This window comes from Chionomys nivalis, chromosome 6 (genome assembly GCF_950005125.1).
Source record: "Chionomys nivalis chromosome 6, mChiNiv1.1, whole genome shotgun sequence".
NCBI classification, from domain to species: domain Eukaryota; kingdom Metazoa; phylum Chordata; class Mammalia; order Rodentia; family Cricetidae; genus Chionomys; species Chionomys nivalis.
Genome location: NC_080091.1, coordinates 82,458,741 through 82,602,919, shown reverse-complemented (window position 1 = coordinate 82,602,919; position 144,179 = coordinate 82,458,741). Strand labels below are relative to the sequence as shown.

The 144,179-nt window shown below is 34.2% G+C and overlaps 1 protein-coding gene across 1 annotated transcript; it reads left to right on the top strand.

Annotated features, from left to right (window-relative positions):
* The first annotated feature begins 66,259 nt into the window (after positions 1 to 66,259).
* Positions 66,260 to 129,649, top strand: Tecrl (trans-2,3-enoyl-CoA reductase like). The gene is made up of 12 exons (XM_057772757.1): positions 66,260 to 66,487; positions 79,175 to 79,226; positions 95,143 to 95,187; positions 97,063 to 97,166; positions 104,543 to 104,658; positions 110,047 to 110,152; positions 112,853 to 112,925; positions 116,368 to 116,411; positions 123,919 to 123,976; positions 128,201 to 128,286; positions 128,702 to 128,747; positions 129,522 to 129,649. The coding sequence occupies exons 1-12, from the start codon at positions 66,260 to 66,262 to the stop codon at positions 129,647 to 129,649; spliced, it is 1,086 nt and encodes a 361-aa protein (XP_057628740.1).
* Positions 129,650 to 144,179: the final 14,530 nt, after the last annotated feature.

Here is a 144,179-nt window from a genome sequence, read left to right as displayed (position 1 = left end):
GGGCTGACAAGGGAGGGGGACTTGATTGGGGGAGGAAAATGGGAGGTGGTGGTGGGTAGGAGGCAGAAATCTTTAATAAATAAATAAAAAAAAAAGAAAATAGGCTAACAAAATGAGGCCCTCACTTTCTATGGTTATAGAAACTAGAACGGTATTAGTTTAAGTATTAACTGAGACATGTAAAAAACTACAATGTTTAAGGAGTGTGCCTTATGGGTAGAGAGGTTTTCCAGCACATGGTTTGCTTCTTTGGCCCTGGAACTTGAACTAAGTGGTGATAATAATTGTTCTGATTCTTTACAATCATATTTCCATGAATTACAGGTTGTGAATAATGCCAATGAAAGATGAGAATTAAGCTAGCAGACATTCAAAATGTGCTACTGTGTTTATGAATACATCTGGCACTCATAGTAATGTATGTAATATATAACTGTGTAATCTATACCATGATAATTCTGCAATATATATATTATATGTATGTAACATAATATAATAAATATATGGACACACATATATTATGTGTGTATAAAAGACACATAATAAAAAAAGCCCATGAATTTAAAAAGAGCAAGGTGGTGAATATATGGGAGGTTTGGAAGAAGGAAAAGGAAGGGCAAAGGAAGTAATTATAGTATAATCTCAAAGTAAAGGTAAATATATTTAAATAGTTTAATTCTTGACTCAGTAGTGATGCTTTGCAACTTGAAAGAAATCATAAATAAAATGATAAGTTTTTCTTTTCCTTATTTTATGCTCTGCCTATTTGTTTCAGTGTCCTTTATGATTTTATGATAAAACATTCTGATCAAAAGCAGATGCAGGTAGGAAATAATATATTTCATATTCCAATTCTAGCTCCCAGTCTAGCATTTGGAGAATTCAGGACAGGATTTCAAAGCAGAAATCTAAAGGTGTGACCTGCTTGATATTCTATTCAATATAACTCCAACTAGGCAATTCAATGACAAGGACATATACAGAAATCATAAAGAATGCATCCCACTCACCGGTTTGTCCACAGCTTATTCATTTTTTTCTACCATTCAGGACCATGTGCATAAGAAAGGCACAACCAACAGTGATTTACATTTTCTCATGCCAAATAATGAGACATGACTCCTGGTCAAAGGGTTACAATTTGATGATTTGATTCTCCTCCTCCTCCTCCTCCTCCTCCTCCTCCTCCTCCTCCTCCTCCTCCTCCTCCTCCTCCTCCCTGTTAATTTTAGCACATATAACTATATAATTGCTGCTTGAAAGAGCACCTAAAATTAAGTAGACTTCACTTTATGTCTTAGTAGGGCTTATGTTTCCTGGGTAGGGAAATAACTACCTTTCTATGGTGATTCTACACTTAAAATTTGTTATTTGATTGCACTTCTCAGACATTTCATAATTTTTTCAAGAACAGGAAGTTTGTCACTTTGTTACAGTATATTCCCTGTTGTTAGAAGAATTGCTGGCATATGGTAGGTTTTATATGAATATTTCATGAATGAAACATTAGCAATACTTGATAATAGTCAATTCTGTTTTAATCCAATCTTTCAACTAACTAGTAAGCCTTAATTTACATGAATCTTGTATTAACTAAAGGAAAACATCCACTTCTTTAGGTGTTTTATTACGTGAATTTATTTGCCATGCACATTATAATGTGATTTAGTCCCTGCATTATTTCAATGTCCTAAGCATTTAGTTTTATTAAACAAAATATAGGATTTCCTTCAAATAATTCATTGGCAGTCTGTCAGAAGCAGTATTAGATCTAACCCAGTTCTGAGCTTTTTATCAAATAATGCATCATGGCATATTGCTAAAATATTATAAAATGCTATTTTCTAGCACTTTCACTTTGAGATGACAGTAAGAGGCTTTCCTAAATTCATAACTGTTTATGTCTTAGGAACCCTTGCTTTGGGGCAAAATTCCTTAAGGGAATTGCTGATATTCACTGCTTCAAATTGATTTTCTCTCATCCTGTTAACCTTTTGCCTTTGGCTTTTGGTCAGCACCATACTATAAAGAAGCTCTGTCATAATCATTGGTAACTTATATTTATTAAGTCTGATAGTCATTCGGCAAATTCACACCTCTGCCTGTCACATCTCCAAAAACATTGTCGATTTACGGCACTCTTCCTTTTTTCCCTAAGACATATAGCAAAAGACCTTTTTGAACTTCATTTCTGATTTATCTTTAAAACAGTGTTATAATTTGTGTGATCTTTGTGTGTATATGAGGGTAGGCAGGTGGAACAAGAGTTCTATGACATTACATGGACAAAATGATGGTGAATCTGAAAATTTTCCCAAGTTGAACCCTTCTGAACAGCGGATGATTGTTCTAACATCAACATCAAGCCAGGTCCTGCTATAAGTGACACCATAGTGTACAGACTACTAGCTTACAAACTGTGTCTTACCTTTCTTCCTATAAGGCACACATTTATTCCCTTTTTAATGCAGATGCTGAGGTAGGATGACTTCATACGTTAATTTTGAAAGTAAACAATTACAATCTTTCTGACACAAACCATGGTGTGCCAACTGATATATAGTATGTATGTAAAATAGTCTTATCTGGAAACTCCTCAGATTAAAAGAGGAATGCACAGACACAGCACAGGTCTTAACATTCACAAGAGGGAAGACAGACATGAGATTTTCAAATAAACCAGACCCATGAAAGTTGTAAACTTCTTTCTTGAAAGATATGAAGGGAGTACCCAACAACGGTGATGGAGGCATGGTGGCATTTTCAGCATAAGAATGTTATTAGGTCAAACAGTGCTTGCATCACATAACTGAGAGTTATCCCAACTCTCCTGCTTTATCGGTTCTTCCAGAGAAACCACTTGTGAAGACATAGTATATGAGGAATCAGTGTTTCACCTTGAATCTGCTGTGTGACTTGAATAGAAGATAAATGTGCTTTTATCTAATCCCTTATAGTACTCTCTTGACATTGTGTTAGTCCTCTTCATTTTTTCTTCTGTAAAGTCTCTAGGACCCATGTACCAACTGTCACCTATTCATAGCCACATTATGATCTATCTATTATGGTTGGATGCATAATGTGAGCCTTGAGAATTAATCCCAATGATTAAGATTAGAAAAAAAAAAGAAATTCTGTTGTCAAAAGCCATGAGTCTCAGACAAAATTAAGAATTCGTGGTGAATTTGTTAGCATATGCCCAAATGACTCAACATCCTTCTCCACAGATACTTGGTTAGCCATGCTCACTGCTACTTATTTATAACAGCTGGGAAATGGAAAAATTTGAAATGCCCTTCACCTGACTAATGGATAATGAAAAGGGAGCACATATTTAGTATAGATTACTATTCAGCTGTAAGGTAATTGAAATCATGAACTTAATGTAAGTAAATGGGAGGAAATAGAGAAGACGATATTGAGTGAGGTAATCCAGACACGGAAAGATAAAAAAACACATGTTCGCTATCATTAGAGGTTTCTAGTTTCAAATCTTCAAATGTGATAGTACCTATCCTGGAGTAATTGCAGAAATTAGTAAATAATAAGGGTCTATTGACAGACTAGAGAAGTGGGACTAATAGAGGAGATAATAGGAGGACATATGTTATCTGACAGGGGAAATGGGATAAGGGATTTATAATTAAGAAGAGGAGAAAGAGATAAATGCATAACAAAGATGGAGAAGAATTAATAACAGAAAGGATGTCTAAAAAGTCACAAGGAATTATACTGTTAGCTACCTTCCTAAAATCAACTGTATTATGTTATTACATAAGAATCATGGATAATCATAAATCTGTATGTAAATATGCATATTTATTTGTACTCCCCAAGAGTCAAAGACTATCTAACAAAAACTCTAAGTATGAAAAACCTTTTTTGAACTGTTAGTCAGGTTGTTCAAGGGACTCCCAAAACATTACAGGCTATTTCTATTGTCTTTGGCTATGAATTGGGAGATAAGTTCTAATTTAAAAGAATTATCATGAATCTCAGACACCAAATCCAACTGGCACTGACAAGAATGTATTTCTACCTGAGGATAAACTCCCATGGTAACAGAAGCTGCCATGCAAGTTTCTAAAGGAGGGAAGCATCCTATAGTCCTGCTAAGGTACTATATCAATGAACCCCAACAAAGACTAGCTTGTCATGATAATATCAAGTTTGTGGTAATATAACTTGGTGGTACACATGCCTTGGTGGTAACCAAGGACTCTGTAATTGGACTTAAGACCCATTCAACAAGAGATAAATCACACCTATTACTGGAAAACCTACCCAGAGATGATTAAGTCAATAATTCTGCAAGAGTACCCACAACCATTTTTACTAAACCATCATCTACCTACACTCCAGATGTTTGTTCTTATACAGACAGATAATTTTGGTTCTCATCACTCTTCAAGAAGACATCCCTTTACAACAGATAGAGACCATTTCAGAAAAAAAAACACTATCAATAAAAAGGCAGAGTTATAAACCCTACTCCCACTGGATAAATCTATAGAACAATTTTCACGTCTAAGACGCAGGGAAACTTGGGGAAGAAAGGAAAGAAAGATTTTAAAAACCACAGAATCTGGGAATTTGCTCTCAGACTGATTCCCCTAGTAATCTTAGAACTATGCACATAAAACCTCACTGCTATGACTGCTTAAGCATTAGCTGAACAAAGACAACAGACATGACAAACTGGATGCGGAAAAGCTTAGGAAGCCTCAGCCATATCCAAAGAATCAGAGGCAATAAAGGAATAATGATTATTGGAGTAAATGTCTCCCAAGGGATGAGCTCAATGGTTATCCAATACAAATGGCCAGCCCTAAAACCATACATATAGGCAGCATTAGTCATACTGAGCAGGTTGTATTTATGAATATATATGCACATATGCTTATAACAACAGTTAATAAAAATGGGCTATAAATTACAAAAGGAGCAAGTAAAGGTATATGGAAATGTTTGGAGGGAGGAGATGGAAGGGGAAAAATCATACAATTATGCTGTACTCCTAAAAATAAAAGTTAAAAGATGGTTGGTGTTTTATAATCAATGAAACAGACGGAACTCAATTTATCATCGCTCAATAAACTCTGACCTTTTAAAAGGAACCATATGTGCACATCTATGTTTATGACAGTTCACTTATAATAAAGTGTTATAAATATCTCAAATCAAACTTATCTAAAATTAATCTGAACCTATCTACCACCTCAGCTCTTCCCTGCCCTTAGTATTGCTCAGGTCAATTATGGAAACTTCATCCTCAGCTAAAAATCTTATTGAACCAACCCATCTCTTTCTCATTTCACAGTGTCAGCAATCGTAGTAGTAAGGCACTGAACACGTATTCCATCTCTGAGCCCCTCTCATTCCTCAAACTGCTATCATGTTGAATCAAGTCAGTACTTTCCATAGCCTAGATTATTCTAAGAGCCCAATAATTTCCCTGCTCCTATCAGTTCTTTCTTTCAATGTAAAAGTAATGTAAATGTAAATGCAAAAGTCTAGCTAATGTTAAAAAAAAGTCATGTCAGTTCTCTGCTCTGACCTCCTCCATGGCTCCTCATTTCAAATGGAATAAAAGAGGGATAAGTGGCAAGTCCCATCTAAGAAATAACAGCTGTGAATATCTGAGACCAGAAGAAGGCTCTGTGGAACATTTTGCTGCAGGGAAAAGGGAAAGCGGGGGGGGGGGGAGGGGGGACAAAAGGACTAGGACTCTTAAAATGTTTCTCTGTTTATAGTAGGAAAGGGGCACAATTCTAAAGGCACCGGACCGCTTGCTAGTATTCTCTCATCGAAGATACAGTGGCTCTTTTGTGAATTTGTATCTAATAGAAGAGGCTCCTGTGAGTTGCCCTCATTGCCTAGTTTTATCCTTGAGGAAACATGTGAAGGAAGATATGTTTTAAAACATTAACCTGGTAGATTTTCGAAATATGACCTGATGATTCTCTGGATTTCCTCCATGTCTGTTGTTATGTCCCACTTTTCATTTCTAATTTTGTTAATTTGTATATTCTCTCTCTGCCTTTTGGTTAGTTTGGATAAAGCTTTGTCTATTTTGTTGATTTCAGCTCTCAATTAGATTATTTCCTGCCTTCTGGTTCTCTTGGGTGAGTTTGCTTCTTTTTGTTCTAAAGTTTTTAAATGTTCTGTTAATTCATAGGTGTGGAATTTTTCTATCTTCTTTATGTAGGCATTTAGTGCTAGGACCTTTCCTCTTAACACTGCTTTCATTGTTTCCCATAAATTTGAGTATGTTGTGTGATCACATTCATTGAATTTTATGAAGTCTTTAATTTCTCCCATTATTTCTTCCTTGACCCACTGATGATTCAGGTGGGCACTTTTTAATTTCCATGTGTTTGTGGGCTTTCTAGAATTAGTGTTGCTATTGAATTCTAGTTTTAAAACCATGGTGATCCGATAAGATACATGGTGCTATTCCATTTTTTTTTATCGTTGAGGTTTGTTTTGTTACTGAGTACGTGATCAATTTTTGAGAAGGTTCCATGAGGTGCTGAGAAAAAGGTATATTCTTTTATCTTTGGATGGAATATTCTGTAGATGTCTGTTAAGTCCATTTGAGTCATAACATCTGTTAGGATGCTCAATCGTACCACAAGTGCATGTGGTAAACTATGTTCATAGCAGCATTGTTTGTCTTAGCCAGAACCTGGAAACAACCAAAATGCCCCGGGAACAAAGATTTGATGAGAAAAATGTGGTACATTTACATAATGGAGTATCACACAGCAGAGAAAAATAATAACATCTTGAAATTTGCAGGCAAATGGATAGAGCTAGAAAATATCACACTGAGTAAGGTAACCAAGACCCAGAAAGACAACTATCATATGTACACACTCATAAGTGGTTTTTTAAACATAGGGCAAAGAAAACCAGCCTACAAATCACAATCGTGACAACAATGACAACCTTAGAAGAGACATACATGGATCTAATCTACATGGGAAATAGTAAAAGACAATATCTCCTGAGTAAATTGGGAGCCTGGGGACCTTGGGAGAGGGTTGAAGATGAGGAGAGAGGTGGGAGGGAGGGAGCAGAGAAAAATGTATAGCTCAATAAAATCAATAAAAAAACATTAGGATGTTTTTACTGTTCCAACATTCTGGTAAAAAAATAAAGTGTATGTGTTTCCTTGATTTTCCTTCTTCAAGAATGAGATTTCAACGCCCATTTCTGTGAATCTGTGTTTTTAATCAAAGTGGTGGAGCTATGCCAGGGACAGTAACCTATAATTTTAATTCTAGTACTTAACGATTGTAAATTTGGGCCAACCATAACAGAAAATGACTATGAAGTTACTTTGAACTACACACAGAGAGATCCTGTCTCACAAGCAAATAATTAAAGAGAGAAGGAAAATAACAATTTTAATCTGAAAATATTTACTCTTATTTATTGAAATTGCTTTATTGTAGATTAAGATGGTGATTTTAATAAAAATGCCCTACACAGGATCCTATATCGGATTGCCTGGTCCGCAGTTAGTGAAACTAGTTTAGAAGGATTAGGAAGTGTGATTTTGCTGGGGGAGGTGTGGCCTCATTGGCAAAACTGTGTCACTGAGTGTGAGCTTTGCGGTTTCAAAACCACAGGCCAGACTAAGTCTGTGCTTCCTGTATGCAGCGGTCTGCAGGACACAAGCTTTTAGCTACTGTCCCAGCACCGTGGTCTTTCCAATTAATGTTTTCTTATATAAGTTGCTTTTGTCATGGCAGCGATAGAATAGTAACTGAGACCATTATGTAATGTATATTTTATGTACAAAAAATGCATAATATATTAAGTCATTTGTTGAGAAAGGATTGTATGTATTTGCTGAGAATGAAAGAATTCTATTTTGTAGTAGGAACTAAAACTTAATTCGATTAATGTCCACTACATGGATTAATATTGCACAGATATTTCTCTTACTCATTTTATAATAATCTATAAAGCCTATTGCATTTTATATTTAAACAACAACCCAGAGCAGATCTTGCTTTCAATCGCCTACCAGCTGTGAGATTTAATCATAGTAAAGCTCATTCAACACGTTTTTATTAACATTAAACAAAAATTATTTCTCATATTAAATCCATTTGAATTTTATTCTAAGTCTTTATACTTTCATATGTAATTGCTGCAATTGCATAGAGTCAACACGATTAATATCTGAAGTTCCATTGAATATTATGATGAACAAATCATTATGTACTTTTCCCTGAAGATAAATTATATGGTTTCAGAGCAACTAGCATACAATAATGGAATGGTTGACTATATTTCTCTAGTTTTGAAATATAGGAGTAACTGTTAAAAAATCAATCCTGTTTCAAGTCTGTCGTATGTTTCATATGCATGTTGTTGGTTTCTTGAGAGTTTCCAGTTCAATATCTCATCTTCTACCTCCTCCTAACAAATCAAGCAGGTCTGTAGAGAACTTAAAATTGTATCACTGGCAAATAAATTTATAAAATTTGTTTAATCTTAGTATGATTTAAGAGTCATGTATTATGGCTTCCCGAAATTTCCCTTTTAAAACTATTTTGTTTAGCTGTTTTAATGCTGTTTTATATAATTTTCTTTCTTTCCAAACTGTTCTTCTTAGAAGTTCTATGTCATTGTTGAAATCAGTTTCAAGACATTCCCACATTTCCAAATACAATTTAGCTTTCTTTTAGTTGCTATACTTTCTTTGACAGGCATAGCCTTACACCAAGTGTAACTCAGAAATTTCTTATGTTTGATTCAAATTTTTCTGAAACTTCTGGAATATAAGTTTTTAAAAAGCAAATTAAGCAGGCAGTTGGTGTCGTGTCCGATCTGATTCCAAGTAATTAAATTCCAAGAAATGGAGGGCGTGCATCACTGACTTTCAAGTGAAGGAATGCCAGTTATATGGACAGCTAAGGAAGCAGGCAGAACGACCATCCTCACTATCAAAAGCTGCTCTTCACATGACTGGATGTATATATACATATATGTTTTTTTTTCCACAAAAGCATTTAAGCTTTCAGCTTCTGAACTATCCAGGTGTAAAAAGAAATACAGCTATCTTATACCTTCCAAACCCGCTGTGAGAGAGCCTAGTCAATTAATATTTTCAAACAGATTTAGGAACTTTGAATTAAATGTAGGAATGAGTATTTCCTTGACTTTTATATCATTTAAACAAATGATGCCTAGAGAAGTCTCTCAAACATAAGAGGAACAATTATTTTTCTAAGTAAGTAATTCTACTTCATATTTTAAGATACCGATACAGTCCTGTCAATATTTACTATATCATAACATAAATATAGCTAATAATTTTGAGGATTAGTTCTGATTAGGGTGATAATGTATTCTATTTTCTTGTCTGCCCCTTAGCCTCACAACCTTCTGGCTCATAGATATTTACCCAGTTTTCCAAAACAACTTAACATTCATTGATTTCCCAATGCATCTTCACTTAGAGTGAACAGTCTTTTGTGCACTGGCTATTTTTTATTTTAATGGACAACAATGTTTCTAGACACAGAACAATGGTCTCTCTGGCATCTAACCTTTCTGCACAAGTTCCTTTATTTTCTCTTTATCACTTTTTACATGAAATGGGTACAATATTTTACATGATGTTCTGTAAATTTTTAAAAGTGGCAAATTTCTTCTTTGGATGTCCAAGTTAAGCTAAGACCAACTTATCTCGTTTTATCAGGTTTATTCTATCAAAAATCACATGGTATGCAAACTAAACTTCTATGTCATTATTTTGAGGGGTGTGCAGGAGAAATAACCCTTTCAGTTTTAGGAATTTGGCTATTGGACTATAATTGTTAAGGTTCTATAGCCATATGCTCTGTCTCGGCATCATTACACACTTAACTGCATACTTTCCTTGTCAATGTTAATAAGCTAGAGTGGAATAAATCTACTCAATGTTCATGAAGAACTAGGAATGTGATGATAGCTGAGCTCCATGTTAATTGATGTAGAGGGGCATTGTAGTTCACATACTGTTTGCTCATCTGATGAACTTGCAAGAACCTTAAGAATAGTTCAGCAGTGTACTAAAGACCTGATACTGGTCCAAGACAGTCAATTCTGGCAGCCAAGGTGGCCACCACAGCTTCTGGTGTATCTGTGACACACACACAAAGACATGCCACTACTGGGGTTTGGTGGTCAGGTAATGAGTCTGAGAATGCAAAGAACAGCATCACTGACCAGTAGCCTCAGTGAGCCTTTTCATGGGAAGGGCATACAACTTGTCCTTGCCTTTCTGAAATGTAATGATTTGGGGAGTGTTATCAGTGTTGTATTAAGCTCTGTGATGGTTCTATGAGTTAGCACAGTAGTACAGACTTGCAAATCTATCAAAAGGTTAAAATGGAGCCATGGAAGTTAGCTCTTATGACCAATTTACTTTACTATAAAACTGTGAGTTGAAGGTGAATGTATAAATGTTAAAACCAGATGGTAAATATCTCCTTTTGAGTACTCCGTTTCTCTGAGATGAACATGAAAGTGGTTATTCAGACTAGAGAGAAATTCAGTGAAGTGTCTCAGGAATTTGTGGTTAAGCAAATGCGTGGCCTCTTTAAATGAAGTGTGTTATATTTCTATATGAGTTAATTAGAAAAAAGGGATTTCTTCCAAACAATAAAATTGAGAAAACAATATAATTTTAATGGCATTTGAGTCTCTGAACTAAGAAGCACTGCTTTTGAATCTAATATAATGAGTCCTCAACATTACAATCAGCAAATAATTTGGTGTAGGTTTCTGCTGCTTAAGATCAAAAGTATTATTAACAAAGATATTCTGCTTCTAAGACAAATCTATAAATCAGATAGTACATAAAACTATTTATCTGGTGAATAAAAAGGAATTTTCCTAGTTTCCAGTTCTTTTATTTTGCCATTTTTGAAATTATACATGAAGATTGGATACAGTATTTTATCAGCTCAACAAGTAACCCAGATGCATCCTGGTGTGTCTATTGTATTAAAAACAAGTTTTTGTATCTGAGGAAAGAATTAAAAATCTACTATGGAAGCCATTAGCATTAGTGTGATTGTATTTTGTGTAAATCCACTTACATAATCAAGACAATAAAAGTGCGACACAGAATCTTCATAAATGTTCTTCCTCTATCGCTCTGAAGTTTTTTAACTTAGTTTTGACCAAGCTAGTTCACGTTCGTTTCCACAGTTCAATGCTGTGAGTGTACCCATTTATAGATTGTATATAAATAAGCCTTCCCATGGATTTTATAGAAAGCAAAGTGAATTCATTTGAGGAAACTTATTTTAATAAATGACTAATTGCTGCAAATATATTTTCTACAAACCAGCAAGTGCAAACTCAGCTCTGTATATTTAGGTAACTCTCACTTTGAAAAACCTTTCTTTTTTTATTTCATCAAATGGTGTTTTAAGCATTTATAAGCAGAAATATGCCAAAAATTAAAAAAAAATACAAGCAAAGAATTCAGTTGCCATTCTTAATGTATGTTAAACAAAGCTTGAGAAATCGGGTCTCAAGTTCTTCCAAGATCCTTTATTGAGTATTTGTTCACTTAAACACGCAAGAAATTTATCCTCTAGTCAACAGGAAAGATGAGTAAAATGGAGAAGTGGTAAATGCAGTAAATAAGAAAGTCAGATATTCTCTGACATATCTGTAAAAATTTAAACTTGATTGAGGTATTTTAATGTAATATATATATATAGCATATAATCAATAAAGAAAAATTATGTTAAGTTTTATATAATGTTAGATATAGAGTGAACCCTGGAGCATGCCATCTCAGAACTTTGGAACATACTGAAGAGAAATAACAGTATATGTTTGCACAAATCTTCTCTATGAGCATCCACAGCAGCATCGTTAATTACAAGCAAAATCAAAACAAAATAATTAATAATAAAATGTCTAATGGGATAAAAAAGTATCATTACTTAATAAAAAGAAGTGAGTATGACAACAAAAGGTGGGTTGATGTTTGCTCAGTTTCGTGAAAGGGATAGATTGATAGTGTCTACTAGAAGGCATGATTTTTCTTTTGTTTGTTTTTTTAATTTAATAAGTTCTACTTTTTGAGACTATTTTATAAGTACTGTATTCACATAACTTCTCCTTCTCACTCTCAGCCGTTCAGTTCTTACTGTGCCCTCCCATTAGCTTCCACATATGTGGTGTCTTCATTCTGTCCATCACAGACACACTTTAGTATCTCCTTCATTTGCTTGCTTAGGATGAAAGAGCAAGAGAAAAGAATCCACCAAGCAAGTCGACGTCTAAAAGATTGTGAGTTCTACTAACGCTGAATACTTACATTGGTGAGTCTTTGTTTACCTTGATTGAACTGTGATTGTGCCCTAAATCTTCCTTCTTCAAGTAAGAAATATTTAGGCTTTACTTATTTATTTACTTATTTTTGCTTCCTTGTTCTTTTTTTGTTTTGAGAGAATATGGATATTTTAGAGACATATTGAAGAGAATAGATATTATGGATTTTGAAAGAGAGTTGAGATTTTAAATGGTATGAAGTTTAAATTTGAGTATTTAGATTTTCAGACATTGGAATTTTAAAGTATTTTGTGTTTTGTATTATTATATTAACTATAAGATGCTGGAGAGAAACAAAAACGGGAAAATTTAGATTTGATATTAAAGTACCAGTGTGTGAAATTCACAAAGTGATTTTCTTGGCATTCATTCATTCATTCATTCATTTATTTACCTGTTTTTCTACTTGTCACAGCGAGAGTCATTTGAGAAGAGAGAACTTCAGTGAGAAAATGCTTTCAACAAATTGACAAATAGCATTTCTTGTTGGTGATTGATTTGGGTGGGCCAAGTTCACCATGGGTTTTTCTACCTCCAGATAAGTGCATATAGATACAAGACAAACTAAACCTTTTCCTACACGGTGTTTAGAACAGCATGATATTTCCTGATAGTCAGATATGAAGCTCAGGGCAGTAAAACACTTAACTAAAGTAGTGATCTGTTTAGGTTTTCGCAACTAATCTTCAAGCTACTATAAACATCCATCATTTGTTTTAATAGACTTGACTTTTCATTTCCTTTTGGTAATTGTCAAGGACCTCTTTTCATTGACCTTGTGCTGAGAATAAATTTAGTTTGAGATTTTCTTTTATATCATTTAGAAGCTTTACAATTTTATTATTTACTTTTAAATCTATTATACATTGTGAATTGACTATAAAAGAAATTGAGTAGCCTGCCTCTGACTGGCTCTGAATCCATTAGTTGTCATGAGAGTATCTGGTCATTACAGAAGCATTTACTGAAAATGAAAACACTGGCAATCTTCACATGCATACAGCCACACAGACACACACACACACACACACATCTATTTCTCTATTAAGTTCTTTTCACAGGAATTTCTTTACAACACTACAAACACACACATATTTCCTGCTGTGTTTAGAATGTTTTGTTTCTTATGTGTCCTCCATCCCTTCTGTCTCTTACACTTTTTCTGCCTCCTCTTCTTCAGGGTTTCCTGAGCACTGGAGAGAGAGATTTTATGGTAACATTCCTTTAAGGGATGAGAATTCTAAGATCTATCAATAAGTAATCTGGAAATAAATCTACTTCAAGATCCAACATTATTACTTGAGCATATACCATCAGAACAGTTTACCCTGCTACAGAGACACTTCCATAACCATATTGGTTCTGCTCTATATTTAGCTACATAGTAGCCAAAAACTGGAAACATTCTAGATGTCTTTATACAGATGAATGGCTAAAGAAAATGTGGTATGTTTACGGTATGGAGTACTACTCAACTGTTAAAATCTGAAATCATGAAATTCACAGGTAAGTAGACCTAGAAAAAAAACTCATCCAGAGTGATGGTATGTATTCACCTAAAAGTAGATATTAGTTGTTAAATCTTAGATCAGCCAACTACAATCTGTATAACCACAGATGTTAGGCAGAGACAAAGGGTTTAGGGACGGATCTCCCTAGGAAGGAGAAAAAGAAGTAGAAAAGTATTAGTGCCCTTTGCTTATGCCCCTTTAGGTTGATATCCCTTGGAGACCTGCTCTTTACTGAAGAGAAATGAAGGAGTGGAAATAGATAGGAAGTTCAGGGTAGCAACTGGGAGGATTGGAAGGAAAACCTATGAGAAAAGAACTAAAAATTGATTGCTAGACTAGTGTATGACTCAAGGACAAGAGGATCAGATGCAGAGGGAGAGGGAGAAGGGGCTCAAAGGAGGGAATATATGTAGGTCCCCAAAGCTCTGGCTTTACCTTTTGTTCTTATTTTGATTTTGTGTACTTACGTTGCTTGCTTCTGTCATTTATCCATCTTGGCATTTTTTTCCTCCTATTTCTGGATCTGTGCTAAAAATTCTACATTGCTTTTGGAGGAAATATCAATTTGTTTCAAATATTTGTAACTTCCTTTTTGATGCATCCATGATGCACACATAGCATCTTTTACAGCTACTTTTTGGATATCCTGCTCTCCTTAATTGAAATACCTGTTTTGGTTTTGACAGTTGTTATAAACACTTGCGCGGTGGAGTAATATTTTGTACACTGTAAATATGTATTAATCTCGTTAGTTAATAAAGATCTGACATGGTCAATAGCTAGGCAGAAAATGGTACTTTCACACAAAAAGAGAGTATGAGGTAAAACGGGATGGAGTTGCCAGGAGTCTTGGAGAGGACCAAGATGAATAGATTGTGCTTTAAAAAAGGTACCACCACATATAGAGTATAAATAAGAAATATGGCTTAATTTGAGTTGTAACAGCTAGTTAGTAATAAGCCGTAGATATTGACGAGGCATTTATAATTAATATTAAGTCTATATGGTTATTTGGGAAGCTGACTAAAGGGACAGTTCTGACTAAGAGGACAGAAAACCTTCATCTACATCCTTTTAAGATCAAATTCACTTGTCCCATCTGTGAACAACCTTCCGTGTCCTTTATTTTCTCAATCATTACTGCTTTTTTGCTTTGCATTTTTACTCCCCATTAATGTTGCCATATGTTTCTTTTTATAGCCATCTTTATTTTTTAGAATTCTTAGCATGTTAAATACAGTTGATTTTAGCTCTCTGTTAATTTCAGTATCTCTGCCATCTCTCATACTGACTGATGTTTGCTCTGTCTCTCACATGTTTATTTAGGGCATCCTGATATTTCTTGATAGCCAGACATTAAGCACTAAGTAGATGGGCCTTTGGTGCTGTAATGCTGAAAGTGGAGGGGAAGCACTTTCAAGTTCCGAGATTTTTCTTCAGGTTTTAATGAGCAATGATCTTAACTCTCTTCCCGGTGCTGGCCATTCAGCTTTGGAGCCTCGATGGAGTAAGATGTGCCTCCTTCTTTCATCTGTCCACCTCACTAATCACAATGCATGTCTTCATCCCCACTCTCTTCTTCTGTGAAAGAGCCAAGAGAAACTGGTTATATTTAAATTAATTTGGCTTAGTTTTTTAATAGAGTGACAGTCTGTTTCCATGAGGATAATTATTAAGAACAACTTGGTTTGACATAGTAATTAATGCACAAAGATAGTCATATAAGATCATTTAATGAGTAAAATGGTTGGTAAAGATCTCAAATCTTTACATTAAACATGCTATATAAACAACTTAGAAATATTAAACGAATTTTATGGAGTCAGTGTTTGTTGACATGTTAGGTACATGTCAATACGGTCTTATTTTCTTTGTGAAAAAAATCATACCACAGTTTAATATAGACACATATTCAATGCATTTTACTTTCCTAAAGGCCTGATGTCATAGCATATGTTTATTTTAAGTATTCACTTGCCAATAATAAATAAGCATATTTTGAGTAAACAATAATATATAAATTAACTTTTTCTTTATACTTCTGTAAAGAAACTTTAGATATTTTGGAACATATTTTTCTATGTTAAATCCATTCTTGATTATGCAAACAAAGAACCAAAATGCAGTGAGAAAGACCTTGTCTTGGTGCCAGTGTAGGACAGAGCATTCTTTAATTTAATAAAAAAGTGTCTTGCACTTTTTTACTCTGATAAGTGTTAGAGTTTCAGTGACATTCCTATTATAGAAACCAAAAAGAAAACTGTCAGATTAAGAGTTTATCTTATGTCTGATAAATTACAGAAAGTGCTTGGTTATCTTTTAGAAAGTATAAATCACTTGGGTTGCCTTTAACCTCACTAAATATTCAATGCTCATTAGCAAAGGTAATATATAAGACATTAAACTTAAAAACAAATCCTCATTTGAATAGACTGACAATATCCTCTACATTTTTCATCAAATGTCTTTAGAACTTTTGTATACTTTCTGAAAAAAAAATAACAAAGCAGATTCTTTATGATGTGGGATGCCCCTCTGTATGCTGTGAATATCACTGGTTAATAAAGGGCTGTTTTAGGCCTGCATGGGACAGAATACATGTAGGCGGGGAAAAACTAAGCTGAATGATAGGTGAAAGTAAGACAGAGTCAGAGAGAAGCCATGTAGCTCCAACAAAGCCAGGTAGAACTTTACCCAGTAAGGCACAGCCACGTAACAATACACAGATTACTAGAAATGGGTTAAATTAATGTGTAAGAGTTAGCCAATAAGAAGCTAGAACTAATGGGTCAAGCAATGATTTAAATAATATAATTTCTGTGTGATTATTTCAGTTCTGGGTGGCCAGGACGAACAAGTGGCCCTCCTCCAACATCTTTATTAACCAATGGTATTCACAGCATACAGAGGGGAATCCCACATCAACAATGTTTGCCTAATTGTTTTTTTTTTTTGTTTTTTTTGTTTTGTTTTGTTTTGTTTTTTTGGTTTTTCGAGACAGGGTTTCTCTGTGGTTTTGGAGCCTGTCCTGGAACTAGCTCTTGTAGACCAGGCTGGTCTCAAACTCACAGAGATCCACCTGCCTCCCAAGTGCTGGGATTAAAGGTGTGTGCCACCACCGCCCGGCTGCCTAATTGTTGTACAACTTAATAGCCCACCTTCTATATTCTTTGGCTAACATAAATTGCCATTGCCCTGTTTCAGGCATTTCATTATTTTAACTTATGGTTTCGCTAGATCAATATTTTTAGTTTTAATTTTTAGTGTAGAATAATCTAAACAAGTATGACAGCAAAACTGAAAGCAAAATATTAACCAGTATTGGAGCAGGGCTGCTTGTTCGTTTACCTGCTGCTCGGCCCTGAAGTAATAACACAGAAACTGTATTATTTAAATCACTGCTTGGCCCATTAGCTCTAACTTCTTATTGGCTAATTCTTACATCTTAATTTAACCCATTTCAAGTAATCTGTATATCACCACAAGGTCATGGACGACCAGCGAAGTTTCAGCACGTCTATGTTGGGCAGCTCCACAGCTTCTCTCCCATACTCCACCTTCTTCCTCCCAGTATCCCATTTAGTTTTCCCTGCCTACATGAGCTCTGCCCTATCAACAGTCTCAAAGCAGTTTCTTTATTCATTAACAGCAATTACAGCACACAGAAGGAAATCACACAACAAACCAGGGTACTAGTGATCTGATCAAGGGAATGGAAAAATGATAGGGCTCTTAAGAGAAGGAGAGATACTAAAGGAAATATATAACCAAATAACACTACTAATGTCTACAAATTCATAAAGAAACATAATAATAGCTAAAAGAAAAATATTTATTACATTTGAGTCTATGTATAAATATACATTTATATTAGTTTAAATAAAATGCTCTCATGTAGTTTACAATGTACCAATTGCTACATTTACAATAAATAGATTCTTAAAGCATATATTCCTTAATTCGTCTGGTAAACTGATTTATATTTGTTCATTAAAAATAGAGGATAACCCCAACTTTTAGACTACTAGCAATATTGGCAAGGATGTGTCAACTGGCCATCTACTGTAATCAGATTAGTTACTACCATAATTGTCATCAGAGAGTTTTTATCCAGTAACTGATGAAAGCAGATGCAGAGATCCATAGCCAAACACTGAGCTGAGCTCCTGGAGTCCACTTAAGGAAAGAGAGGAGGGATTATTTGAGGCAGGTGTGTCAAAGTCATGATGGAGGAACCCACTGGAACAGTTGACCTGAGCTTGTGAGAATGCATTGACTCTGAAACAGTAGTTAGGGAGGCTGCATAGGACCAAACTAAGACCTCTGCAGGTGTGACAGTTGTGTGGTTTGGTCTATTCATAGAGCTCCTAGCAGTGAGAGTTCAGGACCTGTTGCTGATGCTTAGCTGGTTGGCTTTTGGGCACCTGCTGTATTACCTTGCCTAGCCTTTATACAAGGGAAAGAGCTTGGTCCTACCTCAACTTGATGTGCCTTGCTTTGTTCAGTCTCTTGGGAAGACTGTCCCTTTATGAATGGAGGAGTGTGTTGGCACGGGGAGTAGATGAGAGTCAGGGTGGTAGAGGAGGGAACAGGAGGAGAGAAGGGATGTGAAATTTTGGTCAGTATTTAAAGTAAATTTTTAAAGTTAATTTAAAAAAAGTCAAAACTATACTTATCTGAGGGGGAAAATAAAGAAACAAATAGGTCTTCTGATGGTAACTTTCTCTTTTACTTCAACTTAAAAAATGCTCTCTGAGAATCTGTCTGCACACGGCCACAGCTACATGTCTCATTAACACAGCTCTCACAGACAGTACGTTACACAGTTCCTTCTTACTCTCTCGCACAGGTGTGTAGACAGCTTCCTCCCCAACTCTTGAGAAGTCCCAGCAGCTCTTTCACACCACTGTCTCTCTGTCACACACATGCATACATACTGCTTTATCATTCCCTCATTCATTCACTCCCTCTTTCACACTTCTCTCATGCTTCCTCTCCATCCCTCACAATTCTGCCCATACAACATTTTTCACTCAGCATGCATGCACATTAACACATGCGCGCTCAGACACACACACACACACACGCACGCACACACACACACACAAACACTCTGTACAGCTCTTACATAGCTCCACACAGTCGCCTTTTTATGCCGCAGCTCCTCCCTTGCTTCTCACAGTTTAACCCCGGACAATTATATGTTAGATTTTCAGGGCCCACCCCATTCTCATAACACAAGATAAGTCACATAGTTTCTTTTAGGCTAGGGAGGTCACATTGACTGGCCAGTGAGTAACACTTGATCATGAGTGTAGCCTAAATGGTGAGGGTTCTCAGACAGAAAGTAAACAGTTGGCTGAACTTTGAGCCTGTAACATAAACTGAGACTGCGAATTGTGTGCAAAATCTCAATTGCTGAGAAAGTTATGTCTACTGAAGTTGCTTCTAGCCTGACCTTGAATCAGAAATAAAGAACACTCAGGAAAATGAAAAAAATCGCGATAAATCAATACAGTAAAAATAGTCATTTTTTTTTAACTTCATGGGTTCAACTAAACAATGTAGTCTTCTTGTTTTTTGCTTTATGGAGACTTTCATGTGAACAGTTTCCTCAATGGTATGGTAAAAGACATTCTGGTCACACATGACACCTAGATGGTTCTCCATGATCTTTCATTTATTTATGCTTTGTTTCAAACACACACAAAAAACGAGGGCTTTATTTTAAAAATTGAATACTGTGTTACCTGAACCCCACGTTAACTGCTTTACGAAGAATGTCAGGGTGATGTGAGGAGATTCTGACGTCCACTTGGACATTGCAGTTAGTGAGCAATAAAGTTCATTAAATTTAGAAATTAAGAAATGTGGGAGTATTTTTTTATTGTAACGTAAGTTACACATTGTAAGACTGTTATCAGGAAAAGGTGATATTAAGTTCAAGAGCAAAGATAAAGAGCTATATTTTATAGTGAAATGGAAGTTGTCTAGGGAACAATATCACAAAAGCTTGAAACATTGTGATTCATGTTACATGGTGGTAAACATTTATTATAACTGTCACCTACAATGTTGGAAAAGACAGAAAAGTGAACTTGCCATCCAGCGAACTTTAGAGATCAGTTAGAAAATAAATTTTCAACAGTATGTGCTAGCTATTAATAGTTGGTTGGGCAAAATATTTTAAAACTTATGGATGAACATGAATAAAATGTTAAGAAACAATTTAGAAATTTCATACTTTGTAGGCCTAGGGAACTATGCAATCCTTATGTAAGAAAAAATAATTATGTACCATTTCTACTATTGCATAGGGTCTTAGTTGGGGTCATCCTTGTGGATTCCGGGGAATTTACCTAGTGCCAGGTTTCTTGATTGGCTCATAATGATTCCCTCAATCAAGATATCTCTTTCCTTTCTCTCCCTTTCTGTCCTTCCTCAATCTCAACCATCCTATTCCTTCATGTTCTCCTCCCCATTCTCTCATTTTCTCCTCTCCCCTCCCTATCTCCACTCCACCAGCCAGCACACTCTCAATTTTCTCAGGAGAGTTGTTCTATTTCCCCTTCTCAGGGGATCCATGTATATCTTTCTAAGGGTTGTCCTTGTTACCTAGATTTTGGGGATCATAGACTATCGACTGGCCTTCCTCTATAATTAGGTTGATGACTACCTTAATTGTCATCATAGAACCTTCATTTAGCAACTGATGGAAGCAGATGCAGAGAGCCACAGCTAAGTACTGGGCCGAGCTCCCAGAGTTCGGCTGATGATAGGGAGGAGTGATAATGGTGGAGATACCCACAGAAACAGCTGACCTGAACTAGTGGGTATTCACTGACTCTGGACTGACAGCAGGGGAACCTGCATGAGACCAAACTACACCCTCAGAATGTGGGTTAGAGTGGACCATTGGTTGTGGCACCAGGATTTATCCCTAGTGTTTAAACTGGCTTTTGGGGGCCCATTGTCTTAGGAGGGATACCTTGCTCAGACAGACATAGAAGGGAGGGCCTTGGTCCTGCCTCAAAGTGATATGCAAGACTTTGTTGACTCCCCATGGGAAAACTTACCCTGTCTGAGAAGAGTGAATAGGGGTAAGGTTGAAGAAGGAGGAGGGTATAGGAAGAGAGAGGAAGTGGGAACTGGGATTGGTATGTAAAATGGAAAAGATAGATTGTTTTAAAAATAAATAAGTAAAACAAAAAAAAGCAAACAAAAAACAAGAGCAAAACAAAACAACAACAACAGAAAATTAAAAAATAATTTAAAAAAATCTTGGGTAGCAAGAACCCAATGAGTTAGTTAGGAGTTGAATAAAGAAGTTGAAATTAAATTTGAATTTAGACTCACTTCCTATTCAAACACTATGAAACATTTGCATTTTTGAAATCTCTTTGAACTTATGTTTTTATGAATGTGCTACTGTAAGTTATTTTACCTGTAGTGAATTTACTCCAATTTTCAAACAAAAACTTGTCATCTTTCATGAATAAATATAGTTTTAATTTCAAAGTAATGAAATTATTCAGAAAATAATCATTATAGAAGTCTGTAGAAGTATGTATGGAGAGAGCCATTGTCTTTATTGTAGCCTGGCAGTGAAGAAAGTGAAGGAAGCAGAAACTGCCAAGGTCATGCACCTGTCATTCAAGTCCTCAATCTAATCATCATATCTCCAAGTTTCTACCAAAATGTGCCATCAGGTGAGTATCATATATTTAATACATGGTTCTGTATGGGAAAATTTATCTTAAAAATGAAGATTGTGTAAGGGTGGGATCTTAGTTGCAGAGTGCATGCCTACTTTCATTGCAATTGAGTTGAATATGTATTGCTTTTCATACAGAGTTAATTTACATAGTAATTGTCCTAACGATCCATGAACATAATTTTTCTCTCTTCCCTAATAGAAATAGAAGTTTAAAGATATTATTGTAAAAGTCCTTCATATCCTTGGCTAGGCTGATTTAATGTGATGTTTGTTTGTTTGACTGTTATGAATAAGTTTGGTTCCCTGACTTCTCAGTATTTCTTGTTATTGATATGTTAAAAGATAACTTACTTAACATTAATTTTTAGCCTGTCACTTTACCAAAAGTATTGAACTATACCAGAAGTTTTCTGATAGAATATATAGGTTCTCTTATGTGTAGTATTATATCATCTGTATATAGAGATAATATGACCTTTTTGGGGGTTTCATTTGTTTTTGTTATTTGTTATTTTTGGAGTCAAATTCTTCGGAGTTTAAATTTGAAATGTGAGTGCCAGAAATCTAATCCAGCTCTTCCTAGTAAAGCTATAATCATTCTAAACTACTGGATCATTACCTGATGTGTATCTAAAGACACAATTCTTGACGGCCCTTGGATATTTTATTGCAAAGAAAAGTATTTAGTTTCCTTGTAATAGTAGCAACCTCTCTAAACATTAGCCATTCCTTCTTAATAATATTAAGGGATTTATTTTGGTCAATACAAACTGCTCTGCTCTTTGCTCAAAATTCTACCTACATAGCTGCAGGGATGACTCAATGTTTAAGAACATCGAGTACACTTCGAGAATATGCAAGTTCCATTGTCAGCACTCTTGTAAGGTGGCTTACAACTGCTTGTAACTCCAGCTCCAGGGTATCATATGCTTTCTCCTGACTTCTACAGATACTTGTATTCATGTTTACAACCACTTCTTCTACACATAATTAAGAGCAAAAATAATATTTTTTTAAAAATATATCCTAGTTAAATGTATCTAGACTTCGCCCCATCATGGCACAAACTCAATAGGTTAATAACATTCAATATTTGTCAAATTAGTTAGAATCTCATTTTTAAAAAGTAATGTAGTGGGCCTACAGAACAATGGGTTTTACCATGAATTTTTATCAATATTTTATTCTTCATCCCTTTCAGCTTCTTATACTATGTCATCACTTTTCATGTACCTGTTTCTCTGGCTCCTTCTCTGTGCTTTCATTTCATATATAAACTATTATCAACTCTATCCTCCTTACTTTCATCCCTTTCAGTCTTTTTTTTTTGTTGTTGTTCTTTTGTGACTTACACACACACACATTGAAATTAGATCACAAACACTGGTCTTATTTTGCTGGTTAATGGTTTCAGTCAGTTTTTACAAATGTCATTATTTGACTTTTTATGGTTGTACATCATATTATAGTTTAGGTATGACAAGTTTTGCATCACTTTTGGTGGTGGACAATGAGCTTACACATTTTTATCTATAATGAACAATGCAGAAATAAATATGGATATCTCATCATATCCAGTAGTAACATATTTTAACAGACCCAATAAAAAATCTCAAGAAACGGGCAATATGGGATATATAATTTCTAGGGTTCTAGTCTAACAAGGGTTAAACCTCATTGAAAAATTTGGGGAGACAGTCTTTTCTCTCTACATTCCTATATACATTCTGACTTTCTGAACACTTACTAGAATCCACTATGTTCCTCACACTTGATCTGAAACTTCTTCTAAACTACTTCTACAATCTCCGGAAAACTTGTTCTAAATACCATTTCTAAAGGCTTAATTATCCTGTGGTTTCATGTCATCATAACTAAATCCAGTATTCTTTTTGAGAACAATTTTTTGTACTTGTAGCTATTCTCAACACTATGAAAGTCTATTAGAAAAATGTGCAGAGTAATTAAATAATCTCTATCATTATTTAACAGGATCCATCCACTGTTACTTGAATTGCATTTAGCCAGAACATTGTGATGGTAGAAGCATTTGTGGAGGACAATATTTAATTTGTGATGACTAGAAATGAAAGAAAGGAGGAGGGAATAAGGACCACAGTAGCCTCCACAGACATGCTTACAGAGCTATACTATTGAATATACCTTGTTTCTGCAAGTGTCTACAACTTCCAAAAATAGCATCACAAGCTAGGAGCCTCAAGAAGATATATTGTAATAAAACTGTGGCAATCGATAATCAAAAACAAAGAATGACTTGGTGGTATATAGCTACATAGTAAAGGAGACAGGAAAGTGTGAAACGCAACTATAACATGCGAGTTTGATTTATTTCTTTGACCAGAATCTTGAAAGAAAGCTTTGGTAAAAATTGCTGGAGTTTGGTTAAAATTATAGGTTACAACATAGTGCCACATTTAATCCAACATTTTAAATTTAATGTATGTATTAAGTGAATAGCTTTTTATGCGGAGAAATATATATTTATGCATTTGATAATATTGTTTCATAATTTTTAAGTTTTACTCAATTGGATGCCAGTGTTAATTATATACATGTATGCATTTGTGTTACTGTGTGTGTATAGGTGTCGGAGTATTTGGTGTTTAATATACATATATCTTTCACATATCTGTGAAAGAATGATGGACAAAATGTTGTAACCTATTAGAAATAGGAAAATACCAATGACTAAAATGTATAAGATGTGCTTTGTATATTTCTTGTAGCTTTAATCCATGTAAAAGTTTTTAGACTCCAAATGCATATTTCTTGTAGCTTTAATCCATGTAAAAGTTTTTAGATTCCAAATGGCATGACTTTAAATCAGTTAAGGATGATTAACTATGACAATACAGCATGCAATATATGACTTCTACACCAATAATCCCATTATCAAAGCTATTATACATGGGTAAAACTCAGAGCAAACAATAAATTGTATGATTGGATACAAATATTCTCATTTTTTAGTTACATTATTTATTTTGGGTTGTCTAAAGACTCTCTATGATAGTGAAGGGGGCATGAAAAATAAATAGTATGATTCTTGAAATATTAGTGATGGAATTCAGTGATTTAGACAGATGTCTCAAAGGACTTTGAATCTTCTTTCCAATATGAAGCTTGCCTGGAGGAAATCACATCACAGAGAAAACTGCCCAAATGTTGTTAATGAAGACTGTGCACACTTCAGGTCAAATTAACATTGACATTTATTCTAAACACTCCAACACTGATTCCCTAGCAGTGTCATCTTTGGGAAAGATTGTTTCCATTTGCTTGTAAATGACACAAACTAATTACAAATTCTAAAATTATAGAGGAAGGAAAAGACCATAAAACCTGTTGTAAGAATTCCAGAGGATTCTTGATTCTTATTAAAAAAGTAGTCAGTTTTTTGACAATCTCATAGTATACTTCAGAATATTCACATTTTTAGTGTTCACTAGTGCTTGGTAGGAATGAGAAATTATGCCATCACTTCCTTAAGGATTCAGCTGTGTACCATCATATATACATGCATATATGTTTAGAGCTATAAAACACTTTTGCATGATATAAATGTGTTGATTTCAAGAACTTATATTAATACCTAATACAGAGAATTAACATTACTATACAGAGAATTATTATGGAAATCAAATTTGCAATATGTTTTTTCTATTTTATTTTTATTAATTCTTTGAAAATGTCATGCGTACATACACTATATATTGACTACGTTCAACCCCAGCTCTGTCCTCAACTCCTTCCAGGTGCGCCTCCTCTTCATGCACCCTCCCAACCCCATGTCCTCTTTGTCTTCTGTATAATTAACCAAATTTAGTTTGAGATGCCCATAGAAGGATTCGATTATTATTCAATGACAAATTGTTTTATATTCATTTATTTTTACATATAATTAAAATTATTTCTATATACCTGGCACTAAAAGAAATTCTATTTGCCATAGCTTTGAAAATTTATGAAAATGTGTGACAGCTTATTTATTTAATTATGCATATGTAAACTGTAATTAAAATAAATTCATTATTTTCCCTGTCTTTGCCTAAAAAATTAAGATAATCACAAAATAAATTAAATTATATTAAATCATCGTTATTCCTTTAAGTTACTTTGTTTGTATTCATATATATGAATATATTTGTACAAACATAAAAGCATCAATCTTTATTTTAAAAGGCACAAAACTATCAAATATCACATACATTGCTTTTACTTAAAATATTCCCTCCTTTTCTCCTTGTTTTAGAATGAAATAATTAAAAAGTAAGTCAACAAAAGTAATTGTCTGAAGCCATCTTTTTAGGGTGACTTTTGCTGTGGTCCTAGCCATGGTGGTGGGGGTTGTATGTTCCAGGGTAGGGGTGTAAGGATTAGAAAAGCTAGGAAGGAAGAAAAAAGATAAGAATCACAGAGATACAGAAGAGTACCAGGAGGACAATTCAGCTGATACTAAATGCTGAATTCTTAGTTCTGACTTTTGAGTTTGCCTGTGTTTAATTTTCCATACATTTTTATACCTCAATACAAACAGGAGAAAAAGTCAAAAGTTGCTTTAACATGATACAAAAGACAACTTGAACAGTTACTTGCTTCAATACTTTGAAACATCAAGCCATTAATTCATAAGAAAGGTATTCTGTTGTTTAGGCAGTGAGCCCACCCGAGACCAAATATCCTGAAGGCAGCCATCCCCTAGGTCAAACCTCCTATTTCAAAAGGAAGAACAGAAGTATGCTTGAATTCTCTGATCATTGTTCAGGGTAGAGTGGATCTGCCTCTATGGGCCATCTTATTGTTCAAACCACCAACTAACCCCACCCTAGGTCAGAGTGTGTAGCCACAGTTGTCCAGAACTTTAAATAAACTTAAACTCTCTTACCTTCAGACAGGTGGACAGGCTTACATTTTTTGTGCCTCCACAAGTAATTAACCGAAACTCTCATAAAAATGTGTTAAATAAAATGACTATATATTTTTAAATTAAAAATATATCATTTTCCCTTGCCTTTACTTCCTCCATTCACCCTATTTAGGTTCCTTGCTCTCTCTAAAATTATATTTTAGTAACTAAAATGTATTTCATGGCAGCCTGTCTCTTGCTTTCTTTTAATATAAGGACAACATTTTTATGATTCAGATATTGTACTCCCAGAGTTATAATTTCATACAGATATACACTGTGTTGGGAAGTTGACAGTCATCATGCTAATTAAATCAATTAAATTTGATACCTCAATATTCTCCACTCATTCATATTAAACATTATCTAAATTATTCACCTCTTTGTCAGGACTTGCCAAACTGCTTAGCGAAACTTAGCTCTGTAAACCTACCCTGAAAAATCCCTTGTGGGACGTGGACACATACTGTTTTGCTCCATGAGAACAGTCTGTTTGAGTTTCTCATATAATGTGAGATATTGGATCTGATCAGCGCTCACTCGAGCACTTCAAAGAGGAGCTCACGGTGGTTTTCTGGCATGTGAGTGATGGGCAATGCCTAACACCAGCTGTCTTTTCCGCTGTGCCCTGACATCTAGCCTGTCAAATGGCTCAATCAGAGGAATCAGTGTGATATGCTGTTCCCTTCTGAGAGAGAATGACTCAAGTCACAGATCCTTGCAAACTCCTCGGTGGCTTATAAAACTAAAACTAAAAACAAGACCAAATACCATGTTTCCTATTGTATTTCCCTTTCACCATAACAGATTTAAATATAGCTTCTGTATACTAACACTAGACTTCTTTCATATTTTCCTTTCCTTTTTTTTTTTTTTTTATTTTTTTTTTTGTTTATTTTGGTTTTTCAAGACATGGTTTCTCTGTAGCTTTGGAGCCTATTCTGGAACTAGCTCTTGTAGACCAGCCTGGTCCCAAACTCTTAGAGATCTGCCTGCCTCTGCGTCCCTAGTGCTGAGATTAAAGGTGTGCATCACCACTGTCTGGCCACCTTTCCTTTTTTTAAGACTAGTATTTATTTCATTCTATATTATTTTATAAAGCGTTAAGTTATCAAATTGAATTATTTAAAATTAACCTATTTTTTAGAATATTCATTTAGTCTTTATATCTAATATATACATTTTAAAAGGTCTATTCAGTAGATTATATAAAAGTATTTGTATTTTGATATTCCTAGTTATAAATCATTTGTAAATGAAAATTTAAAAGTATAAAAAGTAGTGATTGATGACTTTAGCTTGACTTGGTAAATAGTTTGTTTAAAAAAAAGTACAGCATATACCAAACACACTGTTTTAGTAACTTTTTTGTCCTTTTTTCTCAGTTAATTTTTATTAAATTTATTCTTTTTATATTCGAACTCAGTTTTCACTTACTCCTCTCCTCCAGCTCCCCTCCGCACACATCCCCTCTGTCCCCCATTTCTAATCCACTTCATCATTTCTGTTCAGAAAAGGACAGGCTTTTCAAGTATATCAACAAAACATGCCATATCAAGTGTCGGTAAGACTAAGTACCTCCCTTATATTTAGATTGAGCAAGTCAACCCATCGTGAGGACTAGCTTCCCCAAAGCCATTCAGCTTTAGAGACAGCCCCTGCTTCTACTCTTAGGAGTCCCTCAAGAAGACCAAGCTACGATCTACATATATATGTGTGTGTGTGTGTGTGTGTGTGTGTGTGTGTGTATGTATATATGTATATATGTATGTATGTGTGTATGTGTGTGTACATGTATATGGCCTAGCTTAGTCCCATCAGAAGCCATGACTGTGCATTCAGAATCTGTGAACTCCTGTAAGCCCAGGTTAGTTGATTCTGTCTATTTTTTCATTGTTCTTGACCTCTCTGGTGACTACTTTTCTTCGTTCCTCTTTTCCACAGGATATCCCATGCTTGGTCTTATGTTTGACTGTGGATCTGCATCTGTTTCTACCAGTTGCAGAATGAAATCTCTCGGGTGATTATTGGGGTAGGCACAATTTATGAGTAAAGCAGAATATCATTAGGCGTCATGACATGGACTTTTTTTCCCCTTCAGTCGTGTTCAGTTCTATCCTAGGTCTCTGGGTCATCCGGCCTTTATGTCTTGGCACTCAAGGCGGCGTAAGGGGTGGGCTTAACCTCCTGGCGTGGTTGTCAGTCTGGAGCAATCATTGGTTGGCCACTACCACAATCTCTGCGCCACCCTTACCATAGGCAGGAAGGTCTCTGGGTCGAAGGTGGCGATGCTAGGTTGGTGTTCCAGTTTCTCTGCTGAAAGTCTTGCCTGGTCATAAGAGAGAGCCAGTTCAGGCTGTATACCTGTGATTCTTAGGAGTGCTAGCTGGGGTTATCCTTGTAGTTTACAGAAGTTTACTTTTCATTGGGTTTCTATCTGACAACGGAATGCACCTCCCTTTTATATTTTGTTTTGTTGTCTTTTGCTTTTTGAGACCAGGGTTCTCTGTGTAACCGCCCTAGCTGTCCTTGGACTATCTGTAGAACTAGGTTGGCCTCAAGCTCACAGACATCTACCTTCATCTGTCTCCTTTTTACTGGGATTAAAGTGTATGCCACCATGCCCAGGTAGACACATCTTAAAAAGGAATATATTTCTATATTTTTTCTCTTCATATTTTTAGCCAACCCATTAGCATAGCCAGATTCTAATGACTGGCATGTGTTATTACAAGCATTTTCAATGAGAAAAGTGAAAATATTTAACTTTTATAGTACTTATTTTTAAATGAGAAGGCCATTACAGCCTCACGACAGTGAAATACTCTTGAATTTCTTGAATTAAATGGTATTTTTCAAAGTATGATAATCAAGTCAAAATGTTCTACCACTTTCATAGAAGTCGGTAAGAACCCGTGCTGTTAGGTCTCCTTCTTTTGTGTGATATTGATTTAATAATTACTTCGAGTAGGGAGCAAGGTTAACTTTCAAGTGGGGAGGGAGCTTAACTTCCTTACTGAGATATTTGGTTTCTGTGCTCTATGTATTTTGTTCAACAGTGATTCTGTTTCCTCTATCTCAAGTATATGGGCATTCAAATTATCCAAGTGTCTTCAATATTTCTAGCACAACATGTACCTCACTACAGCTGGAAAATATTCATAAGGATTTATTGTTATTTCTATGAAAAAATGAAAGTGTGAAAGAGAATATATGTATATATTAATACACATACATGTATTGTAAAAACACATATATACATATATATGTATGCATACATACAAACATATATATGTATACACACACACGCACACACACACACACACACACACACACATATATATATATATATATAGAGAGAGAGAGAGAGAGAGAGAGAGAGAGAGAAAACCTCTCTTTTGAACACGTTTGAATAGGTGTTCAAGACTGTGTATCTTACTTTTCATGGTTTATTAAGACAGATTAACTTAAGGTTGAATGAATTTCAATATATAAGGAATTTTTGAATGAATTTCAATATATAAGGAATTTTGCTTACATTGCACTTTGAACTCTTGATTTGCTGTTTTGTAGCTCCTCGTAAAAATCGCTAGAGACAATGGTGTCACTGGTGGACATGATCTCCCTGCTAGACCATCTGGTCTGCTGATTTTTATCATTTCATCATACTAAATCAATGTAAAAGTATGCACTACAACCATATAATATAGTAACCAATATTAAGGATTTAGCTAAATAGCCATTCTATAATATTACTTAAGTAAAGGAACTAAGATGATTATTGAAAAACTACAACACATTATAATTTATAACCATCATTTAAGTCATGAATTAGCATGACTAAACTTTCTCACTTTTTTCCCCCGAGTATCTTTCCATCTAGCGCATGGATATAAGTAGTTTCATTTAATCTTTTAATCCCTCTTAAGAATTTCATGAATAATAACTGTCTGAGCTCCTTGAGATAGTGCCCTGAATTCAGCTTGGTACTACACTGAAGCCTCATTCTAATCTCCAGGATCTTGAACTTCATAACAAAGAAAGTTCAACTTTATTTTTTCCTAAGTATGGTAAGGAAACTCATCTGTTCAAAAATATTTTCTGATCTTCTTCAAATATTAGGATACCGTGCTAAAAAGAAAGACAAAAATACAGAAAAAAATAAGACAGGTAAAACAAAAACAAAACAAAACCCCTTTTCTCGTGGACGAAAGAGACACGTATACAAATACAGACATTATAGGTAAGCGTGATATATTGCAAAAGATTGGTGAATGAGAAAAGATAAATTCTGTGAGAATGAGAGAGAGCATAGAAAATGTGGTAAGTTTCATGTTACTATCCAGGAATCATTTTATTTGTGAAAGGGCCTCACAGTTGGGACAGAACACACTCATACTGCATTCCCAGACAAAGAGAGCTTATTTCCTAGGGAGGGAAGAGGATGTGGGGATCTGCCTCCTCTGGATCAGGCAAAGGCAACAGCAGTAGGTGTTTCTGCAGGAGTGATTTAAAGGGGAAGTCAGTGCTGAGTTGGAAAATACCGATGGTATATGATAGTGTAGCCAAATAATGAGTTATGATTGCTGAACCTTGGCGTTTTATCTCAGGAATGAGTTAGGCATAAGGAAAGGGCCAAATAAGGGACTAGACCTTAGCGACTAACTTTAGGAATGTAATCTAATGGTTTAGCAAGAGAGAGCAAAGGGGAAAGGTCAAGACCTGCCACAGTCAAGCTTATCATGCTCAGGCCTAAAGGGGGCCTCAAATTAAATAATGGCTAGTGAGATGACCCTGCAAGGAGAGACACTTGCCTCCAGAATAGATGAGCTTAGTTTACTCCCCCGGACCACAATCCAACTCCCTCAGATTCTCCACTCTTGCTGTCAGACTGCACTCTCTGGCAGGTAGTTTGAATAAATGTAATAATATTTGATCATGGGATTGAAAAAAAATGACAGTCAAAGTACTGTGGAAATTACTGTGAGTGGTAGTCATTTGAAAATTATGGTTTAAAGAGTGACATGATTATGTAAAACAGAATCATAAAATTTCTTATAACATAGGACCAATCTTTTAGTGAAGGATTTTTGTTGGTTTGTGTGTTTGCTTTGTGGTTTTGATATGCTCTGCTTTCCCCATAGCTTACTACCCCAAGGCCTATGCATCTCTACTCCTGCTCCATGAAACCCCTTACTATTGTTAGTAGTTATTTCCCACTAACACAGCAAGAGATAGAATTCCGAGCAGAACAGTATTTTATTTCAAAATTAGTTCTTGGTTATTACAGAGCCTTTCACCTGCTTTCCAAGCTTTCAATCACTCCACTTTCTTTTTCCAGAGAAAATTGTTAAACTATCTTAAACTTAAGTTTTCATTTAGAGAGCAGAGGATTGTATGGTGTTTCAGAGTCAGTGTATTTGATCTTTTCTTTGTTTATCTATTAATACCTCATTCATTTTCCAAAGAAATGTTCCTCTACTTTCTCATGGTTTAGTATTCTATTAGGCTTATGTTTCCTTTTTCTTAGTCTTTCTCGTACATCAAAGGAGTAAATGAACTAAAATGATTACTGAAAAACTGCAACACTTTGCTCAAAACTTTCATTTGGAGACTGTCAAAAATATTAATGATAAAAGTTTTAATTAAGCTTTATTGATTCCATTGATCACAATCTGCACTCTACACAGAGAAAATTGACTAGGGAATACATCCTACCACATCTATGCCTTCTTTACTCGGCCTAAATTACAGAGTAGAAGTGGTTGAATGATTTTTTTTTCTGTTTATCTTCCAAAATATCATCACCTGTCAAAATATTTATTCAATAATAAAATGCTAAAATAACATTCCCTGAAATTGTGAGAGACAGGGTTTCATGAATAAATAGCAGCTGGCATATTTACCTTGTCTAGAAGAGATGTAACAGAAGCTCTTTGTGTCAATCAATATGAAAATGTAATTTAATCCAATGAGACGAAAATCAATTTTCTCTTTTTGAAGTTTCAAAGTAGTTAAATATCACCTATTCTCCTTAATTAGTTTTTGATATTTGTATAAACTCACCTTTAAACTTCATAACAATACAGCCTTTTGTTTGAGCTTCACAGTCCCATTCTCTGTTCTAATTGAATTCTGCTCTGTTAGAAAGAGGAAGGTGAAATCTTTTTATAAGAGAAAAGCCATGTTGTTTTAATGATGGAGAATCAGACAGACAGGCTCCCATGGTCAGAACAACCTTCTATTATACTCAATTGCTGAGGTCAGATGGGGAGCTCTGTCCATACTAATTACTGCAAAACCAATGTTGTATTTTCTGGAACTTTAAAGGCAAAGTGGATCAGTTTTTGATACGGATGTTTGTAAAAGCAAGTAGGAAAGAGAACAATTTTGCAGCTGACAGTTTTACTTAATATAAACGTTAAAATATTTTGAAAAGGCCACATATAATACATATATTCAATTTCTATATACTTTAGCCATATATATGCATATATGTATGTATATTAGAGCTATTATTAATCAGGAAAGCATAAGGAGATAAATTAAAAATATATGTTAATGCATACAGTATAATATATAAATATACCTGTAATCCAGTACATTATAAAATAGTACATATATTATAATATTTTACAGTTTATTATTCACATTATATGGTCTGATGACTCTGGTACAAAATCTTGTCTGGTTTAGAAAAACTGAAAGTATAGCTGATAATTGTACTAAAGTAAGTTTGTATTTTCATCTGTGATCTGCGAGCTGGAATAACCTGCAACTTAGAATTTACTGACCTAGCTGCTATACTGATTTCTGATGACAAACGTTGGTTTGTTCAAAGTTATGTCCCTATTGAATACGTTTAGTGATGACTAACGGAGACTGGCAAAATGATAAGTGTGGAAGGTAGACCAACTAGTAATTCCTGAATATTTACGAACTATTATCATACTTCTCAGACATGCATAAGGCTATTTTTCTAACATTTTAAACACCCTTACATCATTATATACAAATGCCTTTAAATGGTTTTACCAAATAAATATCATGATAGTACACATGATTCAGAATTGATACCCCTATGGTGTTGCTTTTATTGGTTAATGAAAAAAGAACTGGCTTGGCCTATAGTATGAATGGAGGAAAGCAGAGTTAGAGAGATGCCATGGAACTGCTGCCAGAAACAGGTGCTGGGAATTTTAGCTGGTAAGCCACAGTCACATGATGATATACAGTGTAATGGAGACAGGTTAATTAAGATGTAGGAGTTAGTCAATAAGAAGCTAGAGCTAATGGGCCAAGCAGTGTTTTAAATAATACAGTTTCTGTGTGATTATTTCTGACCTGAGCAGCCAGAAACAAAACAAGTGGCCTCCTTACAACACCCTTTGAATCTATTCTTTGGCAAGTGTCAGGCCACCAGGAATCAATGGTTCTTGAGGGCATTCATACTGCCTTTAAGATGAAGATTTGTTACCAAGGCAATAAAACTTAGCTGTCCTGAAGATAAAATGCTGGATATATTCTTGTACTTCTTAATTGCAAATGCTTTCCAATTTGTAAATGATATAAACTATTACAGAGCTGTGGTTAAGTTTCATCATTTATCAAATCAGTTTGGGGTATTAGTAGAGAAAATAAAGCATAGCTATTATGAAAATGAGGTTTTATATAAATTTGATTTTGTGCAAGAAATAGTTTTATCTTTTGATAATGAGTCCTTGATAAGTTGTTAATATGCATATACTCTTGGATAAACTAGTAATAAAAGGAAATGAGAAAAATGTCTACTCCATACAGGGTTATTAACTATATATAAAGTTTATTATCTCTTATATGACTCCTGCAATATCCCCTGCCCATACTTTACATACTATACCTATAATTTTTCATAAAAGGAGGTATCCTGAAATGAAAATCCTATTAGTTCATCCCATTTTGTTACACAAAGGAGTTTAATCATTTAGAACATATGTATCTGCACAATTATAAGATAATAAATATTCGTTCTGTTTGAAGACATATAGATAAAGAAAATTTACATCTTATACCTGAGCACAAAAAAACTGCAAGTTAGAATTTTAAAGGTGCTTTAAAATGACTGAAATGTGTGTGTGTCTGTGTGTTTATATGTCGTATAGGTAATTTACTTAATGCTCACTTATGTGACTATTTTTAAATAGTCATCAATGGAATGATCTGAATTTAAATAAAACCATAGATTTTCTATGGCTTGGGAAAGGTTTCATGTATTTGTGGAGAATTCATGATCTGGAAGCTGTGTTTCCACAGTACTAGTATTGCAAAGTGCTGGGATATTGAAAAGGGGTTGCCCTTTAAACAAGAGGGCTAAATCCTCTGAAGGGAATGTAGGTCAATAATCTCTGGTTACTTGTTTCAATGAGTGATCTTCTCCTAACAAGCATGTTCTAACTTTTGATGTAGGATTCTCCTCTGCATATTGTGTATGTGTTTTATTACCATAGGTTAATAAAAAAATTTTGGACTTTTGACTATGGCAGGGCAGAATTCAGCTAGGCAGGAAATCCAAGGAGATATAAAGGTGGAAAGTAGGTAGAGTTAGATAGGAACCATGTAGCTGCCAAAGGAGAAAGATGCAGGCACTGGTAAGCCACAGCCAAGTGGTAATATATTGATTAATGGATATGTGCTAGCTTAAGATATAAGAGCTAGATAGGAATATGCCTGAGCTATCGGGAAAACGGTGTTGTTATTAATATAGTTTCTGTGTGCTTATTCGGGTCTGGGTAGCTGCAAAGCGAAAACACAGTCTCCATTTACAACCCTTGGTGATATTTACTATGTTCTCCTGTGACTCCACCAGAGGTGTTACTGTGCTCTTTGAACTGCCAGCCTCTAAAACTGTTGGGTATATAAGCCTCTTCATTGTGCAAAATTGGCTTGCCTGGGGTATGTCTACCCTGTAATGAAAACCAATCCAATGAAAGCAGAAATTGACAAAAGTGTCCTACTGATTAATCACAGTAAGAGTTTATGGCTTAAAATTTTTGGGAAACAGTAGGTTACTGAATGCTGGTGAAGTTTCTATTAACAGACACTATGCAGTTTAGTGGAACATAGTGCTCTACTCTTTTCTATCTCCTAACTTTTGGTTTTACAGCACTTTTCTTCACAGTCTAGCTAATACATTATTTCCTCTTCTGTAAGGTTTGATGAGGCTTGGAGTGAGGGAGACTGATATAGGTGAACTATTTACTCTATGGTTGAATACTCAGTCATTTTGGCCAATGCTGATAATTCTCTTCATTATCCATTGCCTTTTTTTCCTTTTTTAAATTGATTTTTATTGAGCTCTACATTTTTCTCTGCTCCCCTCCCTGCCTCTCCTCTCCCCTTCAACTACTTCCCATCTAGATTAGATCCATGTATTTCTCCCTTAGAGTCTTCATTGTTGTCTAGGTTCTCTACAATCATGATTTGTAAGCTGGGTTTCTTTGCTTTATAAGTGGTTTTAAAAACCATTTATGAGTGAGTACATAAGATAATTGTCTTTCTGGGTCTGGGTTACCTCTCTCAAAATGATATTTTCTAGCTCCATGCTTTTACAAAAAGAAATTTCTCTAGTCAGCGTTGAGAGCAGCTGTAGTCTATGACGATAGACCTAATAATTTGGCATTTAGCTGGACAGTGTGACCATGTAATGAAGTAACACTATATATACTCTATCCAGGACTTTATCTTCATTCACATTTATAAAGATATATTTTAAGAGGTCATTATTAATTTTTAATCACAGATTAGGTTTCCTTAAAGGATAAGTTGTCTTAATTTTCCAAAATTGTGATATAATGCAAATGAACCTTAATCTCTGTGTGACACCAACCATTGAGTCCCCTATGCCACCAATGGAGGGGGTCAAGGAATCATAATACCTTTTACTTTGAATACCAAAATGAAAAGGTTTTTTTTTTTTTTAACTTTGCTTTAGGAAGAAGTTGAAACCATAAATTTGGACATCATTGCTATACCCGTGATTTGGAAGACTTCAGAATGAATCAGTTTTGTTCAAACTTAACTCCTGAAGTTTTATTTAATATATGGAAATAAATAAATGTAAGACATTGACAGATTATTGAAGCTATAACGAGCTTTGAAATGAGAAAAATGTTACCCTGGTCATAAATCAAATTGCCAAGACATTTGAGTGTCCTAATGCTAGGTGGTCAATTTGATAAGGTACATTGAAATGTCTAGCTAGGTCTATATCCATAGACTACAACTGCTCTCAACATTGATCAGATAAACTTCCTTTTGTAGTAGGCTGTGGTTAATGTGGAGAATTTTCAGCACAAGGGCAAAGTGACTCAGTAGTCAACCGTAGAGTAGTTGGGGCATCTATGCCAACTCTCCTCAGCCAAAAGTCAGCAAGTATCATAGAAGAGAAAATAGAAGCTAGACTATAAAGAAATTCCTAAAAACTCTGTCTCCTCTCTATGATGTCATTGTTACACACATGAACTTATAGAAGTTGTGATTACCTGTATACAACCTAAGGAAGAACAAGCAACTTAAAGGTCCATCATGGATTGATATCTTAATACTTTCATATTTTTGTGACTTTTTTCAAGTCATAAATCATGATGAAAACAAAGGAAAAAATTAGCTACCAACTGATTAGCAATTTAAACACACAATCCCTATATTCTCCTTAAATGTCGGAAAATGCTCAATATATAATACATTATATGGAGCAGCTTTGGTCTTTTTCATATAGAAATTACTTAATTTAAAATAATAAAAATTTAAATATATTTTACTTAACTGATTAACATATTGACATGTGAAAATATCAATCTTAAAATTAGTCTTAAAGTGACACTAAATGAATAAATTTACATCATTTTTATTTTCTGTTACATTATTCAGTAATAATCCAGTTACACAGAAATTTGAGAATTTTCAGCATACAAAAAGTACAAAATGTAAAATATCAGAAAGACATTGAATATTCTTCATTTATGAAATATTATTTTGTATGTAAATATTGACATTATCTTGGAATACTCTAGCTATATCTGTATTTGCATATGTAAGTATTTCTATATATCTGTTCAAATAGAGGCTGGTGGAAAGTACACAAAGATATACAGAGTTTATATATATATATAAAACATATATATTTATATCAATATATAATATATTTAAATATGTGTGATTCATGTGTAATTAATGTAATGAATTTAATTTAGCAATAATTATATTTTTATATATACTTATGGAATGTGTTTTATAAGTCAACCTGCTAGATTACTCTATTTCAATGCTAGTCAAACTACTCTGAATGCTTCTGTGAAGGCATTTTTTAGACAAAATAAACATTTAAATAATGACTTTCAGCAAAGCAGATTGCCTTCCATATTGTGCACTTGTTTTATCTAATCCACTGGAGACTGAATAGGGAAAGAATAGAGGGCCCACAAAAGCAAGCAGAAGGAGGAGATTCCTGTTGCTGATTCCTTTTCCACTGAGATGGCACCATTTAGTATTCACATGGTCTTCAGCCTGTGGGTCTTCCCTGTGAGATGTCAATGACATCCGAAAATCATGCAAGTCAATTCCTTTGCATCTTCCTACAAATTTTTTTTCTTTTCTTTTCTTTTTATTTCTTTTTGATTTTTCAAGACAGCGTTTCTCTGTAGCTTTGAAGTTTGTCTTAGAACTAGCTCTGGTAGACCAGGCTGGCCACATAGAAATTACCCTGCTTCTGTTTTCTGAGTGGTGGGATTAAAAGCCTACAAGTTATTTTTTTTTTAAATTCCCATCAATCGGCCATTCCATATCTCTGATTTATTTTATTTTATTTGTTTGTTTATTTACTTACTTATTTTGCTTTTTTGTGACAGGGTTTCTCTGTGTTATAGCCCTAGTTGTCCTGGAACTCACTCTTTACCAGGCTAGCCTCAAACTCACAGAGATTTGCCTGCCTCTGTTTCCTGAGTGCCGGAATTAAAGACATGTATTACCACTGTTGAGCTGATTTTTTTAAAAACTATTTCATTTTTTTTTCTGAAAAATCTTTTGAAATAAAGAAATATATGTGTGTTTATAGCTATATAAACAAGCTTATAAATGTTTCACTTTATGCTAAGTTCTGAGTCTATCAGTTTATCATGAACTCAACCTGCATTATACTTACTTTTTCATTTTTAGCAGTCGTAATTTCTTTTTTTTTTTTTTTTGGTTTTTCAAGACAGCGTAATTTCTTATTATTTTCAAAAATGTCTTATCCCACATACATGATATGAACCTCAAACAAAAAGGTTTTAGCTCATCTGAAGGCAGATTTTGCTCTCTGGAGAACAGTGATGCCAGATCCTCTAGAAGACTGCATGCTTTCGATGAATGTTACACTATGGAAAGCGTGGTGGGTATCATTTAGTTTTGTTCTAGTTCTTATTGTAAACAGCCTTGTGGGAAACTCCTCTTGAGAATTTTCTACTATTTTTGAAGCTGAACCTGCGAAAAATTCACTTTTAGTAATAGCTAGGGTTTCTCTGTGTAGTCCTGGCTGTGCTGGAACTTACTTTGTAGGCCAGGCTGGCCTCAAACTCATAGAAATCTGCCTGCCTTTGACTCTTAAGTGCTGGGATTAAAGGCATGTGCTACTACACCTGGCTCCTGGGTACTTCTTTACCATCTTTAATACTTTGTAGAGATTCTTTCCTTAGAATGAGACCAGTACCGCCAAGATCTGGACCCCTTCAGTATTCAAAGTGTTTTTGGGTTGCTTAAAGACTACTGAGAAATTAATTATGTAGTGAGCCAAAAAATTTATGCTCTTCTAATATTCCATGTTACTAAACAACACATTTTTAATCATTTGAATATGTGAATTTTAGTGTAATTAATAGAGCAATTGATACAGAAGTTGTATCCACAAAACATTTTGCTTTATTAGTTAGAATCCCATGGACTTCTTATATTTTGAAAACAGCTTGTTAGCTTATAAAAATGACTTAACCCTGTCAACATCTCAGTTTTCTTCCCTAAAAAACAAGAATATGATGATAGGTGTATATAATTTAGAACAGTTTGAAACACATTGACTTCACTATATGTGTATTATTTGCAAGCTTGGTATGGTGGCACATGCTTTCTATCCCAGCATTTAGGAGGCAGAGGCCAGCAGGTCTCTGTCAGTTTGAGTCCAGCCTGCTCCTACAAAATGAGTTCCAGTATAGTCAGAACTGTTACACAGAGAAAACCTGTCTCAAAAGAAAAAAACAAAAAAAAGTGTTGTTATTTTATTACAGTATTGTTAGTGCACTTTATTTTTTACGTAATGGCAGATTATTGTTCATTTTAAAAAACCAACCTATTGCCGGGCGGTGGTGGCCCACGCCTTTAATCCCAGCACTTGGGAGGCAGAGGCAGGCGGATCTCTGTGAGTTCGAGACCAGCATGGTCTACAAGAGCTAGTTCCAGGACAGGCTCCAAAACCACAGAGAAACCCTGTCTCAAAAAAACCAAAAAAAAAAAAAAAAACCAACCTATTCATAATAAGACTTCAAAATAGTATATAATTTATATAAATTTTCAAATAAATTATGCATATAAAACCATTGTTCATATAAATTTTATAAGTCTATTATTTTCTATAATAAATATGTATCCTGACTAAATTAGGAGTGTGACAGGACAATGGAGGGTGGAAGGAAGTGGGAGGAGAGAAGAGGCAGGAGAACATGAGGGCCCAGCTCCTGAGTACAGTCCCAGAGAAGGAGGAGCGATAATATGAGCAAAGCGGTGAAGTCCATGATGGGGTAACTCACAGAAACAACGGACCTAAGCAAGTGGGACCTCACTGACTCCTTACTGACATCTGGGGAACCTGCATATGACCAAACTAGGTCCAGTGATTGTGGGTGATAGTTGTGAGGCTTAGGCAGTTTGTGGGGTAACTAACTCTGGAACCAGTATTTATCCCTAGGGCATGAACTGGCTTTTTAGAAATCTGTTCCCTATGGAGGGATACCTTGCTCAGTCTAGATACAGAGGGAAGGGTCTTGGTCCTGCCTCAAGTGATGCGATAGACTTTCTTGACTGCCCATGGGAGGCCTCTCACTCTGTCTGAGGAGTGGATGGGGGTGGGGTGGGGGAAATGTGTGGCAAGTAGGAGAGGTGAGGGAGAGGGAACTGGGACTGGTATATAGAATTAGATTGTTTTAAAACTAAAAAAGAAATATGTGTCCAATAAATGGAAATATGTACCTAAATTTTAAAATAATATAAAATTACTTTTTTGAAGTCTGAAAACATATGCTTTTAAATCTGATGGATACAATTTCAAATTCCAACTTGTTAATAAACTGTTGAAGCCATGTACATAGGTCATTGACATTTAAATTCAGGATTTAATAATACCATCTTTTAAACTTATCAAAATCTAGGATGCGATTTCTACATTCTATTTGCCCAATCTCTGAGTCCCTTGCATAGCATGAATTCCTGAAATGTGTCATAGGAATTACTGGAACTGATTCAAATGGGTTTCCTGGCTTTATTGGTACTTGTAATTTAGCATCAAACGGGGAAATGTGTTTTTTGGGAGGTCAGCAGAGGATATCTTTACCTTGATGGATCCAGAGCTCTGAGCAATGAGTTGAGGGTTAGTGATGACAGCAAAGTCGGTTCTGCATAGGCCAGGGAAGAGGTAAACTGGCAAAAATAGAATCAGCTGAGGCCAGTAAGTAACCAACAGGAGCCAAAAGTATTTCTGAGCTCATATTGCACTCTCTTTGAGAACTCTTTTGGTTATGCATTGGAGCCTTATCCATGGTAATCAACCATGGAGCTCTCTACTGCTGTGCTTAAGGTCGGATGCCACTATTCTTAGAGTTATCCATGTAATGGAAAGGACTTCAGACCTTTTCAATAATAATTGATTAAGCACGCATTATTCTAATCCAGTCACTCCAAAAAATCAGAATGTAGTTTCATTTAGTATATTTACAGAAAACTAAACAGAAAGGGTGGAGAGAAAGAACATAGGAAACTGCACATAACAGGCTTGATACCCATATTTTATGAGGAAAGTTCAGACAAAAGTGGACCCCCAAGAATTTCTATTTCCTTAGTGTCTTTCTAAGTTATCAGGTACTTTACACACAATGAATCCAAAGTTAATAATAAATATTCCCTTCATAACAGTTTTAAGCAATCAAAATGAAAAAAGACAATGAATAATACTATAAATGTTATGTTTTATTTTGAAAAAATGTCAGGTGATTAGTTTTAGAACTTATGAGTGAGAGCATTATGATTATAAGGTGCAACACCATTTAGAGTTTATTTTACAGACCATTTAATGTATGAATAATAAAGCTTCTTCTTCATTATGTCTAGCTTCTTGGATGCTGTTATTAAAATTTATTACTTGTACTAGAAAGAGGTATTTTTCTTCTTCCTCCTTGTGTTCAATGATAGCCATAATTACTTTACATGCTTATCCAAACATTTCTTAGTTACTTTTTATCAAATAAATATTAGGGTAGTTATATTTAACAGAATATCATTTTTAAGTAACATGTACACGAAATGTAGAATAACTAAATTTTTTTTTTTTTTTTTGGTTTTTCGAGACAGGGTTTCTCTGTGGTTTTGGAGCCTGTCCTGGAACTAGCTCTTGTAGACCAGGCTGGTTTCGAACTCACAGAGATCCGCCTGCCTCTGCCTCCCAAGTGCTGGGATTAAAGGCGTGCGCCACCACCGCCCGGCTAGAATAACTAAATTAAAATACATTCCCATGTTAATATAGTATTTAAAACAAACTTGAAGTGTTTGAAATTAAACAGATAACTTAAGGTTTAGACTAATGAATTTAAATGTAGTCACTGGGTCTTGTGGGATACTTGTTAATGCAAACTTGCAGTGGTGATTTGTTTCCCAGATTTCTTATTTCTTGATGATTCCATTGGAGTAGGCTGGATCAAAGGGGCTTCTTGGTGATTTGAAGGACTGGAATGAAACAGTATATGTTCAGAAGTTTACCCTTGTTATTTTTCTATGGTTCACTCTGTTTGCGTGATAGCTGTTATGCCTACAAATTCTCATCCTACTCAAGATCCTTAGATTTTTGAAAGTCTGAGCCAGGCATGTAGTGCAATAAAGTACAATGTTCACCTCAAAGAAAGTCCTACCATAACATCAGCAGTCCAGAAATGGAAATGGATCAGTGTGCACCTAACAGTTCCTGCTTCTCTCTGATTTCCATATCAATTGCATTCTTCCTTCAACATTATCATCAACACAGGATAAGAGTTCCAGTCTCAGATAATGACAGAACAACCTGTCAGTATATGTTTTACCTTTTCCCACAATTGTATAACTTATCTTTATGACAAACATATTATAACCAGATAAACCTTGCAAGATTTTGCCTCTCTGGATTGAATCTTGGTGAATTAGAATGTAATATGAATTTCAAAAAATATTTACATGTGTTAAAAATTCAGTGATTGCATATTTATTTTCTGTGAATAATTTAAAATTCAATTATTTAATTCATTTATTCCAAGTAAACATATTGGAATATATTTACCTGGTAATACATAGAAATTGAAATATGAATTAATGATACATAGCACTGTAGTCAAATGTGGCATGAAAAACTGTATGAAAATTATTTTTTTTCTCTGGTTACCTTGCTTCCAGGACTATTTCCAGCATGTTCACATAAAAATTTCAACTTAGTATTAAATGTCTGGCTGGAAGATGGCTCAGTGGTTAATGGCACTGCCTACTATTCCAAAGGTCCTGAGTTCAATTCCCAGCAACCGCATGGTAGCTCACAATCATCTATAATGAGATCTGGTACTTTCTTGAGTCATTCTCCACAACTTAGAACATGAAACCCAAAATGAACAAATTCAACAGAACCACCATATATGGGCTGCCCATGCAGGCTTTAGCATTGCCAGGGCATCAATTTCCTTCATTTCATTATATGTGTAAATTCCTTTGATTTATATTAAGATATGTTTTAAAATTGTTTACCTGAGAAATAACGTCTTTCCGACACAACAGGATTGATTCAGATGGACTAATGAACTCATAAATACTGTGGAAACACACAAGACTGCACAAGTTAAAACTTTATGTAATCCCAGGACTGAGAAGGGGAGGTGGGCACCTAGTCTCTTTCCTAACCAAGAAGCTATTTGCAAATTATACGTGCTTCAAAAGATAAAATCAGCTTATCTGCAGGAGTGTGTCATTTGGTATATTAACCACCTCTAAAATAGGTCCCATAGCCAACTGAAAACTGACCTTATGATTTTTATGGGCTTTTTATTTCATATGTTTTTATCAGATTGTTTTGTTGTTCACTTGTTTGTTATAATTTTTGATTTTTCATCTTTTATCTGATAGTAAGAACATAAAGTTCAATGGGTAAGGATATGAGGCGAGTCTAGGGAAGGGAACAAAAAAAAAGAGAGAACAAATCGCTTTTTTGATTTTGTAAGTCTTAGTGACATTAATAACTCAAATAACAAACACCTTTTCATGTTTGTTTGCTTTCTTTGAGCATGTGTGTTAGTGATAAGGAAAAGGTCAAAATTGACCATGTTTGAAAAGAAGTTGCATTAAGTAAATCTGATCAAAAGACAGAAATACATCAGTAATTTAATAAAATTATACTTTCATCTCACCATCAAACATTAAATCTCCAATAATTTAGGTTATTCTTGAAGAGATATATGCAAAGCTGAAATAATTAGTTATCTTTATTTTACCATGTTAAAGAATATTATAATCTGGATATTTGAAGAAATAAACCAAATTACTAGAAAAACACGGAGAAGTCCGTAGTTATAGAAACAAGTTTCAAAATCTAAAAATAACCATTTATCATTTCACTCTAAGTGAAAACTTTATTCCTTAAATGATAATTAGAGTATGTGGGAGGAAAACGTTCCTGCTAGGTTGTGATAATGGCAATTTTTAAGAGAAGCAAAATAATTTGCATTTATTCAAGGTTTGCATGAAAATCATAAACTAGTGATATAATGATGCTGCCAAATTAAGAAAGAAATAGGGACAGAGTTCAGTAGCACTCAACGGAACACAAAGCACAAAGAAGTCTCATTCTTCAGTCTTTCTTTGTCCATGGGGAAGGCAAGAATCCCATTTCCTTCAGTGTTGTTGTCTTCCAATTTTACTTCAACTCTCCCTCATATTCCTTTTTTTAAAAATCCAGATTTCCTGTACAGAAATGTAAAGAATTCTCAGTCATCCCCATCCCTCTACGGTACCAGTGTTCACATTTCCCTCGGAAGTACTAATTATGAAAATAAAGAGATTTCCTTGTTCTATGGCCTCCAGAAAGACACAAAAGTCACCATTTGGGGGAATTAAATCTTGTCCTCACATATAGATGAGTAGACAGTGTCTTATCTTGTCAAAGGATTCTTGGACACTAAATTTGTCTGCTAAGGGCAGTGGACCATTGCCATGACAATTAGCAATTTCACAACGTGTTGGATTTCTCTACTTGGACGGGGATATTTGGTTGGCAAGAGAAAAGACCATAAATGCTGGTCTCCAGAAGCTTTGCATCTCTATCATGTTTGGCAAACAGCAACAAGTGGCATCCACTGGTGTCATGTTGTTCAGACCTAAGTGTTAGCAGTCTAAGTATTAACTAGTGTTACAGTCCTCACACAGGCCTCCCATAGCCTGACACTTAGCAACATCCTGTTTACCTTCAGCCCTGAAGACCCGACTACTCTCCTAAACACATCTGGTGGCAAGGAATTGTATGTTCCTTTCCCTATGTCTCATCATTTTCACGGTTCTCATTAACTTACTGTTTGCTTCTTTTCCCTTTCCTTCTGTATTTGGCTGCTATCAATCTGTTCATCTGTTTGTACAACTGTTAGACACCACACATAACTTGTCTTCAGGGACTGCTGTTTCCCTCTCTCAGGGCCAGTGAGGTCATCTAGAAGTGTATAATTTCAGGAACCAATGATAGATGTGACCCCAACCATGACTGCTGGCACGTTCACTTAGTCACAGTACTTTTACCAGAACTACTACCAGGATTCCTACCGCATTCCCTGACAGGCCTGCTGTTTCTGACCCACGTTAGCTTCCTAGCTGCTTCTGTAGTTTTTCTCATTGTCTTAGGGTTTGTTTCTATTGCTGTGAAGAGACACCATGACCATAGCAACTCCTATTAAGAAAAACATTTAGTTTCCTTAAAGTTCAGAGGTTCAGTCCATTATCGGCGTGGCAGGACATGACTGTGCAGTCAGACATGGTGCTGGAGAGGTAACTGAGAGTCTGTGTCTTGCTCAGGGAACAGGAAGTGATCTAAGACCACTGGGTGTGGCTTGAGCATAGATGAGATCTTAAAGTCTATCTCCACAGTGACACACTCCAACAATTTCAAACTTATTCCAACAAAGTCATACCTCCAAATAGTGCCACACCCTTTGGGGGGACATTTTCTTTTAAACCACAACATTCATTAGCTACTCAGTTGTCAGCTGTTGCTTCTCTCTGTGGTCTCTGCTGCTTTTCTGTTTCTGTTTGGTCTTTTATATTCTAAACTGACCCATGACCTCTTCAGCAAAGCCTTCTATTGAGCTTGTTGTCCAACTCCAGAGGAGGTAGCACAGGAGGTGCAAAGCAACTGACTTACTCCTCCTTTCATTAAGGCTTGGCATCTCATCACATCACAAGACTTACCTTTTTTAGTTGGGGCCTGGAGGGATGGCTTCAAGGTTAAGAGCACTTGCTGTTTTTGCAGAGGCCTCTTGTTTGTTTCCCAGTATCCATATGGTAACTCATCATCTTTTGTGCCTCCAGTTTTAGGGAATCTGATGTCCTTTTTTGCCCTCTGGGGGTACCAGATATGCAGGTGATACTCAAATATACATGCATACAATGTACTCATACACACACTAAAATAAGAACATATCTAAAAAGAAAAGATAAAATAAACTTTTATTTTATTTCTTAGGAGTGAGATTGCATGGGACCAGAATATGGAGGTTAGAATACCAGACAACTTTTCAACGCCAATTCTCCTCTTCCACCAGTGTTTCCAGGGGCCAAACACAAGTCCTCCCCAAATTGCTCTATAGCTACTTTTATTTCTATCTGTGCTCTCTCATGACCACACTTCTTTGCTTTTTAGCACAGGTCAGCAGCAGACCCCCCCCCCCAACTCTACCATCAAAAGAAATGCTACTCTCTGGCCACATCAGAATGATTGCAGGGCTAAGATTTAGCAGGCAAAGATCAGCAGCAAACTGGTTGAGACTCTGTCTTTAGGAGCCAGAACAATCAGCTGAAATCTTTGTGCTGTGGTCTCCAAGTATTCAGCATGTTCAAAATGGCAGTGATGGTGTATGTGTCATCCTCCTCATCCTAAGATATTGTACTTCTGCCCAGGGCAGCAAGGGAAAGTAAACTACTAATTAGGAAGTCAGATTGCCAATCTGCAACACCTGCTTATTTATAGGAAAAGGAACTTCACAGTGAAAGGTTCCAAAATAATCCTAAAGATATTAACATTAACACCAAAATTAATTATAGCAGTTCTTTAGCACTGCGGAGCAGCCCCCTGCCTCAAGAGGGGGCGTCCCTTCACTTGTCTCATGAACTCGAAGTCAAGACCAAGACCACTTGCTAAATTAGTGGCCAGAATATCAGGGAAAGTTTTTTTTTAATTAAAGTAAATAAAAAGCAATGTAATTTTTAGAAAAAAAAGAATATTTCACAGAATGTATGCAGTTTGCACCATGATAATCAATGAAAGATCCTATGCAGTGTTTCAGTTTCAAACCAAACAATACACTGAAAGTTAAACGCAGGCCATTTAGGTTAGTTTACTTCTCTCTGCCTAAACATGACAGGGAATCCTAATATCATGCTATTGTCTTCATTGGCATCAAAATCTTTATATATAGAATTACTTTCATCAATTTATGACAATTTTCTCACAGTAGATAATGTCAAAATATCCCCATCTGGAACTCAAGAGTTGAACCTTGCTATTCAGGCTTAACATTTTTCCTTATGTTTCTTCAGTAGTTTTTTAGTTCTGGAGTACAATTTATTTCTGTGTCACACTGAGTGTGATCAGCAACAACATCACTCTGAATCAACACACACAATTTCAAGGATTGCTAAAGTATAGTGTGAAATATTTCTGGCCAAACAAGTGAATGTCAGTAGCATGTAAGGTGAGTGAAGAGATTTAGCTGATTTGTTTTCAAAGCGATATGCAGCGGGTGAGATCTGTATTTCAATATAGGTGTTCATCCGTTTCAGTGAATCCCAACAATCTTGTCTTAGGTCCTGTAAATTGATATAGGTTAGGCATAACAAATATTCCGAACCCCTAGAAAGACCTTACCTGCAAATTAATATGAAACCAAGTCCACATTATGGTGAATGCAATTTATTTTCTCAGTTTCTATGTATTTCTTAAGCTCATTAGAGAAAACAGATTTCACCTTCAGGTGAAATTCATTTCTGTCTTAAGAGACAGCACATAATTGTCTTTTACTTTCCCTTCGATTGCCTCTTATTTTAGCATTTAATCCTTCACCCATTAAAATAACTACTTGGAGATGGCATTTCTTTGGGGGAAAGTTATAGATATGCTAAGTGGGGTGTGACAAATGAATTCTATAATTTGAAAACCTAGTAGCTATCAGGTGGTGAGCGATGGCTCCTGCCAGGTTTATTGACTATTAAAGGGACATTTTCCAGCACACGCTACATCAGGTATTTATTCTCAAGTTAAGCCTGATGTGCTCAGCTCCACAGTGGAGCTGCTGGGATCACCAAACTATAACTATGTCTTATATATGTTATATAACCCACTGGAATTGTTGCCTAATTATTCAAAAATAAATATCAGATTTGGGCACTTATGAGATGTCAGTTTTACTAGATTATTATTTATTAATTCTGAAGAAAAATTAAAACTGAGTTAAAAACTGTGCATGTAATAGTAACTTTTAATCATTATTTATTGTCCAAGAAATTTTGTATTTTAAATCCAGCTTCTAGATCCCTACAGATTCATTTATAACTTGAGATTTGTCTCCTTTCCCAGCTAATTCTGCCACAAACTCTGTAGTTCAGGTTGGCTTTGAACTCATTGTCCTGCTGTCTTCCCCTACCACGTACTAGAATATCAGTCATGTGGCAATAAGGCAAAGTTTCATTAATTACTCTTAAAAAATGTCTTGTTATTATCAAGGAGTAAAAGCATAAACTTCACATGTCTAGGAAACACTACCCAAAAACTTTGAAGTGACAAATACATGTTTTTAGAGAACATTGTGTAGTAAATCCTTTCTATTGTGAAATACAAATGTAGGTTTGTGTATTTGTATATTCATACCATATAAAAATGGACATTAAATATAATATATGTTTGTTTAAGATTTATATAGGTTATTTTCATTGTTAAACTTTTGATTTTTGAATCTTCATATTAAACAATGAATATTGAGTCACATAATAAATGGATAAACATATTAATAAAACATCCTACCACCAACTTACACTCCAACATTATCTTATAATAAAATTAAACTAGATTCATTGTATTTATGATTAAATCTATTACTTGAGGATTGATCTATGCCCTATCTAAAAAGTTATGTATTTCATGCTCCAGGAAACAGCAACCTTCAATATTAGAACATATATGTTAGAAGCTCCTTATAATAGAATTTATGTATGTGCGTGTACTTATGTATATTCACATGCATATACACACATATACATAAAATATATATAAATTTTATGGACTTTCTTCTATGGCCTTGTATTACACTATGGATTATCCTATATTAACTTTATTTTCTGTAAGTTGTAAAACTTTCACTGTTTGTCATATCCTCCAGAAAGTTGCCAACTACATTTTGCTTTTGAAATAAAATCTGTTGACAGCATTAGTAAGGCTGTTTTCATTTGCATGGTAATTGAAAAGAAAATAGGGGAAAAATGTTAACATATGATAAAAGAATCCTATTTGTCCTACCTAAACTTAGGTGTCATGTATTCATTCCTACAAGATAGGAAAATAACAAGACTATCAAATTAATTATCCACATAGATTGCAATTCTGCAGCATTCTTCTGGACAAAAGAAAATGGGAAATCTATTAACTGATGAAAATGAAATGAATCGTAACACTTCTGAGTCCTGTACACAATTTTAATTTTTGGCAGATAAAGGTTGGGATTTTTGTATTGATTTGGAGATGACGAAGTTTATTTGGTTGGCCAGATAGTCCCTAAATTTCCCTAGCTAATACTGATTTTTTTAAGATAACAACTGTGAATAAAATCTTGTTCAATTTTCAAGGTGATAAGGTTATTATCCTTGAAGAATAACTAATATGATGAAATGTGTTATTAATAGATTATAACATCTTTATTTTTGTATAATTGACAAAGTCTTATGAATAAAGGCGAGGGAGCATGATTACCTCACAATAAAAACAGCTTAAAATAACATGAAAATGCCTAGCTATGTTTGTATATCTAATAAAGAAATTTATATGAGGTTACATTCATAATGTTTTTTTTTAGGTAAAACTATTTTCATTTTTTTGAGAAATATGTTTAACACAAATTGCTTGGCAACAGTGTTCTGATTTTCTGCATGCTCTTTTCTGCATTTTTATTTAACTTGATTAGATACATTGAATTAGAATTAGATGGGTATTTTATGCCTTATTCCACACAGGATCTTATAGATTTAATATACACACACAACCACACACATACAAGTTTTATTCAATTTCTAACTACACAGGAAGCTTGCTATTCACATTGTGGTTAGATTGTAAAATAGCAGATATGTTATACATAACTTTACTATGCAGGTTAAGACCAATTTAGTGCTCAGTTTATATCCTTTTAATTCCTGAATCACCAGGTATGCCATTTTGTATAATTCTACAATGTCTATGATTCTAGTAATGCGGAACATAAGCTCATTAATTTTACTTTCCCACTGTTGCTCTTTCTTTACATCTTTCTATATTCACCTGTTTTTAGGTTCTGACCCCCCCACCCCAAAATAATTTTCTCTTGTCTCAGTGAAACACAGGTGACTTCAACTCAACCACGTGGAACTCTTAACAGCTCCTTATGGTCCCAGGGAAGCACAAATGATCCTAATCATTTAATTCATAGTCAATATTTTACAGGATTTCAAGACTCCCTAGTGATGCTTAAGATTATTCTCTTTCCTATAAAAAAAATATTTTTGCTAAACTGTATAGATTATTGCTGTAACCTTTGATTAACTCTGAAAATTGAAAAAAAAAAAGACTTTATGGATAAGGTCTCAGTGCACATTGGACATAGGATGTGGAGCTGGGCATAACCTGAAAGCCTTCTCTCTGACCCTAATATTCATAGTAACCAAAGGTGATACGCATGCAACTAATTGAATAGAGAAATCTATAGTCATTCCCAACTGTGATGTCTCTGAACAACATCAATGGCCAAATTTATCTAAAGATAAATAGTGGTATTTAAACCTTGGTGGTAAATAACAGCTTTTTCAGTGGACTCTAACCCTACTTGACAGGAAGGAATTCAAGCCTGGAACTGAAAACCTAGCCAAACATACACCCTACTAATGTCATGGATCTTAGAGGAGACTCCTGCACCTAAGGTCTAGAAAATGCTGAAAATAAGGAGAGGAATGATTCTAAGAGCCAGAGATCAAAATGTCTACAGAGAGATAGTGTATTCTATGAAGGGAAAGTTGCATCTATGGAATCAAGGCAGGAGGGAGAGACTTGGTCCTGCCTCAAGTGCTGTGACAGACTTTGTTGACTCCCCATGGGAGGCCTAACCCTCTCTGAACAGTGGATGGTAGGTGCTGTGGAAAGGTGGAGGGGATGGTGGGAGGACTGGAGGGAGAGGGAACTGGGATTGGTATGTAAAATAAGATTGTTTTAAAAATTAAAATAAATAAATACAAGACAAAATTGTTAAGATAAAATATCTTTATAATTCACTGTCATATTAAAGAGTCTTTTAAGTACTAGGAATGCTCAAGGGATTTGATTCATCAACAGGGAGGAGCTAGGGAATCTGGTCAATTTCCTTGAATATTTTGAATTGTTTACCTTTCTGATTAAGGCGCCTCCTTGCTGTTTGGAACATTTCAATCTCAAAGGAAATTATTGCAACAATGACAAGTCTGCAAAAAAAAAATATGGATTGTATTGATTGGTTTTAACTTGACAGAACCAAGATCACATGGAAAGAGAATTCCCTTGAATTGTCTTGATCAAACCAACTTGTTGGTATTTCTGTAGCAATTTTCATGTTTCACAGAAAGAGTCACCTTGAATGTGGGCAGCACCATTTATTGGAATGGACTTTAAATTATATAAGAGCCAGCTACCTGACTTTCTTCACTCTTATATAATTATTTAAAATTATTATTTTATTTAATAATATTTATTAATATTTATATAATTATTTAAATTTATTTAAAAGTAACAAGGATGCATTTATTCTATCTGCTTTGGTCCATAGACATTAAGTTACCAGCTGATTGAATTCCTGCCTTGACTTCCCCAAAATGATGGAGAGGAACTTCAAACTGTAATCTCTTTCTTCCCTGACTCTTCTTGATTGCGGAGTCTGATGATATGAACAGGATTGAGGCAAGAACATGTGATTATCTTTTTTGAGTTTATTTGTTTTGCTTTTTATGGAATTGTTAAATAATGAAGCTTTTTTTTCTTTTGATGCTTTCATTTTCTTCTGTGTCTCAGAATTGTAAAGTTATAGCACAATTGACTTTATCTTTCAAGTTTCTGATTCTACTAGACATTGGAAAGTATTGCTATGATTCTTTGTAGTTTGGAACATTATTTTTATTTTAAGTATGCTCTTTTATACTTTAGTGTTGTTCACTATTAATCTAAAGCCTTTAATTAGAAACTTCCTCTCATCCTCAGAGAAAATTTCAGATAGACGTTAAAAAAATATCTTCACATAACTAATTTAAGGATGCCGGTAGTGTATATTGATTTCCTCTTGTATCACCTCATACTAATGGCATTGCGGGTCACTCAAGTTCATATAATTAAGCAGAGATTGAAATGTGAGAAAATTCACACAGATATTTGTAAGTGGTAATCAAACACACAGAATGAGTTTCCATTAAAACATGCAACAGGATTTCCTTCTCTGAGGGAATAAATGTTTCCCCTATTCTGATTCTTATGTAAAAAGAGTAGTGACTTTGTTAAAAGAAATGTATAATTATCTATTTTCATTGAATTATGCTTTTTTGTTTTCTTATTTGATTTATACCAGGACAGATGTATGATTACTTATTATAAACTTACTGATACATATAATACATATATAGGTAGTGTTTTACATATGATTAATTCCTTTCCCAGATATAATGCACTTCCCTCAATATACTTTGCATGTTGAAGAATATAGGGAAGATAAAGAATTGAAGTTTATTAGTTCAATCATGATATTTATATGAAAAAGGCACATAAATAATAGCATATTAGATTAAAATTTAAAGAAAGATTGTTTTATAAATAAAGTTTTAATATAATGTCTATTTACTTTTGATGTATTTGAAGTTTCATTGTTATGGTACAGAATTATTAAGAAAATAAGGTCTTAGTGTCATAAATAGGAGTTCAAAACAAGAATTCTGTACATTATATATTAAAATTTGAAAAACATTTTGGCAGTTGAATGTTTATGCCAAGATTATTTATTTAAGGTATCTTAGAGCACACATTATATATTTATAGAAAACACTCTGTATGTAAGTTATATCTAATGCTAAACACATATATACGTCATAAATGCATAAGAAACATGCAAATATTATTAAATCACTGAAAGTATAAGTTAATTTAATTTGAGGCAATATATTAACTGAGCATAGCTTGTTTTTTGTTTATTTGGCTGATTATATATTTTGGACCTAGTGACATATGCATCTTCTAGCACTGAGCAACAACCTGAACCTTAACAATTAATTTTTAATTACCTTAAAATGTATTTTTTCTGTATATTTCCTCTGATGCCATCATTTATTTAGGTACACATCTCAATGATCTGTTTCTGACCCAGCATGTTTCCTAGGCACATTTTCCTTAATGGAATGATGAATACTTATTACAGGTTTGAAGATGCCATGAGTATAAATTCTATTTTAGGAGTTGAATTAAAGAAAAGTTAAACTTTGTGTGAGATAAAATTTTCTGATGGTGCCCAAGCAGACACATAAACAGCTGGGCCTGAATAAACTCTAACCTCTTGAAATTCAGTAAAATTAAAATCATATCATGCATAGATGGTTGCATTTTAGTGAAACTAATTATTTTCTATATTATAAAATTTAATAGAAAAATTTACCCATGATGGATTCATATTATTATTAAACATTTTAAAATGGACTGACTTAAAAATAGTCAGCATATTATAAAGTTTTACTTGTGACTAATGCCTTAGAGATAATGCTTGAGATATACTGCAAATGCAATTCTTATGGTATTAGAGACAGTGTAAATTATTAAGGATAGCACTATAGTGATAATTATTTTTTGATAGTTTAAAATTTAAAAGTGTACTTTATAGGAATTTGACACTTTCATAAGTCACCATATTAAGTTCATAAGAAGTTCTGTTTTGAAATGCATGTGCTGTTAAATACTGTATGCTAAACATCTGTGGTAGTAAGGGTATTCCCCATCAGATATTCATGTGAATTCCATATACAAGAACATGGGATTCAATAGCCTATGAGCAAGAAATGGCAAATAGGCATACAATAATTTATTACACAAATAAAAAGCAAGAATGAGTTATAATAAAGAACAGTCAGAAGTCAAATTGTGTGATATTTTGCCAAGTATTTTTTAACTAAGTTTACTATATAATTTTGCTTTAATTAATAAGGATATTAAATCAGTGTTGAGACATACTTTTATGCATAATTCTTACAGCAATTAAGACAAGAATACCATTGTATTGGAATGTGATAGTTATAAATACTGTTGAAGATTGTATGCATTAGAAAAATGCACGAGTAGTTTGCAGATGGGAAAATTTAAACGTACATATCGTTGATGCAATGTTTCTATTAAGGTACTTTTTTAAGGCAATAGTGCCACAATATTTACATGACATTTTTGCCTCATGATTTTTTTGGAGGTGCATACTCAATCTGTCTTCACTCTTAGTTCTTTGTACCCAGCTCCCAGTGATTCCAGTTTCTGTCTATAGAGACCTTCACCTCACTTCCTCACCTCTAAGTGAGGTCCATTGTTTTATACCTAGAAGAAGTAGCCTCTAATTTGCCTTGCTCTCCCTATATTGACTCTCCAGACTGTTTACAGCCCAGTACCACAAATGCTATAACTGAAACAGACAATGACAGGCATCCCCATACAATACTCAGATCAACTCATATTTCTTTTCTAGTAGAAGCTGGCCTCTTGTTCTGAGTCTTCACAGCATGCTGTGGTCTTTCTTTTCTGCAGGCTGGAGATCCTATGCTCCCTTTTATTTTGCATGTCTCTCCATATTTTGTTGCCCCCTCCTTTTTTATTTTTTTGCCTCTTTCCTCCTTCTGGTTTCTTCTACATAGTCATAAGATTTATTTATGATTCATGTTTATAGAAACATCCTTTCAGGAAGTCTTTGCTGTACATTGAAGTCAATGTTTTGTGAAGCAATTCCTAATGATTGTTTCATACTTTGCTCATTTAAAATTTCTTTTTCGTTTTTTCATATAAAGTTGATTAATGTCCTCTCAAGATCTGTGAAGAATTTTGATGGGATTTTAATGGGGATTGCATTGAATCTATAAATTGCCCTTGGTAGAGTTGCCATTTTTACTATGTTGATCCTCCCAATCCAAGAGCAAGGGAGATCCTTCCATTTTCTGGAATCCTCCTCAATTTCTTTCTTCAAAGACTTAAAGTTCTTGTCAAATAGATCCTTCACTTCCTTGGTTAGAGTTACCCCAAGATATTTTATGCTATTTGTGGCTATCGTGAAGGGTGATGCTTCTCTGATTTCCCTCTCTGCTTCCTTATCCTTTGTGTATAGGAGGGCAACTGATATTTTGGAATTGATCTTGTATCCTGCCACGCTACTAAAGGTGTTTATCAGCTGTAGGAGTTCTTTGCTGGAGTTTTTGGGGTCGCTTATGTACACTATCATATCATCTGCAAATAAGCGTTTGTTGAATTAAAGACGAACTCAACATGCAATGCTAATGATCTCTAAGTATATTCAAGTACTATGAGCATAAGAACATTTCTTCTTTAAGCTATGATGATTTTTAATGCTAAATTTTTAAAGCGTAAAAACAGTATTATTTAAAAAGCCTCTTAATAAATTGGTAATAAAATCTAGCTGCTAAGCTGTTATTACAGAAAATAGTCTATTTTATATAAATTTACATGTGCTATCTCCCAAAATATACCCTAAAAGAATTATAATGAAATAATAGCAATGATCCTTTTTAAACTTGCAAGCTCAACTACTTAAATTAATATAACAAAATGCTCTAAAATGTACCTAAGTTATAATGGCATATGAAATACTTTTTTACTTTTAAATAATGTTATTCATATACGTGAGTAAAATTGCTAACATCAGTAATTGAATGAAAATAACTTTCATATTCTGTTAACTCAAAGAGTAACAGTATGGCCTTAAAATAAAGTTTAGATGTGAAATTCTCTTTCCACATAAAAAGACATTGAAAGCAAGATTAAACAAGAGGACTAGGAAAATAAGTATAGTCTGGGGAAAATGGAAGGAAAAGGCGGAGAATGAAAAGGTAGATAAGTTAATCTATTTTGAGGGAAATAAGAGTGGACTGTTAATACTGTCTTACTAACAATAAAAAAGCAGCCGCAACCAAATGCTGTTATCTTCAAATATTTGTGTAGTGATGACATACTAAAAGAAATTCTTTTTTCAGAAAGACAGGATATAATAATTGCAGATCTAGAGCAGAATATATGTTTAGTCCTAGCAGACGACTTGTGCAGAAATTAAACTTTGAAGAAAGCTGAGGTTAATTTTTTAAAATGTCATGAACATACAACTGAAGTTTGTGATCTTTGTAGCATTACTGATTATTTATAAAGACTCTGAGTGATAATAATCGCAATTGTGGTTTAACATTGCACTGTGAGTTTAGTAACTGTGGGAGAATGTGAGAACTCACTAAGACAAATTGGAATCAAGGAAAATTTGGATATTTAATATGGCACAGAAGATACAGAAAAACTTTCTTTTACATTAGCCTATTTATATAGTTGTTTTTACTAAGTGTTTCTTTTATAATAATTTGTTTAATTTTTGTCTAAGCCCACCAGCAAGTGTGACTCTGGATCTCCTTCAAACACAAACAAATTTCCAGGAAAGCTACATAAAGTTTCATCAGTCTAGAGCAGAACAATCCTAGATGCTTGAAACTTTAGTGTTTCCACAGGCTTTCTCCATACCTGCATGACTCAGTTGGAGTCTAAACATTTACTTTGATTTAGAAAAGAAAGCCATACTGTCTTACTGCCAATGACAGTCACTGTAGTGAAGATGTACGGTATGGTAGGAAGCCACCACGAGAAGGGAGAGATTGTCTAAATCCAGAGTCCCCTAGAGGTTGGTAACCTCTGTATAACCTCACTCCTATAATGCTATAGCCACACAACCGTATGTAGCACAATAGCTGTAGGCTTAGGATCCCGACTTGACCCAGCAAATAGGCCATTACTATACAACCCAGGCAGGCATGATGAATGGTATTAATGAGAACAAGAGATTTCGACTAGCATAGATTTCAGTGTGTAGCAGACAGTTTAAGATTATAGCTAAAGGTAAGTAGTGAAGTAGAATTTATTAAAATTTCAATGTGTTTCTTTACTTTTTATAGTCTTCCTTTTTAAAAAAGTACATAATTATTAAAAAAGTTAGAAATAATATTTTTTCAAAAAATAGCAAAGAAAAATAGAATATACAACTAAATATATGATTGTGATGTTTACACTTTTCTGCCTCTTTGAGAGGATACACACTCATCTAAGAGACTTACTTCTAGGTGAGTCTGTAGTGCTTTTCCATAAATGGCTGGCAGAAGAAAGAAGACTCTCTCAGAATGGATGGCACCTTCCAGGTGCTGATCCATATAAGAGGAATCAATTTCTTTTTGTAATTTTCATCACATCTAACCCTCTATCTCTCCTTCCAACTCCTCCTATAACTGTCTTTCCCAAATTCATGATCTCTTTTCAATTTTTCTTATACACAAACATGCACACACACGTGCCATATATATATATATATATATATATATATATGTAGGCACACACACATATATATACATATGTATACACACACATATATATGTGTGTGTGTGTGTGTTAATTGTACACATTACAGACCTTTCTGTACCATGAATAGTTGTTTACACATTATTTTTGCTACTTGTTTATGTCTTCTACGACTTCGGTATGATTTTTCATTTATTTCATAATTCTCAGTCATTCTAGCTTATTGAGCTATTATATTCTTTCAGCATGTGAACATTTCACATACTAAAATAATGAATGGTAGATGAGTTAATAAGCGAAGTAACTTAAGAAAAATAATAAAAGTTTCAAGAAAAAACAATCATCATAACTCCCTGCTTGACTTTGAGTGCATCACTGACGGTTGCTCTTCCTGCTTCCCTCTGCTGATACATCAATGGAAAGTTGATCAGTTTCCATTGTATTCCTAAAATCAACAACTCTTAAGAATCCTTTAGTATTTTGTCCCCAGATTGAAATGGCTGAAATCTACAGGTTCATTGATTCAGTGGCTGTCTGATTTTAAGCCTCTGCAGCATGTAGATAACCTTGTTAGACCATGTAGGCCCTACTGTGTATGCCATTCCTAAAAATGCTTTCTCAAAAAAAATATATGTATATTATCTCTTTCATAAAAATATATAATCTCTTGGTTATGTTTTATTAGAGAACCCCAATGAATATAATTTTTGAGCAATTATATCTTAACACAATCTTCTTCTTTCCTGATTCTTAATCAAAAGTTTTGAATCAGAAGAACAAATTTCTGTAATGGTCCAAGTCATTCCTGAACTCTCTTCATACACAGAAATTATGATATAACAAAAAGTAATATGAATTACAAGCAATTGCCTTAATAAAGTAAGAAGCATATTTGAAAATTTAGATCTTCTAAAGTAAAATACAATTATAAACCTTAGTAAGAAAAGTAACTTAACAGAGGAAACTCAAAATATCATTCTTCAGAAGTGGTCACCATTATTGTTATTTTACTTTTAAAGTACAGTGTTATTTACATATTAAAAATAAGCAATCATTTTCAGCATTAAAGGAGATATTTGCCAGCCAATTTTACATATTATATCATGCACTGTGTTTATTTTTCCCTCTATATGCATTTTATTTTCATGTTTATGCGCTATTCAGTATTTTTTATGAGAACAACTGGAAGAATAAATCATGTAGCTTTGTTCATTTAATCAGCAACAATGCGACTGACATAAAATACTGAAATTGACTGAGGTTCATTTAATTAGGTAGGCTAACCAGTACTTAGAAATTTATGGAAAGTACTGCTGTGTAATTAGGATTTAGATTAGTGAAAAGTAAGAGAACCTATGAAAGGGAGTACATTAGATAAAATGTGCATAATTTGGTTAAAATAAATGTAATTGCTGAAAGCTTTTATAAAAATTTGGAAATATATTTTTTCTTTAAAATTTCAGTAGTTGCTGATTGCATTAGCTTTTAATTTACTTCTCTTCTCTGTTTTTGAGACACAGTCTCCTGTTAATGTAACACAAGCTGACCTGGAACTCAGAACAGCAGAACAATATTTGTGCCTCAAAAACAGTGCTAGGAATATAGTGAGAACCACCATAGTCATCTATAATAATTTTTAGAAAGACAGAAAAAACAGTTGTTCTGTGTGCTTTTCCTCATCTTTAGCTCAACATACCTTAGCAAAGATTTCTCAGTTAATACGGTGCTTGTTCTAAATATTAAGAGATAATAATAATTCATGTAATAGACTGTCATATCTCACCTGGATTATGTTCCAGGACCCTGGCTAGAAACAATGAACAAATAATAAATAACAGACATATAGAGATATCCAAAATTAGTTGGTTCCTGTAGAGTTCTCTAACCACCACAGCCCAGAATCTCAGCCTATTCATTAGGTAAAGCACATGGCCGGTCTCAGTAGAAAGTCTCTGGAGCTTAGCAGTGTCAGACTATAGACATGCAGCGGGCTGGAGCTGCAGTTTTTAGATTGTGCAATCACTAATAAATCATCTATCAGCATTAATACTAGGATTCCCAAGGAAATACATATCCCTTGGCTATTCTTTTTGAATGGCCAATTTACAATAGATAATTTTTCAAAGAATTATGGACAGTCCATGCAGATGTCAAAATACACATTAAAACACAAAGATCCTCACTAACCCCGGATTTCCTCCATTCCCCACAGATAACAAATTCCATGCCCACAGGATTGTGGTCTAAGGAACTGGAGAGGAAGAAAATACAAACTGGTCATACTTATAGTTTCACATGGCAGTCTCTCATAGGATGTAACAAGGAGAACAAGGGTACAGATTTGTAGAGATGTACTGCTAAATTGGGATGGTAAGAATAGTTTGTTCTATATTATCTAGTTAAACAAATTAAAGTTAGAAAAGTATATTAGAAAGATAAAAAAGCTACTGTCCCCACCAAAATCATTTTGTTGATGAGTGGACACTATTTAGAAGGTCACGGTCCTTGGCAATGACCGCATTCTGCTCAGCTATAAGTCTCCCCAAAGGCAACTTTGATGAAAAAGGAAAGACTGTATTGCTATAAATATGATTATATATATAATGTCTGTTATTTATTATTTGTTTATTGTTCCTAGCCAGGGTCCTGGGACATAAGCCAGTTGACAGGCAAACAGGGAAAAGCTAAGGACAGATAAAAATGAAAGAAGAGAAATGGAAGAAAGGAGAGAAGAAAGGAATGGAACGGGACAATATAGAGAGAAAGATAAGCAAGAGGAGCAGGAGAGCATAGAAGTCATGGAATTAAAGTAATGTTCAAAGGAGAGACTATTATATCTTTGGGGTGAGTGGGTTCTGGGGAGAATTTGACATTATGATGTTACAAACCTATAAGGAGTGAAAATAAATCGTATTTAGATGATTTTGGCTGATATGAGAAAGGCGGTAAGTAGTCCTGACACATCTTCTAGCTAGAAAATGAGGCCGAATGTGGTGGAAACACTTAATGATGTGGGGGTGTAGGAAGGAAAGAGAGGAGGAAAGGAAAAATACCAGAGGAACAATTAAAGAGAGAATGTCTGAAACAGTAAGCTAAGTTCCTGGAGATAAAGATGTACAGAGAACAGTGAAACTGAACCTCTTCCAAACCCGGTCCCTTCTGTAGAAAGTAGATAAAACAGAAATTATTGTAAGAAAAGATCATTGTAGGTGGAATTGGAATATATTACAGAAGGTTTCCAAATCTCTAAAATATTTTTTTCTGTCATTTATTTATTCTCCCGCACAAAACTGAATGTAAACCTACCAAGCAAATCAGAAATCTCATTCTTAGGTATTTACTCAAATTAATTAAAAGTTTTGTTCATTTGGGAAGTGCTCTTTTGTGCCTGTGCCAATGCATTAAAGTGTAATTACCACTTTCTTTTCTTCATTGTGGTTGGCTTTATGTTGAGTTCTTTGATCCATTTGGACTTGAGTTTTGTGCATGGCAATAGATATGGATCTATTTGCATTCTTCTACATTTCTTCTACATGTTGATCCCAGTTATGCCAACCCCATTTGTTGAATACACTTTCTTTTTATCATTTAAGATTTTTAGCTTCTTTGCCAAAAATCAGGTGTTTATAGGTGTGCGGATTGTTATCCAGATCTTCGACTCAATTCCATTGGTCCTCCTGTCTGTCTTATGCCAATACCAAGATGTTTTCAGTACCGAAGCACTATAGTAGAGTTCGAAGTCAGGGAAGGTGATGCCTCCAGAAATTCCTTTAATGTAAAGGATTGTTTTGGCTATCCTGGTTTTGTTTTGTTTTCTTATATGAGGTTGAGTATTGTCTTTTTGAGGTCTGTGAAGATATTGCTGCAATTTTGGTGGGCATTGCACTGAAACTGTGGACTGCTTTTAGTAAGATTGCCATTTTTACTATGTTAACTCTGCCTACACAATAGCATGGAGATGTTTCCATTTTCTGGTGTCTTTTTCAGTTTCTTTTTTCAAAGATTTAAAGTTCTTGTCATACAGGTCTTTCACTTGTTTGGTTAGAGTTACCCCAAATTATTTTATGTTATTTGTGGCTATTGTGAAGGGTAATGTTTCTATGATTTCTTTCTTAGCACATTTATCCTCCATGTAAAGGAAGACTACTGATGTTTTTGAGTTAATCTTGTATCCTGCTACATTACTGAAGGTGTTTATGAGTTGTAGGAGTTTACTGATAGAGATTTTGGGGTCACTTATATATACAATCATATAAGAAGCAAATAATGAAAGTTTGATTTTTTTTCCAATTTGTAGTCCTTTAATCTCCTTTTGTTTTCTTATTGCTTTGGCAAGAACTTCAAGTATTATATTGAACAGACAAGAAGAGAGTGGAGACCACTTCCTAAATATAACCCAAATAGCACAGACACCAAGAGCAACAATGAGTAAATGATCCTCTTGAAACTGAGAAGCTTCAGTAAGGCATAGGACAAAGGACAAGACAAAACAGCAGCCTACAGAATGGGCAAAGATTTTTAGCAACTCTGCATTGAACAGAGGACTGTTATCCAAAATATACAAAGAATTGAAGAAACTTGACATCAAAAGAACAAATATTCCAAAAAAAAATGTGGTACAGACATAAACAGAGAATTCTCAACAGACGAATCCTAAATGCCTGGAAATGTTCAACATCCTTAGCCATCAGAGAAATGCAAATCAAAACAACTCTGAGATTCCACCTTACACCTGTCAGAATGTCCAAAATCAAAAGCACTGATGACTGCTTGTACTGGAGAGGATGTGGGGTAAAGGGAACACTCCTCAATTGACGTTGGGAGTGAAAACTTGTACAGCTGCTTTGGAAATCAGTACGGTGATTTCTTAGAAAATTAGAAACAATCCGCAACAAGACACAGCAATAACACTTTTAGGTATATAACCAAAGGATGCTCAATCATACCACAAGGACATGTGCTTACCTATGTTCATATTATTCGTAATAGCCATAATCTGGAAACAACCTATATGTCTCTCAACCAAAGAATGGGTAAAGAGAATGTGATACCCTCACATAATAGAATACACATCAGAGGTAAAAAAAAAATAATAATGATATCTTGAAAGTTTCAAGAAAATGGATGGATCTAGATAAAACCATATTGAATGAGTACCCACATCTCAGAAAGACAAATATAATATGTACTTACTGATAAGTGGCTCTTAGTCATAAAGCAAAGAGAAGTCAGCCTACAGTCCACTATCCAAGAGAACCTAGAAAACAAAGAGGCCCTTAAGGGAGACATACATGGAAATACATAGGAAGCAGTAAAAGACAAGGTCTCCTGAGTAAATTGGGAGTGTGGGGGTCATGGGATATGGTTGGAGGTTAGTGGGGAGCTCAATTAAAACAATAAAAATAATGAGAAAAATATGTTCATGCAAAAGCCTGACTTTGAATGCCACCAACAGTTGAAGAGCACAAAATGAGGGCTGGTAGATCAGGAGAGAAAAGTGTGAAACAAACAAAAAAAATGCCATAATAAAAACTAAATATGTTGTTTGCTACAGTAATATCAATTTTAAAAATTTAGGGAAGAGTGAAAATTGTATTGTAAGCAAAATTCCATAATTTTTTCTTTACAGAGTTTTAACTAGAAAGTAGCTTTCCAAAGTAATGTCTATGGACAATATGGTGACAAATAAAAGACAGAAGGATCTCAAGAGCTCAAGGTGAAACATGTATAGGGAGATTGCAAGTCATTTTTACATCACATGCTATTCTATATACTACTATTCTAATGTACACAAGACAATATTCATTTTTCCAATCGCAGATTTTGAAATACAGAGCCTGATCTTGAAAATAATCCATAAATATTTTAAATAATTTTCTATTAAAATTCCTTCTTCAATTTCAATAGACTAAGCATGTGTTACCATAAGGCAAAGAGTCATGTACGAACTTCTACAGGCCAGAAGAGATGACTTAGCAGTTACAAGTAAAGATTGTTCTTACAAGGACTAGACTTCTTTTCCATGTTCACAACTCCTTTACGTCTGCCTTCTGAGGTATCTGTTCTTCTGGTCTCTGGGTACTCTGCTCATATGCACAAACCCATTCTCACACTAAGGACTCAAAATACTTCTATATATTGCTAATGATCTACACAACTCAATAACTTTAAGAAGTGAACTAGTGAAGTGCTGGAGTGAAGGGGCGCCATGGATCCACCGCCAGAAATAGACGTGCTGAAACTTTGCTGGTAGGTGATACACAGATTAATGAAAATGGGTTAAATTCATATGTAAGAGTTAGCCAATAAGAAGTTAGAGCCAATAGGCCAAGCAGTGATTTAACTAATACAGTTTCTGTGTGATTATTTCAGGGCTAAGCTTGCTGGGTGGCTGGGACAAACAAGCAGGCCCTTCACCAACATTGGAGAGATGGACAAGCTGGTAAGGGCACTCCCTGCTCTTGCATGGGACCTCCATTTGGTTCTAAGCATACACAAGTGACTTTCACTTGCCTCTCACTGGTTGCAGAAGACCCAAATCCTCTTCTGAAACCAGTGAGCACCTGCACTGGAGTATATGCAGTCAAACAGGCATACATATATACACACAAATATAAAATTAGATTAATAAAAACATGAGCACAAATGAGTTTTTATAAATAGGAAGAGAACTGATTTTTATTGTTGTTCTTAAAGTAGACAAGAAAAATAAGGCTAGAAAAATGTTTCCTTTGAAAATTCATTTAACATTATTATAACTGTGTCTCATTAGAATGAAGATTCTAGTTCATCATTGACACTTTTTATCAGTTTTTAGAATAATTATAAATTTTATTAATTTGCTGGTGTCAGGTATGTAATGAGTCATGTTTAATTAAATTATCAATATTATAAATCAACTAAGAAAATTGAGACACATTGCATTCAGAACTACTTCATTTATATAAAATAAAAAGATTAGCTGCAAAATTTATTTGTTTTTCATTTTCTTATATGTTAAACTTAAGCAATTATCACAGATTAATACATTTGATTTTACAATTTTCATAATTGAAGCTATGACTTTCCATAATATTTTTCTTTCTGTACTTTTTTGTTATTACTGATATTATATTACTGGGAAGATTATGATACTATATTTTACATTTTGAAATCATTTTTGCACAAACTTTGAGAAGCGCATACTTTGGTTCTTCTAATCTTTAAATTATAGTGTGTGTGTGTGTGTGTGTGTGTGTGTGTGTGTTAGGTGCTGGAATGAATATGGAGGACAGAGGGCAATTTGTAATCTTAGTTTCCTCTTCTTATCACGTGGATTCTGGGGCTCTTGCTCAGGTTGTTAATGTTAGGCTTGGCTATAGTTTCTTTTCACAGAATCATCTGGCTGGCCCAAGTCTAAAATGAATCTTTTTACACTTACTATTTCTGCAGTTTCTTTCATTTTACTTCCTTTACAAACTAACAATTGTCACTGATAACTTGTATTAATAATAGTGTCTATTAATAATATTGTGTCTAGTTCATCATTTTACAACTACAATTTTGTGTGTTTGTTTTGGTTCAAACAATTCATGGTCAACACAGAATTTTCTCTTCATATGTGTCACATGTATCATTCTCTCAAGTTACCACATTTTGTACTAACACACACAAACACACATACATATACACATATATACATAGATGTATATAATTATTTACATATACACATGAATTATATATGTGTATATATATAGAATTTTTTGCACGTTTGCAGACTACTATTCAAATGGATCCCAGTTTGTCTTTGATGTAGTCACATGGTTAAAACACATGCTGTTCTGTTTCCCATTCTTGGCTACTGTCCGTAAGTCTGTCAGGAAGTGAAACTCATCCTACAAGTATATTCATACATATGCAATGACCTTAACCATAGGCAGAATTAAAATGTGTTATATAATACTTCGCAGTTTTATAATTCGTCCTATAAGGTGTCACTATGCCGAAGTATAATATATATGAATGCGAACCAGTATGTAATAGGTTTGGAGATTACTGTACCCAGAATCGGGAGATAATGAAAACACTCTGTTCTTCTTTTGCTTTGGAATTTCAGATAAGAGTACTCATAAGTAGCAGAGATAAACGGAGAAAGCAAGAAATAATTCAAATGCAAAAGGCAATGCCCTTCTCTGCAGCAGTCCTCAATAGTGTTATATATAGAAATCAGATCAGTCATTGTTTTCGAGCCTGCTAAATAAAACTAGACTGCTGGAATGGCATGCCACTTGACCTCTCGGGACTCCCGCAGCAGTATTTAACGGGTGCACAGGGAGCTCTCCTGCAAGTGGCTCCTGTTTACATGCCAGATTCCCCTGCTAGTTCACACTATGTTCAAAAGGCACAAGTCCCTGGAGCGCAAGAGGGAATTTTTATTCCAGGGACTTCCACAGTCCACAATGAAGAATAATACAAGAAATTTCCACTCTCTGTCACAACTTGTACTCTCAGCAGGCCCGCTAAAGACAACCCGAGCACTCAAACTTTCTAAAACAACTCACTTTGAGATTGAAATACTGGATGCTCATACAAGAAAACAGATATGTGTTGTGGATAAGGTAAGCTTTATTTATTTTTTTATATGTTTCTTCTTAGGCACAAATTACTGACTTCTGATTTAGCCAACAAAACTTTAATAAATGCATTTCTAATTTTTAACATAGTTTTATGAGTGAACAAAAAGATGCCTTATTTACCGTCACAGCAAGAAACATTTTGTACATTTTCATATGTGCTTCAAAATAATCATTTAATTAATATCTTACTTCATTTCCTGCTCTGTTGTCCATAATCTAGGAGTAAATATTTAGAACAAAACACAAATTGCATAGATTTTTTTCTTCAGGCTTTATAGCAATAAAATGTATATCATTTAACAGTATTTGTAAAAACCAGAAAGTAAAGAGCACAAAAGTTAAAAAGTATCTATCATGTATCTAAAATGTAGGCATTTTGTTTTGAGTTGTTTGCCTTTCTAAAAGTTCCACCTTTTGAAAGCACAGTCTTCAAATTCTTGAAGAGTATAGCTTAGTTAATGGGCCATCTCCCCACATCTGCATACACAGATGTTTCACAAAGAATGATGAATTCTGAATATCTTAGATTAGAAAATTATACCGTGAACCCTGGAGTCACAAGTACATTAATCACATACCAATATGTTTCTCTTAATATGAAAAGACAATAACTTTAATTTATTACAAGAGTGATATTGTCCATAAAAATTATTTATTGTTTTATAGAAACATAAATATTTGTTGTTTGTCTAAACAAAGTATCCAATAAGTTGCTCCATTTAACCATGTTTCAGGTGGGCTGCTGAATTAACACTGTTCACTGCTCTTTGTAGCTGTCTAAAACATTTTCAAACTTAGTAGCTATAATATTATGGGCAACTTACTAGTTGAACAACTTTGTTTACTTTTAGGTGAAAAATACATTTTAAGTTGTTGCATTTTAATTCAGATCACAGGTAACACTGAGGAGACTCCAATAATCTATTTGCATATAATTGCATATCATATACATCCATATTTCTGTAAGTGATGACTATGTTTTATGTAAAGGAAAATTTGATACATAGATTTCATATAATAAGTTTCTGTTTAGTATAAGTGTATTTTGTTTGCTTTGTGAAACAGTGTTTTCAGGAATGAGAAAACTGTAAACACTTTAAGCCTTGCCAAAGACAGCTGACGTTTGCAATATTTTACTATCCAAGTGTCTGAATGTGTTAAAAGTACAGAAGAGAGAATAAAGCAAAGAACAAAATGGAAGGGGAAAAGTTAAGAACTTATACCTTAAATAATAAGAAATCAAACACTTCTTAATTATTGCTTTCATACTTAATATTTCCTGTGAGAAAATGACAATAAATTTCACTTGCATAAAATTAAATTGGAAAAAAATGAAAAAAATCTGAAAGCTACTCTCTTAAGAATTTCACACTTCAACTCTAAAAATCCTTTATTTGCCTCTGTAGTGGTAAAATATTACAGAAATAGCTATACTTCATCCATTGTAGTCCTGTTCTTTTATTCTTTTTTCTTTCTTATGCGAGATTCAACCTAGATCAGAGAATGGGCTATGTCAGCCACCTCCTACAAACTGACACATCCTTTCAAGCTATAAGATTTTGACATATTAAATTAATTTCTGCTTTTACATTGAGGAATTCCTTTTTGTTCTTTTGTCTTCTTTTGATATTTTTATTTAATAATTTGGGTGAATGTCCAATTTTTATTTTTTATATATTTTTATTTAATAATTTTTATTTTTATTTAATATTTTTATTTAATAATTTGGTGAAATTTGGTGAATTTGGTGAAGGTGAATGAGAGAAAAGAGATATGAATTTGCATTTTTATGATTTTTATTAATTTTTATCATAATAAAGACTATTTTTTCCTGTTAGTTTTATGTACTATTGTCTTTCTCATGAAAATTCTGGGGTAGGATATGTCTTGTTTCTTCTATTGCTTTCTTCAAGTGTTCATATTGTCAGTGCTCCTCCCCTCTTATTTGATCCAAATTATTTCACTGGCTCTTTTTCTTCCTCATTTCTTAGAACTGAAACTCACTGAATTGCCAGTGCACAGTGACAAAGACTGCTGAACTCCAGTCCTCACTATCATACTGTCATCGTGGATTTGCAGCATGTTCTGTTATTAATCAATTAGAAAACATCTCAAGACATTAGAATTACAAAATTATTTTATCCTATAATATTTCTTTGACTACTTTTTTATCTCTGCTAATTCATCATCTCATGCATTAGGTATTTATTATCAAATCTATCAGCCATCTGTCATCATCACCTTCTCAATCATTTTCTGTCTATCTGCATCTTTTATAGTCATACTTAATTTAGTATATCTGAAGCAGATAGTATATGGGACTTCTTAGAATAGTGCCTTAAATCTAATATGAACTGAATTATTTTAATTGTTCTCATGATTTGGAGAGAAAATGTTTGTGCAAATAAACTCTAAGAAAAAAGGCTAGCAAATTTAATTTTATTAACAGTAATGATTTGATACTGCTTTTGGTATCTTTAATTTACAATTAGCATTTTCAAACACCACAAGTGGACTCTATGTTGATCTTCTGCTAATTAGCTTCCATAGAGATCTCCAAGTTTGTAAATGGAAACTGCCCTCCAAATAAATCTCCCGACACTTGTGGGAGTTGTGACTCATCTCCTAATCTCATGCTCCCCACACAATCAATCTTCTTGACAATACCTTCAAAGTATACCCCTGCGCTGACAAATCCCTGCCACTTCTACTGCCAGCATGCTTACATCTTCACCCTGCATCGTCATTATCACCTGCAGTGGATTCCCTACATGGAAACCAGAGCTAGCTGCTAAATCGTGTCAGATAATACACTCCACCTGGCAACTGGGCCATGCCTTCCTTTCCGTTTTTATCTCTCACATTTTCCCACAGGCTCTTTCTGACTGTTGAACCTCCAATCTGTGCCAGCATGCTTTTTACTTATTTTTTCATTTTTCTGTATAATGTTTTGATTTTTTTTTGTTTTCTTGTTTAACTGTAGTATCTTGGATTCCCAACACCAGAGGTTTTATTGTTTATTTCACTTCAACATCTACTGCATTTAGAACAATGCTTGGCACAGATTTAATCAATCAATATTTGTTTAATAAATGACACCTATTCAAAATGAGAGACTGGATATTGCTCTTATTCTGATGTGATAGTTTGAAATTAAAGTGGTATAACAAAAGAATAATCATTTCCTATTTTCTAAATCAAGCTGTAAGTAAAGTATATGTAAATCTATTCCCATACAAAGACATTGCTTCAAATCATTCTATTAAATGAAGTATGCCTCCTTATTTTCCCACAGATGGTTAGATGCAATTTACCTTTAAATTAATGTATAATTAACCAGTAGACTATTTTATTCTGATGACAAAGTCTATCTTGAATCACCTAAGTACTTTTATTTAACATATTTTCATGAATGACTAGAATAATAGAAGTAATTAATAATGATAAAAAGATGAAATTTCAAATACATTAAGTATCATTTCTAAGAAATTACTGGGACATCAAAATCTAAGAGCCTTGCATGAAAATATATTTGGAGTAAATAGTGAATTATTAACATTTAGCTCCTGTCATTGTCTCCTGTATTTAAAAATATCACAAGCTTATCTGCTGCTAAGTCACATATTCAAGAGCAGAGCCAGGATAAAGCACACTGAAAGTGATCAGTCTTCCCGTATCCTCCCATTCTTTTATTTGATCTTTGTTCAAAGGAACATGAGGTCCCTTTATTCTTTTGTTTACTCTTTGACCCCAACAGAATCTTTTTAAAAAAAATTTATAGAAATTAAGTGCTAACACACCACAGACACATCACCACCATGGTCCACAAATGAGTTACTGTTCAACAGTAACACAATAATGGAATTAGATCGCCTTAGTTTAGTCAGTGGTGGTACATGTGTTTAATCAGCATTTGGGAGGCAGATGCAGGATCTCTGTGAGTTCGAGGACAACCTGGGCTACAAGAGCTAGTTCCAGAACAATGAGGGCTACATAGAGAAACCCTGTGTCAAAACAACAATAACAACAACAACAACAACAAAAGAACCCAACAACAACAGAAAAAACCCTGTGCCTTTAAGTAATATCCAGAAATTCTGAAAATTCTTAGCTGTGGATAGCAGCACTTTAAATACTTTTTGTAAATTATAACCAGCATGCTAGTTTCTTAAGTTATTCTGCTCTAACATGGCTATAACATTTTTCTTACACTGATTTTGCCTTTTCTTTCTCTTTGAAATTTCACAATTATGCCACTAAAAGACTGCTGTTTCTTTTCATCCACCTTTTATCAGCATCTCCAACATTATACCTTTTTCTTCCAAGCTTAGTCCTTTCTGTTTTATTGTAAATTCTATTTTCTGTCGGAAACCAGATTTGGCAAAAATACCACTTACCATGGTAGGGGCATGGGGATTAGGAAAATAGTGAAACCAGGAGGGAATTCCAGCGAATACTGAAATCCCCCCCACACACACTTAATATTCTGTACACTTTTTTACCCCGATACAGAAGGGGAAAGAAGGCAACAAAAGACTTCTTTAACATGATAGAAAGCACAACTCAAGTAGTTAATTGCTTCAATACTTTGAGATATTAAGTTATTAGCATTTTGTTGATAAGGCAATGAACTCACTCTAGACCAAATATCTTGAAGGCAACCACTCCCAAGGTCAAACCTCCTGTTTCAAAAGTAGGAGCAGAAGTCTGTTTGCACGTCCTGACCATTTTTCAGGGTGGAGTTGATCTACCTAAGGACCATCTTAAGGTCAAAAGAAGCAAGTAAGCAAGTAACCACATCTTGGGTCAAGATGTGTATCCCTGGTTCTTGTCAACAATGTTGAGCAACCTCAAACTCTCTAACCTTCAGACAAGGTAGAAATAGGCTCACTTTTTTGAGTTTCCTCACTTCTCTCCATTTTCTATGTTATAGAATGATATAATTATCAGCTTTTGTATATTTAATTCTGATACATCAGAGTGTTATTGGATATCTGAGTGGTTTTTACTGAATATTGTTTAACATTCTTTGTTCCTAAAACAAGACTATTATCATTTACCATTTATACTATAAGAAACACTGAAACATAAGATTTTATTACTATTTGAGGCAGAGGATGGGTCTTGTGTAGTTTATGTTTTTATATATGAGAAATAAGACAGCATTAATTAAAATGCAAACATGAATAAAACATAATCTTAAGTCAGTATAACAATAAATTTAGGCTTAATATCCCTTCAATTTTTTAATGGAAAATAGATTCTTCCCTTATACAATACATTCTGACTACATTTTCCCTTCCTCCATGATTTTTTCCCCTCTACCTATCTTCTCCACATAACCACTCTCCATTTTCTTCGGAAAAGAGGAGGCCTCCAAGAGACAACAACCAGAAACGGAAATACAAGATACAATACAATAAGACAAAAGTTCTCATATTGAGGCGGAACAAGGCAACTCGACACTAGGAAAATGATTGAGAAGATTATTTCCATTTTAGAGTTTAATTGTGTTTTTATTTTGACAGATAACACTAGTGCATGTACATTTATGATTATAATATATTGCTTTGAGAGGTATATACATTGTGGAATGGTAGTGGGTAATAAGACTATTTAGCATAGCAATTACTACAAATTCTGCTCATAGTTTTGTGTAGAGAACATTTAAATCTTTTTTTAGTTATTTTTAACTACTAGTCAGCTTCGCTTTATCTGCAAAAATCCCCAGAATTTGTTAATCTTTACAACTGTTTAAATTCAGTCTTAAACCTATTGACCAACCAACATCTTTTTTTCTCCTTCAACCCATTCCCCAAATGGACTGCCTCCATTAGTTTAATTATTATATATAAACTATTGTGTGAATTAAAAAAAATCAAACTTACCCAAGACAGATGCACATGAGCTAAGTAGATGCTGATATTTATGCTAAACACATTAAAACTCTTTGGGTTGTCAAGCTGCATGGAGCTATGTGAAATTTATGTTCTCAGATGCCCTAATTTTATAGTATTAGAAGCATAGAAATGATTGAATTTTGAAATTGTATAGTATGTTATTTTTGAACTTGTATAATGAAATCACAAAAGATTTTGTAGTTTTAAGTTTTCTAAATTTATGAAACTTTACCTTTGTTTTTTAAAAATTTTGATTCATTTTACATATCAGCCACACCCCCCTCCCTCCCTTCCTCACCCTCTTCCCTCCTTTCACCAGTCCACCCTCATCCACTCATCAGAAAGGGTAAAGCCTCTGCATGTAGGTGACGGTTGTATAGCCCAGGATCTATCCTTGGTGCATGATCTGGCTTTTTTTTTTTTTTTTTTTTTTTTTTTTGGTTTTTCGAGACAGGGTTTCTCTGTGGCTTTGGAGCCTGTCCTGGAACTAGCTCTGTAGACCAGGCTGGTCTCGAACTCACAGAGATCCGCCTGCCTCTGCCTCCCGAGTGGTGGGATTAATGAGCTGGCTTTTTAGAGCCAATTCAGTATGGTGTGATGCCTTGCTCAGTTTTGATGTGGAGTGGGTGGATTTGGTCCTGCCTCAACTGAATGTGCCAGGCTTTGTTGACTCCCCATCAAGGCCGATGGCAGTGACCCTTGGCTTCACTGGGTAATTTTGTAAGAATTAAACATTTTCTAGTTAGACTATTCTGTGAAGGTATACTCATTAAGTTTGCTGTTGTCAAGTACCCTCAGAATTCTTTGCAGTTCCATACTCCTAAAGGCTACTATTTCCTTTTTGTTTTTCCATTCCCTTACTTCCTTTTTTCCTTTCTTACTTCCTTATATACACTTTCTTCAACATGTATTTGTCCTTCTATTTTAATGAGTTCTGCACTGTGTATTTTATCACCCATGGATTAAGAAATTAAAATAAGAGATTCTGTATAGTACATTTATTATATATCTGCAGAATCTTTATTCTTATAGTTATTCTCTAAAAGCTAAAGCACACTAATTGTTTACATATCATTTGTCATGCATTAGGTATTTAAAGCAACTGAATAATGGATCAAAGGGAATGAGAGGAAGTTCCTGAGATCGTTGTGAACATGATATCCATTTGATATAAATCCTGGACATCAATGCATAATAATATGTGAGGAAATTCCTGTAACCAAGTTTAGGGAAGACTGCATTCATGTCTTCCAGTAGGGAGCCACTCTCCCAGACCTTAGCTTGAAAAATCACACCAAACCACAGATGTTTCATACTCTTCAAATATTTTCATTATTATAAATGATCATCCTGTACAAATAGTTTGACACAAGTAAACATAACACAAGCTTTTTTTTTTTTTTTTTTTTTGAGAAGTATGAAAAAGAAACTGGGTTAGTTCAGGTAGAAATTTTTTTGTTTTTCTTTTGGACTGGGTGGAGCTGAGGATAAAGCCCAGGACCTTTTGCTTGTTAGGCAAGTCCTCTACCATTTTTTTTTTCCCAGAGGAAATTTTGGATAGCTATAGAAATCTCTTCCACTCAATGTGTCCAAAGGAAGGATTATCACACTGGTATCTCTGAAAGTAATGGCAGTTTCCCAAATCAACAGTTATCTCCTCTAAGTGATAACTTGTTGTTGTTCCTTCAGACTTCGAAAGAAGCTGTAATGCCAGAGAACCACTGTCGAGGAGTTTAGACAGGAAAGCCAGCTAGGTGTTGTTACCCACTTCAGTTTTCCACTTGCAAACTTCTCAGGCTCCAAGCACTAGGATATCAGGTTCTACTGGTGGATTTTCAAACTGAAGGTCATTAAATAATCCCTGTTGATCTTCTGGGATTTAAAGAAGTAACCTGAACCCACCCATCTTTTGTAGCATGATGTCTATGAATATCACATGCTCTCTTTTCGAGGGATTTATTTGCATCTGGTATTATTTCTTTTGAGCAAAGGAATGCCATACTTCTGTTTCTTTTCACTTTAATAAAACAAGAATTAACTGACTTTCTGTCTTGTGGCCATTTAATTTTTCATACTGTGCGCTTTTATAGCTTCTAAAATAAATACTTAAAATTTCGGTTTCAAGGCTTATAACACTCCTATCATTAATTATGTGATCTTAAAACTCATACTCTAACATTAGTAATTTCTTCTAGCAAAGCATTTGATAAATTGCTGTCTTAATGAGTTCCTTGTTTGTCTATATAGGTCTATGTATTGCCGAGCACAGATTTATTACCTCCTTGTCAGTTATATATCACCAAATGTAAGCTAGTTATAATCTGAACTTAATTTAATCAGAGTTTAAAACCAAGTCAATACAAAGGTGATGCTAATTCTACTCTGAAGATGGGAAAACTTCAAAAATCAAAAATAATTTAATTTGTATTACGTTGTTCTATTCTGGTTTTTATTGTTTTCAGTTTTAAGCTATACTTCTGGTGAAATTTTCACCATAATCTATTGGTACTCTTATGGTACTGTTTAGAATCATATTTATTCAGATAAATGAAGTTTGAAACTTTTAGGATAAATATTTTAAAGAAATTGACATACATATTAATCCTCAACTTTTTAATGGCAATTCAACAAACTTAATGAATATACCTTCATATAATAGTCTAACTAGAAAATGTTTAATTCTTAACAGAGTTACTCAGTGAAGCCAAGGGTCACTGTCAATGGCCTTGATGAGGAGTCAACAAAGCCTGGCACATTCAGTTGAGGCAGGACCAAATCCACCCCCTCCACATCAAGACTGAACAAGGCATCCCACCATGGGGAATCGGTTCTAAAAAGCCAGCTCATGCACCAAGGATAGATCCTGGTCTCCCTTTTGGGAGTCTGATCAGGCATATTTGGTATCAGTTGAAGGATTACTACAATATATAACTATTTTAGGATGGGAGAACATATGCTTAAATATGTACATACACACATAAATATGTATATATGTGAACAGCTCGTTTTCACATACATTGAGTTTATTAAAAAATACATTTAATAAACTATAAATATCCTGCACCTTCTGTTATGATTTCCACCACCCAAAGTTGCCAGTGTTCTGGCCAAAAGGTTAGCCACCCCAAGCACTGGCACTTCCGAGTTTCATGGCCACACATGAACCATCAAGTATTCAGGAAACTTACACAGCCACCGAGTCCTCAAGCTGGTCACGATGTACATGTGGCTTAATCAAATGATCTGTACATTGGCACAACAATGTAAGCCCTTGTGTGCATGAGCTAGATGGCCTTTAAAAGCTAGAAATGCCTTTCGCCATGCTCTCTTCCTCTACCATGTTTCAGAGAGACCCGAGCGCCACCCTCTTACCATTCTCTTCTCTGTTAATAAACTATAAATTCTTTTCCTTCCTTCCTTCCTTCCTTCCTTCCTTCCTTCCTTCCTTCCTTCCTTCCTTCCTTCCTTCCTTCCTTCCTTCCTTCCTTCCTCCCTTCTTCTTTTTTTTCTGTTGTTTTTTTCCAGTCAGGGTTTCCCTGTATAACTTTGGTGCCTGTCCTGAAACTAGCTCTTGTAGTTCACTCTGGCCCTGAACTCACAGAGATCGAGAGATCCCTCTGCCTCTGCCTCCCGAGTGCTGTGCTAATAAACTCTTAATTTGGGTTCTGTTGTATGCCTTGTGATGTACCCTCACAACCGGTAATTTCACCCTCCCCTTGAAACAATGTTATGTAACTCAGGGTTGTACAAAAAATAGCAATATTTCTGAAATGGACCTCGAATATTTGGTCACTTTACCTTTACCTCTTTAAGTGTATGGAATATAGGAGTACCAATTAAAGCCAGTTTATGGGGTGCTGGGGATCAAAGAGAGGCTCCCATGCCTCCTAAGCAAGCCTATGTCCTCATCTACATTCCTAGCAACATAGAAATAAATATGCTTTACCAAGGTAGGAATGTAGATGATTGGATTTATTTGATCTGTTCCACTATTTCTTAATTAATAAATAAAATTCAATTAATTTAAAATCAAATATTATATAACATGAAGCTTTTATATATCCACCATTTGGTGTTAACAGCATTCAAACTAAAAATCCTTGCTGCTCTATAAAATGTTGAAAAAGTTCTAGAAGTTACGAAACTTAGTTTACATGTATTTGTTATCTGTTTTTTTAACTAAATTCTGTTCAGTAATAAAATATTACTTGCTTGCCAAAGAAATTCTTTAAAATTATACAGCAAATTTTCAACTTATTAGCACATTTGTAATAGATATTTACAGAAGTTGCTGTTTCATTTTCCTGGGTCCTGGGTTTGCTATTTTGGACTGTGCAAGACACAGTTCTCACCAGTCACCAACCCTTGCACTGAGTGTTTGAGTATGTAGCTTTCTATCTATATGCATGGGAGTGCTTTGACACCTCACTATTTAATCATTTGTGTTCAACTGTCTCTGTTCTGTCTTCTTCTGTACTTATGACCATAATTTTTTAAATGTTTGCTGTTGACTGCCTTGACGGGTTACTTTGTCTAGGGTTTGTAACCCGCCTGGCTGGTCAGTTATTCCAGGGTCACGGAGAGGCACCACCTGAAAGACATAGGCTGGTGAGAAGGAAGGAGGCTAGGCAGATTTGTCGAAGCCTCCGTTTATTAGAGTCATGGTTACAGCTTATATAGCCCCTGGATGAGGAGCTTGGGGGGCTGGGGCACGGGATCTTGCCATGTGGTTCATGTCCGTCATATAGTCCAAGAGGTTACAATCGGTCAGGTCACGATTCCTTGGTCTGAAAGTCACAAGGTGACACACCTAGTTGTCTAGATAGTTTGGAATGTGAGGCAGGTTCCCTTAACAGATAGCTCTCTATTAACAGTTAATTTGGGTGGGTGTGGGATAGGCTTGGTCAATAAAACTATTCTCAATACAATTAAAAAGTAAAGCCCTCTACAAAAACTCCTCACGGTGGTGCTTCCTGTAAATTTTGGGGGGACACGGCTCCTGACAGTTTGCTGATGATTTCTAGTTCAATATTGAAATTTTCTAACAAATGGGTTGAAACGGCTGATGTTAACCATTTAATTTTTATGTTAAGAAAGGTATTATTGACAGTACTTCACGGATATCCATTTAATTGTAAGAGTTCTCAAAAAATGACAAAAATATAGTTTTGCAAGCAATGATAGTATGAATAGTTTTCTAGAAACAGACCACAGATGGTGAATGCAGTCACAATTTTGATTTCTTGCATATGAAAAACTTGTTTTCACCATCTTAAATGTTGGCAAACCAATGATGTTCAAAGCCTCTGATACAATCTGCTAAATTTTAGATGCACATTTTTGGTTCCATTAGAATACTCTATCTTGCTTGCATATTAATGTGGTTGCTTTATTATAAGATGCATTAATAAAGATACTTTTAGAGTTTCCAATGTGGGGGGTCTTTATTTCATTCTTTGTATATTTGAATGACTTATAACAATGACAAGGTTTCTGTGATATTTAGTCATCCTTCAGAAGATTCTGAAAAATTAGCTGGAAGTTAAAAATTATCAGTAAACCCTCGAGAATCTACTGGGAATTTATTTAGTAGTCAAAAGCTTTCACTGCTCTGATTTTTTTTTTATTGTCTTGTCCGTTTCTTCTGCCTTCTCTTCAAGACCTGAAATGATCTCTCCCCTTTCCTTCAACTCTTGGAGAGGTCTTCACTTAGCTTTTCTATCTAACTTCCTGAGTTTTTTATTTCAAATTTATTTCAATTTTCCTTTTCTTTAAGTTTTTATTTCTTTACACAGTTATATTTTCATGTATTGAATTGTTTTCCTTATCTTATTCAATTCTGTTTTTTACAAAGTCTTTATTGAAGTTCTTGTGTACAACCTCTTTGAAGTTCCTGACACTATTCATAGCTTCTGTTTTGAAATCCTTGTCTTATGCTTCAGCTAAATTAGTTTTCTTTTCTTTTTTCTTTCTTTTTTTTTTTTTTTTTTGTTTTTGGTTTTTGGAGTCAGGGTTTCTCTGTGGTTTTGGTTCCTGTCCTGGAACTAGCTCTTGTAGACCAGGCTGGTCTCGAACTCACAGAGATTCACCTGCCTCTGCCTCCCAAGTGCTGGGATTAAAGGCGTGTACCACCACCGCCCGGTGCTAAATTAGTTTTCTAGAGAAATTTAAAACAGTGGTCCTGGTTTCTAAGAAGGCATGTTTCCTTATTTGTTTGTTTTTGTACTTGTATCTTTGTATTTGGACTTAAAACATTTATGTTATTTCTTGGTGTTATATGGGTGTTCAGCTCCTTGATAGCTATTATTCAGCCTGAAGGGTTGCATATTAGTAGAATGGTGTTTAGTTTTCAGTCTTGGGGTAACTCTTGAGTTTTAATGTTTAGATTCCAACTGATCACAGCTCTAAAGTGCTGATTGCAATTCTAGGTTCATATTTCAAGCATTCCCAGATCAGTTAATTGTGTGGTAGTGGTTGTAAGATATTCATAGGGATTGAATATTGGGTTTTCGTAAGTAGTGGTTGGGATCCAGTTCACAAGGTCAGAATAAGGCCTACTACTGATGACAGTGAATCAAGGAAATAGGATGGCCTTGGAGAAGAGGCTGAAGTGGGCAGCTAAGAAAGGATTTTTGTACCCAAGGAGGACTAGAATGGGGGAAAGGAAGGAGGGCATTGGTCTCCATCAAATGTAACTGTTGGGACTCTAGGAAAAAGGTCTTAAATATTTGTATAGTGTTTTTCTTATAATTTTATTTCCCTCTTTCAGGTACCTCAAACATCAACTATTCATGATGTCAAACAAAAATTTCACAAAGTGTGTAAGTATTTTTATCTATGAAAATTTATATAAATTTATTTTCAAATTGGCTCAAATTTGTCTTTAATAGAAAGGTTTGTCTATGTAACAAATATATGGAAGTATGTTTTGAAACAGATATCATTAATAATTCTGTACTTAGTATTTCGGAATAAAATAATTCTCTCACTTGATACTCTTATTGATGTTTTAATATTCAGTAGCTTTTTGTCAATATTGGGAAAGAGCTTCATACCACATGAAGGAGCCATGTGCTTAGCCAGTAAACTGTATCCCAAGAACAATCCAACTTGTGGTTTAATATATTTTACAATGTGTCCTTGTATTCATTTTTAAGATGTATATGTAGGTGGTTTTTTTTTACTCAAGAGAATCATGTGAGTTGGGAAAATATTTTAATTCATAATTTATTATGTTGAGCTATCAGATAAAATTTGAGGGTAAAACCAATTGATAAATAAATTATTTTAGAAAAATAGAAAATATTTATTGATTTACAATTTATATATAATTATTTTATGGTATGGCTATGTAACAATGTAGATATTAACAGAGTGACAATGTAAGCAGTAACATCACATGTAGAAAAAGACCCATAAAGAATATTCATTATTCATCTTAAAGAAAAAAATATGTGACAAGGAACAACAATTAGTTAATACAGCCAAAATATGCAACATGTTTGGGGGATTTCCTTATAATGTGTTGTTGAGAAGCATATACAATGAGTAAATAGTTATTGAAAAACTATTTACCATCTAAGTTGCTTTGGGAAGGCAAGTTCTTTCTTATGCTTTGCCTTATAGACATTAGGTTTGAATATTTTGAAAGGAGTGGATAGGGCATTCCACCAAGTTCCAAGAACAAACAAAGTAAGGTATGTTCCCATAGCTTTCCTGGATTCATTGTTCTAGCACTAACTTGAGAGTGAAACTCTCTGTTATTATGTGCCAATGTTTTTGTAAAATACGAATTTTTTTAAGCATTTATCTTTTAAACCATGAAATTTTTTCAATATCAGATGTGATAATACATGCCTTTAAACCCTGCCTGCAAAGTTAATGAACTTGTGACTCTTAAATTCTAAGCCACACTGAGCTACATTGTAAGAAAGTAAAGAAAAATTAATTTTTTATCTAATTATATAATCTATGCAGATAATTACCCTGGTTATTCACATAGTATTTCCTGGTTATTTCTACTCTATGTACATTTATTTAGAGGTAGTACAATCTTAGCAGAAAACACATGTCACATTAAACTGGTAATTGGAATACTAAACTTTAAAATGTCAGAAGTTCAGACAGAAGGAGGTATAGTAATTAAGGAAGAAGTCATTTAAAAGTGACTTAAAAATAAGAAGAATTTGTATAGTATTTGAGAAATACCCAATTGGCAAAAGTGTGATCACATTTAATAAGATTTGAGTTTTATGAATAGCTGTTAATTAATTTTTCACACTCATAGTTCTAATATTTAGCAGGTTATATTACAATATATTATACTAAACAATAAAATACCTTTATTTATACAGTGCTTTTTACTTTAAATATTGAAACTATTTTCTAGTTTTTTATTTGTACTATATTATAAAATTTTGACTGTTTTCAGTTTTATAAATTGTTCTATTATATAAGAAAAATATTAAGGAAACATTTCAACACTGTGTTAAGTTTAATATGTCTTCAAAAATTAAGACATATTAAAATGTTATTTACATGATTCATCTGTGATGATTTTTGAAGTCATAATACAAAAAAGTTATTTATTTATTGGTTTATGATTTTACACTCATAATTTAAAATAGATATTATTCATACTTCCTAAATTAAATATATAATAGAAAATAATTTTATTCATGCAAATCACTAACTTCACAGCTTACAAACTTTATATTCTGATACTAAATTAACTTCTTATCATGCCTTCAGGCCTTGGAGTTTAAAATTCAAATTATTAATGTCATAAATAAGTAAATAAGTAGATTCTAATAATGAACTATTCCTCACAAAAAATGATGTTTCTAAAAGGAAAAATTCTATTTTTAATCTTAACTCATTACAGTGTTTACTGTGCAACAGATTTTCATTATAATATCTCTATACACTCATATAGTATACTTTTAAAACAATAAATATTTCTCTATTAGTATTTATTTCATTCCTATTTTTTCCATCCCTAAGTGTCTCTTGTTGTCGGACACGTTTACACTATGTGAAGATGTGTCACTTTCATTGGTTTAAATAAAAGCCAAATGGCCAATACTACGTAGGAGATGTTATGGGGGGAACTTCCAGGCAGAGAGAAGAATTCGGATATAATCTAAACGCTAGGACTGGGCAAGTGGCCCAGAGATTAATCGCACAGGCTCCTCTTCCAGAGGTCATGGCAGAAAGGCATATGTACAGGTAGAACACTGTATTTGTAATGCATAAATAAATCTTTAAAGAAAGAATCTAGGTGCTTGAGACACGTCAGAAAGATACAAAGAGAGTTAGACATTTAAAATGAAAGACAGTTAAAGAACCACAAGACAAAATGTAGATTAATAGAAGCAGGTTAATGTGAGTTATAAGAGCTAGATGGGCACAAACTTATGCTGAAGGCCAAACTTTCATTGTTAATAATAAATCTTGGTATCATTATCGTGGAGCTGGCAGTTCCAAAGACAGTCCTACTACAATCTCTGTTTTAGTTTCTTTCTTTTGCTTCCCTCCCCCCCACTCATTCCCTCCCTCCCTCCCTCCCTCCCTCCCTCCCTCCCTCCCTCCCTCCCTCCCTCTCTCCTTCCCTCTCTCCAACCATACACGTCCTCCTTATCCCCTGCCCCTCTCTCTTTCTCTCATGCACATATATTAAACAGCACACATGACGTTTATGGTTCTGGGATTGATTATTTCACAAATATATTGATCCTTAATTCCATTCGTTTTCTGCAAATTTTATATTATAATTTGCCAAGTAAAATTTCAGTGTGTATGTATCACATTTTCTTCATTGGTGAGATGGTCAAGGAGAATTTAGAATAATTCTACTACTTGGTTATTGGGAATATAGTCACATAAATGTGAATATGCAGGGCACTCTTTACCTTTTGGAGTAAGCATGAATAAATGGTGTATGTGGTTGTTGTGACTGCTGCTCTCTCTCTTTTCACATACGTATGTTTGTATGTATGTATGCATGTATGTATGTCTACCTATCTATCCATCCATCCATCCATCCATCCATCCATCCATCCATCTATAACATAAATAGGACATAAAGCTTTGTTTCATCTTACATAGTGGTAGAATTTGTTTTCTTGTTGAACTTAATTTTGGTCAGGATGAGACAGAATCTGAATGTAATTTTGGTTTGTATTTCCCTGATGGTGATTAATGATGTTTAGTAGATTAACTCTACTAGATTAATTTTAAGATGATATTCTTTCTTTTTCATCTTTGGTATTTTATTTTCTGATTCCTTATTTTTGTCTCTGTGGACTTTCCAGATTCAGGATATAAAATTCACCATGACTCAAAATAACTGAAAAATGAAATATATCCAGTTTTCCAAAGTTTCTGCTAACATCTCATTATTTTATATGCTTATTGTATATAAACAGAGCATGCTCTGTTTAGCATGCTCAATTTTAAGCTTATTGATAATCTTTCATTTAATTTCAACTTGCTTAATTAGTGATTAAATTCTACTAGTCACTGTTGATATTGTGGTCATAATGAAAATTATCTCTCATATTCTATGTCAAATTTACAGGGCATTTACTAATTTTGATTCTTTTGCTTGTTCCAATTCTTCTCACTGCTTCCCTTCTGACAAGTGAAATTCCCACCTTTATAATGGACAGGTCTATTTTCTCACTTCCATGTCTATCATTACTGTTTATTCACTTTTCTTCCCAACGCCATCTTCGTGATTTTTATTTTTGTGGTTGTATATGTATATGTGTTACAAATACCCAATGCTGTTCTCATACTCCGTTATTTTAACTCTTGCTGTTACGGCTGCATTGTAGTAAATGGTGCTCTCCAAATGCTCCTCACATTATTTTTCTGTGATGTCTTCATTTATCCACATTCCTCACATACATATTTCAGCTTCTGAAAAAATGTTCATGCATTATTCACCCTTATTTTCACATGCTTAGGCCTGGTTATTCAAAAACACAAGTTCAATATATAAAGACTTGTGCTTTACAAACAAATTTCTGAAACAAATTATAGTATCCCTGGTGATCATGCTGTCATTTGTCCTTGACAAAAAGCAACATGGAAAATAGAAATTGCTTTTTTCTCTGATACTAAAGTTTCTGCATAAACACATAGGCGGGCTTGCTATGGGGTGTGTGCTTGTGAGAGAACGGACACGCATGAGCTCATCTAATATAATAAAATACACTTTATGCCAATGTAATTCATAATTGCTTTTCAGATAACGTCAATTGCTTTCAGATTTTCTTTCGTAAAGTCTTCACATGCCTTTTGAATGCTCAAAAATAAAAATAGTTACATTATTCACGTCTGGTGTGGAGAAGTCTAAGATTAAGAAGCAAACACTGGAACATTTGCTCTGTATTCCTGTTCATCAGCTACACATTTGCTTTCCTAAATTAGAGGGAGACGCAGACATTATGTTTGTCAGCTGTTTAGGGCATTCCATCGCTCTGTAATAATAATCACGTTTTTTTGGAGCCAGCTAATGAACAAGCTCCAGTAAATAACTTTTAAATACCTTATGCTTTACTAATGGACAGAGAGCTACAAATGGCAGTAGAAAATTTTCCATTTCTCCTTGTCTTTGTTTTTGCTTGCAAACTGTGTAATTATAGGCAAAATGTACTTAAAGAGAATCTTTTCATTTCCAAAAAGAAAACTGTGATCTAATGTACTGAATATTTAAGAATAAATTTTCTTAATCTTTATCTAAATTCTTAATTACACTTTTTTTTCTTTTTGCTTGTTAACTTCTGGGCTTCAAGAGTAAGGTTAAGGGTGTGATCTCTCAACTTCTCACTCCTTTCCCCATGTCTCCTACTTGCTACATTGTCTCCTACCATGAAGAACTCTTTTCCCTCTGGAAACAGAAGTTAAACTCTTCTGCCATATGTCAATTTTGGTCATGCTGTTGATAAGAGCAACAGAGAAGTAACTGAAATATTTACTTTGCTTAAAGTCATATGTACAGTTGCATCCATTTTTTTTCTGCAGGATTATGTTTTTACAGCTCAAAATATCCCATTGAATGTATGAATCACATTTGTATATCCATTATCTGTTGACTGGCATCTAGGCTGAGTTTATTTCTTTACTATTGTGAATTGAAAAGTGTGATAAATATGTAATAAGTATGGGCATGTATTTATCTTTGTAATAGAATGTGGCATTCTTTGACTTTATGTCCAATAATTGTATAAGTGTATAATAAGGTAATTCTCTTTTATTGTTTTTAGAAGACTTTCAGCTAATTTTTGGGATCATATCCTATGCTGTTGTATTCTTTTCATATTTTGCTTTGACTACAACTGGTCTCAAAGTGTCTCCTCTATGTATTGTTTAGCAGCTGTGCTGCTCCTTGCTGTAAATTAAGTTCTCTCACACACTTTGAACTGATATTTTGTGCACAATGAGAGAAATGAGCCTACTTTTAACCTTTTAAACATGTATATGCTTTATTGCCAGTACCACTACGTGAAAATACTCTATGATCTCAAATGCATACTTTGACAATTTGTCAAACCTTTGGTTTCTGGAGTTGAAAGGATTCATCTCTGTCTGTGCTTTCTTCTATTCCATTGACCTGTGAAACTGTTTTGTGTCAGCATCATGATATCCTGATCACTATGGTTATCTAGTGTAGTTTAGGTATTATGATGTCTCTGTCTATTCTCTGCTCAGAATTGTTTTCTATCTTTCACATACACCCTCTGTCTCTTTCTATCTCTGTCTCTCTCTGTCTCTATTTGTCTCTCTCTGTGTTTATTTGTTTGTGTCTGTGTGTGTGTGTGTCTATGTGTGTGTGTGTAGGACTGGTTTTTGGTAATTTTATGAATGATTTCATTGGAATTTTATAAAGATTACATTGATTCTATAGTTTTACTTTAGTACTATAATATTTTTACAACCTTGACTCTCACCATTCAGGATTATATATCAATCATATTGTATCTTTAATATTTTTTTTCAGTTTATTTAAAGATTTACAAAATTTTCATTGTAAGAAATTTCATCTTCTTAGTTTTATTACTGAGTATTGTTTACAAATAAACATAAGTGTTCTCACAGATGACTGATGCAGAGTCATTTTGAAGTAGGAAGGCGCTGTAAACCTGCTTGGATAGACATAATGACACCACAATATGTGTTTAACCAGAGGAGTAACACTAAAGAGACAATATATGACCCAATTCATGGCACAGCAATGTGACAAAGATCCAAAAACTCCCTTTTGCAATTGTAAAATGAAACAAACAATGCTATAAACAGCTAAAGAAAAGCATTCTAACTTTATTTTTCTACATATCAAAAGGATGGAAGTAAAGAAAATACAAGAATGTGAATTTTATGGGCCCAGTCTGACATTGCTTTGCAATGTTCCTGAATACAGATGTTATATAAGTATCTGGTCATATTCTGAAGCTTATAGCCTCCAGGAAAGACCGAGTGGCCTTCGAGGATAGGGTCAGGAACTATTTGCAGAAGTGTGAACTACTTGATATGTATCAAGATTCTTGTTCTATCTCAGGATACGAGATTGCTGCTGTAGCCTCTCTGTTGGAATGAGAGGAAGAGTGGAGGGAACATCTTTCTGAAAAAGATGCTTTTGTAAGACTTTCCTAAATGATGACTTGTTGAAATAGGAGCAGCCAGCTGCTTCTCGCCACCCAGCTAGCTTTACCTGAAATAATTACACGGACACTGTATTCTTTTAAACACTGCCTGGCCCATTAATTTCAGCCTCTTATTGGCTAGCTCTTACATTTTGATCTAACCCATTTCTAATATTCTGTGTAGTACCACAAGCTGGCTTACCAGGAAAGATCTTAATCTGCGTCTGTCTGGAGTGAGAGAATCATGGCGACTGCCTGACTCGGCTTCTTTCTCTCAACATTCTGTTCTGTTTACTCTGCCTATCTTAATTCTACCCTATCAGAGGCCAAGCAGTTTCTTTATTAATTAACCAATGAAAGCAACAGATAGAAAGATGACCCTCCTCCATCAATGATTGTCAAAACTTATGCATGAACTACAGGCCCTTTTTATTGTGTTGAACTCTAAAGTTATTTTATACTTGATTGATTATCAAGGAATATACTCCAGGCAGAAACTGAGCAGGAAGGAGTGAACAGATAAGGATTCAAGCTCAATTATGTTTTCCAAGCAAAAGAATTTATTCAGGAGAGATAGCTCTCAAAAGGAATATCATGGGGAATAAATTATGAATATTGTGGTTAATTGACTGTTATTCTGCCTTGAGACTGACTGGTTACTAGAAGCAAATGCTGTTATACACTAACACTTAGTATATGAAAAACTTTTGAGAAGCAACCATGTGTGGAGATCCTTCATCAGAAAAAACCCATTGACAAGGCAGTAAAATTAGAAAATCAGCTGCAAATGATCAGCTGTGCCTACCTAGGGTGTCCACACTGAAACTTTGTGAGTGCAGGCAACAAGACAGGCAATTCCAACTTTTCTCTAACTACCTAGAGCACAGGTCATTTTATATGGACAGAAATCTGTGGGGTAGCACTGTCTTCTCATTTTAAAGAACATACTGTATTTGAGAAGAAGAAAATGGATGGAAGTTGAAGTTTATCTGACTTAGCAATACACCCAATTAATATTAGGTTCATCAGAACTGTTGAGAAGCTTTAACAATATTTCCATGACTTGCATGGATTTTCTTTTTATGAGCGCCAGTCAACTTAGAGAGTCACATAATGCATGTACTATTTTTCTTACTCTTCTATGTAACTGGTGATACATGGAGATATCTACATATGTATTACTGTTAAGAAAGATCAAGAGAGAGAGATTGACAAAGAAAGAGATTGGTCTAAAGGGATTTGTTCAGGTGATATTTTAATTTGAAAATTTTCATCATCTGTCACTTTCCATCTACAGACATTAGATTGGAAAGACTAAAACTGAAGTAGTAGAAACATCACTCTCAATGTCTGTGTATATGATGACATGCATCCTTCGATGTTCAAGAACAAGAGGTTATATCTTGAGAATCAAGACGACTGTGCAAGTTAGAGCAGAGAGTTTTTCTCTATTCTGTCCAAATGTTCTGTGTAGGCTTTCTGAATTGTGCCAGCCTAAACAGGTCTGAGAGCTAGTTTCCTTTTTCAACTTGCAAAATTCTCATCTGGGATTTACTGGCTGCTTAGAGAATCATCGTAGGCTTTATTAGTGTCACTTAATGTTTGCTCCGTTCAGCCAACCTTCATCTCACCCAATTAAATATTGCTTGCTGCACACTGATCTCATGTAGGAAATATCAACAGCTAATTTTCAAGACAATGAAAAGAATTAAGTTGAATTCCTTTGTGGGTGTTTTGCAGTTTCAATGTTCCTTTCCTTTGATTTCTCAGAATAATTGCTCTTTGCTCAGAGCTGTTTATATTAGTGTTTTTTTTTATATCTGTATTCAAGCTGCAATGTCAATAGGTTTAAAGTAACAGATGTGCTTACAAAAAACTTGAAACTATCAGCACCTTTTTTTACTGTATTTGACAGGTAAGGAAGAATGCATTCTTTTACCTCAGGCTTTTACCCAATCAGAAATTTCTTCTGGCTTTTCTCTGTGGTAGTGTGTGTGTGTGGGGGGGGGGTTGCTTTTATGAGTTTTCCTTATACCAGGTTGAACTTCATCTATATAAATAATTAAAGGTGACTTTGAACTCCTGAATCTTTTGACTATCTCACCATGATTGAATTTTGTGTATGATAAGAGCTCTAGTTGATACAAAATATTATATATTGAATTATTTTATGAGTACAGATATTTTTCACATTGAAAATTTTGATTTCAAATTTTTACAACAAAATTAGAACAAATCATCTGTAAAATTATACTGTTATATATATTAAAATGTAAATATAAAGTAAGCCTCTGATATATAAATATAAATTATGTATAGATGTATAGTACAGTGTTTAGGTAGGTTGTTGACTCTAATATGTTTTTCTATAAATGCTTTTTATATTTTGACTCTTGCATTCTTCTCAATGGCAAAAGTTGATATTCATAGCTATCAACAACTTGGATCACCTAGCTGATTTGCATTTCACTTATTCATAAAAAGGACAAATGCATATTTATAGGACACTGTGTGCAGAGATGGTTATTTCCTCTCTCAAATGTGTGAGATTTTCTGTGTAAAATGGTAAACCTTTTTTAAAATTTTTATCTGCAAATTTGAGAAACAAATCTCCAAAACACTTTAGAATGGAAGTATAAAACATTGTCTTACAACATGACATTTTGTTAACTTATTTTGTTTTCTGAACATCTATAAGAATTACAGTTAACTATAATCTCTTGACAACCTTCTTTAGCAACAATCATCAAAGGAAATTCTGTAAAAAAAGTATATTGTTAAAGCTAGAAGCATAATTACTGAGTCATTTGTGACAAGGAAATATATTAACATCTAGAAGAAAATAAAACATTTTTGTTGTTAAATATTTGAATTGCTGAAAGCTTAATTGAGTTGCTTGTATGTGTGTATGTATGTGTTTGTTCATATGTGTGTGTATGTGTATGTATGTGTTTGTTCATGTGTGTGTGTGAACTTGTAACCACATACATATAGTCAGGATCAAATGATAGAACTTGTTCTCACAGAAGTTGGATGTATTACAGTGGTAAAGAGAAATGGACAACAAGCATTTTCATGGATGATGGTGCATGCCTATAATCCCAGTACTTAAGAGGGAGAGGCAGGGAGATCTCTTATGAGTTAAAGGTCAGCCTGGTCTACAAGAACTAGTTCTAGGACAGGCTCCAGAGGTAAGAGAAATATTGTCTTGAAAAACAAAAACAAAACAAAAAGAGGTAAAAGGAAAATAATATATGGTGAGGGTAAAAATAACTGCATCCCAGAGTCAATTGACAATTTCTGTCAATAACTCAAAGTGCATACCAATGTATACCCATTCCAACAAAGCCACACCAAGTAATAGTGTCACTTCCTGTGAGATTACGTGGGCCAATCACATTCAAACTACCACATTTCACTCCCTGGCCACCATAAAGTTGTAATAATGCAAAATACATATAGTCCAACTTCAAAAGTTCCCACAGTCTATCACAGTCTCAATAATGTTTCAAAGTTCAACCTCTTCTGGGATTCTTGCAATCACTTAACTGAAATCCCTTGTAAAATAAATATTAAAGAAAAAAAATATTGCCAACATACATAAAGTACAGGAAATGTATTACCATTCCAAAACGTAGGGAAGAGGGAATAGTGAAGAAGTATTGTACCAATGCAAGACTGAAAACCAGCCGGCAAACTCCAACTCTGTGTGTGATGTCTAAATGCTCTGCAGATATTCAGATATGTTCAGCTTTGTTGACTACAACACACGTCTTTCTTTTGGACTGGTTTCATGCCCTGTTAAGCAGCACTCCTCAGCGGGTATCCCACAAGTCTGGCATCGCTATCATCTTGCATTCTCCAAGGCAATCATGGATTTAACTTCACAGCTTCAGCCAATGGCCTTTCTACTGGGCCTCCAACCACAGACACCCTTGACACATGCCCGACCTCAGTGGCTTACTTGACATCTAAGCAAATTCCATAACTCATTTCTTCTATCTTAAATTCTAAAACCAGAATCAATTGGCCAAAGCTGCCAAGTATTACTTCTTACTGGGGCTGGAAGTATCTCCCTCATTCAAGTACATCTTCATCAGTTTTCTGTCCTTTACACTGCCTACGTTTAGCTGACCTGAAACTTGCTCTGTAGACCAGACTGTGCTCAAACTCAGAGATCCGCCAGCCTCTACCTTCCAAGTACTGCTATGTAAGGTTTGCCCCACAACTCCTGGCTCTAAGTCTTGCTTTAGTTCCTTTTCACAGGTTGAAAACTTATCTGGGTAGGATCTTGCTTTGAGGTCAGGACTCCCCATTTCTTTATTTGTTGATCTCTTTGAACACAGGACTTTGCTCCATTACACTTGCTACTGCTCTTTTTATCCTCAAAATGTTCATTTTGTAATTTACCTTGCTCAGCTTGTTCCTTTTCCTTATAAATTTTCATTAGCATTACCAATAAAATCCACAGGACAGAGTCTATAATGGGCCATTTTGAGACTTTTTTTTTCTGTCAATGGGTTTATTCTATACTTCTGCTCTTTATCCACAGGCAAACTCTTCTGACAAGGTCAAACGGCAACTAGTTCTTGGCCAAAATATCACAAGAATGATCTCTAGGAAGCATACTAAACTCTTCTCCTCTGAAACCACTTAATTAAGCCCGTCATAGTTCAAATAACTCTTAGCACCTCTGTCTTCCATACTCCTACTACTATCGTCCAGTACCCAATGCTTAAAGCATTCCACTGTTTCCATAACCAAAATAAGAAAGTCCCAATTCCCCCCAAAAATCGCAAAGTCTATCTATCTCAACAATATTCCATGTATTGCCCAATTACATTCAAACTATCACACCCTGTGAACAATCTAGTGTTGACCATCCTGTCTAGTTTTGTGGCTGTTCAGTCCCAAAGAAACACACAAAAGCTTATATTGAGTATAAACTGTCATGCCTGATAGTTAGGTTTATTAATAACCAGCTATTCCAACTTAAATTAACCCATAATTCTTATTTATGTTTAGCCACATGTCTTGGTTTATTTTCTCAGTAAGGCATTCTCATCTTGCTTCCTCTGCATCTGGCTTGTGACTGTGTCTCTGTCTTTCCTCTTCCCAGAATTCTTTTAGTCTGGTTGCGTTGCCTATACTTGATGCCTGGTGCTTTATTAAATCAACATGAGTGACAAATATTTACAGTGTACAAAAGCATCATCCCACAGCAGCACCCCTATTTTCTTTTCAAAACAAGGCCCTGAATCTTATCTCCTTTGTTTAGCTTTTTTTTCTGACCTCTGTCTATAACAACCTAGTCCTTGTTATCTTTTTGATCATTAGGACTTTCTTCAACTCTTCAAGATTAAAGGTAAATCATCCACCTCAAAAGATATAGATTAAAGGTTGGTCTTCCCACTTCAAATTTTTAATTAAAAAAAAATTCTTACGGATGTACCCAGCCAATTAGATTTTAAATGTAGCTGACAACCTAGAATAATTATCATATATATACATGAGGTACATCTGCACTTTTATTTAATATGAATACAATATGTCTATTATGTATATCAAGGAAATTTTCTTTCTTTTATCCTACTGAGGCTCTGCTTGCTTGCTTTATGTTATCAGTTTACTTAGCTGTCTTAGATTATCTTGAATAAGATTGTATTTGAAACACATCTGGAAACTATCAAGCTCATGACGAGTTTTTAATCACTTTTCCATTTTTTGATCTAATCTAGAAAGTAACTGTTCTTTACAATATTTTATATATATATATATATATATATATATATATATATATATATACACATCAATGATAGAAACCTAACAGTTGCTACTCACATTTTAAAACATGCTTTCCATTTTGAAAAAAAAAAGCTTCTTTCTTCCAATTAACCTACTAGCTACTCTGTTAAATTCTGCCAGGTTTATTTAAGGTTTTGAGGGGTTGGTTAGGCATGGTTTTCATTTCTAAACATTTTTTTCTTTCAGATGAACACATGCTTCATTTCAGAAACAGCCTGTGAAACCATCTCTAATTATCATGTTTCACATTTTCTACGAATGGCCTCATTTTTATCTTTCTGAAATCTAAAAACAGGTGCAGAGCGTATGTACATCTCATTTAATACAAGCACACTACCTCTATCATACCATGTTTTCAGGAAATTTTCTCTCTTTAGCCTGCTGGTGTTCTGCTCACATGCTTGCTTTATGCTCTCAGTTTGCTTAGTTGTCTTAGAAAAATTATATTGATTAGAATGTTATTTGAAACACACCTGGAAACTGTTAAGTTCATGATGGGTTTTCAATCACATTTCCAATTATTTTGATTTAATCTAGAAAGTTATTGCACATTAAGTCATGTTCATTTTATAAGATGAAAAGATTCATAATAAATATTTATTGGGTTTTAATAATATCCTAATAATATCCTAGTCTTATTTATTTTTAACATTTATATTAATTTTTTCTGAAGTATAAAAGACACATTTTATTATGATCCACAGATTTTCTCAAATGTTTCTAATCAAACTCCATTTAAGAACTTTGTAGCTCTCCAGACTTTACTCATTTTCTGATAGTGAATTCTGAATTATTCTATGTTATTGGATACATGCTGTACTAGGCTATATTATTTCTGATACAATAACAAAATAGATTGGATATTTTGTAGTATTATTTGTCTATCTCTTTTGATTTCCCACATGCATTACCTCTTTAAAAGATGTTATAATATTATAGGTACATTAATAGCATTATAACTTCACATTTCAAGTGAACCATTGATGATAACACATTTAATTTATTCACAGTGTTATTGAGTAGTGTAAGGAAAGAACTCTAAGTTGTGGTCAGAGTACAATAGCTACTGTGTAAGGCGAGTTTAATGTTGAAATTGATAAGATATTATCATCTTCACTGGGTGACTACTATAGGAACAATTTAACTGTGACACCATGATCTGTCTTCTGAATTGTTAACCTTCAAGTTGTTAAAACAGGATAAGAACCCTTATGCATTTAAAGTTCTTTATATTATAATATAATAAATATTGATGATGTTAATAAATAAATATTATACTAAATAAATAACAATTGCATATAATTGTTATTAATTCATATATATATATATATGTATATTTTGCATTTTTCCAGGCCAATATGTATCATCTAATTCATAAGGAAAGACTGAATAGGCTAAATATTTAGAATAATAGTTATAACATTTATTTTTGATTTTGCATTTCTACACAATGTAGCATTATAGGTTGCTATTTAAAGTGATATTTTCAATGGCTATTATTTAAATGACAGAACCTGACAGTTTATATACAGCTACCATGGGGGTCAATTGCTGCCTGTCAAATCTAAGCAGATTCTCAAAGGCTTGTACTTGGTTCAATATCAAGTGTCCTCACAGGCTCAGTTAAAACTTTTCAATCTTCTGTAGCATTTACTTGCATCGTATTTTATGTGTATGTAGGTCACATACAAAAAGTAGGAAAACTACTTTTTTATCTTTTAAAAGTATTTTTAATAAACAAAACTAGCATACAATTCAAAACTATAAATCATTGTAGAAGTAATAAGCATCATAGTTAATATATAAGCTGAAATAAAAGAATTCCTTTACCTGAAAACTATCTAAAAGGAATAAATGTGACAGTATTTATGTGTAATCTTAATAATTGCTATGCCTTGATTTGTTTATGAGTATGCCTCCATAACCTTAATGTCTGAATGAATTCTTTCTTAGGATATTTCTCCCATGAAAATGAAAATGTACAAAAGTTGCTTATACAAAGGGGAAGAGAAAAAAAATCCATGTGGCAAAATGTAGATTAATAGAAGCAGGTTATAAGAGCTATCTGTGAACAAGTCTAAAGTAAAGACCAAGCTTTCACAATTATTAATAAGTTTCCCTGTCATTATTTGAGGCTATTTTCTGAAAAGAAAGTCAAAATACATTTGCCTCAGTTACTGTTGTTAGCAATAATTAAAATGTATTATTTCAGAAAATAATATGATAGAATTTTCTTGAAAATACACTTCTTAATTTACTATTAGATGTTGGAGATAATTGCTTGGCATTTTTTTCCAAAAGATATTTAAGTTAATTAAATATGATATAACTGAATTTTGAAAATCGTTTTTTCAGTACTGCGATATGTTATAAAAATGTCCAGTACTTACTGTAAAGAAATATTATTCTACCCATTTATGTAGGTTATCCAAAAAGACCATGTAAACTGACATTCCTTCTATAATTAATGCATTCACAACAGTCACAATATGTTGGAGGAGGGGGCTGCTTGTTCTTCTCGGTCGCCCTGGTAGCTTACAGCTGAAATAATCACAAGAAACTGTATTAATTAAAACACTGTTTGGCCCATTAGCTCTAACTTCTTGTTGGTTAAGACATCTTGTATTAACCCATCTCCATTAATCTGTGTATCATCCTGCGGTCATGGCCTACCAGCAAAATTTTAGCATCTCTCTTACTCCGCCTTCTTTCTCCCAGCATTCAGTCCAGTCCTTCCCGCCTACCTAAGTCCTTTTCTATCAAGAGGCCAAGGCAGTTTCTTTATTTATTAAAAGTAATCACAGCACACAGAGGGGACTCCCATATCAAAAGTCAATCATGCATCTCATTTGGTTGGAGCACTTTACTTTTGTAGATAGCACTGTGGCAATTATTGTGAGGTAGCCCATTACTCCTAAAGGGGTAAAATATTTTCATGTGTCAAATTTTGGGGAATTTTCAATAAAATCCGAAGTCATTATTTTACATATATACATACATTTAATTTAAGAATTCATTATCTAATATATTTCCTTGTCTGGGAACATAAAATTTGGTAATGCTCATAACCTGAGTATGCCTTGACAAATCACCATTTCATCTAGGCACCTCTCACCACTGCTGGTTAGGATCCTGCCAATGGGAACCACTGTGTCTGTGTTTGATACCGAATGAGTGTTTTATTCCCTTTCCAGCAGGAATCTTGTCTTCCCTGAGAACCTCTATATCATCAAGATAAGTTTCTATTTTGGCTAATGATTAAGTTTTCTTTTTCACTGCACAGGTCCAAAGTGGTACCCTTCCCGAGTTGGCCTGCAACTAGAATATGGTAAGACCAATTTCAACCAGTCAATTTATGTAGTTTAGAATCTGTCTTCTGACCTCATATTTATTACATAGTCTGTGCATGTTAATACCGTATCATTTGAGTCTAATACTCCAGTGCTTCTCCACTCTTCTTTGAACATTATTTTTAATTCTTATTTTGAGTCCATAAATAGAATTCCATGATAAAAAAGGAAAAATAATGAAATTGAAGAAAATGCAATATCCACTAATAAATGTAACATTAACAGAATTTTAACAGATAAGTATATTTATGTGTCCCACCTAAGAACCAGTATTATTGATATTGCATCTACTGGATCTCACATTTAAAACTTTCTGTTTATTGGCATATAAAGCATGTTAAATAAACATGTTTCTTTTATCCTTATCTGTGCTACTGTATTTCAGAGTGTTCTGGTTGGTGCACTGGAATTTCTTTGAATGGCATTGAAATGCATACTGAAAAGCTGAAACGTGAGCAAAAAGGGTTCTGGTTTTCATAATTATCAAGAAAAACATAGTGCACACCTTTTATATAATATCTATGGCAAACACATAGATGCAGGAAATGTTCCTGAATCTAGCCCATTGTTCAAAACAATTATCTGAAGACCAGCTTGTGTTTAGTTTGCTTGTGAAAAAAACAAAAAACAAACAAAACAAACAAACAAACAAAAAAACATGGGTTTAAATGGACAAAACATTATCCACAGGGATGACAAGAGCTTTGTCTAAGCATGTTCACTGTCGCTATGTTTTTCAGAATTTCTTTTCCTTGACATAAAGAAATGTTCTGTGAAGGCAAGGGACGGGTCTCCTGATTCCTTAGTTTGAGAGTGGAATGAGTGATTAGGGTTGGCAAAATGGGTCAATGAATAAAGAGCTTGTACGCAAATTTGTATCCTCAGCCCTGGAGTAATAGACAGATTGAGGCCTTGTGCCTGTATTTCAGGAACTGGCTGAGTGTGATAATGTCAGGACCATCCTTGGAGTTTGAAGGCAAGCTAGAATTAAGACGAGAAATGAAAAAATAAAAGTAAATACTGAGGCCAACTTCTGTCTTCCAATCACACATGCGCAGGAGGATGCACATAAACATCTCTCCTACACACACAAACACACACAGAGGTTGGTGTGATTTTTGATGCATCTGGGTTTTTTTTCTTTTCAAAAATTTGTATTATTTGAAATGCATTAAATGACTAAAAAATTCAGAGTGCTGCTATTTGAAGTTTTTAAAGATAATAGCAGAATATAAATTGATTCCCATATTAAAGAACCCAATAAGTGTCTGTCAGAAAGTTTTCAGCATATTTTCAAATATATAAAAGATCCTAATTTTTATTTTACAGATACTCTAGGATCTTATGCATTACTGTCATACTAGTATTGACCATTTTGATTGCAAATTGTTTATAATGCCAAATTCACTCTCTGAAGTTATACAATGTTAGCAAAAATGATGCTTAGAGCAACTTCCATTTACACTCATATACACATACAACACACACACACACACACACACTCACACCTATTCCCTAGATTATCTGCTTAAGACACACTAAAGCTGGAGCCGAGTGATTGTTGAGTTGAATTTTCATGGGAAAGTTCTCATGTCAGCTCTCTTCCATTTATTCATAAAATCTAAAAACAGTCTATATTTTTCACTGAAACCTTTTTGAAAACTTTGTGGATGAGGAAAGTTAGTACACAAATTATTCACATTGAGTGATGCATGTCTTATAGTGTTCATATTTGTTATGTCATGACGGCATAATTCAAGTCCCAAGTAGTCACCAGTTTTGTATTAAGAAACTCTTTGTCACTGTACCATGAAATTATATTTAAATACCACGTTCTCGTTGCTTTATTTTAGGTGGCCCTTTTTTGAAGGACTATGTTACTATTCAAAGTGTTGCAGCTTCTTCAATTATCACACTCTATTTTACAGACTTAGGTCGACAAGTCAGTTGGACCACAGTAAGTGTCAATTGTAGTTTATTATATATGCCCTGTTTCATTAATTTCATGTTCATAAATTAGGTCTTTTCCTTGCAGTAATAGGAATTCTACTATAGTTCTAGTGAAATCGGTGGCCAAGGTTTTATTGAATTAGTCATTAGTAGTTAAAGAAAGGAAATAAACGTGGCTTTTATGTGAATTCAGCTTTGAAAAAAGAATCTGTATATCTTATGCTTTGTCTATTGAGTTATACTGCTTCAGCTTTTCTTTTTCCAGAAGCCTAGATATTTCAAGGATATTCTTCTCAATGAAATTAGAAACTGTAGATAGAATAGTTAATATAAAGGCAGTCCTAATACAAAAATGACAATAATGAAGAAGTAAGACTTCTTTAGGCTTATGGATAGTTCTTTAGGCTTCTTTCTCCTCACCCCATCTTTCAGAACAATTGTAGTTCTCAAAATTGATTCATCTGAATTTAGTGATACGGAAACAAAAAGGCTACACTAAGGAAATGAAGGTGAAAATTCTTGAATCATCTTCAAGAGGTTGAGCTATTCGTGATTGATGTAATCAAATAATAGAAAAGTTTCAGCAGCAAGGGTAAACTCTATAGGTCTTTTAGAGAAAAAAAAAGTCCAATGTAGTAAGTAATTCTTGCTATGATCTACAGAGAATGTGGCCTTCTATGTCTTCACTTTCTTTTCTCAATAGACATATTTTCGGTATAGTTTACAAAAAAGGAACATTCGTGTTTTGAAATATAATATGACTTATATTTATAATGTGTTTATTTCAGGATTTTCATTCAAATTGACTTTGTATCGATGGTACTAAAATCGAATTTAATCATGCATTAAGTTAAAATACTTGCTTTATATAATCAATTTAAAAATTATTAAATATGGATAGTGGAGATATTGCTCAGCACATATGCACAGGCTACAGGTTCAATTCTCAGCATCCACCTCACTTTTCACAATTCTCAGTCCAATAACCTCTCCCAGCTTCCACAGGCACTTCATGTCCACATTGCATAAACATACACATGGACAAAGCACATGAGTACATAAATAAACAAATTGATATTTTAAAAAATAATAAATATGCATGTTCATTTATTTATTAAAAGCTTTCTATGGGACAGAAATTCATATTTATACTTATTAATAAAATACTGCCATATTTGTTACCTTTCCAGTTTAATTTTATGATATATTTCCCCTCTGTATTATGTAATGAATTCTTCTATAGTAGAGTTATTTGTTAGTATTAAAAAGTTGTTTTAGTTAGCACTGTGGATCCTTTGAATACTAAAATGTTAGGCCAAAATTAAATTTAAAATAATATTAATTCTTGTAAAACATAGGAATGTTAAGGTAAAATTGAAGATGGGTATTTTTTTTTAAAAAATTAATACTTAATATGAAGCTTAATCGTACTTAGTTAAAGATAGTACACATAGGAATATCTTATTTGCAACGATTCAAAAATTGTAAAATCCTTTGAGCAAACCTGGTGAAAAATAATTTTGTTTGCAAGGATTGTGTCAAGATGAGAGGCATTAGCCAAGAGTTCATTAGAAACTTCCAGTTGCATGAAGGGAATAAGCAATAAAGAGAACTACAGTAGAATTTTTTGATAACTGTACTAGAAAAGTATACCTTGTTTGAGAGGAAAGTTATCTAAGTGACCAACCAAGCTCCAGAAATAGCCAAGACATTTGAAAATCAGTCCTATGGTTCAAACATTTTTTTTCCTCTCAATGGGTCAGTTTTATAAAATGCTGAAACTGTGCATTGCAATCACACCCATTTTGTATCCACTAAATTGTACAATCAAACTATTTTACCACACATTACCCTTATATATATTTATAAACTATTAAAATGTTTACCTAGAATGAGCCATTTTGGGTCAATAGAAACTGTTAGATATCACAAAATCAAATAATGATTTGAATAGCATTTTTTAAAATATTGGTGGTCATCAAATAATGAGATATGTCTTCCTTACTAAATGACTTAGACAAATGGCTAAAATATTAACATATTTCTCACTACATAAACACTGTAATCTAATTAGAGTTGAACTCATTATTTTACATTCATCTGTGTGTTCAAGTATTTATAGCACTAAGTTTCCTATCTCTGTGATATTACTTCTGAGTGGTTAGCTGTTTCCTTATTATAAGGGAGCTCATCTTCTCTTCTGCCTCTTATTTTTATACATAGAGAATGCTTTGTTGGTCGGACAAATAGGATTGGGGAAAACATTTATTGTTCTCTAAGTCTTGCTCCTGTGGGACTGACCCTGTTTGTTCCATTATGAATTCTAGCTTTCTTTTAATTATTATCAATTCATTTTACAGATCTGTAGTGGGTTTCATTTGAAATAGAGTTCAATCATTTTCAATTATCTGCTATCATGTGTCATTATCAGTGTACATAATTATTTAATTATATTAGACACCCATAAAATTTTGATGCTATTTATAAAATCTTCATACAGTTCCCTCCTAAGTGAATGATTTGAAATTAATTTCTCCTCAATGTTGCGTTAGCTTTCACCATGCAAATAGTTTTCAGTTTGGGAGCAGTGGGATTTAACAACATTGTCTTAGTGACATGTTTGCAGCACTGTATTTTCACTCCTCTTATCCCAGATTCATAGGGCTTTACACCTTTTCTTTTTAGCACTTTGTGTTGTGATTCGTTATGCACATTTCATTTGTTTTTATTTAAATACTTATAACCTTTTCATCATCAAACTTACTGTAGTCTTTCAATATTTTTTCAGTTTTATAGGCATCTTTAGTTTTTTTTATTGTCTCAATTAGGATTGAATTTTTTTCTACTAGTTCAATATTATCTTTGCACTTTTATCTTATTTTAGTTGACCAATTCTGATAACCAGAATTTTGTAGTTTATACTCATTAAAATGTCACATAATTATATATTTAGTTTAATGTTACTTACATAAAGTTACCTTAAGAATTATTTATTTATCTGATAATTAACCATGTTTTTACTTGTCATCTGTTGTTTTAACAGTCTAAATGTTTTAAATCAGAGTATGCTGCTATAATAGTATATGGCCAAAATGTATTCTGATGAGCCTATTTTCCATATAGCTGAATTCTTTTAGTGTACAGATTACATTTGGTATCATTAACCCCCACAGAAAAGCAGTACACTGCTTTATTCATCCCAATACCTTGAAGAATCACCACAATTCTTGTCATCTTAAATAGAAGTATGTAACTTTTATTTCCCGTAATATGTCATAGAACGTCAATATACATTTACTTCATAAAATTTCATATCTTCATTTAGGTCTTGATTATTTCTGCAAAATATCAGCTTTTTATGTTAATAATAATAGGTTTGATCATTGGGTTGTCCAGTTTTATTTTGACATTAGCAGTTTGATTTTAATATTTATAATTATGCTTCTGCATATTTTATTTTTCATACACTGCATTAATTGAGCATGTTTTGGAAACTTTATAAAGATATAGATATATTTTTATTTCTTCATCAGTGGCTTCTCTGTCATCCTTCTAGGTTTCTATTTTTTCATATTCTTGAACGCAATGTTTTCCAGTACCTAAATTGTCTATCTTTCCTTTTATTTCCTTGGACACACAGATAGATTTGCTCAAGCACAAGTATATCAATCCTGTTATTTGTACCTTTGGTAGATTCATGTTTGATAATTTGTTCTTACTCTTGATATGAATCGCAATATCTCCATTTCTAATGTACATAGATTTTGAAAAATTAAGGGAATTTTATGTAAAAATACTAATGATTTCTGGAAATTTAGATGAAATTAATGTTGAAGACAATTTATCTTATTCAAGATGCATAATGGTATTAATGACCATAAGAAATCTTGTTGAGATTTATGACTGAAATAATTTCATGTTGAGATTTATTATTCATGGAGACATTTTTAGAAACTGCCTTCATCCTTGACAGATAACATCTATGGGTTTTAAACTTTCCTTTCCAAAACATGTAGAAAAAAAAATGTGCTATTGTTATTTTTGGTTTTGGTTGTTCTTTTTCAAAGACTTCATAGCCAGGATCAATCACTTCTCCAAAGTCCATTTTTACAAACCATTATAAGAAATTAAGTTTGCAGCAACTCAGTAGCTTCTTATTTCTGGAAACATCTTAAAATAGTGTTTTTTTTTTTTTCTCTTTTAACTCATTATTATGCTTTGTTTGAGTTACTTAGTACTTCTGAAAGATTTACATAGTTTATATTATTCATATGATAGACTAAAACAAATGATTCCATTTTTTCTTATATAATACTCTCATCAGTGATAGTCACTAGTGCAAATTGATACTACTTCTAAGAGAATACACAGTTTTTAATGCACAGCTCTCCTTTGTTTCGCAGTTGTTTAAAACCACGGAGGGTTTATTTGTGAATTTTCAACATTTCTGAAATAAGTTGCTTAATTTAGTTTCAGGTGTAAAACACAGATATAAATAAGAATGCAAACTACCAACATCATCATAATAATAATGCCTAAGACAATTTCCAAGAAATTGTAAGTTCATTGAGAAATAGTGTAGAAAAGCTACTAAATATATAACTACATTTTTTGTTATTCTTATTGAAAGGTGGTTTTGTCTCTTCATTGTAAATCAGGTGGTCTTGCATACCTGCTGGCACTTGACCTACACATTCAATTATGCACCAACCTTCTTCTATATAATAAGACTTGCCATAGCTGATCACCGACATCTTGAACACAAACAAATCTGATTCTCTTTGTTGTCCAAGTGTATAGGACACAAGAATTCCTACACCATTTAGATTGTATCACCTGATAAAAATAACCCAGGTGTTAGTTTACAGTATATGGATGATGTGCAATTTTATGCAGATACTAAGCCATTTTATGTAAGGAATTTGGCTATGGAAGTTTTGGTACCATGGGACCATAGAATTGTTTTTCTACAGATATCAAATGTAAACAACTCCAAAGGCTCACAAGAGCCTCCATTGTCTAGTTAAAGTAATACAAATTTCAAGAAAAGCATTATGTAAGTGTAATGTGGAGAAAATTGAAGGGAAAAATACATTAACATAATATAAAGTAAATAAATTAGAACTTTAGTGTAGTTCATGAATTCAAAATAAAAACAAGGCCTTACTGTTTATAATAGTTTCCAGAATTTCTGTGTCCTTACCACTGGTTGTGCTTGCTTATTCATAAGTATCTGTTTGGGCTCTATTTCAGTTTTTTTCATTGGAACAGCAATTCCATTTTGCTAGCTATGACACTAATATATCCATGCAGTCTTCTCTTTTTATCATAGAACACTTTTGATAACCTTTTCAGTTTAATAAGGTATCTTTCATCTTTTCTTTTATTTGCACTCAAATGAATGTTTTGAAAGAGATATTGTCCAGAAGTTAGTGCCATTCTTTAGTGTATTCAAGATTTACAATTCACATCTAGTTCCCATTTGAACTGCTATATTCTAGCATGCACAATGTTTGTAATAAAGTGCTGGCTTTTAAATTGAATTCATGTCTGTGAGCATACTATCTGAATTTTATTTAAGAGATGACAAAAAGAAGAACATAGTTTAATTTCCTCTGACTCTGAAGAACTTTATACATAATATCTGATAAAATTTTATTAGCTTAAATTATAGTGGCTTTTCATCAAATTTCACCATTATTCACAACATTTTTTCATATTGGATACATCATACAGAATTTGCTAAAACTTGACTTTGTTTAATTAGATAACATTGAAATAAATATTTAAATTTTTCCTATAAAGAATATAGCCTTCTCAATATCACAAAATAATAACTGAAACTTTTTCTGGAATATTGGTAATGGTTAATAATCTCACTGTCTCTTTCTTCATGCTTGCTCTTTTTTCCTTTCTTCCTCTCTCTGCTGTTCTTCCTTTCTTGCATAGATAGGGTCTCATTGCACCCTGTCTAGCTTCAACCTCATGGCAATTCTACTGCTACATCCTCCCAAATGTTGGGTTAGAGATTTGCTCCAGCATGCTCAGCACAACCATATCTTTGCATTTCAATAATGAGGTATATCATAGATTATAACTTAATAAATTCTTTTATGAAATTTATATTATCCTATGTTTTACAGTTTTTATTATCACTAGTCTTTTGTTGACTCATGGTATATACATTGCTAGTATAATTATAGCTAAAGAAACACAAGAATATATATGTAACTATATAATAGCATTACATACTCTATTGTATAAACCTAGATATACATTCACATACAATACAAAATTATATAAATATGTACATATATGATCATATAGGTACTTAGTCTTTTATGTAACCAAGACTGTTTTTAAATTCATGATCCTCTTGACTCAGATTCAGTATTGCACACAGTAAGCTGAGCCTTTCTAGATCAATTAATTTAAGTAAGGCAATCTTCAACAACCAGGCCCACAGAAGAATACAGCAAGGAAAATCTCTCATTAAGATTCTGTTCCCAAGTAACTGCAAAAATATGTCTAGTTGACGTCTAAATCTAAGTATCATAGGGCATAACATTTTCAATTTTTAATTTTAATCATGGGCTAGTTAATTGAGCTAATGAAGGAATTATCTGGCAAAATGGAAAAAGTAAATACTGTCATTTATGTTTTTTTCAGTGAGTGGGACACTTCATATAGAATACGGAATGGGTGGGCAAAATTAAAAATATATGTAAAAGGAATTACTTAATAAGAAAATTGATTTTCCATTATTTCTATTAAAGTCTGTTACTCAATTCAAAATCAGATATAACTTGAATGTTTTTTAGTTTAAACTCTGTCACTTTTTGTGTGTTTGTGGTAGGTAAGTACCTAAAAGTATAATGAATACTGAAAATGTGAAACTCACTGCCTCAGAATGACCAATATATATATATATAGATATATATATATATAGATATATAGATATAGATATAGATATAGATATAGATATAGATATAGATATAGATATAAGTGTGTGTGTGTCTGTGTCTGTGTGTCTGTGTATTTGTGTGTGTTTGTATTCATTAAGATGCATAAAATTTGGAACTATGCAAATGTTTGTGTGAGTAACTACATTAATATAACTGTGGATGCTTTCATTTGCAAACTCATTAAAATAAAATAATTGTTTAAAATTATTTTTTAAAATTACCTCTACATTTATCCATTTTCTTAGCTCTAAATGAACTCTTCTGAGCAAGATGAATTTGTAGCCGTATATAGTTTGTTTTTATGTTATTATCTATTGACATATTTCACCATCTCATGTGTTTGATGAATGCTTATATATGTAACTGTTCAAATATTTACAAAACTATTTTTTAATACAAATCTACTTTCCATTTTTAGGTCTTTTTGGCTGAATACTCAGGACCTCTTCTAATATACATTCTTTTCTATTTGAGGAGCTCATACATATATGATGTGAAAGAGATCTCTCGACGGCCTCGACACCCTGTGGTACAGTAAGTGACACATGGGAACACAAAGGGTGACAAAAAGACCTATCGTGATGATGGGATTACTTTTCCATAATTACTCTATTAGATAAAGACACCAAGAGTTAAAGTTAATCTAACTTTTGGACCAGTATGTTTTAGCCCTCAGCACAGTATAAGAGATCAATTTCTATGCATGGCTGAGTCATAGTTGCCCCTAGCATCAAGAAAATATGTTGAACTATATAAGTTCTAAGGTTTATAGGATAATTTTTACTAATTCATACAGCTTTTATAAAGTAAAGTTGAAGGACCTTGCATTGTGGAACACACTTTAAATGCCAGCATGCTGGGGGAGGAAGAGGAAGAATGATTTCTGTGAATTTTGAAGACAATCTCTTCTATATAATGAATATCAGCCCAGCCAGGGCTACAAGGAAAGATCCTATCTCAAAAACAAAACCATTTTATTTGGGAAAACAACCAATTTGGATGACAGTGGATCAATGAGATGACCCAGAGGACCACGAGTCCAGCCTTTGGAGACCTTGTGCATTCTTGGGGAATTCTGCTGCTGTCTTAAGGGTCAAGGTCCAGGTCACCACCAGGCTCTTTGAGGTAAATACAAAAACAAGGAGTTCGTTCCTGTCACCAAGGTGGGCCGCATAATTAAGGATATGAAGATCATGTCCCTGGAAGAGATCTACCTGTAATCCCTACACATTAAGGAATCCAAGGTTGTTGACATTTTCCTGGAAAAACACTTAAAAGATGAGGGTCTAAACATCAGGAAGTCATGCTGATGTCTATGATTCATGCTGGCCATGGAACCATGTGGAAGATCATGAACCATGCTGTTCCAGCTGTTATGGGGAAAGAAGCTTTTTTTGCAGTGGTATCATCAAAAGTATACTCATAATTGAGAATGAGAAACATTGAAAGCTCCTGTGACAGCAGCCTCCCCCCAGAGAAAAAGCAACAGTACAGACAGGTCTGTGAAAAGATACTGAAGTGTAGCTCTTCGCAGTTGATGACTTCTGGCGGCACAGAATCAGAGTTGGGGGAGCATCCGATTATCTACAAGGGTCTGGCCACTAAGAGTTTCACCATGCTCCACTGAGAATATGGACAACATAAATTGGACTTGGTGTATTTTTTAATTGAGGAGTGGGACATGAAGGTGAGAGGTTACTCCTGGGAGGAAGGGGAAGGGGGTGTGATAGGGGTGTTTGAAATTTGTATGAAATTCTCAAATAATTAATAAAAATATTATGTTGGAAATAATAAAATTAAAAAAATGAGAGAGAGAGAAAGAGAGAGAGAGAGAGAGAGAGAGAGAGAGAGAGACTGCCAGTGCAGAAGCAAATTACAGATTACTAGTAGACCAGGTTCACAGCTTTTGCCACCATTGGGGACTATAATGGTCATGCTAGTCTTGGTGCTAAGTGCTCCGAGAATGTAGCTACTGACATCGGAGACTACTATCTTGCTATCTTGCAAAGCTTTCCACTATGGATGTCAAAAGAGGATTCTGTGGGAACAACAATGGAAAATCTTACCCTATTCCGTGCTGGGTGACAATCCACTGTGTCTCTGTGCCGGTCCCTGCCCAGAAGCACTGCCATCTTCTCTGCTCCTATTCCCAAGAAGCTGCTGCTGGTGGCCGTTATCGATGACTACTACACAGCAGCGAGGGGTTGCACTGCCACTCTGGGAAGCTTAGCTAAGGTCACTTTTGGTGTCATCTTCAAGACCTACAGCTATTTGACAACAGATCTCTGGAAAGAGACCAAATTCACCAAATCATATGAAGAATTCACTGCCCATCACTGAAAATCAACACCAGAGTCTCAATTCAGAGGGTGTAAGTTCCAGCTGTGACTACCATGTACGGCTTTTATACAGAAAAAAATTAAAGTTAACTAAATCTGTTAAAACATATTAAGCTTGAATAATCTTAGATCATATTTTCTTAAATTCAGAACTTCCCTCCATCCTAGCAGGCATTGGTTGAAACTCCCACTGCACAAGATGTAAGTGGAGAACAGTGAATTTCAGTTTGATTAAAGACAAAACATTTTTTAAGGCACAAATGGTTAAGTGTTGCTCAGATAGGGGTAGTAAGCAATAGTAAACAACAAACACAACATGTCATGCAATTCAGAAACAGGAAAGTACACTTGAAATTATAAAGTTGAGAGCAACTTAAACAATTCGCAATGTTGCATAGGGGCATAAGAAGGGGCTATTTGTGAAAAAAAAGTTTTGCTGGATACTTTTAGTATCAAAATTTAGTTCAAACCCCAAAGTAAGTAGTACTTGAATGATTTGTTGTTGTTGTTGTTAGTAGTAGCTATGTAACTGGTAGTTAGTCTTATGTGGAAACAATGCATCCCTTATTCCCTCTCCAGATCTATCTCCGTGCCTCTCAGAAGAATGAATACTGAAAAGGAGGGGTTTCATTATTCAAAATACCACATTAAGAAGTGTTACAAGAAAAAAAAAATAAAAATAAAAGTCAAATTCCATGACTTAGAAATATTCGAACTGAATTAAGCAAGAACATTGAGATCCTGTGGACACTGTAGTCAAAATAACAAATTTCACTCACTATTTTATTTTACAGATATTGAGCTGCATCCTTGCTCAGGACTTATTGTCCTGATTCTCCACTGTACTTCACAAAACTTGTTCTACCATGTCATTCCCAATTCCCATTCTCTCTTTCTTCTCAATTATCTATATTCCAAGTATGATGTCAAAATATTCTGACTTAAGAGTAATCATTCCAATGACTTCCATAAATCTTGCTAGTTTGACTTGCTTCTAAACAATTTACTATTTTAAACTCTTACTGTGATCATTTTGATAATTTTCCCTCATTTGAATTTAACTTCCACAATAGTTGCAATAAATTGTTGACATGGTGTGGCTTATAAGGCTCATTGATTATTTATGGCTCATTGGAATAATTTGAATGACCTGAATTATGAATCCATTATGTACATGTTTATTTCACCTCTTTAACTAATGGGTCAGATTTCAACTAGTGAATCTGACAACTGTTCTTTTTTTTGAAAGTGATTTGTGATCCAAAGTAGTTTAGTGCACTGTAAAAACAGAAGGCTGACTAATATAGCCATTAACAGAGGAACAACAAGAAATTGATTCTTGGTAATAATAGCTTGTCAAGAAAGCTTTGAAATATTAATCGCTTTATTTAGAATAGAATATAAAATTTATTTAGAGAGTGAGTTGAAGACCTTGGAAGAAGAAGGTAATGACACTTGTATTTTAATATTGAATTCTAGAATATATTGAATATACAGCCCTGCATGGAGGATGATCAATTTTAGTCTCAAGTAAACTGACAGTGATTACTACTCTTAAACACATACATGTCTGATAAAACCTTGGTAACAAATACCACATGTTTTCCACAGCACAAAGATGTAAAGCTTCCACAAATAATTTTATTTAGTTACACAGATCTGAGCAGTTATCAGAGATTTTTGAAATATTTTACATGATTCAAAAACAGGTGATCTCAAAACAATGTCACTGAAGAGCCCTCTAATTGGGCTGAAGGCCCAGCAAGTAGGAGGGAATTTTGCCTGGTATTGTAAACATTTTGCTTAGTAATAGGTGGCTATTTCTTTTCATGTTTTATTTTCATTCCTGTCACTACCACATACAGTATCTTTTTCAAAACAGCACTTGCTCTGATCACTAAACTAAATGTCTTATATTAAAAAGAATAAATGATATCTTAAAATGTTTAATCCACTCGATTGCTTAAAGAATATTATCTTCAACGATGTTTATTCTAAGATTTTAAAGAATAACCATTTTTTATAAACATTTTACCTTTTACTTAAAATAAAATAGTTAAATATGTTAGCAAAAAATAAATCCTCTTAATTATATCCAGGAAAATTGGCCACACTAAAAGACATTTGATAATTACGTTCAAAATGCTAGTTATGTAAAAATGGCAAGAGGAGGAGACTTCAATTGCAAGGGAAACAAGCATCAGACGAGACAAATGTGGAAACATGTCAGGTAGACAAGTCAAATAAAGGATGTTTTACGATAACATAGAAAATGAAAGTCAAACTTCTCAATCTTATAGTAATTGCTAAAGGACAACCAAACAATTAAAAGGTAGTTTGGAATATTTCAAAATGTCAACTGCACACAATACAGGCATTGGATGTTTTTTAAACTTGTTCATTTTCTGCCTCAATCCCCAGACAGTTTCCTAAGAAAGCATTGTTAGTTATTATTTTTATTCCTCCTCCTAGGATATATGGGTGCAAAAAACTTTATGACTGATATGGAATGTTTCTTGTATCATCAGAAGTTAATTTTGATATATTTGTATTAGTTTAGTCAGTAAATAAACTTTGAAGTTGTTTAGAAAAATAAGTAAATAATATGGTTAATTAGCACTAAATAAAATTTCTTGTTAAATGAGACATTGTAAAATACATTAAAATTAAAATATTTGCTATAAGCCAGGCGGTGGTGGCGCACGCCTTTAATCCCAGCACTCGGGAGGCAGAGGCAGGCGGATCACTGGGAGTTCGAGGCCAGCCTGGTCTACAAGAGCTAGTTCCAGGACAGGAACCAAAAGCTACGGAGAAACCCTGTCTCGAAAGTCAAAAAAATATATATGTTTGCTATAATCTATGTTTATATATTTATAAATACATATCTATCTGCATATGATAGGAAGCAGAAATAATATTGCCGGCACATGTATTTACTGTCTGGAGAAGAACAAGAAGAAAGAGGGGAATGGATGTTGCAAGCCATGTGCTAAGCATATAATATATACTTGTCAGAAACCTTAAAAAATAACTGAACTTATAAAAGTCTCATAATATCGTGTAAGCACCTGTGCTTACTTATGGGCACAAAGTCACCTGATACAGCCACAAGGATTTAAATTAGGGCCCTTTGAGGAACCACAGCACAACTGAGGCTGTGGCAGTTTTATTAAGAGCTATCAGAGATTTCATACATTTATCTGAAACAGGATATAATGGCAATTGCCAGGGTCAGTAATGTTGTAGTTTCTAGGAAATAGTGAAGTTTGAAAGCCTTACGGTGTTCACAAAATTAATGTCTAAGACCAATTGTCCTGTCAAGCTTCTATACTTCATTGACTCCTAAGCGAACATACAGAGAAACATTAAGTGGCCTGAATATTGCACTACCTGAGAGAATGCATTGGTCTCTTAGGAACTGGAAGGGACATTGTGTCCCTGGAGCCATGGGCTCTAACGTGAAAAGGCTAGGACGCATGCCTCTCAGGGCAGCTAAGTCAAGCCAACTCCATGGTTTCCTATGATATGGCAAGGAACTTTCTGGAGAGCAAATTAGTTGTTCATTAATTTCTTTATTTTCTAGCTTGGCTTGCTTCTGCCATTGTATCCACTACATCAGACACCTTCTGGAGACGTTATTTGTCCATAAAGTTTCTGCAGGACACAGTCCTATAAAAAACTTGATAAAGGTGAGAACTGAGACATGTTATGTTTTTTTATTTTGACTCCGAAAAAAACAAATAGTAATACATTGCATCATTGTGTTAGTTATGGTTTTTTATGCTCTGGGAAGGGGACCCACTATGACTCAAAGCAACTTGGGGAGCAAAGAGTTTATTTCACCTTCTATTTATTAGCCTATCACTGAGGGGCGGCCTGGAGACAGGAACTAGAGTAGCGGAGGTCAAGGGGGAGTGGTGCTGATATTTTGATATTCCTTGATTGTGCAGCCTGCTTTGTTATGTACCCAGGACCACCCGGACAGGAAAGCCATAACTCATAACGGCATGGGTTCGCCCACATCAGTCACTTATTAAGAAACTCTCACTCAGACTCGTCTTCATTCAAATCTTATAGAGACATTTTATCAATGTACGTTCTTTCTATGTACATAAATCTAGCTTTTGTCAAGCTGAAAACAAGCAATCATCAACAAAACAGGACCATCTTCTATATGATAATCACCTTTTCCTTAAAATTAGGTTTTTCTCTTCCTTAGTTGAGTTAGCATATATCGGACATTTTCCTTGAGTTTTATTTGAGCCTTAATCTTAGATAATCTACAGGGAAAGGCCTTTTAAAAGTATAGTTTTAAGTAGATCATGCATGGAAAGGTCTTCACTGTAGACACTGACTCAGTTTCCTAAAAACGATATGAAAAGGAAAAACCCACAAAGTAATGTGTAGATATAGCTACCAGAGTGATGCTAGTATCCGCCATGTGAAAAAGGAAAAAAATAAAAAAAAACATGAGTCCAATGTCAAGAAAATGAGAAAGTTTTCAAAAATTGTATTGAAAACAGACATTATGAAATACCACGATTCAAGTTCAAATATCACTTATCTTTCCACTAGAATTTTATTATTAAAATGGTATGAAATTCTTACCACAAATACTCCTTTCACGAAAATATCTATAAAAAATTCTTTATTGTTTCATTGTTTTAAATCAAAATGAATTCTAGAATGATTAGACAGCCTTGTTTTTGACCTATCAATTTGTACCAGTGCAGAAAGTATGTTTGAGCCTCTTTGACCAAATCTGACACTTTCTTTTACAATCAGTCAACATATGCTTATGTTAACTATGGTCACCATTGTTTTATTTAGTGTTCATACTTTGCTATAGGTCATTTCTCTTTGTGCAATAATATCTTCATGAAAATGAATCATTCTTGATAAATAATTATAAATTGTCAATCTATATTTGAACTTTGTCTCAAATACTCATTAATATAAAAATATAATCATGGCATTAAGTTATATGTTTACTCTCATAAAGGTACTAAAATGTAGCTTTAAACTCTGCCTTATGGTGGGAAGAAGCATTCCACGTATCCAGTTCAGGTGCTTTATAAAAATATGCTGCAATAGCTAGTAGTTCTGTTGAAGAGACCAAGTCCTATGGGCACCTCACTGACCTGTGGTACTGATGAGAGGCTCAGCAGTGGTTTTGGTTCATTGTAGGCAGTCAATAATCTGTAAGGACAGTCTTGCATTACCTATGTTATGAGAAGAAAGCAGCATCACACAGACTTCCTACCTTCAGTTCCTTTTTTAATTAAATAATTTATCTTTTCAAATTTCATTTTACATTCCAAACACAGTTCTCCCTCCTACCCATCCTCTAGTTCCCCCTCATTTCCCCTCCCCACAGCATGCCCCCCTATCCACTCCTCCCAAGGGACTGATTCCCAACAAAATCTGGCACATTAAGTTGGGACAAGACCAAGCATCTCCCCCTGCATTAAGGCTGAACATGGATTTCCATCATAGGGAATGGTCTCCATTAGGCTATCTCATACACCAGGGATAGATCTTAGGCCTACTGCAAGGTGCCTCACAGATAGTCTAAGCTTCATCACTGTCTCACACATATGGATGGCACACATGTAGGATTTGCTAAAGGATGCTAAGGCAGGGAGATCACAAGTTTGAGGTCAGCCTGGCCTACACGTATTATAAGATTATACTTTCAGGGATCATTTCTATAGTTTGCTACCTTCAGTTCTTACGTTCTCAATATTCAAAATTCAGTGTAAGTTTCTGAGACTTATAAGACATGCTATAAATGTCATGTTCAGAGACAAGCCAATCAAGTCTTTGTAATCCCTCACATTCAACTCAAAGAGAAGCTTTTCTGAGTAAGCATTTGTCTGAGGGTTGAAACCTAAATGTTTAGAAATCAGCACTGCACCATGACAACTTAGTTAAAAACTATATTAAATTCACCTAGAGGGCTTAGGACTTCCTCAGGTATACAGTATCAGGCATGAATTCTTAAGACTGTAGACTGATTCTGGGGAAAGACAATCATTTTCTTCATTTTCATTGCCACCACTATTATGACACTGATGATCCTGTTTAATCTCAGTGACTTTTCAAAAAGAAATAAACAAACAAACAAACAAAAATAAAAAAAGATTTAGACAGGGAAGAGAAGGGGACTTAGATGAAATAGTATGTACATCTGTGGGAGAGAGATTAAAAGAGTGAGGGGTTAAAGTAAGCAGTAGCACTTTATGCAGGTAAGAAACTTTGAAAGAACTAAACCAATGAAAGTCATTTTTCAAATGCTAAAGTGAATGAGTAGATGTAGGGGTACATTAAAATAATGTATTGTATAATGTATCTTATATAACTTTTATTTTGTCTTATTTTATTTCTAGGGATGTGCATTTTATTGGGGATTTACTTCTTGGATTGCTTATTATATTAATCACCCAAGATATACACCACCATGTATGTACAATTTCTTTTTAACTAAACCCATGCTAAATTATCAACATCTGTGCTTTGTTATTGATTCCATAAAAATTGAATGTCTTATACTTAACAGAAAAATTAATAAAAATATCAATTTTCAATTTCTTCCATAATTTACTAAATTTTCATGTAGGCTTGAAAGACAAAAATTTGACTGACATAGATACTTTCTCTCTCTCCAGGAACTCTTTATTGCTTCAAAAAATATGTAGTGAACTGATAAAAGCAAAAATTTGAAGGAAAGTATAACCACTGAGTTATTGAGGCTACTAAGAAAGGAAGAATCAGTTTTCCCAAGGAACGAATCCCATGATAGTCTACAAGTGGTCAGCCTTAAACACCTGGGTATACAAGCAGCACTAAATAACTCTAGGCTATGTGTATATGTAAACATTATAACTACACACACATATATATTGTATAGCATATATTGCTATATAGGGTTAAAATATATAATATATATTTTAATGGTATATGTATGTGCAGGGATATTGTCTTAGTCAGGGTTTCTATTGCTGTTAAGAGTCCATGACCAAATCAACCCTTTTAAAGAACAATATTTAGTTTGGAGGCCTATAGTTTAGAGATTCCGTCCATTTTCTTCATCCTGTGACATGACAAATTGAGGCAGACAGGGTTCTGGAGTGGCAGCTGACAGCTCTACATCTTGCATAGGCAACAAGAAGTAATCTGAGACACTGGGTCTGGGTTGAACATAAATGAAACCCCAAAGTGCACCTCCACAGTAACACACTTTCTCCAACAAGGCCATGCCCACTCCAACAAAGCCACGCCTCCTAATAATGCCATTCCCTTGAGAGACCATTTTTCTTCAAACAGCTGCATTTTACTCCCTGGCCACCAAAGACTTGGAGCCATATCATAATGCAAAAATGGAATTAGCCAAATGTCAAAAGTCCCCTTAGTCTATCAGAGTCTCAAAAAATGTTTAAAAGTCATAGTACAAAATCTGTTCTGAAATTCATGCAATCTCTTATATGTAATCACCTATAAATTAAAAAAAATAATCACATATTTTCAGCATGTAATGGCGCAGGATGTGCATTGCATGCCAAAACGTAGGGAAGGGAGCATTTGGTGGAAACACTGATGAGAGAAATATCAAAAACCAGGTGTGAAAATTCCAAACTCTGCACTTCGTGTCTGCTGTCAAAGCATGCCTCTGACCCCTACTATTTTCAGCTTTGCTGAGTGCAGCATAATTTTTTCTCTTGGGCTTGTTCCACTCCTTGCTAGCGTCTTTCTTGGCAGGTATCCCATGACTCTGGAACTCCAGGTTTCTCCATACAATGGCATTTTGGGGCCTCCATTCAGGGACACCCCTGGCCTAAACTGCTTTCCTTAGTCACAGAGAAATATTCTATAACCCCCATTTTCTTTTCTGTCTGTAGAGCCAGCACCATGTAGCCAATGTTGACAAGTTCTGTTATTTGCTGGGACTGGAACATACTCTCCTTGTTTATATACATTTTCACCAGCTTTCTGTTCCCCATGCTTACCTTTGCTACTGTCCTGAAACTTGCTCTGTAGACCAGACTGGCCTCAAACTCTAAGATATGCCAGCCTGTCTTTGGAGTGCTGGCATTAAAGGCCTAAACCACCACACCTGCCTCTAAGCACTTCTTTAATTTCTTTTTGTAAGTGGGAATTTTAGCTTGGTGGGATCTCGCCATGAGGTCTTTTTATTCCATTTCTTAATCTGTTTATCTCCTTGAACACAGCACTTAGCTCCATTCTACTCCCTGGTGTTCCTGTTCTCTTCACATTTTACGTTTTGCAATTTGCCTTGCTCTGCTTGCTCTTTTTCATTATAAATCTTCATTAAAGTTACCACTGTTAACAACACTACAGAGTCTATACTAGGCTATTTTGAGATTTCCACTGCCAAATTAATTAATCCAAAACACTTCACTCTAGCCTCAGGCCAACTCTTCAGACAATGGCAAAAGGTAGACGCTTTCTCCACAAAAATATCACAGGAATGATCTCTAGGCAACATTTTAAATTCTTCTCTCTTGAAACCTCATGTGCCAGCTCCTTACACCCAAATCTTTTACAGCACCATTGCTTTCCATAACCATACTAGTGTGGCCTAATAAGCATTGTTTAAAGAATTATACTGCTCTCCTAAATCAAAGCACTAAAGTACGCAATCCTCCAAATAGAATTACAGTCAGGCCGATGACAGAAATACCCACATCCCTCGTACCAATTTCCTGTCTTATTTAGAGTTTTTAGTTCTGTGAAAAGACACTGTAACCACGAAAACTCTTATAAAGAACAACATTTAATTGTGTGGCTTACGGTTCAGAGTTTCAGTCCTTGGTCATCTTGGCAGTACATGGAAGCAGGCAGGCAGACATGGTGCTGGGAAAGTAACTGACAGTTACACATATTACACAGGCAACCAGAAGTAGTCTGAGATACTGGGTGTGGCTTGACCATACCTGAGAGCTCAAAGCCCACCTTCACAGAGACACACTTCCTCCAACAATTTCACACCTTCTAGTACTGCTACTAGTGACACATCCTTTGGGATCTCTCTTTTTTTTTTTTTTTTTTTTTTTGTTTTGTTTTGTTTTTCGAGACAGGGTTTCTCTGTAGCTTTGGTGCCTGTCCCGGAACTAGCTCTTGTAGACCAGGCTGGCCTCAAACTCCCAGAGATCCGCCTGCCTCTGCCTCCCAAGTGCTGGGATTAAAGGCGTGCGCCACCACTGCCCTGCTCTCATTTTTTTTTCAAAGCACCATATATAACATTATATGTGTGTGTATGTCATGTAAATAAATATATGTATATGACCTCCACATGCTCATGAGTTAGTATACACCCTTCAACAAATAAATATATTTAAAATAATAAAAAAATTAAAAGCTCTGTCTCCTTCATTTGTTCTTATGATAAATATAGCATTTACAACAGTACAGACTACAAAGCACACTCAAAATTTACATAATTAAAATATAAATATGAGAGGTACATGATAAAAGAAATATGATCATTTTCATTACATTGTTAAACAGCAGAAATGATATTACAAGGTGTACTATTTCTTGAGCAATGTTATATATATAAATGAAACTTAGCAATGAGTTCTTAGGAAAATGAGAACTTAGCAAAATGCATTCTACTTTAAAAGTTCTTAGTAAAACATATTGAATTTGCATTTCATTCATTTAAAATATTATTAGAATTCAAAGAAAAGCAAACACATGAGTAAACAACAATAATTTAAATATTTTAAATTTCAAATGTACAGTATTAAATTTAAAAAGCATATGGCAATCTTTTTAAATAGAGGACTGATGGATCCTGAAAAAAATGTCTATACTGTGTCTTCAGTATAATGATCTAATAAGAAAGCTTACTTGTATCCCATCTGCTTTTTCTTCTTTACAGCATTTGGAAACAGACAAATAATAGTATCTGCTATCAATTTCCTGGTATGTATTATAAGTGATGTTTATTGATATTTTAAATATTTTGATTGGAAAAAAGAATATGAAAATGTATCATAAGGAAAATTTGTATGTAGAAAATGTGTTTAACTATTAGAAAATATCAATTTCATAATACATATATTTTACACACATACATACAAATTGGAGTAAAACAAACTTTATATAATTTAATGATAAGTTGTTAAATATTCCTATCAAAATTCTGTAGTGTCAAATTAGGATCCATGATTCTTATGATATATACATTTTTGAATTTATACACTTCTAAATTCAAACATTTTCATAAGTATAATAGATAAATATCAAAAAATTCATTAAGTTATTGACTTACTGATTCAGTATGAAGAAAAAATTTACATATGTTTGATTTAATTAGTGGAAGCAAGTATTAATCCAGGGATTGACTCTTTCTAAATTGTTCTCACCATTCTTTCCTTCCCCATCATTTCATATAGAAAACATTCTTATTTATTGAATTATATACAAGTTTATATGAGCATGTAAGAGTCTTTCTTTTTCTAATAAATCAGTATAGCAGAGTACTTATATGTTTATATTAGCTTCACTCTTGTGACAAATAATGTTAGGTTTTATCTTATAGGTGACTATGTTTGCACATAGTAGGATGCCTTTATTGACTCTATAATATTGCATATTGTATACTCTTAGAAATATTTAATATTGGTGAAATACATTAAAACATTTAATTATCATAGTTGTGCATGGTCCAGGCAGAATAACTCTGGAGCTTCAATTTTTTTTGTAATGTTTCATGATTGCTCAGAAATTTTTGGAAGAGTGAATAGTTGGTTCACAAAAAGACAAACAAACAAGCAAAACAAACATTCCACCTCTTACTTAACTTTAGGCTCTGATGGGTTCTTTTGTTGTTCTCTGGTTGTTGCTCTGATTTTACTCGTTCCTCACACTGCACTCCTCTGCTGTCTGCACCACGTTTACAATCTCATTTTTTTGTTTGATTTGTACCACTACCTTTTTGTCCTGTTGTTGAGTTATTAATTTTCTCCAATGTGTTATAACCATGTACTAATTTTCCCCTTTTCATCAAATGAAAAAGACACATGCAAACATAAAAATTTAAAGTTAGAGCCTTTCTAAATTTTGTATTAAAACCAAATTATAATTAATATATAATACAACATAAGCAAAATTCTGAAAACTTGAAACTGATTTGTTTTTTTATTCATTTAAATGCCAAATATTAACGTTTTCAATGCTATTTGAAGTACAATCTTGGAAAAATTTAGCAAAGTTCAGGAAGCTAATGTATACTCAAGCAGTTCTTGTAGCAGTAACAAAATCTAGTAGAATTATGGTAAAGAGAAGCAAGGTGACTATAATTTCACATTTATGAGCATGTGACAGTTATTTTCTGTTTCAATTGTATGAAGATTCAATGACTTTTTTTTTTTTTTTGAAAGCTGAGATCTCTAGATTTAAAGATGAGCATTAAGATTGTTGTATAAGGTCGCTTGTTTATTTTCCAGCTGCTCAGACTTTTGAAATAACCACTGTATTAATTAAATCACTGCTTGGCCTATTATCTCTACCTTCTCATTGGCTAGCTTTTACATCTTAATTTAACCCATTTCCACTAATCTGTGTATCACCACATGGTTGTGGCTTCCCAGAAAGTTTCAGCTTCTATCTCAGGGCGGATCCAAGGATACTCTGTACTCAGCCTTCCTTCTTTCAGTATTCAGTTTAGTTTTCCCCACTTAGCTCTTACCTATCGCAGGTCTAAGACACTTTCTTTATTAACCAGTGGTATTAACAGCATACAGAGAAGAGTCCCACATCATAAGATGAATTTCAAACAGAAAAGAATGCCTTTGTTTGTAAGCAAAGATAATATTGGAGACATTTTATAATCCTTCTTAAAATTGAAAGCAATTAATGTAATTTTACTTAGCAGCAAATGATAGTTTGCAAGTGAGGCATATCATCATTGAACTTCTTGCAAGCAATAATTATGGGGAAGAGAAAAAATACTTAATGGCCCAGATAATTTTTATGAATGATTGACACTTACCATATGGATTTAAATTTTGCAAATATTTGTTACTCAGATACAATTTTGGTAATAGATAATAAAAAGATATAATGCTTAAAGATTTGATCAATCTTGAATATGTCATCTACATCCTGAAGATCTACATATATTATAACATAACTGGATAAATTTAAGATATTCTTTCATAAAAATGAATTAAAATATGTGTGATTATTTAATTTTAATATGAATGCTGTATGTGTATTTTATTTTTGAAGATACTACAACTCCTTTAAAAACAGTTCATTGTAAGATATCTTTCATTAAACTAACAGAAGATCATTCAGTTGGTTATTATGAATGACAATCAATGCAGAAATAATTATAAGCAACCAACAATGTGTATTTAAATCATAAATATATACCTCAATTTCAGGTACTAAGTTTTTTTCATAAAATTTTATTTGCAAACCTTTATATTCCCTTATTATTTTATTAAAGTTGGTGTTTGTTTCTGTTTCTCAGTAGAACAGACCATTACCTGGTAACACAACAGTTAAATCAATTGAATGTTACTAAAATTGTTTGATCACTCATTTCTTTATTATCTACTATAATTTATCCTTTTACCCCCATAACTTCTTTCTACTGAAATTTTGTTACCTAGTACTTTAAAAAATATCATAAGCTACACAGAGTGATCAGAAAATATATTTAAAGATCAAGCTAAAGACTTCTGATAAAATGCTTAATTAGATTTCACTCTATGGATGTTATAGTCTAGGAAGCATCTAATTACCTGATTTTTAAAACATTAAATAAAATTTTGATCTCTTAAATGTGTGCAAGAATCACACTCAAATCAAGAAAAAGGAAGAATATGACTCAGAAAAAATATAGATTATATATGTCAGAATTGCTACAAAATATATTCTGAAGTCCACATGTATTTGTATCTATTCTAAAATTTTCAATGCACTGAATATTAATGTTTTTTTATTTCACAACTGTCTTCATCCTCTAAAACTAAATTTTTTTAAAAGCTACAATTAAAAGTAAATAATCAAAATTCTAAAACAAAAAAATAAATAATCAAAATTCTAAAACAAACTGCTTTGTATAAATAATAATACATTTTTAAATTGAATTTCAACTCCCCTTTGCTTTCACTCAGTAAAGGCTTACCAGTCTATGAACAGTTAACATTTCCTTGACAGAGAATGTTCCCTTAAATTCTTTGTTTCTTCAGTGATTAACAAAATGGAAAGAAAACAAAACTTCAAGCAGGTTTGCTAAGCTTTCAAATAGCTCTTTATTCTAGCTTTGCTCTGCTTCTAGTATCAACATTTGTTATCTGAATTTTCTCTCCTTGTCATGAAAAAATGCAAATACCCTTGAAATAGAAAGCTGTTTGTATCTGGTATTATGTTTTTCAAGAGAAACCACAAAAGAGCCCTAAGCATATAAGAGGTAAGACTTGATTAGACAAGAGGATATGTAGATTTGTATATCACAGTTTTTAATAAAAAGTGGAGAAATGGTGCTTGCTGTGGTAAGTCAGAAAGACCAGAAATGGGCTTTTGGACATTTGATATGTACTGATATAGCAAACACTAAGAACAGCCTGTGCCCTGCTTTATCTTCAGTTTAGTCAGTATTTTAATTAATGAATATATTTTATCCTTTTCCTTGTTGAAGATTAAGTTAAAATTTAAGGATATGTCATTTGTTTTTGAATACCTTCTTAAATTCCCTGAAATAACTTATATACGTAATAACTAGATTGTGTATGGTTCTATGTATATAGTCCATAGAAACTAATGATTTCAATTGGAACTAATTTTTCTTTGTAAAAAAAAAAATAATTTTAAATAAACTGTAGTTGAAAACTTACAAAATAAAATAAATATAAGGATTATGTTTTATATCTTTTAACTTAATTAAATTACAATTTTACTAAAACTCACTAACAGAAATAGTCATAATTTAAATCAGTCATTATCAACTTTCTTAAGGCTGCAACCCTTTAATATTGTTCCCCATGTTGTCATAAAATTACTTCATTGCTAATTTACCACTGTAATTTTGTTAGTGTCATGAATTATTATACATATATCTGATAGTCATGATGTCTGATATGAGACACCAAAAGGGATTAAGACCCAGGATGGAGAACTACTGGTTTAATTAAAATCAGTAACTACTATGTGAACATAAAGTTCGTATTTTTCAAGCTACATAATAACAAAGCCAATGAAGAAAAAAGTCTCACAAGTAAGTTTTGGGTCATTACTTAGTCTACAATCAGTTTATGTTATTTACCATCTGCCTTCTCAAAACTCAATGTCTGATATTAAATGGTCACAAAATAATCTGTGAAAACTCTATGGATTTAAGGTTGATGTACTATAAAAACTGTGGTAATGAAGTAGATTATAGAAGCAAAACTAATAACTCTAAGTCATTTAATAAGTTCACAAATACATTAATGTCTTATAATTTATTGACTAAAGTTTTATCTCCAATAGTCAAAGCAGCTAAAACAAATTCATACAAACAACTTGAGAAGATTAATTTAAATCATGCAATAGAAATAGTATATAAAGTTTATATAAGATCATGTTGAAGTATTTATTTATTTATTTAATTATTTTTGTGAGAAACGCACATGTTTTATTCTTTTTTAAATAAAATTTCCACCTGCTCCCCGTTTCCCATTTCCCTCCCCCTCCTCCCACATATTGTGCCCTCCCCCCACTCCCCTCCCCCAATACCCACTCCTCTTCTCCTTCCCCCACTCCATTCCCCCTCCCTCTCGATACTGAAGAGCAGTCCAAATTTCCTGCCCTGCAGAACTCATGAAGTATTTATTTTTCAAAAGTAAACATTCATTTTTTATTTATTTATAAACGACAAATCACTTTTTAAAAAATTATTGAAACAATGCATAAAACAGATTATCTAAAAATTAAAATATATACTAACAGGTTTGAAAAATAAAAGTATATAAATGAATAATTGTAAACATATAGTTTTTAATTTATTTATTTTTAAAAATGCATCTTTTCTCATTATACATACCAATCCCAGTTCCCTCCCCTCTTCCTGCTTCTTCCACCTTCCCTTACCCCACCCATATTCACTCCTTAGAGAGGGTAAGTCTTTCTCTGAGGAGTCAAAAAGTCTAGCACATCACTTTGATATGCTAGGTCCAAGGTTATACCTAGGCTGAGTAAGGTTTCCCTCCAAAGAGAATCATCCAACAACTGATGGAATCAGATGCAGAGATCAACATCTAAGCATTGGATTGAACTCCCAAAGTTCAGTCAGAGAGAGAAAACAGCTATTGAACAAAGGGATCAAGGACATGATTGATAGAGATACATACCGAAACAGCATACCTGAGCTAATAGGAACTCACTGACTCCAGTCTGACAGCAGGGGAACCAGAATAGGACCAAACCGGACTCTCTAAATGTCAGTGACAGTTAATGATTGAGGCAGTCTATGGGACTTCTGTCAGGGAACCAGAATTTATCCCAACTATAAAAATTTAAGAATATATCAATCTAAATTGTCATAAATATCAGTTGTGGATATTGAAATAGCATAATAATGACTTATTTTAAAGGAACATATGTAGACATAGTTTTCCCATCTTATACATATTGTAAACAACTATCTTTTTTTTATTATACATACCAATCCATGTTCCCAATCCCTCCCCTCCTCCCATTCCCTTTACTTACCCCATACCCCATCCCCAACCCCCTCCTCAGAGAGGTTTCTCAGAAAATTGGGAATCAACCTACCTCAGGACCTTGCAATATCACTCTTGGGCATGTTCCCCCAAAATGCTCAATCATACTAAAAAGGCATTTGTTCAACTGTGTTCATAATAGTATCATTTGTAATAGTCAGAACCTGGAAACAACCTAAATGCCCGTCAACTGAAGAATGGATAAAGAAAATATGCCACATTTGCACATTTTAGTACTACTCAGAGGTAACAAAAAAAAAAAAAAAGACATCTTGAATTTGAATTTTGCATGCAAATGGATGGAACTAGAAAACACCATCCTGAATGAGAAAACCCAGACCCAAAAAGAAGAATATGGTATGTGTTCACTCATTAGTAGATACTAGCTATAAACAAAGGATATTGAGCCTATAGTTCATGATCCTAGAAAAGCTAAATAACAAGGTAAACCCTAAGAAAACATATGTAGATCCACCTGGAAAGTCGATCACCTGACAAACTTGGGAACATAGGGGTGGGGGAAGAAGGGATGGTGAAAGGGGAAGAGAAGGGGAGAAGGGGAGGGTTGATGAATACCTACTATGTTTTGTTTTTAGAAAGATCATTCATTATATAATGTAAAAATGTGTTTTTGCTAGACATTTTCATCTTCATTTGTTTTGGTTTTCTTGATTGTCATTTCCTTTTGTTTTTTTCTCCTAAGTCTCTTCTTTGACAACACCAATATTTTAGTGACAAAGACATAATTCTCATCAGCAAACAATAAGCAACTCCACTCCAGCAATTCTGTATAATATATGTCTTTCTTATTTCATATTCACCAATATAGTAGCTGAAAAAAATAGATTATTAAACAATTTTTTAATATTATTTAAATTATTAATTTAATATTATTTAATATTATTAATTTAATATTATTAAGTTACAAATGGCTAAATTTCCTAATGTGGATTTTATCAACTCATAGAATAACAATTATTAATATTACTTTGAAATCAATTCAAATGTAAATTGCATTAAAATCTCCGCTTACTATCCATAATAGTCACACTGACTTCGTTTTTAGAGTTTAACTTTTATTTATATGAGAAAATTTAAATACTAATAGTGTTAAATCACACTTAACGATGGCCATCAAGACATCGTTACCACTATGACAATGTGGAATGAACTGGTTAGCCTTTGATGATGCTACTTTGTACCAATTAAAACCAATTGTGTGCTTTTACAATTTTTATCTGCTACTTACCTAGCCAAACTGCTCATCATTAACTTGGTTATGCTTCATTTGCTGTGTTTTAAATCACTGTAAACTCAACTAATGAAAATGAGGAATTAACCACGCCATAGCCTGGATGCTGTGCTGTATTCCAGTCAACTCACAAACTAAGCTGAAACCAAGTGAATATGGAACCATGATCTTTGCACTAAAAGCACTGCTCTTGTGTTAATGGGCTGAGAGTACATACTATTTTAAAGTCTATCTTTAATAACGTGTACAATAACTTCATGATAAAGAAAACTGTCCAGAAAACATGAAGAAAGCAGATAGCATTGGCAAATTAATACAGACATTTGTACCTGGTTATCAACATAGTAAAGACTACCTTCAGAACTTCTATCTTGCTGTAACAAATTATTGGTGTCTATATAAGCTTCTAATGTTGTTGTAAATTTTCCCCTTGTTAATTGAAAAGCTGTAATACATTTTGCAGATTTGTGAAGCTGGAAATCATTTTATCAATACAGTGTTGGCTCATCCAAACCACACAGGTTAGTTCTTCTATATTCATCCAACTCTTCCAATTTGTTTTATACTTAATGCTTTTTCCCATACTGCAGACCTAAAGACTTGTCAGATAGGCTGTAAATTGATGAAACCTTGCTACCTATGAAGGTTAGGAAGGAAAATGAGGGTGATTTTTCAAAACTTAAATTTATCTTTTGGAATGTGTATACTTGCAGACTATGTAACTTTTTCACACCATCCTCCATTCCTACCTTCTGAGTAATTACTCCCAGGACCTCAGATAACATTTCCCTCTCAACTTCATGTTCTCATTTTACATTTTTTTTCTTTTGGTCAGCCTATTTGCTGTCTGGAAGCTTCTTGTACCTTTATAGACATGATTTTCTTTCAGTTGGGAAAGTTTTCTTCTATGATTTTATTTAATATTTGTTTCTCTGCCGTTTAGCTGGAGTTCTTCCCCTTCTTTTATCTCTATTATTCTTAGTTTTTAATCTTTTCATGGTGCCCAGATTTCCTGGATGTTTTGTGTTAGGAATTTATTGGACTTAACATTTTCTTTTATTTATAACTCTATTTTCTCTATTCTATCTTCAAAGCCTAAGATTCTTCTTCCATCTTTTTTTTTTCTGTTGTTGATGCTTGTGTCCGTAGTTCCTGTTCGCTCACCCAGATTTTATGTTTCCAGAACTTTATTGGTTTGTATTTTCTTTATTGTTTCTATTTCAGTATTCAAGTCTTGAACCATTTCCATCACCTGTTTGATTTTTTTTTTTTGGCTTTCTTTGTTTTCTTTACAAGATTTATTGATTTCTTGCAATTTTTGTTTGTCTTTTCCTCGACTTCTTTTAGGGACTTTTTAATTTCCTCTTTAAGAGTTTCTGTCATATTCATAGAGTAATTTTTAAGTTGTTTTCTTCTGTTCCAGCTGCACTGGGATGTTCAGATTTTGCTATTGCAGGATCACTTGATCTGGTGGCACCACATTGCTCTTTCAGTTGTTGACCATATTCTTACACTGGCATTTACTCATCTTTTCTTTCAACTTGTGTGGCATGTGTCTATGCTTTTCTTCTGTTATGGTTTGCACCTGTTCCTATGTAGTCTGCTGGGTACATGGAGAAAGACTGGTCATGCAGAGGATGTTCACGGGCATGGGGTTGGGTGGCAGAGTGAGTCTTGGAGGGAATGAGTGCATTGGATGACAGTGGTTTGGGTGCAACCTAAGTGCAGTTCTCTCACAAGTGTGCAGGCTTTTGAGGACAGCAACAGAGCAGTGGAATTCCACCAGAGGGGAGCAGGGTCTATCTGCCTTGCTGATGGTGTGTTGGGAGGCGAAGGAGCATAGGATGTGCCCTGGGGTTCAATTAAGATCTGGACTTTGGGACAGTCCAGCTGAGGGTCCTGTCACTAATTTTATTTTCCAGCTGATATGATTTTCACCTGTGCCTACATAGTTTGCTGGGGTTGCAAGAAAGGACTGGCCAGGGAGGAGGATGTTTAGATACTTGGGTTTGGGTGGCAGAGTAGGTCTGGGTGGGACAATTTCCAGGGGGTGACAGGGGTTTGGGTGCAGACTTGAGGTACGACTCTCACCTGCCTGCAGGCTGGTGGGGACCCTTAATTCTATTTTTTATTTTGAACACACCAAAACACCCTTCCCATCATTATTAATTCTCAGTATATTAATATTACTAGTGAATAGTTCCAGAATTATACCACTTCCTTATACCAGGAACAATCTATTCTGTGTCATCTAAGTACAATACACTGCCTACTGTAAGATCTTCAGAAAGTCCATCAACTCTAAAAGATCGTTCTAATCTCTGATTCATTAGAAATAGAATTTCCTGGCCAGGTGGTGGTGGCACAGCCCTTTAATTCCAGCACTTGGGAGACAGACACAGGTGGATCTCTACGAGTTTGAGGCCAGCCTGGTAAACAAGAGCTAGTTCCAGGATAGGCTCCAAAGCTACAGAGAAACCCTGTCTCTAATGACCATATGTAGTATTCTAAATCTAGGATCGACAGTATGTTGTCCTGAAATAAATAGTACATTAAAATTCAAGACCAATGAAAACTAGGTTGAACCTTGTTCTAGGTCTCTCTTTTTAAAAAAAAAATATTTATTTATTACGTATACAAAATTCTGTGTGTATGCATGCAGGCCAGAAGAGGGCACCAGACCCCATTACAGATGTTTGTGAGCCACCATGTGGTTGCTGGGAATTGCACTCAGGACCTTTGGAAGAGCAGGCAATGCTCTTAACCTCTGAGCCATCTCTCCAACCCCTAGGTCTCTCTTTTGAAACAAGAAAATATTACTAGGCATTTTGAGAGTATACTCTTCTGACTCTGTTAACAGTAAGTGAAGTCTTGCCATCTCAAGCCAATCTACATGGTGTATCAATGTTTATTAAAAACATTTTAATATGCAGGTACTAGATAAAGGCTCAGTAGGTGAATAAGCATGAGAAATGAGTTTTACCCAATGGCACTCATATTAAAAGACAGAAGTAGTGATGTGTGCCTGTAAACTCAGTTCTAGAGAGACAGGAACAGGGGAATTCCTGGTATTTTCTGGCCATAGATTCTTTTCACATTGACAAGCTCCAAGTTCTGGAAGAAAAGTCATCTTAAGAAATAAGATTGAGAGTGGTAGAAGAAGAAATCTGGAATCAAGCACACACACACACACACACACACCTACATTCTTTTAGTAGAAATTCAGTAAGTGTAGCTTGAGAAACAATTGTGGAGAATGTATCAAATTAGAACTATCCACACTTGAATATTATTATAATCAATAGAAACTATATACATTTAAACATCATTGTTCTGTTCATAAGACACAGTCATCATGCAATCCTCAAACAGTAAAAACAAATGTGGGTTTTTGAACACTTGATTAATATGCAATGCCTAGGAGCTAAACATTCATTAATTAGAGACTTATCTCGAATTTTCTCATGTATATCTCTTAGCTCTCACTGAAGTAGCTTCCAAAAATCTTCCTTTTAACTACTCTATGGGCCATAAACAAGGTGTTTGCAAAAAGGTTCTAAGACAGAGATCCTTAACTTTTCTAATGCTGTGACCCTTTAATACATCTCCACATGATGTGGTGACCTTCAGTCATAAAATTATTTTCATTGCTTCTTCATAAATGTAATTTTATCACTGTTATAAATCATAATCTAAATATCTGTGTTTTCTGATAGTCTTAGTTAAGCCCTGTGATAGGATCATTCAATCCCCATAAGGGTCATCAACCACAGGTTGAGAACTCCTGTGCTAAGAGAACCAGCAACATATGCTCATCTTTGTCATAAACTGAGGAGTAATCAGAGCTGTTATTTCATATATTTTTAACTTGATATTTCAACCACAGTTATATTTTTTAACATAGCATGCTGACATTTTACTGTGACTTTACAGTTGTAACTAAATGAGATTAGTTGATTTGTTATCTGATTAAATTTTGCCACCGAGAATAAAACAGTAATTTTGTAATTCATATTTTCTTTTACAAGTGTCACAGCTCAAAGTTCAACTTGAAATCATTATAAATTTATTTTTCCAAAATGTTCCCTGAAAAAAATTACTGAGAGAAAATTAATGAAAATCAAGTGATGGTGTGCTAAATATAAGAAAGCTGTAAATAACATTTTTGATTGCTTAGCCATAATAATTTGTGTGGTATTTCTGAATGTTAACTGTACTGATTCAGGATAACTCTCAAGACACTTTCAAACTCATTTTATATGAATGATATCCTTATAAAATTCCCTTTGGATTTGAACTAATTTAGTAGTGAATTTTAAGGTATTTAAATCTCATACAATTATTCTTTGACACTAATAGAGAATGTTAAAAATGACGGAATTAGCAAAGCGTACTTTATAATTTAGGAACAGATCATTGCTGCAGGTGTGGTATTAAACAGAATAAGTACTATGTATCATTTAATTCTTTAATTAATTGTTTATATTTTTGCCTCTCACAATTTTACAAAACATAGATGTAGAAATACTTAAAAAATGAGAGCTATTACCTTTGAGTCAAAATGTCATAACATTTGAAACTATGGCTCTTCTAGGATATTAATGAAATAAATTGCCATGAAGAGATGACATTTCATGTGTTATATGATTGTACTCAAGAGTCAAGAATTTAGTATAACATAATAAGTGCACTGTATCATTTGCAACTTATGTGAGAATTGAGAATTACTTTCTCTTTCCTAAAAGGGAGCAATGCCTGTTTCCCAAGTCCAAATTGTAACCCCTTTACATGGCTGTTTTTCCTGGTTTCCTGTCCTAACTACACCTATGAGGTATGTTGTTTACATAAGCAAATAACTGAAAAATATTCTATATATACTAAACCCACAACTTGGTGCTTTAAATATATTATATGCAGTCTGAAGTTCGATATTTTCCAAAGATAATGACCGAAATATTAATATTCTACATAAATACATGAACACTTAATATATTTGTAAGTTTTATATAACATAGCATAGAATTTTGAGTATAGCAAAGATTTTAAAATGATGCTCATTTCTTATGTGAATTTCATGATATTTTGTGACCCTTTATGGCTTTCATATGTAAAAGCTATTAGTACAGTTTTTTTGTATCCATAAATTTTATAATGTTTTGAGATTTCAAATTACTTATAAGATCACAAGTGACTATATATCTAGATGAGCCACAGTATCTGTTAACCTTGAAGTTTTATTTTAACAGATTGGATCCTGGATTAGTTTCACAGTAATGACACAAACACTTCCAGGTAATCTTAATATTTATTGACAATTAATCAACATGAGAGCATCTGTAGGAGATATAACTTATGCAAATGAGTTACTCTCCCACTAACATAGAAGATTTTTGTACTAGTATACTGCATGTGCATTTTTATTTTCATTGTGATTTTTAGTCTTCAAATACTGAAATGTTATCTCCTATTTGTCCTGATATAACTAAAACTTAATTCAAGGCAGGGAATACAATTGAAGTATATTATTGATTGTGGACTTCTGAAATATACTGAAAGGTACCTCTTTTGTGGATATACATCAGTAAAAAGTGGACTGGGGAAAGCTGATTGCAAAATTTTGAAAACTTGATATTTTAACATAAAGAGGAGAGTTGGATCACCCAAGTACTATACCTAAAAAATATATGTAATACCGTTGTCATTGATCCATTTACCAGTTATAAATTATCATTAGCTTAGTATATATACATATATACAAAGTGTGCAAATAGTATACACACACACACACATATATATATATATATATATATTTATAGACTGCATGACTTCTTTTTGAAAAATTTTTGAGAAGAAAATATATAAGGAGTTTTTATTGTTTTTTGTTTATTTATCCTTCAAATAATTTTGTGCATGTATTATTGTTTGCAACAAATAGAAGAGACTTGATAGGAAACTATTCAGCATTTGGTAAATATTTTTATTAGAAATAATTTTGTTCTTAAATATAAATCATTGTTTCCAATACAGAAATATAACAATGTGATTGTTTTGGTTGTTTTCTTTCAGTGGGTATTTTTACAGTTTTAATGAGCATCCAGATGTCTTTGTGGGCCCGAAAGAAGCATCAGATATATCAGAAGAAATTCAACTCATGTGTGCATAGGAAATCAGCAATAATTCCATTCATATTATAAGAAAATATAGTGATTTTCATCTGATCAAAAAGGGAAGCATCTAAATTTACTCATAAAGCCTTAGGAAAAAATAACCAACTACTAGAATACAATAATGAATTAGCAAAAGTATTTTTAATGAAAGAAAATAATGATAGAATTTGGCTAAAAACAGTATGAACTAGGGGTAATAAAAGGTAGGAATTTAATTAGGCATGATGAGTCTTGCTAAATAACAGTAAGCTAAAACTTGAATCAGGATGTCTGCTATGAGGGTGAGTTCATGCTAGGTTATGTTAGAGAGTTCATTTTACAATGAAACAGACGAGAACTGAAAGCTGAAGTTATTAAAATAAGTATTAAAAATAGCATTGAGTTATTTGCAAGAGCTTGATCTTAAAATAAACAGTCTTATTGAATGAATATTTCATAGAACTATTTCATAAGGTAATTTAATTATCTGGTGTCTGGTCTGGTAAGCTGCCTCAGTGCTTAAGAGATTTTTTTTTTTAATAGTGAGAACTTCCCATATTTTATTCGAGCCTTAAAAACCTCCTTCATTATTTCCTTGGATTTTGGGGCAACTTTTTTTTTTTGTTGGAATGTTTCTAGTTTTACATTGCTATGTGATTAAACATTTTAATAGGTATATATAATTGTTACTTGAAAACTGTCATCTTTAAACTAGGTGATTAGTGTTTGGCACTCCAAACAGCAACCCAAACACTATCACTTCCGTGAAAGAAACTATAGACCCAAGACTACAAGAAAATAAAACAATTTGTGTTCCTACATCCAAATTTATTTATTTTTTAAAAAAGGCTTAAACGAGCTTGATAGACACATCTTGGTTTTAATAATAAAAAAATAGTATAGGTCATATAAATACAAAGAATTTAAAGTTACAAATGAAAACCTATTAAATGCATGTAATGAAAACAAAGCTAAATTTACTTCATTCATCATGAACTTACTCCTTTGGCTACAAAGAAAATAAGGGGACAAATATATAGTATCCAACACACAAAAATTTAGAAGTATGTTGAGTCGCTACAGAGGATCTTCTCTAGAGTCATCTCCCTGTTATAGGATTCAAGAATTCATTGCCTCCCCATCTCTAGCATTTTCCAACAATGTTCTTTAGCTGAAGAATTAAAAATTTTAAAATTTAAAACACTATGACTAGTCAGAGATGTGTAATTTTTTATGTCATGGCACTTTCACGGAATAAATTATCTGTTAATTTGTTGCTCTGTAGTTGTATTCCATTTGTCAAAGAAAAGTGAGTCTGTCTTCATGGAGAAAAAATATTCTTTGGGCCTTGATCAAATGAAAAAAATAATCAGCCATATGTCAAATAGGAGTGGAAGCTATAATTGAACTTGCTTGACTTTCCATGTTTATAAGATTGCTGAACATAGTGGACAATGAGGACTGTTGAGAAGTCAAGAACAGTGGCACTGAGTTTTGATCCTACTGCATGTACTGGCTTTGTGGGAGCCTAGGCAGCTTGGATGCTCACCTTACTAGACCTAGTTGGAGGTGGGTGGTCCTTGGACTTCCCACAGGGCAGGGAACCCTGATTGCTCTTAGGGCTGACGAGGGAGGGGGACTTGGATGGGGAGGAGGGAAATGGGAGGAGGTGGCAGGGAGGAGGCAGAAATCTTTAATAAAGAAATAAATAAATTAATTAAAAAAAAGATTTAAAGCAATGCTTGTCATGACTTTCGAAAACCAGCAGGTTTTCGTGTACTGTTTGTTTCATGTAACTTTGTTGAAAATGCATTTTTCTATTTTTTTGACAAGATACTTTGTGATTTACATACTAAAATTTTGATAATTAAGATTATTAGTTTCATAAAATAGAAAACAATTTTAATGCTTACATTTAGAAAGAACAGTATAACTTATCTAATCTAACCATTAGTTTTTTATGCATATCTGCTTTGAATAAGACTATGCCAAAATAATTTCCAACAAATTAATTGTTTTAACATAACATAACTTATGTCAAGTATAATTAGGAAACGTACCTAGAGCTATAAACATAAGAAACCAAAGTCTTGAAGCATCAACAGCCAGACCTATACCCACTGTCACAGTATAGTGATTCTCAACTTAACCCAACATCATTTAATACAGAAATTACTACACTTGTGATATATTTGCTTTTATTTGCTGGTTTGTCTTTTTCATTGATAAACAATTTAATATAATGTATTCTGATCATGATTTTCCTTCCCAAACTCCTGCCTGACCTCCACTCTTCTCCACCTCTCTATACCACAGCTCAATGCCTTTTTCTTCTCTCTTCTCCCTGTCAGTGCTGTGACCCTATCTGGCTTGCATTCAATAGTCTTGTGTGTGCTGCCACAGTCTTTGTGAGTTCAGATATTCGTAGCCCTGATGAGTTTTTAAGACCCTGTTTCTTTGAAGTTTTCTGTTAGTTCTGGCTATTACAATCTCTCTGCCATATATCTCTCATCAGCATATATCCCTGAGTCTTCAGGAAAGTGGTTCACCTAAGTGAAGGCTTGTATCTTTATTTAAATGCTGTGTCCAAAACATAAGCCAAATGATGAAATTTCTGAATTTGTTTGTATATTGACATTTACTTAGGAATGCATTAAATTTTCAAGATATTTCAGCTCAAATAAGTAACTGGTCCCAAGGCAGATCAAAGTCAGCTAATGATTTGTGTAAATTATAGCATTTCACACCTAAAATAAAAAAAATCATTGAATTAATAATAATAATCTCTTCTATTTGTAATTTGTTAAAGCAAAAAAGCAAGGAAAGTCCTTTGGTTGTTTCAAGATATTCAAAGTGATTACAGCAAATGTTGCTTTATAAGTTCAATTAAAGTTATTTATGACATCTGTTCTTAATGATAATAATTAAAAATCAAGCTTTTCAAAGGCTGAATAAAGCTACTTTTTACCCAGATGTGTATCAAGGCATATAATTAGCCTTCCTTTCAAGCAGCTTTGGTGCAGAAAGGTACAACATATTTTCAAAGGCAGCAATTCTTGCAAACAGGGAACGTTTTAAACTGCAGTTCTAAGTGAGAGTTTGGTGGGGTGCGTGAGAGCTGTGAGATAAATAATGCTACGGAAGATTTAGAAACTCAATTCACAAGCACCTTTGACTTTCTTGCTTTAGAATAAGAAATATCTCTTCCTAAATTATGAAGAAAATATGGTGCCAGAATAAATTACGATATATATATATATATGAATTAAAATAATCACAAGATTTATGTCTGTTTTTTCCTTTCATCATGTCTCCCTACCAGTTTGGAAAGCTGTATGGTTTGTCTGACAAACGTTGAAATTTCAATTATGTTCTATAATTAATCTTCTAGCTGGTATAACTTCTCCATATGGTATTATTTTCCCAATAATCTATATGAGATAACACTTAGGTCACTATGGGCACCTATAAAGTAGAAGAGAAGGATACCATGAGAAAGCTTATAGTACCAAATACTTGTCCATGCCTATAAAGGAGCAATACACTTGAGTAGGTTCACAGTGCCAGAATCTTGGCTGACTGAGATGGCTTACATGCCCACAGTCACATTTGTGATATTGTAATTACAGGAAGAGACTTTTCACGATAAAACTATACAGTGCAGGTTCACAGTGAAACTCAATACTGGTTCTTAAAAAAATAAAAAGATTCTTCTCTCATACATTATACTCTTCACGGTTTCCCCTCCTTCCAATCATCCTAGCTTTTCCCACCTTCCCTCTTCCCCAGATTCATTCCCTGGCTGTTTCCTCTTCAGAAAAGAACAGGCCTCCAAGAGAAAACAGTCAAAAGAGACAAAATATGATATAATAAGGCAAAGCAAAAGTCTGGTTCCTTAAATGGTGTTTATTTTGTTTATGCTACATTGTCTTTTGTTCTGATACTTCATATTTAGAAACATTTAGAAATAAATATATAAAAGATTCTTAGTTTTTCTATATGCTTGCTTTGTATGATGCTTTTATAAGTTTATCTCCTGCAAGTTATGAAAAGAAATCATTAACAATTTGATTGTATTTCTGAACTTCAAATACTTAATATTTTAATTCAAAATCTGTACCTACTTCTACAGATATTAACTACCATAATTTTATTATACAACAAGTACTAGGTCAGTAAAAGCACAAAATAAAAAATAAGGTGCAAATACACTCTAAACATTATATTTTGTTGTAACTTATGGATGGATCCATGTGTGTGCAGACCAGTTGAGAGTGTAGCTTAGAAAAAAATGACAGTCTAGCTCTTTAAAAACATCCTTTAAAAACAAGACTAAACGGCATAGATAATGTTACTCAATGATATCCACAAAACCTCTGAAATGAGAGTAATAGTTTAGTTTTCCCATGTAGCCGGGCGGTGGTGGCGCACGCCTTTAATCCCAGCACTCTGGAGGCAGAGGCAGGCGGATCTCTGGGAGTTCGAGGCCAGCCGGGTCTACAAGAGCTAGTTCCGGGACGGAATACAAAAGTAGACTAGTATGTCTTTTGTTTTGTTTTGTTTTGTTTTTAGAATTGTTTGAGAAGTTTCTTGTCCCATAGCTGAGGCTAGATTATGTCGGGTTGGTCTTATCCATTTGACGGTTGTACCCTAAAATATAGTCTGCCTTTGCATGTGAATGTTGCCTTCTGCAAGAGAGGCACAGGAATTTACTCTAACAACTATATTATCACCACTTTTTATACCCCCAAATTCTGTAGTACTGCTATATCTTAATGTAAAATACTGAATGTGATCACTCTTTGAAAACTCGAGCACAAGTACAAAATTTCATACAGAAGTATATAAAAGTATTTTGTTAGTTTTAACAATAACTGTTAAAAAGCAAAATTTATGTAACTTAAATTTTATTCTATAATTTAGTATATTTGGACTTTAAAGATATAATTTACATTTATTTATTTACTATGTGAGTGTGTCTGCATGTATATGGCAGACCATTTGGGAGTGGGTTTCCTTCTTTAATCATATTGGATCTAGGGCTAATCTCACATTCTTATATTTTGTAGTAAGTTCCTTTAACTCTGAACCATGTCATTGGCACAAATATGGATTTAAATAATACAGGAACAATGTTTGAAAATGGAAATGGAAAATATGCAATAATTTTTAAAGTGTATTATCAACACCTAATTGTCAATGTCATGCTAGTCATCTAAACATTCCTTTTAAATTTTCATGAGAAAAATACATGATTGATATGAATTCCTCATTTGCAAAATTTCCTAGAAGAAAGGATTCATAATGAATCATTATTGTTATTGTTGTTGATATGCAAATAAAATGATATCTCATATTATTGTTGCTGTAGAATCTTATTTTGGTTTTTAAATGCGTCAATTTTCTGGGCTAGTCAAAAAAACCTGAAGAAAACAGCTATGGCCATTTGATCACATGTTGAGCCAAATTCGTCATCAAATGTCATCATGAAGAATAGCAATGGCAGAGCAGAAGTGTCCATCTCAGTTCATCATGAAAGGAGGATGTGGGAGGTTGGGAACAACATCCTTCTCCAGCTCCATGTTCTCAAGTAACTCCTAAGTTTGTGTCAGCTCCAATATTTCAAATAGGAATCCAACAGTGCTGTGACACATTCCTTAGGTCTGACCTGCATCATATAGTCACTGTCCAAAAATAAATTGGATAGCAAGCAAATATTTAATATACCATTCAGAACAATTTAAATTCAAACCAAATTAACTCTAGGAAAGGAATTATTTTCTATTTACCTAAAGCAAGTACACGTTTCAATCTCTTCTCTCAATCACTATAAATCATCATAGAGGGTTTGATTTTTAAATTATGTACTAGAAATGGTGAATTTAGTGTCAAATTACCTAAGGAGGTATTGATTCAAGCCTAATGTCTAATGTCTAAACATTTAGGTTATTCATGAAGCATCTGCTGATATCTGTTACAAAATGAAAGTTTGTAAGACCCTAGACAGAATATGAATTAACTTGGGCTCCCCAAAATAATAATTTTATGGTTGTTAGGGTCTGAGAAAGAGTCCCCAGAGATGACTAACAACCACATATCCAATATCAAGAGTTTTTTGTTGTTGTTGTTTTTTTTTCCAATATTGGGATGACAAAAGAGCAACCCCTAAAAGTCACAAGCTCCTTTTAAGCTGAGTTAGGGGAATTTCAGATAGAAGGGATTCATCTGGGGTTGACTGGTTGCTGAAAGGTTAGTATGGGGCTGATTGGTGGAAGGTTCTAGGTGTTAGGGCCCTTCTATCAACAGGGTATGAAAAATTGTCTTTAGCCTTCAGGAGTCTGGGGCATCTGCTGAGCTAGCAGAATGACTTTTGGGAAGCCAGGCAGTAGTGGGGCACGCCTTTAATCCTAGCACTTGGGAAAGAGAAGCAGGCAGATCTCTGTTAGAGGCCAGCCTGGTCTATAAGAGCCTGATAGTTCCAGGACAGTCACCAAAACTACAGCGAAACTCTGTCTCGAAAAACCAAAAAAAAAAAAAAGGGGGGGGGAGCCTTTTGGATCCTACTGATCCAGTAGGAGGACTTATGGGGGTGCTTGCTGATGGTCACCCTTAAGTTGTGGTTTTCATGAGACCTGCTTGCTTAGTTCTATGTCATTCTAGTGAAGTGAAACTGAGGTCAGTCTCTGTCAGGGTTCTGGTCTGTTCCCCTCCCCAACCTCCAGTCTTTTCTATGTTTTTTACCATTAAATTGGATTTACAATAGTTAAAGCCTTACCTTGAGAACTCGCTGTAATTTTTTTGAAAGGCCTCTTATTTTTCTGTAATTAAAATTAAAGTTGAGTCAGAGTGAGTTTACAGGTATGGGCAACCATAGTGCACACATTTATTATCTGACCATACTTTTTCCTGATCATGCTACACACACATCTACTTACCCCAGACAAGGAGGCTGTGGCAGACCTAAGTACAGACTGTTACTATTTATAAATATAATGCAGGTGACCTGAGGTCAGTCCCACAAGTGGCAGCAGCAGGTCACCCAAGGCCTCGGTGGGTCCCCTGGCAGGTGGCCGGAGGCCTTGGTAGGAGAAAGACAGATATACCATGCACAGAGAGTTTGAGTAACGAGTTTATTTAATGGGTTGTGGAAGGGAAAGAGAAAGGGAGACAGAAACAGTCTCTCCAGGAGAAGGGTGGGGAGGGGGGGAAGAGGGAGCCAGTAGTTAAGTCTTCAGAAGAGGGACAGAAAGAGAGAGATCAGACTGTAGAGGAAGTGGGAGATTAGCTTGCCTAGGTGGAAGGGGGAAGTTGGGAAGGGGCAGAGCCTGTCTCTTAAAAGGACAGTGTACCCGGGTGAAAGACCAGGCCAGGAGATCACATTCCCATCTTTTTCTAATAATGAAAGAGCAGGGAGTTAGGCACAGCAGGTTGAAAGAATTGGGACAGCAGGTTCTTAAGACTGCTTCCTGCTTATTTGTGGGCATCTAAGTTTTTCTGGGGGGAGGAACTGATAAAGCTGGGTGCTGGTCACATCCTGAAATAACTGGTGGCTTTACTCCTATCCATGATTCTTTGTGTAGAACTGTCTGGTGTCTCTTGAACCTGGCAAGGTGTTGGCAGAGAAGAGGACAAAGTGTAGTTTAGGAAGAAAAAAATTAGGACCAGAGAATTGATAGGGGTATATCTGACATGTTTAAGGTGAATCCTTCAATTTGGCTCCCTGGAACTCACAAGATTTTTTTTTTTTTGAGCTTGCAAAAACATAAGTTTTAGACATATACATCGTATAAACAGCAGCATATTTATGTCAGAATGACTGTGACAGATGTTTTTGCACCATGAAAAGTGTCTTTAAGATTCTGAAAGGCAGCGTGAGAAAGAAATTGGATAACGTGTATTTGTCCTTACACCTTTATAACTTGCAGGTAAATATTTTAATAACTTGTATTTGTATATCTTAAGACTATGAAATTTGTTTGGAGAGGCTGTCTTTTAAAACTGATGAAACTTCTCAGCTGTCAAACTGCATCAGAGATCTTTGAGAAGGATAAAATTTTCCTTGAGGAGTTATTGATTAAAAAACAACTGAGAACTTATTCGGTTGTCTACCTAGTGCCCCTCCTCAGGGTCTTCCATGGTCATTGAGGGCAAGGTCATCAGGACTTTACTTGTCTTCTGCTGTTAGAAGCAGGGCCTTCCAGGCTCCAGAAGATCCAGTACGATAGGAAATCTGTAGGAAGACAAGTCTACCTTGGCCTGAGAGGCTAGGCAAGTCAATTCCATCTGATTCTTTTCCATATCTGGAGATCTTCAGTTTAGATGAAAAGCGGTTCCTGCCCATTGGTTAGTGCTTGGCAGTTTTTGTGTGTGATTCAGCCAGGTTCTTTCCATGTTCCCTGCTGCCCATGAGCAGGCCGGCTGAGGACACGGAGACCCTGGACTTGGACCACTTTCCAACATTTTGTGCCTGCACCATCTCTGCAGATGGTACCATCCCCTCCTGTAAGTTCGTTTTAGCTCACATTCATCTCTGGTCTCAGCTTAAAACTGAGATTTGGCCTGTTGTCGCCACTGTTTGGACTTGGAAGTGGTCCGTTCTAGCCCCCAATTCCTGTACCAAAGGATCTTGAAATTGGCTTTGCCTAGCTCTCAACCCTCGCACTGTTCCAGAAACATCCTGATTAGTTGCCTTTGGGTTTTTGTCTTTCTCACATTTTTAGCCATGGGAAACAAATGCTCAAAAACTTTCCATCCAACCTTCCCCCTGGTATGTCTTATACAGACCCTAAAACCCCTGCCTTACTTACAGATTCCTAACCTCATCTGGCTTTGCACTAACAAATGGTCTAAGTACCCCTTAAATAACAACCTGAAGTGGGAGCTTTCTAATTTCTATCAGCAAATAGGACTGCTGATGTCCCACCAGAATCTCAAGCCTGTTTTATTTTTTTTCCACCCTGGACAGCCCCATCCCCACCTGCCTGTAAATGTTCCTTTTGTTGCTCATATTCCTTTTCTTGTTCCAATTATTTCTATTCTATCTCTGCCACCACTATCACTGGTCCCATAGAAACTGGCAAGACTAGTCAGATCAGCGAGGCAGCTGTTTCCAGTTCCAGACATCGGGCCCCACTGCAGCTGATGGTACAAAGGCTCAGAGACACGGAGGCTCATGGTGCTGAGAAATTTTCCTGTCTATTTCATGTATAAAAGAACATGTGAATGGTGTAGCCACATGGATATAATTCTGTTTTAAATGTATGTTCTATACGCCCTCTTTCCCTCTTGTTATTTGTGTCTGTTTAAAATTCCTACTGTGGCTCTAAATACATGGTTTCTCTGTGCAATATGTGACCACCACCTTGTTGTCTAAGGGCAGGTCAAGTGACCAAGTCCTAGCCTCTTAACTAAAAGCAGGTTAGGTAATCAAGTCGCTATTTTTACTGAGGTATTTCCTGCCTAGTGTCACAGTTTACTTACGTTTTAAATCTGGGTGTATCAGTGGAGGGTCACCCAAGGACTAAATGTGTTCCCTGGTGGGTGGACTAAGGCCTCAGTGGGAGGTAGACAGATATGCCATGCAGAGAGAGTTTGGATATAAAGTTTATTTAGTTGGTTATGGAAGGAAAGGGAAACAGAAAAGGGGCAGGGGAGAAGGAGGGGGAAAAGAGAGAGTCGGGAGCTGCCTCTCCAGGAGAAGGGCAGAGAGAAAGTGGCAGTAGGGAGGCAGAAGAGGGATAGAAAGAGAGAGATCAGGCTGGAGAGGATGCAGGAGACTCACTTGCTAAGATGGAAGTGGGGAGGTTGGGAGTGGAGATATTTGCATTTTAAAAATGTTTTATAATATTTTGTTTGCTTGTTTTCTTTTGGAGGGAGGTTTCAAGAGCAGAGGGCAGATATGGAGGGACAGGGAGATGAGTGGGACTGGAGTACATAATATGAAATTCACAAAGAATCAATAAAAAGTTTCAATAAAAGTAGAAGGAAAAAATAATTGCAATATCAACTTCATAATTTTTAATGCATTCTTCCTTATCTCTTAAATGTCCTTTGAAATACATTTTTAATACATCTTCCTTGAAATATTTTTTTCCCTTCTGGGGTGTTTTAAACTGAAATTTAGTGTGTTATTTCAGTGGTTTGAATGTGGGCAAAATCAACTCTTAAGACAAAAGGTTAATTTAGGTGATGACAATGAGAGAGTGGGGCACCACTGAAGTCAGGAAGGTGTCTGATAGTACTTCATCGTTACAAAGGGATTAGAGCGTGAGCAGGAGAAACGGGGCCATGCAATGAATCTTCAAAGCCCATATCCAGGAACATTCTTCCTCTGACAAAGCTTCCTCTCCTGACTTCCAAAGAGCTCACTATGTAAGAAACCCTAGTATAGACATAGGGTCCTATGGAGGACATTTCACATTGAAAACACAGCAGATAGGAGTTGGTTGTTCTTTCTGCCAGTGTGGTCCTCATTGTGATAGGATTAAGAAGAGATAGAAACTTAAGATGGAAGTCCTACCGTGAAAGAATTCAGTGACTGGGAAATATTGGTGTCTTGAAGTCAGTTCCTGTGAGACTAGGATACTAGGAAGGAGAAACTGTGCCCTGCAAATGTTCTCTGGCTTTGTTGGCTTCCAGTATTATCACATTTCTTCTGCATGCATTCCGAAGTGTTACTGAGCCCAATGTGAGACCGATGGACAGCATATAGTACTGATAACATTTGAAGCCGTGAGACCTTATTCATAAATTAAAAATGTTGTGATTAGCTCTACTTATTCTAACATTTCTGACATTTTTTTATAGACTTGAGGACACAAAACCATTTGCTTCTCTCAGCATTTTCTCAATGCCTTTTGTACTTGTACTGAGTTTCTTGTATGAATGGAATTCAGACAGATGGAAGGGATCATGTCACCAAGTTCCTATTAAAAGATCATCCTGTTTTAAATGTTTTAAAGCAGTAGTTGCCAGAAAAATATCCTTTTATCTGGTTATGTATGGTAGTATGTCCATGTAATCCTACCTCTAGCAAGGATGAGTCAGGGCTAGCCCAAACTGTATAAGGAGGTATTTTAAAATGTTAATAATAATAATAATCATTATGAATTATATTGTTATAGAGTTATAGTTAATATCATTCTGCCCTTGTTAGATCCTATATTCCCAAAACAAGAAACTAGAATGAAAAACTTATGATACCCTGAGTTCTCATAAGTATAGTGCCCTTAGTGAAAATCCATATTGTGTTCTGCAATCATGACTCTCAATTACACACACACACACACATACATACACACACACACAACTAAGGCTTGATTTCTAACTTTAAGAAATGCCTTGGTTATAATATCTAGAATATAAGAAGTTAAAAAATCTTATCAAATACAATATGATTATGACCTGCTATAAAAAAAAGAATATTTACAATGAGACTATGATTTGTATGTTTGTAATTCTAGAGAAAAGCTGTAAACAAACACACAAGAAGTGAAAAAGAAAAGAATATGTTAGGTAAAGTTTTATAGGGAAATCAAAGTTGACAATCAATCAAGCCCCATCTCTTTTAACCATATACCCAAAGGACTCTCCATCCTATCACAAGGACATTTGTTCAATTATGTTCATTGCAGTTTTATTCATAATAAATAGAAACTGGAAACAACATAGATATCCCTCAGCTGAAGAATGTGTTTTAAACATGTGGTACACTTACACAATGGAGCATTGTTCAGATGTTTAATAAAATAACATCATGAAATTTACAGACAACTGGGTGCAAGTAAGAAAAAAAATCATCCTGAGGTTACCCTGACCCAGAAAGACAAATAGGATATGTAAAATCACTTATAAGTGAATATTAGCTGTTAAGTAAATGACAATCAAGCAACGATCCACAGAATCAAAGAGGTGAAGTAAAGAAGAGGGCTCCAGGGGGATTCATAGATCTCCCTGGGAAAAGGAAATAGAATAAATTTTGTGGTAGACTTGGAGAGGGTGGTGAGGGATTGGAACGGGCCAGGTGGGGGAAAAAAGGGATGATTTTACTTGAGCCCCATGCCAGGAAAAGGATCTCATACCCCACAATACCTGAAAGGCCACGAACCTGAGACTGGATGGATACCTCAGAAACCTAGGGTACAACCAAACACAAGTAGCAAGACACAAACAAAAGCAAAAGCAAAAATCTACTATAATCATAGGTTGATGCCTTGTACAATAGTGATCAGAGAAGCTTCCACCTCTGATGGCAGATGGGACCTGATGCAGAGACCACAGCCAGACATTATGCGGAGATGCAGTACAAATTGGAGATCTCTATCAGGCTATTTCTTGAAGCTCAGACTTTGCAGAAGAGGGGAGGAATGATCGTAGGAGTCAGAGAGGAGAGAGAACACCAGGAGAACACGGCTAGCTGAATCAACTAAGCGTGACTCACCAGGGCTCAAAGAGACTGTTCCTGCCTGGGTGTGCTCCAGGTTCTCTGCCTACAGTATATGTATAAGTGTTACCTTGGTGGTTTTGTGGAATTCTAATACTGGGAGCTCGTGTGTCTCTGACATTTTGTCTGTTCTTGTGACGTGTTTTCCTCCTCCTGGGTTTCCTTGTCTAGTCTCTCTAAGAGGGAATTTGCCTTGTCTTAGTGTATCTTGTATTTTTTCATGATTGGTTGTTGTATCTTGGAGGCCTGCCTCTTTTGCTAAGGATAACAGAAAGGGAGCAGATCTGGTGGAGAGAGGGTAAGAAGAAGGGGAGTTGGGAGAAGTTGAAGTAAGAAAATCTGTGGTCAGGATGCATTGTATAAGAGAATCTATCTTCATTAAAAAATAAAAAATACATACTTACTGTGATTGCATTTTTGCCTCATTATCTTTATCTCCTCAAAATCCATTCACATACTCTTGCTTTCTTTCAAATTTGTTACTTATTGTTACATATGTATAAGTGTATCCTATACATTCTTTTTTATTTCTATTTATTCTTCTCTTACTATTTTTTTTTGAAGTTCAGCTCAGGACTTCTTTGTATTAATCATTTATGTTTAATTTCGAATATAATTTGATGCCTTGTAATATTATAATGACATTCTTAGAATTAACATAAATTGTAGCTCTCCATTGTTTGTAAATATGTATAATTGTTTATACACTTCAATAAAAATAAGTAAGACACTTCCATTATGAATTGTGTGAGCAAAAGCACTATAAACCATTAAGACATTTCATACGTTTGGATATTAAGTATGCACAAAGCTATACCGTAGTTCCTTCACAGCCTGATGTCTTGGTATTCAAGTATCTATTCTCCATCAGAAACATTTCTGACTCTGACCTAATTTATTGCACTTTATTTATTTATTGCTTTATGTCAGCGAACATACTGTTCTTTCAGTTTATTTAACAATATGTTGTAAGAACAATCCAAAGTAGTCATTGAAAAGTTTTGCCATGTGCCTCATTAGAAATATCTAAAAAGTGGTAATAGCTGAAATTTCCTTTCAGTGTTAATAATGTGGCTATTCACTAATACTTTTTACATCTTCTTCATTTCCTTTTTTTCAGATGACTGTAGTATTGCTTTTTTGATGTTGTTTTATAGTTAATAGTGCACAATTTTCTCGCAAGAAAAATCATTTTCATGTCAAAAAGTGAAGGCATTCTATAAATGATAAAGATGATATAATTAGGTCCTATTCACTGATCTGAAACTGCATTTTTAATGTTTTTATTGATATTTAATTCCAGTTAGTTTAAAATCTTAAACATGCTTGAAAGTTGAACTTGCTACAGCCTTGAATTGTTTAAAGTTATCTGCTCTGAGAAAACCACCTGAAGAATACAGTCCATTTAGAACTCAAAGCTCAGTTGTGCTCTTCCAATGGCACAGGACTGATGGCAGCTGACAGACTGGCACATGCTTAGAGATAACTTCGTTATTACAACCTTATCTGGCTTGTGATGTCTTTATTAGAAACACGGTGGGAATTTATGATTGAAAGTATTGCTAGTTATCACACAATAATAACCAATCTTTGTTCATATTTAATTTAATGCATTACAGCTTTGGATAGGGAAAGTGTGCAGTTCTTACAGACTTAAGATATTGTTTAATACAAAAGCAATATCTTTAGAAGCTAGTGTTTTGATTTTAACTAATGTTCAAATTTTTCATATTATTTCTTTATTATGTAAGAAAACTTGAGTTATATTCTAAACCTAGTGTCATAATCAGTGCTCCTATATTAATGTTCATTTAGGATCACTGTTTAATGTTTTAGTAAATATTCCTCATAAGAGGACAGAACCAGATTCTCAATTGGTCTGTCTTTCCAGGGGCTTTGAATGTGTATCAGTACATCACATTGAACCTTAGATTTTTTAAAGCCCAAATTAAAAACACAGTTAAAAGTTCACCTTCTGCAACAGCTTCCATTCACGTTTATCTGTCACTTCTATGCTTAGTGTATTGGACATGCAACAACTGAGGCAGATAATGCTTCACAGTTTTTCAAGCTGTCAACTCACATGAAGAGAGAAATGATTCTCCGTATCCTGTCACTGTTCAAATTGAAACTTAG

Bases quoted from the DNA above. Each gene is read 5' to 3' on its own strand.
- Tecrl (XM_057772757.1), top strand. From the start codon at position 66,260: ATGTTCAAAAGGCACAAGTCCCTGGAGCGCAAGAGGGAATTTTTATTC. The intron at 110,153-112,852 runs GTGAGAACTGAG...TTTTATTTCTAG, and splicing joins CTATAAAAAACTTGATAAAG to GGATGTGCATTTTATTGGGG. The intron at 116,412-123,918 runs GTATGTATTATA...TACATTTTGCAG, and splicing joins TATCTGCTATCAATTTCCTG to ATTTGTGAAGCTGGAAATCA.